We start from the raw sequence: 144,179 nt of genomic DNA, 5'->3' as shown, positions 1-144,179 counted from the left end.
TCCCCTCATCAATACCCCATAATGACAAAGCAAAAAACAGTTTTTTTGAAATGTTTGTAAATAAATAAATAAATGGAAATATCATATTTACATAAGTATTCAGACCCTTTACTCAGTACTTTGTTGAAGCATCTTTGGCAGCGATGACAGCCTCGAGTCTTCTTGGGTATGTCGCTACAAGCTTGGCACACCTGTATTTGGGGAGATTCTCCAATTATTCTCTGCAGATCCTTTCAAGCTCTGTCAGGTTGAATGGGGAGCATCGCTGTCCTGTTGGAAGGTGAACCTTCGCCCGAGTCTGAGGTCCTGAGCGCTCTGGAGCAGGATCTCTCTGTGAATGATGGAGGCTACTGTGTTTTGGTACCCTTCCCCTCAACACAATAGTAAATGGAATCATATAGTTACTAAAAAAGTGTTTTAGATTTTAGATTCTTCAAAGTAGCCACCCTTTGCCTTGATGACATCTTTGCACACTCATTCTCTCAACCAGCTTCATGGGGATTGCTTTTCCAACAGTTTTGAAGGAGTTCCCACATATGCTGAACACTTGTTGGCTGCTTTTCTTTCACTCTGCGGTCCAACTCATCCCAAATCCTCTCAATTGGGTTGAGGTCAGGTGATTGTGGATGCCAGGTCATCTGATGCAGCACTCCATCCCTCTCCTTTTTGGTCAAATAGCCCTTACACATCCTGGAGGTGTGTTGGGTCATTGTCCTGTTGAAAAACAAATTACAGTGCCTTGCGAAAGTATTCGGCCCCCTTGAACTTTGCGACCTTTTCAGGCTTCAAACATAAATATATAAAACTGTATTTTTTTGTGAAGAATCAATAACAAGTGGGACACAATCGTGAAGTGGAACAACATTTATTGGATATTTCAAACTTTTTTAACAAATCAAAAACTGAAAAATTGGGCGTGCAAAATTATTCAGCCCCTTTACTTTCAGTGCAGCAAACTCTCTCCAGAAGTTCAGTGAGGATCTCTGAATGATCTGATGTTGACCTAAATTACTAATGATGATAAATACAATCCACCTGTGTGTAATCAAGTCTCCGTATAAATGCACCTGCACTGTGATAGTCTCAGAGGTCCGTTAAAAGCGCAGAGAGCATCATGAAGAACAAGGAACACACCAGGCAGGTCCGAGATACTGTTGTGAAGAAGTTTAAAGCCGGATTTGGATACAAAAAGATTTCCCAAGCTTTAAACATCCCAAGGAGCACTGTGCAAGCGATAATATTGAAATGGAAGGAGTATCAGACCACTGCAAATCTACCAAGACCTGGCCTCTAAACTTTCAGCTCATACAAGGAGAAGACTGATCAGAGATGCAGCCAAGAAGCCCATGATCACTTTGGATGAACTGCAGAGATCTACAGCTGAGGTGGGAGACTCTGTCCATAGGACAACAATCAGTCGGATATTGCACAAATCTGGCCTTTATGGAAGAGTGGCAAGAAGAAAGCCATTTCTTAAAGATATCCATAAAAAGTGTCGTTTAAAGTTTGCCACAAGCCACCTGGGAGACACACCAAACATGTGGAAGAAGGTGCTCTGGTCAGATGAAACCAAAATTGAACTTTTTGGCAACAATGCAAAGCGTTATGTTTGGCGTAAAAGCAACACAGCTCATCACCCTGAACACACCATGCCCACTGTCAAACATGGTGGTGGCAGCATCATGGTTTGGGCCTGCTTTTCTTCAGCAGGGACAGGGAAGATGGTTAAAATTGATGGGAAGATGGATGGAGCCAAATACTGGACCATTCTGGAAGAAAACCTGATGGAGTCTGCAAAAGACCTGAGACTGGGACGGAGATTTGTCTTCCAACAAGACAATGATCCAAAACATAAAGCAAAATCTACAATGGAATGGTTCAAAAATAAACATATCCAGGTGTTAGAATGGCCAAGTCAAAGTCCAGACCTGAATCCAATCGAGAATCTGTGGAAAGAACTGAAAACTGCTGTTCACAAATGCTCTCCATCCAACCTCACTGAGCTCGAGCTGTTTTGCAAGGAGGAATGGGAAAAAAATGTCAGTCTCTCGATGTGCAAAACTGATAGAGACATACCCCAAGCGACTTACAGCTGTAATCGCAGCAAAAGGTGGCGCTACAAAGTATTAACTTAAGGGGGCTGAATAATTTTGCACGCCCAATTTTTCAGTTTTTGATTTGTTAAAAAAGTTTGAAATATCCAATAAATGTCGTTCCACTTCATGATTGTGTCCCACTTGTTGTTGATTCTTCACAAAAAAATACAGTTTTATATCTTTATGTTTGAAGCCTGAAATGTGGCAAAAGGTCGCAAAGTTCAAGGGGGCCGAATACTTTCGCAAGGCACTGTATAGTACCAGCAAACCAGATGGGATGGCGTATCGCTGCAGAATGGTAGCCTTGCTGGTTAAGTATGCCTTGAATTCTAAATAAATCACTGACAGTGTCACCAGCAAAGCACCCCCTGAGCATCAAACCTCTTCTTCCATGCTTCACGGCAACCACACATGCGGAGATCATCCGTACCCACTCTGCGTCTCACAAAGACACGGCGGTTGGAAACAAAAATCTCAAATTTGGACTCATCAGACCAAAGGACAGATTTCCACCGGTCTAATGTCCACTGCTTGTGTTTCTTGGCCCAAGCAAGTCTCTTCTTCTTATTGGTGTCCTTTACTAGTGGTTTCTTTGCAGCAATTCGACCATGAAGGCCTGATTCACACAGTCTCCTCTGAACAGTTTATGTTGAGATGTGTCTGTTACTTGAACTCTGGGAAGCATTTATTTGGGCTGCAATCTGAGGTGCAGTTAACTCCAATGAACTTATCCTCTGCAGCAGAGGTAACTCTGGGTCTTCCTTTCCTGTGGAATGAGAGACAGTTTCATCATATTTCATCATGAGAGACAGTTTCATCATAGCGGTTGATTGTTTTAGCGACTGCACTTGTTCAATGTTCTTGAATTTTTCCAGATTGACTGACCTTCATGTCTGAAAGTAAAAATGGACTGTCATTTCTCTTTGCTTATTTGAGCTGTTCTTGCCATAATATGGACTTGGTGTTTTACCAAGTAGGGCTATCTTCTGTATACCACCCCTACCTTGTTACAACACAACTCATTGGCTCAAATTCATTAAGAAGTAATACATTCCACAAATGAACTTTTAGCAAGGCTCACCCGTTAATTGAAATGCATTCCAGATGACGACGTCATGAAGCTGGTTGAGAGAATGCAAAGAGTGTGCAAAGCTGTCATCAAGGCAAAGGGTGGCTACTTTGAAGAATCTCAAATATAAAATATATTTTGATTCGTTGAACACTTTTTTGGTTACTACATGATTTCATATGTGTTATTTCATAGTTTTGATGTCTTCACTATTATTCTACAATGTGGAAAATAGTAAAAATAAAGAAAAATCCTGGAATGAGTAGGTGTGTCCAAACTTTTGACCACTACTGTATATAAATGTATTGTATGAATCATATGACTTGAAATACCAAAATGTCATGTAAAAAACAACAACATAGATGGTCAAAGGAAACAAAATGGTCAAAAAGTATATACAAAAAATAGAAGGTATGTTATTTATATTTGTGTAGCATAAGATCTATTAATCAATATGCAAAAACACACATTGATACAAACAAATCTGAAAATCTACCTTCAATAGAGCATGCTGGGAAATATGCTTATGATAGGTGTGGTTTTTGAGTTTGTGATGATTGTATCTTCATATTCAAAATATCGGGTACGGAAATGTACTATTATACTACGTTATCATGAGTCTACAAAACATTAGGTACACCAGCTATGCTCCCTTATTGATGTAACCTGTTCAATCCACTTCAATCAGTGTAGATGAAGGGGAGGAGACAGGTTAAAGAAGGATTGTTAAACCTTGAGACAATTGAGACATGGATTATGTATGTGTGCCATTCAGAGGGTGAATGGGCAAGACAAAATATTGAAGTGTCTTTGAACGGGGTATGGTAGTAGGTGCCAGGCACTCCGGTTTGAGTGTGTCAAGAACTACAATGCTGCTGAGTTATTTGACACTCAGTGCCAATTTTATCATGTAAATCTTGGTGGGGCAAAAAATAAAATAAAAGTGTGATGCATGCCAGCAAAGCCACTACACAACACTAAACAACGCATTAATTGCACTATAACGGTGACAAACGGTTCCCACAAACTGTTAGGGCCTACATAAAGCTGTCCCAACAGCAGTCCCAACATCTTACCACTGCTACACCTGGCTATTAGCAGAGCTCTGTCTGGCAGTAAAACAGTTCCTTCAGCTTCATTTACTGCCTTTTACAAAAACATAGCTGATATGGCTGACTTGCTTAAACAAATGTGGTTTCTAATGACAATTGAGATGTACAAACTATGGCATAAGGGGACAACAAACGAATAAGAGATCACACGTAATTTCGATTAAGACATTAACGAGCGAGCTAGAACGGACGTAGTCAATATAACTATTTGTTTAGCACTTTTGAAATGTACAGAGACAGCATTCAGAATATGTGCTTTCAAAACAACTGGAGGAAAAAAACAAGGTTGAATCACGAGGACGTCATTGATCTTCTGGTTGTAGCTCTAGAAAGAGGCCGGATTTACAATTCCGAGTAGAATGACCGTTCAAAACCTATTCTTCCTGTCGGAGCTCATTTATTCCCAACTTCCCAGTGGTCTTGAACTCACTGAAGTCAAGTTTTCACAGTTCACAGTTTCACAGTTCTGAGTCAAAACAGTTGTTTTGAGCACGGCACAAATCATGCTTCATTGACGGCATGGTCAGTGTTAAATGTTTATCATTTTAAACTTGGAAAATAGCCCCCTAATCCCATATTTGGGACTATTTCTCTTCATACTGCAAGGATTAAAAAGGATTACTTGATTCATGATGATGACTGCTAGCCTAGATTTTGAGAGTATGATGTTGACATGACCAGTCCAATCAAAGCTACTGTACAAATAACATGATTTGATGTCATTTTATCAGTGACCAATGACCTTGAGCCTTCTTGGATATGCATTTCTACTGAAACTCTATGGCAGCACCCAAGGGGCTAGAATTTTCTAGCTCTACCCTTAGACGTAGTGTCCCCATGAGTGACAGAACACAGAGCCTATCACGGCACAACGCTTCGTATTTTCTACTGGCTTGCCCCACCACCACAGAAAGCACTGAGCTAGGCTGAAACACCTGCATTTTGTAGCTGCCTTACTCAAGAAGACAAAAAGAGACCATGTTTGTATGCAGCTTTATTACTCAATGATATGTAGATGTGTTACCTTGTTTGCAAACTGATATGTGACACGTATTAATGCCAAAATGACAGGAAAGCCCCCAAAAAAGAAAAACTAGGAGGAAGAAAACATGGTCACACTTTACACGTTTTGCATTAACTCTCCCCCATAACCCCCTGGAAACGTGAAGTTTTCCACTGGTCAGATGGGTTGAATATTGTCATGCATGGCTTTGAATATTAACTGTTATTGTTATAATGAGCAGCTCCTTAGTGTTCCCAAGCCAACACCACCCGGGCAACTTGGCACTGTCTTAATATCATGGACCATGGTCTCTCAGGGTGACCCACAGCTTGCCTGACTGAAATGTGCAAAGTGACCTTTAACTGCTAATTAAGGACAGGGCAGACTCTGTAGCCAGCTGCAGCCAGACCATCCAAGACCAGCCCAGCCCATGTAGCCTAGCCCAGGCCTTCCCAGCCCAGGCTAGCCTAGCCAGACCCAATCCAGTCCAATCTAGCCCAGCCCTGGCCAGCCCAGGCCAGTCTAGCCCAATCCAGCCCAGCCCAGTCCAATCGTCTAGCCCAGCCCAGCCCAATCCAGCTCAGCTCAGCTGAGTCCACTGCATCTCAGTCCTGCACAACTCAGCCCAACCCAGCCCAATCCAGCCTGTCGACTGAAAGCCTAAAGCTGTGGCACCTCTGTAGCCAGGCACAATGACAGTGTCACCTCCTACAGAACAGTGCCACCTCCTTCACAGACGAGTGAAGCCCCTGAGGTTCCAGGGTGTGCTGGACATGTTGGTGTTGCATTGGCGTGGATGGACACCTTGTGCGCTTCATCCTCCCAACGAGGGAACCCTGGACACACACACACACACAGGCACAGATGCACACACGGATGCACACACACACCACACACCAGGGATTGTGGAGGTCTGCTGGCTTGTATTTCCATGAACTTTCTGTCTCACCAGTCTGAAAGTTAAAAGCCCCAACCTTAGCTGGGCTTAAATATAGCTCCTAGAATAGTTCTCTGTGGGTAAGATGGTCAGCTCAAAAGTACATTACCTGTCTAATTTTCAATTGAATAATTTGTACAAAGTAATATACAGGTGGGGAGATTTGGAAGTCAATAGGCAACCTTCAGTTTAATATGCTCATTATTTTCAGACAAATGTCCAAAACACTCATCATTATGAAAGATAAAAACATCATGGATTATACAAAGTCATTTATTCTGTGTTACAAATGACCACACTTAGTCTTTAGAACATTATGAAAATGTTCCTGTCGTAAAAAGGAAATGATCTGACATGGAAAGTATTTTTCGATGATTTTTCGATGATTATCAGAGTTCACATATCCCCTGTCACATTTCCTGTGTTCTTTTTTGGCCTTAAGATGTGTTGGCCTTCGTGTTGTGCGTGTCTAGACTCTAGAGGACATTTTGTAGGAATTGTACACTAATATTACATTTTAAAAGCCTGTTAGATTAAATGAAGTCCCCTTTAATGTAGGACCACATGGAGAAAAAAATAATAATAATTTGACTTGCTAAATTGCCCACAATCTGAGTTTTGACATGTCCCTTGTCATGTTTTTCTGACTTCTAGGAAGGTTTTAACCCACTTAACCCCAATATTCCAATAAACATTGAACGTATTCCTGCTGCCAATCACTTTTCCCTGTTTACATGTATATCCTTCAACCAGTCACTTTTTAAGCACAAATACTTTTTCATAATACATGTTAACTCAATCTAACTAACGTTAATTTGCATGTGCTGATGATCTAGCGTTTGTGCTGTTGTTATGTTGGTAAGTCCCACCCTTCTTCCGATTTCAGCTATATGATTCGCTGACACGAACTCTCAATCATTTTCATTGGATCTGCAAACTGTCCAGTTGTGTCCGCGAATCAAATAGCTGAAATTTCATGGACAGTTTGGAAATCCAATTAAATGTTATTGAGAGCTCTTGTGCCATCGAATCAAATAGCTGAAAACATGAAATTTCCCAGAGTTATAAAAGTTGCTTCCTTGCTGCAGCTATATTTGTGTGATTTGTAAAAATCTGTGGCCTATTGTCTTTGCAGGAGAGGAGACAGCTGGGCGAAGGTGGTCAATACCCAGCCTAAATGTCAAGCTGGTCATGCAGCATAGACCAGCATGGACCAGCATAGACCAGAATGGACCAGCTTGAAATAATAGGCTGGTGTTGGTCACTTTCTTCAACAGATGATTAGGTCTATATAATTATCAAACGTATATATATTGGTAGTAGAAAGGAAACACAGAGGCTTTGTTTAAGTATTACAATTCTCCTTTAGTAATAGGCAGAATTTGGTACAGAGTACAGAGTATAGCTCTCCCCAGGTTCTGCGAGGTGTCTAAGACATCCTGCAGCTTAAATAGGTATAGGTTCATAACAAGGTGGCGGATGTTCTCAGAAAACAAGTCCTATTCTCAGACAGTCACAGTGGGACCCAGACAGGAGGAATATGAGCGTAGGCGGTTTCTGCCATCTGATAGTGTCTGCAGACATGCAGTTGACGTATTACTGATAGTCTGTAGAGCATCTACAGATGGACTATCTAAATCAAGTGTAACCATCTTCCCTACACAAAGATAAAGAGCATACATGTTTTCAAAACTAATCCAATCTGTTAGTTGGACTTATTGCACCCACTACCGAAGTGGTTGTTCCAGTTTAGATGGTTAAGTTAATCTCGTTTATTCACCTTTCTTACTTTGGCAGTCCTTCTGAATGCAGATTGTGGCTGTATTAAAGTGTCCAGTTGTTGGAAATCCCCACTCTAGTTGGATTCCAATAGGAATTACACATCACTTTGCAAACCAACATAATGTGACTTGCCGGCCTGATGTGGCCATTGTATTAGGGAAAAACTACGCCCTCAAATTAAGGCCTCATAATATACAGTTGAAGTCGGAAGTTTACATACACTTAGGTTTAGTCATTAAAACTAGTTTTTCAACCACTCCACAAATTTCTTGTTAACAAACTATAGTTTTGGCAAGTCGTTTAGGACATCTACTTTGTGCATGACACAAGTAATTTTTTCTATATATTGAAGCAACATCTCAAGACATCAGTCAGGAAGTTAAAGCTTGGTCACAAATGGGTCTTCCAAATGGACAATGACCCCAAGCATACTTCCAAAGTTGTGGCAATGGCTTAAGGACAACAAAGTCAAGGTATTGGAGTGGCCATCATTGGAGTGGCCATCACAAAGCCCTGACCTCTATCCTATAGAACATTTGTGAGCAGAACTGAAAAAGCGTGTGCGAGCAAGGAGGCCTTACAAACCTGACTCAGTTATACCAGCTCTGTCAGGAATGGGCCAAAATTTACCCAACTTATTGTGGGAAGCTTGTGGAAGGCTACCCGAAACATTTGACCCAAGTTAAACAATTTAAAGGCAATGCTACCAAATACTAATTGAGTGTATGTAAACTTCTGACCCACTGGGAATGTGATGAAAGAAATAACAGCTGAAATAAATTATTCTCTCGACTATTATTCTGACATTTCACATTCTTAAAATAAAGTGGTGATCCTAACTGACCTAAGACAGGGAATTTGTACAAGGATTAAATGTCAGGAATTGTGAAAAACTGAGTTTAAATGTATTTGGCTAAGGTGTATGTAAACTTCCGACTTCAACTGTATATTTTAAATAATTCAGCACTTTGATGATGGTCACCAGCATACCAGCATCACCAGCATACCATGTCATCCGTGTCCAGCAAAAACACAGCGAAGGCACCAATCTCACGCTAGGGCAGGCCTGCTCACCATGTGCTCCACTATCTCACTGCTCCTCAAGGAGAGAGAGGAAAGTGATTGCTTTTACAGTTTTTTACGATTGCTTACACACTAACATTTAACTTTTCCCACAATTAGCAAAACCTTACACTCAAGGAGCAAAACACAAGGCTAGATTTGCACAACTGTAAGCACATTGTCAGCTTCACACTATTTACAAAACATTACACACAGTGATTTGCAAAACACCAAACACAATTGTATACATCAGACACAGAACTATATCATGATGTCACTTCCTTGCAATTCTAAAGCACTGACTGTCAAATTACCACACCTATGAGCCAATCTGTTTAACACAGCCATCAGGTGCACAAACACATGATTGCTAAATTGTAGACACACCAATCAGGTTTAAGCACTATAAAAATGTAGCAGGTAGGTTCACCTGCCTTCAACCAAATTGGAAGGAGTCAGAAGAGTGAGGGTGAGAGGAGGAGTACACAGAGGAGGAGAAGGAGGTAGAGGAAGAGGAAGAGGCAGAGGCCGAGACAGAGGTCAAAGAAGACCTGAAGCAGGAGGAGAACGTGCACAAAGAAGAAGAGGACCAAACTTATTAAATGACATTCATGCAACACTAGTGGACCATGTTGTGAACCACAGATTGACGCTGAAGGAGGCTGGACTGAGATTTCAGCCAAATCTTAGCAGATATACACTGGCATCTGTCATAAGGACTTTTCAACAGGAAAACAGGTAAAAGAAGAGCTGTCTACAGTTACAGTAATCAGCCGCTGATTGTCAGCACCATGTCAGCACTTGTGATACCCCTTCCTGTGACATTGTACAGTAAGTTACATGTATTATTCTCTACATAGGATTGAGGGTCGGGAACAACAAGGAGGAAGGGGGCCCATATTCACGCAAGAACGAGAGAGAGATAATAGACATGGTTTTGGCCAATAATGCTATCAGGCTTAGAGAACTACAAGCCAACATTATCGGTGACCATGCCATTTTCAATAATGTCCATCAGGTCTCTCAGTCAACACTGGCACGCATCCTGAAAAGACATCAGGTTCAAATGAAACAACTTTATCGAGTGCCTTTTGAGCGGAATTCAGAGGGTCAAACGGCTGCGGCATGAGTATGTGGAGGTTTGTAATTGTTCACTTTAGCACTGTGATGTTGCATACTGCACACATGACTTTTTTTTACATTGACTGTATACCAGACCAGATGTGCTATCAAGGAGCTTAGTAGGTGGCCTGGAGAACTAACCCCACAATAAACTCACATGCTGTACATGCACACTCATGTTCACATGTTATTGGACACCCACAGCCCTGCAGATCTCTACACACACAGGCACAGAGAGCCATGTGGCTGTGGGGATCTGGAGTGCCTGGGGCTGCAGGCTATGACTCAGGACACATTCTGCTGCAAGTCTGACTCACTGTGCTCACCCGCCCTCCTCTCTCTCTCTCCATTATGATTTGATCTCTCTACCCACTGGAAGGGAGGTTGGAGAGGACAGAGGTGCCCTGCATGGCTGAGATTAGCACTGCGGTCAGTGTGTGCTCCAGGTCGTGTGTGTATTTGTGCCTGTGAGTCTGTGTGTGTCTGGTTGATTGGAGGATACGGACAGTAAATGAGCGGAGAGGAGAGGGAGAGCATCACTGTCAGTCTCCCTCAGAGGGACCTCGGAAAGATACAGCAACATTAACCAGGTCTATTAGCATCCAGTTACCGTTAGGAAATGACTGGTCATGATAGATGAACAACCTGCTTTATTTATATCCACACACTCATTGCTTAACGTAACGGACGACATCAGGGCTGGCTCCGGGCATAAGTCGCTTATGCGGTCGTTTTTTTTTTTTTTTTCCTCAGTCGGGGTCTCAACTTACTGTTGAGAGTTAGAATCGTAGTATCAAGGCACAAGGCGAGATCCAAATGCAGACACAGGAGGCAGATGGTTGGAGTCTTACAATGTTTATTAATCCAAAGGGGTAGGCAAGAGAATGGTTGTGGACAGGCAAAAAGGTCAAAACCAGATCAGAGACCAGGAGGTACAGAGTGGCAGACAGGCTCGTGGTCAAGGCAGGCAGAATGGTCAGGCAGGCGGGTACAAAGTCCAGAAACAGGCAAGGGTCAAAACCAGGAGGATGAGAAAAAGGAGAATGGAAAAAGCAGGCCAATGGGGCAACCGCTGGTTGACTTGGAAACATACAAGACAAACTGGCACAGAGAGACAGGAAACACAGGGATAAATCACTGGGGATAACAAGCGACACCTGGAGGGGGTGGAGACAATAACGATGACGGGTGAAACTGATCAGGGTGTGACAAGTAGAATGTGCTATTTATTTTTATTTTATTTAACCTTTAGCCATGTCAGCTAACAATTTTTAGATTGGTAAATTAGTCTAGCCAGTTATCTCGTGCCCAGGGGTCCTTTTCCAGGGTGCTCCCTTTCATTTTTTTGTCACTTTCACTCAGATGTCATTAACACGGCATAAGTCATGGCATAGTCATGGCAAATTGTGTAGAATTGCAGGAAATTAGCTTTAAAACTGCAAACAATTATCTCCACCCCATGGAAAAATCGGTAGAATTGTAGGAAATTAGCTTTAAACTGCAAAAATGTCTCTGCCCTATGAAGCAATGTGTACAATTGCATGAAATGTGTTAGAAAATTGCTAAATGTACTCTACGCCCCATGGAAAAATGGGTAGATTTGCAGGAAATGAACTGTAAAATGTACATTTTCCTCTCTACCGTGAATAGGGGGGTCACTAACAACATTTTCCCACATGGTGGGAGGACCCCCCAACCAAATCACGCTTAGGGCCCCCAAAAAGCTAGAGCCGGCCCTTGACACCATTTTGAAAGTATCTTTAAAAGTGACGTTCAGATCAGTGGCAAACAGGGACTGACACAGGGAGAGACGGTTAGGTTGAGTGAATATCTATCTCTTGGGTGAAGTGTTATTTGAATATGCCGCCAACTTTGAGAACAGGCCAATTGGCAGATCCGTGAGACACACTGCTTTGTGTCCGATGCTTCCAGGCTGGTATTGCTCCATGTTGGGGGTTGTTAATGTCACATTACTGGCCAGACATGAAAGGGCATCTGATTTAATCGTAAAGGGAGGGTGAGAGAGACACAGATCAGGCTTGACTTAGCACTGAGGCTTTTGGCCCTTAGCCCAAATAAGTCATATCCCGCTGGCCTGCCACACTGCGGGATGTCCATCTTGTTTAAGGGGGGGGGGGCTCCATAGCCGCATGTCACCTTGTTTGAGTCAGCGGATGATTATTTATTTATGAGCACGGCCTTATTTCTATTACAGCATATTGGTTGACCGTCATTCATATTCCATTCACCCAGTTCAATGTAACATCGAAAGGTTTAGGCTACTACATGATACTCACATTTTCTCTCTATACCCATCATGATGTTGCTACAACCTAGCCTATAAATGAAAGTTTACAACGTAGGTGAACAATTCAAGACAAAGATTTGAGGTGACAGACAGTGGCACATGGACAGAAAGAGACACATTCAATACCACCGTACACACTCTTGCCTGCATCTAGTTGATCTAGGGTGTAATCATTAGTCCAGCAGTTTCTAACGAGGACAAAGTCAGGTATGTTTATCCTTGTTTTGATCCGTTTGCTTCTGTCTAAGAAACATTTTTCAACAGAATTGGCGGAATGAATACATCCCTGGTCACACACAAGCATTTAACTTTAACAGCCACATACAAACAGCTTGTTGTATTCCTTCTCGCATCTACTCCTTATTTCACCTTTTCCCTTCACTTGTGGACTTCAATGCACAACACATCAGCTGTGTGTGACCAGGCAAAAAAAACTTTCCAAGTCAAACCTTCATATTATAACCACTACCCACAGCCTATATTGTTGTCACCATATTAGCTAAAGTAACATCATAGTCAACATAGCTAATAGACCTAACGCGTCAGGAAACCCGCTACAATCATGCAGTACAGTGTAACATTACAGTCAGTAAGCAGTTTAGCAGTTACACCCCCGGCGGGCCCCGGTGACAATAAATGAGTGAAACCAAAAGTTTATCTTGACTTTGAAGATTTCCAGTGTTGGATAGTCATATCCAGCTAGCTAACATAGCCTCCCTCTTTTTGCACAGGGTGTTTGAGTATGCTAAACTAGCTAGCCGTATTTGCTAGCTAACTAAGTGAAGTGAAAGTGAAAAAAATTAAAAATAATCTCTCTCTCTCTCACTCTCTTGCTCTTCCTTAATTGTTTTATAAATTAATTTGTTAAAAACTGTACAATTATTGTCTTTCTCTCTCTTTGAGTCAACCACTCACCACATTTTATGAACTGCAGTGCTAGCTACACTACATGACTAAAAGTATGTGGACACCTGCTAGTCGAACATCTCATTCCAAAATCATGGGTATTAGTATGGAGTTGGCACCCCTTTTGCTGCTATAACAGCCTGCTCTCTTCTGGGAAGGCTTTCCACTAAATGTTGGAACATTGCTGCGGGAACTTGCTTCTATTCAGCCACGAGCATTAGTGAGATCGGGCACGGAAGTTTGCCGATTATGCCTGGCTAGCAGTCAGTGTTCCAATTCATCCCAAAGGTGTTTGATGGGGTTGAGGTCAGGGCACTGTGAAGGCCAGTCAAGTTCCTTCCACACCGATCTCAACAAACCATTTCTGTATAGACCTCGCTTTGTGCAATGGGGCATTGTCATGCTGAAACAGGAAAGAGCCTTCCCCAAACTGTTACCACAAAGTTGGAAGCACATAATCCTCTAGAATGTAATTGTATGCTGTAGCATTAAGATTTATCTTCAATGGAACTAAGGAGCCTAGCCCAAACCCTGAAAAACAGCCCCAGACCATTATTCCTCCTCCACCAAACTTTACAGTTGGCACTATGCATTTAGGCAGGTAGCATTCTCCTGGCATCCGCTAAACCCAGATCCGTTGGACTGCCAGATGGTGAAGTGTGATTCATCACTCCAGAGAACACATTTCCAGTGCTTCAGTGGCTGCGAGGTTCACACCATCCAGCTGACGCTTGGCAATGCGTTTGGTGATCTTAGGCTTATGTGCAGCTGGTCAGACGTGGAAACCCATTTCCTGAAGCTCCTGACGAACAGTTTTTGTGCTGACGTTGCTTCCAGAGGCAGATTGGAAATCACTAGTGAGTGCTGCAACAGACGATTTTCATTCGCTATGCTTATTCGCTAGCATTCTGAGGTCCCGTTTTGTGAGCTTGTGTGGCCTACTACTTCGTGGCTGACCAGTTGTTGCTCCTAGATGTTTCCACTTCACAATAACAGCACTTACAGTTGAGCTCTTCAGTAAGGACATTCTACTGCCATTGTTTGTCTATGGAGATTGTATGTCTGTGTGCTCTATTTTATACACCTGTCAGCAACGGGTTTGTCTTAAATAGCCAAATCCACTCATTTGAAAGGGTGTCCACATACATTGCAAAACAGTGTGCTTTAATAAATGATTTGGTGACGTGAATATAGTTTGTATAGTTCTTTCTAAAAATATGAACTTTTTTAATGTTTCACAATTTTTTTTATGAAATTCACTGTGGAAGATGGTCCTCCCCTTCCTCCTCTGAGGAGCCTCCACTGCTGTTGACATGTAGAGTAAATGTGAGTTATTGATTATTTATGACATGCTCAGGTATGACCTTAAATTACCATACCTAGGGTTGTTTAATAACATATGACGATCCATACCGTAATGGTCCAACTTCTGCATAAACTTGTAATAACAAATCATGCTTGGGCCATCTCTAAGCTTCAATAAACTTAGAGACTAGTAATCATTTTGGTACTCGATATACAGTGTTTTACCCTTCACTGCACTCACTGCTGCAGTAGCAGCAAATATCCTGATTTCTGTCAGTCCTGATATAATGCTCCCTGGTTGGGAGACAAACTCACAGACACAAGTTGGTGTATGTCTGTAGAGTCACCACAGAGTAAAGTTAGATTGTGTTTGACACCCCTATGTGCTGGGGACATTTGCTGTGTCTCTGTCTGCACAGACCTGCCACCACCATTTTCTCTCTCCCTCTCTCTCTCTCTCTCTCTCTCTCCTTTGACGAGAGGTGCTGTCAGTGATACAGCAGCTGCATTTGACTAATATCCCCAAAAGGAGGGATTTGGGACCGCTAAATTGCATTCCTCTGTAAAAGAGATACATTTTAAAATGCTGTTTACTATAATCTGTTCCTTGCCAGTGTGGTGAATATCGAATGTGTTTATGCATAGAGAGTGAGACAGAGCCTGTTATTGGAGTCGGTGTTGCCCTCACCGTGTTAAATGGATCTGACTAAACCTGTCCCTCTCTGGCATGTCCCAGATGGCACCCTATTCCCTACGGGCCCTTGTCAAAAGTAATGCACTACATAGAGAATAGGGTGCCATTTGGGAACCTTTTAGGCACATAATGTACCTAAATGAAATCCTGTTTAACTCCCTTTCTGAATATGAATTAGCATCCAACAAATATTATGCTGAATGAAAACAACAAATGCTTTATTTGCTAATGCATCTTCAATATTTAGAGCACTTATTTGACATATAAGTGATAGGTCTATCCCTGGAAAAAATGGTTCAGCAGGCGGGGGTATAAAGGAAACAGTCTGTGGTTGAGTCGTGACAACCTGAGCTCTCAGTGTATTAGGACCCTGGCTGTGTCCTAAATGGCTCCCAATTCCCCATGGGCCCTGGCCAGAAGTAGTGCACTATATAGGTTATAAGGTGTCATTTGGGATGCAGCATCATGCCCTCTTCCCGAAAGCCCTATTTCCCCAGAAACCTCTGTTCTGTAATATTGAAGTCTGACTACCTGAAGGGACAATGCGCCCGCACTCTTTTTCAAGCCTCTTCAAAAAGGAGAGAGTCTAGAGGAAATGAGTGTGGCACGATGCTACCTCGCCATCCGAACCAAGCATCTTGTCAAGTTCTCTAGTTCAAAAAAAGACATTGGGGTTCTCCCATATTCTGTTACAATACCTTTCCCTCGGAAGTTAAAAGTCATCTTGGTAACCTTCTGTTTCAGATACAGCTTCATCATCCCTCAAGGAGAATTTCACCTGGCCCATTGCACGCTTGTTTGAAAGTCTGTTTATTTCAAAATCAATGTCCAATTCTATTCTTTAGTGTTGTGCCATGTGGTGGGTGAATAGATCAGTACATCTCAGCTCTTTTGCACATGTTCTAAAACATACTTGTTTCCCTTTTGGGGTTAGGCAGACAAAACACGAAGGAAGTGCTCGATTATACCTCCCTCTGATGGTACAGAGTACGAGAAATTCCCAAACTTTTGAAAATGGCTTCATTGTGAGGTAGAATAATCCTATTGCCGTATCACCTCCTTTCCGCCCAGAAGGAAAAAAGGCCATCACTGCAGAACGTGGAACGACTTGTACTAACTTCTATATCGCCTAAGAACTGTCATTTTTTTTCCTAGATAAGATAATGAGATTTCTCTAGAGGAAACCTCACAGTGAACAGCTTGAGAGATGTGATGTGCTTTGACAAGGCAATGTTTTTTTCTCAGGCTGTGGGGCATTGTAGACGGGAATGGCGGTCTAAACTGAGCTTATCTCAGTGCATCCTCTCTGGGCTCATTGTAACCCAGGACAGGTGTGTTTCTCCGTTCCCCCCCCACGGGTAAGAGAGTGCAGGCGGCCACATCAGACGGAGATAAATGAATCATCAAGAGACTGTGCCTGTCTGACGTGTGGATGTTGTCTCAGCGTGTCGTACAGCAGAATTATCGACAAGCTGCTGTTCCGCAGCATCAGTCAAAGTCGAGAGGGATGCAGTATACGTTTACAGTTTGACAGATGAAAGTTGATTCGGGTTCACTTTTGTATTCTCACATATTTTCTGTAGACAGAATGAATCAGGCAGTGATGTTAGCACAGAAGTACAGTATGGCTCCTGTAATATTTTGCTTGTCTGATCCTGAGACAATGAGGCATGAAAGTTTACATCTCTCCTCCGGAACACTGTAAAGCAGCACTTGTAAAATATTTATTAATTTCAGCTCCCGGACGATGGTTTTGATGTGATAAGATGTACCTTTTGTATGCCTCAAGGATATTCAAATACTTTTGGGTCAGGCATTTGCTATTAGTGTCAACTGAGATTAGAGAGTTTATTTGTGAGGTGAAAATGGATGACTTAGAACTAACACTATTTTAAATAGAATATCTGAGTGGAGAATGTATGAATAGGGATTGACCCTTGACCCTTGACCATTGACCTGTTGGCCATTGATTATGAGTGTCATATGATTAATATAATGTCAGATTATTGGTTTCCAGGGTCATTTTCCAATTCCCAGTCTCATTCACAGCATCTTTCACGGTTCTCTGGTAATATGAGAAAACATGTCAGAGTGATCGCATCTGTGGACCCCATGCTGCACTCTCTGAGAATATTCAGCTTCTCATCCACAACCTACGTGATAAAAAGAGAGATAGAAATTGAGATAGAGAGGAGGCAGTTGTTTCAAAACTCTAAGCACATTAAAAAAATAGATATATTTTACCAGGCAAGTTGACTAAGAACCCATTCTCATTTACAGAAACAACCTGGAGAATAGTTACAGGGATGAATGAGACAATTGTTAACTGGGGATGATTAGGTGGCCATGATGGTACGAAGGCCAGATTGGAATTTAGCCAGGACACCGGGGTTAACACCCCTACTCTTACAATAAGTGCCATGGGATCTTTAGTGACCACAGAGAGTCAGGACAACCATTGAATGTCCCATCTGAAAAACAGCACCCTACACAGGGCAATGTCCCCAATCACTGCCCTGGGATATATATATTTTTTTAGGCCAGAGGAAAGGGGGCCTTCTACTGGCCCTCCAACACCACTTCCAGCAGCATCTGGTCTCCCATCCGGGGACTGAACAGGACCAACCCTGCTGAGCTTCAGAAGCAAGCAGTGGGATCTTGGTCACCAAAATCTTGGTCACTTTTTTACCAAATTTACTCTGTGTTTCATCTAGAAATATGTATCACATAGTAACGGATGTTCATATAAAGTATGCACCTTTCACAATGCAATGCTCACATTATTTTAATATGATTATCTTCTCTTTTGCTAAAATAAATGTTACTATTACTTAATCTGACTGCTACTGAATGACCACTTAAACATTTGGTAAACCTTTGGATTTTCCATGGAAAATGGTTTGTTTACTACAGATTTTGAAAACTACGTAATGAAAATGTGTTTCTGTAAAGTAGAAAAATAAAATGTATGATATACATACTCGAATGTTCTGCTATGATGATGACTATTTTGATTTTACTTCACAGTAATTTTAAGCTTCTAACAAATCAAATTTGATTGGTCATGTACACAAATTATCAGATGTTAGAGCAGGTGCAGTGAAATTCTTGTATTTCCAGCTCCTACAGTTCACACTGCTTTACTAACATTGCATTGGCAAACACAGTGCTGTAATATACCATTTACATAGCAAACACATATCCTCGGTGAAAACAGGCCACACATTTTGGTATGTGACCCCAGTGGGAATTGAACCCAGAACTCTGGTGTTGCTAGTGCCTTGTGAACTGAGGCACATACAGTACCACTACAAAACAGAAGTACGAAACAATACTGTAAAATACAATACACGATTACAGTACATGTGGAAGGAATAAAACACTCCTTCCGTGGCCTCCAACTACTCCTAAACGCTAGTTAAACTAAATGCATGCATTTCAACCAATCGCTGCCTGCACACTCCCTCCCGAATAGCATCACTACTCTGGACGGTTCTGACTTAGAATATGTGGACAACTACAAATACCTAGGGGTCTGGCCAGACTGTAACTCTCCTTCCAGACTCACATTAAACATCTCCAATCCAAAAATAAATCTAGAGCCGGCTTCCTATTTCGCAACAAAGCCTCCTTCACCAACTCTGCCAAACATACCCTTGTAAAACTGACTATCCTACCGATCCTCAACTTCGATGATGTCATTTACAAAATAGCCTCCAACACTCTACTCAGCAAACTGGATGCAGTCTATCAAAGTCACCAAAGCCTTTTTTTGTCACCAAAGCCCCATATACCCACCACCACTGCAACCTGTATGCTCTCGTCAGCTAGCCCTCGCTACATATTCGTCGCCAGACCCACTGGCTCCAGGTCATCTATAAGTCTTTGCTAGGTAAAGCTCCGCCTTATCTCAGCTCACTGGTCACCATAACAACACCCACACGTAGCACGCGCTCCAGCAGGTATATCTCACTGGTCATCCCCAAAGCCAACAACTCCTTTGGCCGCCTTTCCTTCCAGTTCTCTGCTGCCAATGACTGGAACGAATTGCAAAAATCGCTGAAGTTGGAGACTTAAATCTCCCTCACTAACTTTAAGCATCAGCTATCTGAGCAGTTTACCGATCGCTGCAGCTGTGCACAGCCCATCTGTAAATAGCCCATCCAATCTACCATCCTCCTCCCCATATTGTTTTTATTTACTTTTCTGCTCTTTTGCACACCAGTATTTCTACTTGTACATCATCATCTGTACATCTATCACTCCACTTAATTTGCTAAGTTGGAATTACTTTGCTACTATGGCCTATTTGTTGCCTTACTTCCTCACGCCATTTGCACACACTGTTTATAGACTTTTTCTATTGTGTTATTGACTGTACATTTGTTGATTCCATGTGTAACTCTGTGTTGTTGATTGTGTCACACTGCTTTGCCATTTCTTGGCCAGGTCGCAGTTGTAAATGAGAACTTGTTCTCAACTGGCCTACCTGGTTAAATAAAGGTTAAATTCAAAAATGTAATTTAATATTTTTTTTATTATTACCCATGAGCTCACCACCCTCCTCCAGGCCATGGATGAGGAATACAATGATTTCAATCCAGACCTATGTCAGGCTTAGATTCACCATGCCAAAATGATTTTCCCCAGGTGCATGAACAATTAATATATTTACTGTAATGTCGATGAGAATCTATAGCCAAATGCTCAAGACAGTTTCTTTAATATCTTTAATTTGATCACATTGTGAAAGATTTCACACCTGATCACACCTTTGATTACACATGGAATATAAATTATGGAAATCTATTAATGGTAGAGCAAGTGTATTGCCTAATGTGAAAACAGTATAATAGCATAGTACATTTAAAAGGCAATTATGAAACATGTAAATTACTTTTTTTTCTCCTATTGGATTAACTGGTCGCTAAAATGAGTAAATTGAGAAGATATGATTATGTTGTGTTTTGGTGAATTAAACCAAAATGGGTGACTTAGAACCACCACTATTCTAAATAGACTATCTGAGTGGGGAATATATAAATAGAGATTGACCCTTGACCTTTGACCTTTGACCATTGGCCATTGATTATGAGTGTCATATAATTCACATGATGTCAGATTATTGGCTTCCAGGGTCATTTTCCAACTCATAACATTTAATTCCCAGTCTCATTCTCAGCTTCTTTCACACTTCGCTGGTAATGTGAGAAAAAAGTAATAGCATCTGTGGACGGCATGCTGAGCTCTCTGAGAATATGCCATTTCTCATCCACAACCTGAGAAAGAGAGAGAGAGAGATGGAGATAGAGAGAATGAGGATAAGAGACACCGATGGAGTATGGTAATTGAGGTAGTTTAGGGAGAGAGGGACACAGAAGAGATGCACTGACACAGAAGACACATGGATAAAACGTGTGAGATGAAAAAGAGAGAATGTAAGACAAAAGGGCACACACATAGAGGTTTGTTTATGACTGTTTAGTTGTATCACTGTGGAGGTCACAAAGATAAATCTAGTTTTCATAACTGTGTTGGACAGAGTGATATCCGCTAACGACAGATCCGAAATGCAATGTAGAAGGCTGTTGGGTACATCTTAAACTATTTAGTTACAAACATCTGCTGCTCATTTAGTGGACTTACTGTAAAAAAATTTTTTTTTTAAATCTCACCTTTGTTTATTATGTATTTCACTTGCCAATAAACCCTTTGAATGGATTTGAATATAATTGAGAGAGAGAGGGAGAGAGAGAGAGAGAGAGAGAGAGAAAATAGTGTAGAGATTGATATTAGCACAGAGACCAATACATATTTTGTTTGTTCTTGGTGGCCAGATTTGTGTAGAGTAAAAGATAAGTCACATTTCTCTCTCTTTCTCTCTCGCTCTCGGTCTCTCGCTCTCTACTTGTGTGTTCTGGCTGTGGAGTATCAAAGCCTGATCTACCATCCTGGCACCACCATCCCAGATCACATAGACCCACATCACACAATGGGTCAGACCTGGTCTGCTGTATGTTTCATATCTTATCTGTTTTGGAGTAAACACAGACCTAGCTGTGATGTTTGAGCAAGAGCACTCTCCTGTATGACTCAGCTATTGTCCAGAAAGCCAATCAATACTGGTTGTTCAATGGCAAGCCAAGCTCTCCAATTGCTCCCTGCTGAGACATACTACCCAGCTAGCACATAACGTTCTGAGAACCATACGTTTCTTAGAGCTTGGTGAAAGTGTGTTGTCCTATGGTTATTTTGCATAAAACATTCCTCCAATGTTCTGGGAATGGTGCAGGATACACAGCTAGCACATACTGTTCTGAAAACCATACGTTTCTTAGGTGTGAATTTCAGTACTTCAGCATAACATTTTCTACAGGTTACCTTGTGGTTCTATTTAAAGTCATGTTCTCAGGCCATTAAGAGAACTTTCCATAAAAAAGCAACAAAACATTAGTAACGTTCAAAGAACTTGATAAGAATGTTATTTTAAAACATATGCATTCCCGTTCTCAGTATCAACAAAACTCTCTCTATCCTCTATCTCGTTGAGTGTGTTCAGGTGAGTTGTCCGCACCCACTCAATGACCACACCTGATATTAATGAAATGGGGTGTGTTTGAATAGACTAAAATGAACACGTTTGTATGAGTTTAAAAAAACATGGCATGTTAGCTCCATCGTGGTGCCACAGTGGACTAATTCCATGATTAGAAAACAGAAGATAATAGGTTCGAATCTCACAATCAAACAGATGATGTGTTTGCATGATTAATGCCTAAGCAAATTAATTTGTGTGTCCTATCTGTGCTTGGAGTTCAAAACAATTAATCCAAACTATTGCTAGCAGTGTTATTAAAAGTCTTGTGTTCTCAGAACCTATAATTTAATAATAATAATACAGTTTTTCTCAATTGCTAAGACACAATTTCTGAATCCTTGCTCCATTTCCTGAAAACATTCCACACAAAACCTCATCTTCAAGCACTATTTGCATAACCTCTGACTCCTCTGGCAAAATGAAACATTCGCCTCAAAACAGTTTTACCTGTGTTCAAAATCAAACGCTGCTCTCAAATCATAAACAAAGTGATCAAAATGATATACACTCTCAAGCAGTCAGTAAACAATACACCGAAAAATAGAAAACACATTGTTCAAAACATACAATTCTCAGGGAGAAGTACATTTTTTATCAAAAAAAATATTCATATTTTTCCATCATTGTCTTTTGATGAACAAAAACATGTTCTATCATAGTAGCTCAAAATTGATCAGAAATTACTACTCTGCTTTGCTTTTTGGAATTTTGTTTTTTGTTCTTCCTCCTCCTTGTACCCCTATTTTTACAGTACTGTACCCTGCATCTCACAAACTTGTCCTTTGTCTCTGTCATACTGTAATTCTTGTTCTTTGTTGATATGAACCTGCAACCAGTCAAAATCTATTGAGCAGTCAATACTGTTAATAAATGGAAAGCACAATGTTCAGGGCCATACAATTCATCCATTGTACAGTATATAGCCTACAATGCACTGTACTACAGTATCCATTCTCAGACTTTCTCCTTCCCACCTTCAACAACCTGTTTTCTCTCTGAACTGGCTTATATTGGTTTTGTCGCATCATTTGAAACAGGTTAAATCAATTTTGAGTGGTTGTGTTCAATCAATGACATATGTTCTCTATTTGTATTTGATTGTTGCCACTTGTGTTTACCATTATGGATGACATGTGCATGAGAGTGCATAATGTGTTTTGAGAATGAGAATGTGTTTGGAGTTTTGCTGAAAAGTCTAAGTGAGATCTGCAAATTGTGTTTTTTCATGTGAAATGGTTTAAGGTATTGACAACAGACTGCATAACTGGCTAAATGAGTCCAGGCAACTGAGAAATCTGTTCAGCTAATGGGTTTTAGTGTTTTAGCAATTGAGAAAAACTGTAATAACCTATAGTTTACGTTAATAAAACCTCCCAGGAAAACCTTCAGGGAACCATAGTAAAAGGTTCTCAGAACCACCCTGCAACTTAAAATTGCAGGGTGGACAGGCTAAATTTTCACTTCCGTTCTCAGAACGATTAAAAAACATTCAGTTTTACCGGTCAGGAAACTTCTGCCTTTGTTCCCAGAACCAATGGAAAACCAAAAACTTACGGTCCCACACAATTTCCAAGGAACCACATGTGCTAGCTGGGTAGTATGTTTACCCAGCATCCCCTTTAGCAAAGGGAGAAAACCGCTCTGTAAACCGCCAACTAAAGCACTCCTTTTCACCAGGGCTCCATCCCAAATGACACTCAAATCAAATCAAATTGTACTGATCACATACACGTGATTAGCAGATGTTATTGTGGGTGTAGCGAAATGCTTGTGATTCTAGCTCTGACTGCAGTAATCTCTACAAGTAATATCTAACAAATTACACAACATATATAATAAACAAATCTAAGTAGGAATGAATTAAGACAATTACTGTTTTTTACAATCACTTTGACACTAATTTTGGAACCTTGATGTCATTTTTCAAAACTCTAGACACAAAACTCACAACCAATGATCAAAATGCACATTTTTCAAAACTCTAACACTTCTTCCAATTGCTTGGCTACAATACACATAAAGCTAAGATCATTTTGTTCATTGAACTACAGTTTTTTACAATCACTTTGGCACTAATTTCAGAACCTTATTATTATTTTTCAAAACTCTAGACACAAAGCTCAAAATGGTTATCGCTTGTAACACAGGCTGTCCAATGTTCAAAACACTGTACATTAGGTACACCTATCTAGTAGTGGGTAGGACCCCTTTTGCCTCCACAACAGCCTGAATTATTCACGGTGTTATACGTTAAGAGATGCCCTTCTGCACACCACTGTTTTAAACAACTGTTATTTGAGCATTTGTGGCATTTCTGTTAGCTTGAATGAGTCTGGACATTCTCCTCTGACCTCTCTCATTAACAAGGTGTTTTTGCCCACAGAACTGCCGCTCACTGAATGTGTTTTGTTTATCGCACCATTCTCTGTAAACTCCAGAGACTGTAGTGTGTAAAAATCCCAGGAGGGCAGCTGTTTCTGAGATGCTGGAATCACCACGTGTGGCATCAACAATCATACCACGGTCAAAGTTGCTTGGATTACTCATCTTGCCTGTTCTAATGTTTTGTCGAACAACATCTAAAGCTCTCTACTCTATATACTCTATATATTGAGTTGCAGGCAGCCACATGATTCGCTGTTCGAATGTAACCTTCCTTGATGGGCTAAATCAGGTCTGTAGAGCTGATGGCGTGACCTATGTCATTGTGTGGGATAATGTCATGTTCCACCATGCTCAGAATGGTGCAAGCATGGTTTCAGGCCCAACCACAATTTACCACCCTGTACTTACCCCCATACTCTCCTTTCCTAAAACCCGATTGAGGAATTTTTCTCCACATGGAGGTGGAAGGTATATGATAGGCGCCCTCACGAACAAGCCGCCCTTCTCCAGGCCATGGATGACGCATGCAATGACATCACGGCAGACCAGTGTCAGGCCTGGATTCGCCATTCCCGAAGATTCTTCCCAAGATGTTTGGCTAATGAAAACATCCATTGTGATCTGGATCAGAACCTATGGCCAAATCCACAAGACAGGGTTGAGGGAAATATAGAAGTACAGTAATCAATCCTTTGTTTTGCTTTTTACAGTAAGCCAGGTGAGGAAAACTACAGTTGACATTTTACTGTAGTTAAAAATTATTATTGCTTTGATTCAAAGAAACCTGTGGTGATTTTATTGTATTTCATCAATAAATTTCACATTTTGTTCAATGATTCCACTGTGTCTGTAGTATTCTCTCTACTATTCCTTTTACAGTGATGTATTTACGTGTAGTAGCATGATGAAACATGTATCACATTCTGTACTACAATATTTAATGATTGTACGAACAACTACACAGTGAAACTATCGGTATCTTGTGTGTGGGTGATCTAAATTAATGTTCCTATGGTATTTCATGATAAATGAGTTATTTGAACCAATGATTCTGCAAGTGCAAGGTTTCTTTAAAGATATGAATGCACAATGCAATGTTTTGAACATTGGACAGCCTGTGATGACCGTTTTGAGTTTTGTGTCTGAAATTAGTGATTGTAAAAAACTGTAAGACCCTTGTCTATTTGTTGTGCACTACTTTGACCGGATTCAAAAGTACTGCACTATATAGGGAATAGGGTGCCATTTGGAATGCACCCGAGGTGTCTGTGATTTAATCCACGTTTGGTAAATGTCTGAATGGGATGGGGCCGTTTGAAGACGTGAGCTGGCAGTCAGACAGGGCTGGCAGCTGTTTAAACAGTCGACCAGAGAGTGAGGCTCTCTCTCCTTTTGTGAGAGGGGCTGTAGTGTTTGGACGTTTTTTTAAAACAAAGGCTGTGTTGGAGATTAGGAGCTGTGTGTGTGTGTGTGTGTGTGTGTGTGTGTGTGTGTGTGTGTGTGTGTGTGTGTGTGGCTCTCTGCTCCTCGCTGCCATGAGGGAGAATGGAGGGAAGGAGGATGGGAAAAGTTTTCCCTTAAGATGAATATTTGGGTAAAATGAAAGAGATGACAAATGGCTCAAGCAGGGAGGGGAGTGAGATGACTGGGGATGTTCGAGGAGGACAGATTTATTGAGTGTTAGGAACAGAGTGGTGGTGAGAGTGAGAAGAGTGCTGTTATCAGTACCATGGCCTGCTGGCTGGTGTTAGTTATCCCATCCTCTTATAAAGCCTTGCTATGCTGATTGATACAGGTTTATCTCTGTGTTACCAGTAGGGCTAACTAGGCAAGTCAGTTAAGAACAAATTCTAATTTACAATGACGGCCTACCCCGGCCAAACCCTAACCCAGACAACGCTGGGTCAATTGTGCACCTCTCTATGGGACTCCCGACCAATTGTGATTCAGCCTGGAATCGAACCAGGGTCTGTAGTGATGCCCCTAGCACTGACATTAGACCTCTGCACCCCTCGGGAGCCCCATATATACTCATATCCTCTAGGAGAGAATACGATGCTGTTGATTGACCACACATGAAATGAGCTCTCACCACAGCACACAACATCACATTAGCAAGTGGTAGAATCCTACAGTACATACAGTAACTGAGCTGGCATGGCTATTAGTGTGTGACGGGAATGGTGATTCATTCCCATGATGCCCTTCATGCTAAAAAGAGGAAGCTGATTGGGCATTTGGATGGGCAGGCAGGGCAGGCAGTGAATGGGAGGTCATTTATGAGTTCCCCTGGAAACCCAATTAAGCTTTTGAAGAGAAGACAGGATGATAAAAGGTCATTTTGTTCTGTTTGACCTTATGGAACTCTATAATGGAGAGGGCCCTCCCTCCTTTTCCCTGTCTTTATCTCCTGAACACCCCTCATCCTCTGTTCTCCCTTTGACTCTCTCTCTCTCTCTCTCTCTCTCTCTCTCTCTCTCTCTCTCTCTCTCTCTCTCTCTCTCTCTCTCTCGATGTATCGCCCTCTTTCTTTCTCTACAAATACGCATCAGCTCTCCCCTACAGACTAATAAATACATTTGAGATAAAGCTTCAAAAAGTTTGCTGCTGGACGCCAGTTGCGATGTGAAAGAGCAATGGTAATCCATACATTCTCACTATTAGTGTGTGTGTGTGTATGCATATATTTGTGTGTGTGTGTGTGTGTTGTTTGCCTGCCGCGTGTGTGTGTTTGGGTGTGTGAAAAGCATAATTTCACAGAAGAGGTAATGTCAGACAAACGATGTGGCCGGGGAGAAAAACGCTTATCAGGCACAGTATAGCACTGGAGCAGGAGGCCATAAAGCAAGGGAGGACTAGGAAACAGAAACAAATAAGGAGAGAGAAAGAGAGCAGGAGTAAATAGATAAATGGACCATGGAGAGCAGCCATTACTCATGTTTACAGGTTGGTGACACTAGGGTTTTATTTATCTCTTAACCACAGGGAAAAATGCTCAATGGTAATGGTGTGTTAGTGAATCGAATTAGACTTGGCTGGCACTGTGAGGCCTTTTGACACACACTTACACACGAGCACACATACACATGTGCAATATGCTTGCACACACACCTACACATCATACAAATGTAACATTTCAGACACACACACACACGCACGCACACACACACACACACACACACACACACACACACACACACACACACACACACACACACACACACACACACACACACACACACACACACACAAAGGCTTTGTATATTCACACACATATGCACACACACACACACACACGAACACACAAACACACAAACACACAAACACACGTGCACACACATACATGCAAGCACACTAGCATGAATCATTGTCTCACTCAGTCTAGTGGGGCAGGGTTGAACAAGATCAATGTTAAATTGTATGTGTTTGCGTGTGCTTGCATGTGTGTCCTGAAAATGAATGTGCTTGCACGTGCATGTGCTAATTTGTGTAAATAGACGGGGGAGTTCTTAACTGCTCTGTTTTTGTTTTCATTGTGTTTAGCCTAATTGTGTTTCGTGGCAGGCTTATGAAGCTAGCGCCCGCAGCTTAATTTATTAGCATGGTTTCTCTAATCCTCTGGATATTCAAATTTGACACCCATAAATATAGACCTATGAATACAGATTCCTCCCTCGTAGTGGCTCCAAAGTCCATGACGAGGACTTTCTTAGCCTGCACAGTATGTCTCACAGTGTCTTAACCACAATCCACTTGTAGTCGCTTGGGCAAATATATATATCTGTAAATTGTTATCATCGTTTGATCAGAGGTGGATTGTGCTGTCAGAGAGTATCTGCTAGTATCTGCTCAATTACTGTAACAGTCTGGCCCTAACTTAACTCAAACTTTTAAATGTTCCTTAGAAATGTAGTGAAGTAAAAGTAAAAGTAGTTAAAAATATAAATACTAAAGTAAAGTGCAGATACCCCAAAAAAATACTTTCATGTTTTTTTACTTAACTACTTTACACAACTGATCTTCTCTCAAAAACAACATGGTTTCTGTGTTTTTATATTACCCTTATGGAGATACTCCCATTCAAATCCTCTACCTTTCTCTACTCTTCCCTAGCTTTAATCCTTTCCTCTGATCCAGAGACCCGAATAGCAAACCTCACATAAAATCAATGCAGTTGTCTCACTGTGCCTAATTACTGGTGCCTGGATAAGACAATGTATGTGCAGAGGGTGCTTGGTTGTCTGAAGGTGTTGCACAGCTTATACCCAGGCAATATCCCAAGGGTAGGGAGAGTTAGAGAATTTAAAATGGTATTTCCTTACAAAAAAAACATGTAACATTTGCAATTTCACAAGCAAAATTGCTTTTTTTTAAATGTGAAATAGATGTTTTCACATGTTGAACTTAAATTTCACATTTGAAACCATATTTTCACATCTATTACATTTAGAGTTATTTTAACACCACTTTTTCACACGTAAGGAGAATAACATGTTTTCACATCACATGTAAATTGTAGTTTTAAAATGTTAAAAACGTTCATATGTGAGAATCGTATCAAGTTCACGTTAGGGTTCTATTCAATGAGATCTGCTTTAGCCTACATCTACATAGCAGTTGTTTTGACAGTGTCGGAGGTGAAACTGCGTTATAGCTGTCAAATCCACGAATGGCCACTGGCATTATACCTATAGCGGACATTGCCATTACCAGAAATTCTATGCAGCTGTGTTTACAAGTTCGAACACTGGAATGTGAGACCTCGATAAGGATGATTATTTTGTTGAATTCTTTTTTAATTTGAAGGTAATTATTTCTACATAGCCTACACTTTCTCGTTCTGAACTTCTAACGCAAGTGTGTGGCGGGTGTGGCGGGTGTGGCTTCATGACAATGACTGCAAGAGCAGATGCTCACTGAAATGAAGGCTCCAACACAGTTCCATGTCCGACAACGCCAAAACATCTGCTATGCTGGTTGCTGCTATCGCCAGTTAACGCTTGATCTGATTGAGTTTAGGTCTAAAACTTTCACATCTGATTGTGAGATTTTCACAGTTAAAAGTTTTTCACATGTGGAACAGCAAATTATATTTTTTACACGTGATCTTGCAAATCCACAAGTTAAAGTGAATATCGAATTTGCAGTTTCACATGACAGAAAACTCCACATTTACTCCAATGTTTGTAAGCAAAGTAAATGTAAACAAGCACTGTAATGCCTAAACACATGGTTAAAACTATCATTTTGATATCATGGATGGTCGGTCTTTGGATCAATAGTGTATTCTATGGATTCCAGGAGCAAGTATGGGCACACTCAATGCGGAAACACAGCACCCTGCATCCCTCTGCTGGTTTGCATTTGAAGCTAAGTAGGGTCAGTCCCTGGATGGAAGACCAGATGTAGCTGGAAATTGTGAAAAATGTCAAGTGAAAAAAAAAACGTAAGGTGGATATTTTTTTTACATGTGAAACTTCACACGTTTCCGAAAAACACTCGTCTGACTCATGTGAAAATGTCATATGTGGAATATACACTACCTTTCAAAAGTTTGGGCTCACTTAGAAATGTCCATGTTTTTGAAAGAAAAGCTAATTTTGTGTCCGTTAAAATAACATCAAATTGATCAGAAATACAGTGTAGACATTGTTAATGTTGTAAATGACTATTGTAGCTGGAAACGGCAGATTTATGTTATGGAATACCTACATAGGCTTACAGAGGCCCATTATCTGCAACCATCACTCCTGTGTTCCAGTGGCACGTTGTGTTAGCTAATACAAACACCAGTCTCAATGTCAACAGTGAAGAGGTGACTCTGGGATGCTGGCCTTCTTGGCAGAGTTGCAAAGAAAAAGCAATATATCTCAGACTGGCCAATAGAAAGAAAAGATTAAGATGGACAAAATAACACCGACACTGGACAGAGAAACTCTAGAAGGCCGGCATCCCGGAGTCGCCTCTTCACTGTTGACATTGAGACTGGTGTTTTGCGGGTACTATCTAATGAAGCTGCCAGTTGAGTGAGGACTTGTGAGGCATCTGTTTCTCAAACTAGACACTCTAATGCACTGGGGCCTCCCACTCCTCTTTCTATTATGGTTAGGGCCAGTTTGCGCTGTTCTGTGGAGGGAGTAGTACACAGCGTTGTATGAGATCTACAGTTTCTTGGCAGTTTCTTGGCAATTTCTCGCATGGAATAGTTTTCATTTCTCAGAACTTTCAGAAGAAAGGTCTTTGTTTCTGGCAATTTTGAGCCTGTAATCGATCCCACAAATGCTGATGCTCCAGATACTCAACTAGTCTAAAGAAGGCCAGTTTTATTGCTTCTTAAATCAGTACAACAGTTTTCAGCTGTGCTAACATTACAAAATAGTTTTCTAATGATAAATTAGCCTTTTAAAATTATGAACTTGGATTAGCTAACACAAGAGTGATGGTTGCTGATAAAGGGCATCTGTACGCCTATGTAGATATTCCATAAAAAATCTGCTGTTTCCAGCTACAATAGTCATTTACAACATGAACAATGTCCAAATTGTATTTCTGATCAATTTTATGTTATTTTAATGGACCAAAAAATGTGTTTTCCTTTCAAAAACAAGGACATTTTAAGTGTCCCCAACGGTAGTGTATTTAATTGATAGATTTTCTTTTAAATCACATTGTTCACATGATTTTTCATGTTTTTTTTGTTGTTGTAAGGTTTGGTATTCTGATGACAGTCCAGGTATCTTCCAGTAAGACAGATGTGCTGTTGGAAATCCTGCTACTAATAACAGTATTCGGGATAACAGCACATTTTGTTATTTCGTTTGCTGTGAGCATGTTGGTTTTTGTGCGGACCTGAAGTCCTCACAAGGATAGTAAAATAAGGACAATTTGCCGGTACCCACAAGAGAAAATACTATTTTTGGCTTAGGGGTTATGTTTAGGACAGTGGGGGCTCTTCAGAGGAGGAAGGGGAGGACCATTCTCCTCAATGAATTTAAGAAAAAAAAATGTAAACATTAAAAAGCTAGTTTCTCTCCACCTCTGGGTACATTGACTTCAAAACCAAACCTAGGAGGCTCGTGGTTCTCATCCGCTTCCATAGACCTACGCAGTAATTATGACAACTTGAATGGGAATTGTTTGGTCCCCGCAAGGATAGTAAATCAAAAGTGTGTGTGTGTTTAGTTTTACTATCCTTGTTGGGACCAAACAATTCTCATTCAAGTTGTCAAGGAAAATGTTGCTGTTCCCCACAAGGAAAAACTTCATTTTAGGCTTAGGGGTTAGGTTTAGGAAGACAATTAGGGTTAGGGTTAGAAGTAGTTAGATTTGGGGTAAGGGTTAGGTTTGGGGTTAGGTTAAGGGTTAGAGTTAGGCTTAGGGTTAGAGGTTGGGAAAATAGGATTTTGTTTGGTCCCTACAAGGATAGTAAAACAAACGTGTGTGTGTGTGTGCGCCAGGAAGGATTGTGTGCATGAGTGTCTGTCAAGTCATCTCTGTTCTATCCCTGGCGTTGTTTCCTTTTTCTTAACACATTCCCTGTCAGCCAGCTGTCCAGGTGGACATTTTGAGTGGTGCTACCTGCAGGCTTGTTGAATTTCCAGTCATTTCATTGGAGTCGGTCCACTCCATTGGTCGAGGATGCTCTGCAGGATGTTATGTACTTCAGAAAAAGTCAAATATGTCCAGAGATCTCTCCAGTAGATAACAGGTATAAAGCTGCCGTGTTTTGAGACAGTGGTTTTATTGGTCTGTGTGAATTTGAGATTGATTTGTAGCGTATTGGGACTAGAGGTCAATTTGATGTAAAAAGTACTATCTTTTTATGGCTCCTGTTTGTTTCAGGTACCTTGAGGGCATTATTCAAATGTAACATTTATCCTGGGGGGAGTGTGTTGTGATGTGTTTATGTGTTGTGTTTATCTGTGCATTTGTGTATGTGTGTGTGTGTGTGCGTGTGTGTGTGTGTGTGTGTGTGTGTGTGTGTGTGTGTGTGTGTGTGTGTGATTAACAAAGACAGTGTGCCCTGCAATCGATGTGAGGTGAACTGAGGCCATGGTCAACTCTACCTCACTCACATAAAAATTCCGCCAGAATCACATACATCCCTCCTCCTCCATAACCCTGAGGTGCCTGCAGACCCCTGCAGAGTGGAGAGGGATTACCCTTCTCCGGTGGTGTTTCGTACCAGTTTGAGGTGCATCAGTAAGACAGGTATTGATTGGCCAGTTCGATCTGTGATCTGTTTATGCTGAGTGGATCTGTACATCCCCAGAGACCTGTGTGATACAAACAGATTGCATCCCAAATGGCACCCTATTCCCTATATAATGCATCTACTTTTGACCAAGTATGTCAGCCTGGACTCAGGAGTAGACGTCATATAGTACAAATCCAGGACACTCAAATTAGTGGTATGTGTCATGTTTGGTATCGTATGTATTGAATAATTTGTGGATGTCCATCATCCATTTCGTATGATATATTACGAATTACGATCTGTTGTGGCTAACGTTGGCTAGGTGGCAAACACTAACGTTAGCTAAGTGGCTAACATTAGCTAGGCTAGGGGTTAAGGTTAGGGTTAGGGTTAAGGTTAGGGTTAGGAGTTAGGTTAAAGGGTTAAAGGGCTAAGGTTAGGGTTAGGGGAAGGGTTAGCTAACATGCTAAGTAGTTGCAAAGTAGCTAAAAGTGAATAAGTAGAGTGGTTGCAAATGTGATAATTAGCTAAAATGCTCAAGTTAAGACTCAAACACCCAATCTATGGGTTTCTAGACATTAGCGTTATACAACTACTCATCCACCTCGATCAACCACACTAATTTCATTTTTGCCTTAAGTAACCTTCTGTCTTATGTACCAAACGTACCAGTCTCCTAGATTTTCATTGACTATGTTACGTTTTAATCAATGAGACCAGTAATGCACTACTACTTTCTCTGTAAGAGTAGATTTGCATTGATCTGGTTTATGTGGTTTTTTTGTAATCATTTCTTGGCTGTTTCCATTAGGTTTTGCTTAGCTTTAGGTTTTACATCTAGCCCTAGTCAGAGCTGAAGTATGGGAGGTTCAGCCAAGTTCAAGCTACAATTTAGAGGAGCAAATAGAAAGAAATCTTTACAACCATTGAATCAATATGTTTTGACCATGACAGTTTACAATCTAAGGTAATAGCAAGTAATTGAGTCACCTCAACTTGCTCAACAGCTGCACCATTCATTACCAGATTCAGCTGAGGTCTAGAACTTAGGGAATGATTTGTACCAAATACAATGCTCTTAGATTTAGAGATGTTCAGGACCAGTTAATTACTGGCCACCCATTCGAAAACTGACTGCAAAATTAGGGATAAGCCTCCATCACTGCACTGCAGACAGGCTCCCAGATTGCCATGGTGACTGTCGTGTTGTTGGATGGAAGCTGTCGTTTCGTTTGTTTCCACATGAGGAATGTTGCAGCTAGAATTGTTGTGGTGAGGGTTGACATAATTGGCCCTCTGTGTGCCTGCGTGTGTGTGTGTGTGTGTGTGTGTGTGTGTGTGTGTGTGTGTGTGTGTGTGTGTGTGTGTGTGTGTGTGTGTGTGTGTGTGTGTGTGTGTGTGTGTGTGTGTGTGTGTGTGTGTGTGTGTGTGAGAGAGAGAGAGAGAGAGAGATCTTTTCCTTCCTCCTCCATATGGTGTGTGTGAAGCAGTGGCGGATGGTGCCCTTTATGAGGGAGGATGATACATCTTATTTCTATTACAGCATTTTGTATGATTGCCATTCATATTCCATTGCCCCGGCTCACTGTAACATTGATAGGTTTAGGCTACTACATGTACCCATCATGAGGTTGCTACAACCTAGCCTATGAATGAAAGTGAATGAATGAACGTATGTGAACAGGTCAAGAGAATTTTGAGCAATCAAGGTGACAGACTGTGACACATTCAATATCGCCTGCATAGTCTTGCCTGCATCTAGTTGATCTAGGGTGTAATCATTAGTCCAACAGTTGCAAGTGTGAGTTTATATTGGACAAATTCAGATATGTTTATCCCCATTTCTTTCCATTTGCTTCAGTTTAAGAAACGTTTTTCAACAGAATCGGCAGAATTAATGCACCCCTGATGACACGCAAACACAGTTCCATTTCACAGCAGTGACATAAAAACAGCTGGATCACTTTGCTCATTTTATATATAATTGCTTCTTGCAACTTTCTAAGTGCTCTCTTCCCCTCACATTTTCCCTACGCTTGTGGACTTCAGTGCACAACACATCAGCTGTCTGTAACCAGGTGAAAAACACTTTCCAAGCCAAACCTTCATATCATACACACGGCCTACATTATTGTCATGTTAACATATCTACTATAACTAACGTATTAGTAAACCCACTACAATAATACAGTACAGTGAACAGTCAGCAAGCAGTTTAGCAGTTACACCGGCAGGCTCAGGTGGCAATAAATTAATAAAACTTGAATGAGTTCCAATGTTGGATAGCCATAGTCAGCTAGCTAACATTGCATCCCTCTATGTTTGAGCCGGGTGTTTGGGTAGGCTACACTAGCTAGCTTCATTCGCTAGCTAAGTGAAAATGAAAGTTAAAAAAAATACAACCAACTATAGCTAGCTCTCTCTCTCTCCTGCTTCTCCTTAATTTTGTAAGAAATTAATTTGTTAAAATTTTTTCAACTATTGTCTTTCTCTGTTTGAGTCAACTACTAACCACATTGTATACACTGCAGTGCTAGAGAGCTGTAGCTTATGCTTTCAGTACTAGATTCATTCTCTGATCGTTTGATTGGGTGGACAACATGTCAGTTCATGCTGCAAGAACTCTGATCGGTTGGAGTACATTCTCCGGAAGTTGTCATAATTACTGTGTAAGTCTATGGAAGGGAGAGAACCATGAGCCTCCTAGGTTTTGTATGGAAGTCAATGTACCCAGAGGAGGACTGAAGCAAGCTCTCCACCGTTACACCATGGTGCTACACTACAGAGTGCTGCTGAGGCTACTGTAGACCTTCATTGCAAAAATGTGTGTTTTAATCAATTATTTGGTGACATGAATATATTTAGTATAGTTTTATCTTAGTCAAGATTTATCTTAAAATCTTTTTTGATAAAAACTTTTTTTTCACTGAGGAGGGGTCCTACCCTAGTATGAAGTGCATGTTTATGTGTGACATCTCTCCCTTCCTCCCCCTTCTTCACACTCGTGATTCATTCAGACTCACACTGACAGATTGTACACTTCAGCAAGCAATTGTTTAAAAAGGAACTAAACCGGAAAACCAAAAACTTGGTTGAAAACAGCCTATGTGGCATTGGTAGTAATCTATTCTAGTCCCAAAATTGACTGAAAAGTGTAAATATGGTTACTTTGGTCATAAAGTCAGTATTTTACAATACTAGAATGTCTGAGATTTAGAGGATTCGGGATGTCTCTGCCTTTCTTGGCATATTTGAGGGTTGGGTTTGATTGCAAGTAATTCCAAATAACACGTGGGTGTTAGTTCATAAATTCTCTCTTGGGACGCACACTGACCATGGTAAAATGAGTTCGATGTTGGATATCTCTATGTGGCTAGTTAGTGACCATCAATACATTACACAATGTACATACAGTATTAGTCAAAAGGTTGGACACACCTACAAATAAAGAAAAACCCTTGAATGAGTAGGTGTGTTTTTTGACTGGTACTGTACATGTTTTTTGACTGGTATTGTACATGGGACAATATTCTTACATTTAAAAGTTCCACATTTCAATGGCTTAAAAACCTCAAACCAATTGTAAAAATGTTTCTGTAAAAAATATTGAAAGCATTTAATGAGAAAACTAAAAAGTGTGCAACATGAAAATATTGTCCCGTGTACGCTTGCTAGTTACTTCCAGCCACGAATGAGAGAACGTCTCACTCTGACCATTTTGCTCGTCGTAGCAGAGCTGGTTAGACTGTTAACTAGTTATCTCAACCTGGTTTCAGAGAATTTACAATTATTCTGTACGTCATTCCGGGACACTCTATTTAGTATTTTATGTATTCATTTGTGAATATCCATCACCCATTTTGTATGATATGTTATGAATTAAAATTCATATTATGTGTTACAAATTTGCAAAACGTAGAGGTTTTGTGGATGTGGTTGCTCGGCCCGGCACACATCCCTTTGTAGACAAACTAATGTGATGGCCGGTCAATCTCCCTCTCAACACGTCAATCTACTGGAGAAGTGGAATAACTCCCTCCCACTTGGTGACATTAAAGCACAATTTGTAAGTGTTTTTATATATATGTGTGTGTGTGTGTGTGTGTGTGTGTGTGTGTGTGTGTGTGTGTGTGTGTGTGCGCACTTGTGTGCGCGCGTGTGTGTGGGTGTGCGTGTGTGCGTGGGTGTGCGTGGGTGTGTGTGTGTGTGTGTATTCAGTGTATCGATGTGTTCAGAAGTTGCGTAATTAACTATAATTCCAATGCAGCTACATTTTTTAAATATAATTATTGTGATTAAAGTACATACAGTGCCTAGTGTAAGTCTACATATCCCTTTGACAGTCTCCTCATTTTGCTGCCTTAAAATGCTGTGCAAGGTTGGTAGGAATCTTATTCAAAATGATTCACAGCTGTAATGGCTGCCAAAGGTGCTTCCACCAAGTATTAACTTCTGGGGTGTGAAGATATACATCCTCATTTTATATTTCTTAGTGAAATGGAACATTTTCTATAATTATTTCTTTCACTGAAATTGTGGAGTAGGTTGTGTAGATCAGTAGGAAATAAAACAAATGCAATCTCTTTTTCGATGACATTTTAAGGCAGCAAAATGTGAAGACTGTACGAGGGGTGTGTAGACTAGGCACTGTATTCTCTCCATGATCAAAGCCAAGGACTGAAGCTGTGGGAGGAAAGCAGTGATATTGACAGTGAGCCCGACAAACAGACTCGGGGGCAGAGCAGACAAGACAATCTAAAGGGAGACTGTTCTTTAATCTCACTGTGCTGTACGTCACCATGCCAAATATGCTTCCCAAACTGCACCCTATTCCCTATGGTCAAAAGTAGTGTACTGAATAGAGAATAAGGTGCGATTTTTGACGCAAACAAATTATTCATGCTCCTGGTATTTTTACCCAGTGGAGGTGTTATCTCTGGGACATATCTTTACCTAAATAACCTCTGACACTCCTGAATAAGACATCACAATAAGGAGCAGGAAATGATGGTGCACAGGAAAGGTCTTCAATATCCTTATTATTAGCATGTAGCGAGTTCTGACAGACCTTTGAATCAGACTTTTGAGGACAAATAAGAATGTGTGATGTGCATAGGTCCAGAGTATCTTCTAGCCTGATTTTAAAATCTCAAACACACTACAAGTTAAACATTTTCTTCAACGCAGGAAAGTTCTCCTGGAGCAGGGTGATCAAATGAAGAGCCTACATCTGCATATGAGAGTAATGCGCTCTTGTGTGGTGCATCGATTCGTTCATACAGTATGTCATCTTTGTTAAGTGCATGTGGTCTGTGACCGTGATATTAGAGTGTATTGTAATCATCTTCTGAAGAGGTGTCGATTGAGCTCAGTCCCGGTCACTCGTCCCTTTCCTCTTATTGTAATGAGGCTATTCATTGTTGTAGTATGATTGGGTGACTTGTCCTCTGCTGAGCCAGTGGAAGAAGTGTAGTGTTTAAGAGTGTGAGCAAATAGATACACACACACACACACACACACACACACACACACACACACACACACACACACACACACACACACACACACTTACAGACTCTTTATGCTGCTAAATGAAAAGGTTGGATCGTGTGGATCAGGTCAGGCTTTAGCCTAAACTCTGAGTGGGCGAACACAGTGAGGAATTCATTACCAGAGGCTAGAGATCCCTCCACGCAGATCGCTTCAGGCGTGCACCTCAAGTAGGGAAAATCGAATTCCCCTGGTCGAATCTCCTCTTTTTGTGGCGTTGGTGGAGAAATTAGTGCTTGGTGGGTGGGTGCCTCTAACTATCATACATCCGTTTGTCTGAACCCTCTATTCACAGGAGTGCTAAATCCCACTGAGGCCTGTGTTGGCTGCGTGCCAAATAGCACCCCATTCCCCTTCATAGTGCAATGTTTTTAAACAGAGCCCTATGGGCCATTTGGGACGTAGACATGGACTAATCCTCCCAAAGCCTACGCTGCACTTCTGTCCCTGAGCTCAGGTGACCCTCTCCACTCTTTCTTTTCTCTCTGTTCTCCTCCCTTGCTCTCTCCCTCTTCACTTTTTCCTCTCCATTCGTTCAGATGAGTTAAAGGTTGTGTCCATTTCAAAGCTTCTGTCCTTAAAGTCTGCCTTTGGACTTTATAATGAAGACTGTCACGGATTCCTCCGGAACTTTCATCACACACACCTGTCCCCTATTTCCACTGATTAGTATGTGTATATATGTGCCCTTTGGTTTCCATTGGGGGTTGATTATTGTCACAATGTCCATTGGTGCGTGTGAGTACCTGTGTTTTGGGCTTTCATGCCCTTATGGATTGCGCAGATGATTACGGGTCTCGTCCTGTGCGTTAACCATTGTGTGTGTGTGTATTTATTCAAGGTACTCCTCGCTCTTTTGTTTGGGTTTCAACCCTGTGTTTTTGTTCCATGTTTGCCTTTACACGGCACGCCGTAATTTGGGTACAGTAAAAAAAACGCTATTACGCATTCCTCCCGAATCATTTATACCAGCGCGACAAAGACTTCATTGTGAGAGAAGTCTTGTGACTAATGTATATCCTACTCTATATAATAATCATAATTCCTTTCAGCGACAACGGGCTACAAGTCAATTGAAAGAGAGTGTGTGTGTCTGTATGTCTGTAAGTCTGTTTAGTCAATTTAGCCATGCTGCTTGTCTCTGCTCGTCTGAAGGGGGTGGACACTTCCTCCACTTTTTCACTCCCTATCCTCCGCTTCCTCCACTCCCAAACACCAGTCAATCACCACCAAGGACAAGCCTCTGTAGGGTGCCATTTGGACAAAGACTGTGTTTTCTCTCTGGTATCAGCAAAGTCCATTATCCACTGTGTTGGACTCACTCTGTTCAAAGGAGTTGTGGAACTGTTATAGAAAGTGTTTCGCGCCAGCAGCTATAAGATTAGGCCATCAACAACCTGTTGAATGTAAAAACAAAGGTGTTATGTAAACTAATGAGTAGCAGATTACTATAACATACTGCCCCAATTGTGAATAATAACAACAAGATGTAGATTGCATTTTGACTGTATTTCTTAGCTAAGTAGATGTTCCCTTTGATGGAAACTAGAATATAGACAAAGGAAGTTGCAGGTACACCACATATTATCATCTTAAATATATTTTATTTGTTTAAAACTAAGAGAGGGGGTATGTAGTGCATTCAGATGGATTGATTGTATACATGCACAATTCTTTAGAGTGTGGGGGTGATGATAGAAAGATGAGTGTGTGTGTGTGTGTGTGTGTGTGTGTGTGTGTGTGTGTGTTTGACCAGTACGAACACTGTTGCTATAAAACACCCAAAAATCACAGTAATTCCAGTAAAGATTGTGTTTGAAAAAACAGAAATAGTGACACACCGTCCATCAGTTATTTTTCCCTTCCATATCATTGTTTTCAGTCACATTCCATTTTCCCTCTCTCCATAGTTTGATGTGTGGTCAAAGAGAAGTTAGACTCTGGGGATGTGTCCCAAATAACACCCTATTCCCTACATAGTGCATTACTTTTGACCAGAGCCCCCTATGGGTCCTGTTCTAAAGTAGTGCACTAAATAGAGACTAGGGTTCCATTTGGGATGCATGCAAAGTCTGGTCATGATGACCTCAGCGGTCAGCATTCATCCTGCGTAATTTGGCCGGCAGGTTGTCCTCTGGTCGGCCCCCTCCTGAGGGCAGAGGGGTGTGGATGCGGGCGGGGACAGGGGCTGGGGTGGGGGGCAGCTGCAGGTCTCCAGTGGACTGGGTCATGGGTTCAAAGCCCAGTTTCAAGGCCTTGAGCTGCAGCCGAGCTGCAGCCTCTGGACCGGGGGAGGAACTGAGACGCTGCAACTTGAGAGGGAGGTCTCCAGTACTGCAGGCCTTCTCGGAGTGCTGGGAGCTCAGCATCAGAACCTTCCTCTGTAGGTCCTCCTTCCCAGACGAGCTCATCCTCTGAAGCTTACTGGGCAGCCTGGACTGCCCTGCCCGCTCCTCCCGGTCCGTAGTGTTGATGCAGTCCACAGAGAAGACCCGGGCACGTCGGGCGTGCCCGTGGCTCTCGCCCAGCGTGGGGGTGGAGAGGGGTGAAGGCAGGGAGGATTTCTCGTCGTGATCCTTGACGCTGTAGGGTGGGGTGTTGACCTCGAAAGTGCTGTGGAACTGGGAGTAGTCCACCCTGAAGAATCCCTCCTCCAGAGACATGACGGGCAGGAAGCGGTGGCCCCACAACACCTCATCCTCCGTGTACGATGTCCGTGCCTGACACGTCATACCTGAGAGAGAGGGAGAAAGAGAGAGAATTAAAAAGTGAAACTCAGTCTCCAGCATTGACTAGGCAGCACAAACCCAGGTGTTAAAAAGCCTTGACATTTTTTATAAATATGATGAAAATATTGTAGAGTTCAGTTAACATCAAACAATAAGGCATGGAAGAAAGAGAAAAATGATGCAGCAACCAACCCCCTCCTGCTTATCTCATCCTCTCCCTCCACCCCCTTCTCTTTTTTTCTCTTCCACTCTCAGCATGTGTGGAAACAATTCAGTCTTTGAATTGTTGTCTGACAGCATGAGAAAAAGCAATTTCCCTGACACAGACCTGCTTTGGCACAGACCTCCCTCACTCTTGCCATAGAGGGGAGATTTAAATACTGGTGCACCCTTAAATCTAGCTGGAAGACGTTTGCCGTTCCTCTGATGGCTCATAAAAATGGCCACGGCACTGTTACTCATCGAAAAGTTTCCACTAATAGGTATGGCTGAGGCTGACCCTGAGACAAACAGATATTGCACTCACTGTTTACCTCCCTCTGCCTCTGCAGTGTGTGGGGCCATTGGCTCAAATGAGCTTGATGGAGACAGCTGACTAAAGGAGATATTGGCTGCAAGTCGTTCTAGGCTGGGAGTCATAGCTAGATACTTTTCTTTTCTATATCTAGCTCTGTCTCAATGAAACCACATCCTACCTGATTCTACAGCTGTTATTTTGTATCCATGGCAACCACTAGAGGCCTAAGGTGACACATCCCTTTGATCAGTGTTGTAATGCATTTAGTCATAATTACCAGTTGTTTATTTCTCCTATCAATAGTACTAATAGACTTACTCATATAAATAAGTTGAATCTAGTCTACCATAAACAAAACATGATACTCCCAAGTAAAGAGCAGTAACATTGTAGCAGAAATTGCAGCATCCATACATCAATAAAAAGAAAACATGTAGCACCTGTAGCCAAGGAAAGGGTATTCTGGTATTGCTATCTGTGTGATGTTCTATAGTCCTATATGAAAAGGTGGTTGGTTACATTACATCCTAGTCCTATTTAAAAAGGTCTCTAAGAGTCAGCCAGATAATGACCGAAGCATCATCCTGAGCACAGCCTTCTCTGGGTGCCTCATTAATAAATACATTGGCAACGTCGTCCCAACAGCGACAGTACATACATATCCCAACCAGAAGCCATGGATTAGAGGCAACATACACACTGAGCTAAAGGCTAGAGCTTCCACTTTCAAGGAGCGAGACATTAACCCGGACTCTTATTAGAAATGTCATTATGCCCTTCGACGAACCATCCAACAGGCAAATCGTCAATACAAGACTAAGATCGAAGCCCACTATATCAGCTCTGACCCTCGTCGGATGTGACAGTGCTTGCAAATTATCACAGATTAAAGTGATTACAGTGACACGAGCTGACCAGACTAGTTAAATGCCTTCTATGCTCACTTCGAGGCAAGCAACACTGAACCATGCGTGAGAGAACCAGCTGTTCCGGAGGACTGTGTGATCAAACTCTCCTTAGCTGATGTGAGTAAGACCTTTAAAGAGGTTAACATTCACAAGGCCACAGGGCCAGATGGATTACCTGGAGAATGCGCTGATTTCAACCTCTCCCTCACCCAGTCTGTAATACCTACTTGTTTCAAGCAAATAACCATCGTTCCTGTGCCCAAGAATGCTAAGGTAAACTTTATGAATGACTATCCCTCTGTAGCACTCAAATCAAATCAAATCCAATTCTATTGGTCACATACAGATGGTTATCAGATGTTATTGCGAGTGGAGCGAAATGCTTGTGCTTCTAGTTCCAGTGCAGCAATATCTAACAGGTAATATTTAAAAATTCCACAACAAATACCTAATACACATAAATCTAAGTAAAGAATGGAATAAGAATTTGTGCCTCTTTTCTTGAACTCATGGGAAAATCAAAAGAATACAGCCAAGACCTCAGAAAAAAATTGCAAGCCGAAGAACACCATTCCAACAGTGGGGGTGGGGTGGCAGCATCATGTTGTCGGGGTGCTTTGCTGCATCATGAGGGAGGAAAATGTATATATTGAAGCAACATCTCAAGACATCAGTCAGGAAGTTAAAGCTCGGTCACAAATTGGTCTTCCAAATGGACAATGACCCCAATCATACTTCCAAAGTTGTGGCAAAATGGCTTAAGGACAACAAAGTCAATGTATTGGAGTGGCCATCACAAAGCCCTGACCTCAATCCCATGGAAAATTTGTGGGCAGAACTGAAAAAGCATGTGTGAGCAAGGAGGCCTACAAACCTGACTCAGTTACACCAGCTCTGTCAGGAGGAATGGGCCAAAATTCACCCAACTTATTGTGGGAAGCTTGTGGAAGGCTACCTGAAACGTTTGACCCAAGTTAAGCAATTTAAAGGCAATGCTACCAAATACTAATTGAGTGTATGTAAACTTCTGACCCACTGGGAATGTGATGAAAGAAATAAAAGCTGAAAGAAATCATTCTCTCTACTATTATTCTGACATTTCACATTCTTAAAATAAAGTGGTGATCCTAATTGACCTAAAACAAATAATTTTTACGAGGATTAAATTTCAGGACTTGTGAAAAACTGAGTTTAAATGTATTTGACAGAGGTGTATGTAAACTTCCGAATTCAACTGTATGTTATGTACTGTATTAAATAATTCAGCACTTTGATGGTGGTCACCAGCATACCAGCATACCATGTCATCCGTGTCCAGCAAAAACATAGCGAATGTAAACATCCAACTTCAACTGTATGAGATGAGTAATGTGAAATATGTCAACATTATTAAAGTGGCATTATTAAAGCAATTCGTGTTCCATTTATTAAAGTGGCAAATTATTTAAAGTCTGTATGTAGGCAGCAGTCTCTCTGTGCTAGTGGTAGCTGTTTAACAGTCTGATGGCCTTGCGATAGAAGTTGTTTTTCAGTCTCTTGGTCCCAGCTTTGATGACCTCGCCTTTTGGATGGTAGCGGGGTGAACAGGCAGTGGCTCGGGTGGTTGTTGTCCTTGATGATATTTTTGGCCTTCATGTGACATCGGTTAATGTAAGTTTCCTGGAGGGTAGGTAGTTTGCCCCCAGTGGTGCGTTGTGCAGACCGCACCACCCTCTGGAGAGCCCTGCTGACAGTATCCTCTCAATTGTGCATCTGTAAAGGTTTGTGAGGGTTTTAGGTGACAAGCCAAATTTCTTCAGCCTCCTGAGGTTCCTGTGTGGGTGGACCATTTTCATTTGTACACCATGGAACTTAAAACTTTCCACCTTCTCCACTGCTGTCCTGTCGATGTGGATAGGGGGGAGCTCCCTCCGCTGTTTCCTGAAGTCCACGATCATCTCCTTTGTTTTGTTGATGTTGAGCCTTCTCCCTGTAGACTCTCGTCGTTGTTGGTAATCAAGCCTACCAGTGTTGTCTGCAAACTTGATGATTGAGTTAAAGGTGAACAGGGAATACAGGAGGTCGATGAGCACGCACCCTTGTGGGGCCCCAGTGTTAAGGATCAACAAAGGGGAGATGTTGTTTACTACCTTCACCACCTGGGGGTGGCCCTTCAGGAAGTCCAGGACCCAATTGTGCAGGGTAGGGTTGAGACCCAGGGCCTCAAGCTTAATGATGAGCTTGGATGGTACTATAGTGTTGAATGCTTAGCTATAGTCAATAAATAGCATTCTTACATACAGTGCCTTACAAAATGATTCATCCCCCTTGGCGTTTTTCCTATTTTGTTGCATTACAACCTGTAATTTAAATTTATTTTTAATTTGTATTTCATTTTGGCCATCAAAGAAAATGCTATGTCTGGTGCAAACCCAACAACTCTCATCACCCCGAGAACCCTCTCCCCACAGTGAAGCATGGTGGTGGCAGCATCATGCTGTGGGGATGTTTTTCATCAGCAGGGACTGTGAAACTGGTCAGAATTGAAGGAATGGCACTAAATACAGGGAAAATCTTGAGGGAAACCTGTTTCAGTCTTCCAGAGATTTGAGACTGGGACAGAGGTTCACCTTCCAGCAGGACAATGACCCTAAGCATACTGCTAAAGCAACACTTGAGTGCTTTAAGGGGAAACATTTAAATGTTTTGGAATGGTCTAGTCAAAGCCCAGACCTCAATCCAATTGAGAATCTGTGGTATGACTTAAAGATTGCTGTACACCAGTGGAATCCATCCAACTTGAAGGAGCTGGACCAGTTTTGCCTTGAAGAATGGGCCAAAATCCCAGTGGCTAGATATGCCAAGCTCATAGAGACATACCCCAAGAGACTTGCAGCTGTAATTGCCGCAAAAGGTGGCTCTAACAAAGTATTGACTTTGGGGGTGTGAAAAGTTATGCACGCTCAAGTTTTCAGTTTTTTGTTTCACAAGAAAAAATATTTTGCATCTTCAAAGTGATAGGCATGTTGTGTAAATCAAATGTTACAAACACCCCCAAAAATCTATTTTAATTCCAGGTTGTAAAGCAACAAAATAGGGAAAATGCCAAAGGGGGTGAATACTTTCGCAAGCCACTGTAGGTATTCCTCTTGTCCAGATGGAATATAGCAGTGTGCAGTGTGATGGCGATTGCATCGTTTGTGGACCTATTGGGGCGGTAAGCAAATTGAAGTGGGTCTAGGGTGACAGATAAGGTGGAGGTGATATGATCCTTGACTAGTCTCTCAAAGCACTTCATGATGGCAGAAGTGAGTGCCACGGGGCAATAGTAATTTAGTTCAGTTACCTTTGCATTCTTGGGTACAGGAACAATTATGGCCATCTTATTAAAGGATGTGGGGACAGCAGATTGGGATAGGGAGAGATTGAATATGTCTGTAAACACACCAGCCAGCTGGTCTGTGCATGCTCTGAGGACGCAGCTAGGGATGCTGTCTAGGCCGGCAGCCCTGCGAGGGTTAACATGTTTAAATATCAGACTCATGTCGGCCACAGAGCCCACAGTCCTTGGTAGCGGGCCGCGTCGGTGGCACTGTATTATCCTCGAAGGTGAAGGCAGAGAAGGTGCTTAGTTTGTCTGGAAGCAAGACGTTGGTGTTTGCGACGTGGCTGGTTTTCCTTTTGTAGTCCGTGATTGTCTGTAGACCCTGCCACATATGTCCTGTGTCTGAGCCGTTGAATTGCAACTCGACTTTTCTCTATACTGACATTTAGCTTTTTTTATTGCCTTGTGTGAGTGAATGACTACTTTATTCTGTCATATTCCCAGTCACCTTGCCATGGTTAAATGCGGTGGTACATGCTTTCAGTTGGCTGTACCGACTCCGACAGCATATCCCAAAAGAGTGATACAGAGTATGTTACAATCCCTGATGTCTCTCTGGAAAGCAACTCGTGCCCTGATTTTGTCAACTTTGTTATCTAGGGACTGGACATTAGCAAGTAATATACTCGGAAGCGGTGGGTGGTGTGCGCGTCTCCGAAGTCCGACTCCCTCTCCTCTGGCGGTGTTGTTTTGGATCGGCCTCTGGAATCAGTTAAAATGCCCTGGGTGGTGCGGACAAAGGATCCGCTTCAGGAAAGTTGTATTCCTGGTCGTAGTGCTGGTAAGTTGAAGCCGCTCCAATATCCAATAGTTCTTCCCGGCTGTATGTAATAACAGCTAAGATTTTCTGGGTTAACAATGTAAGAAATAATACATTTTAAAAAATACTGCAAAATTTCCTAAGGACTAGAAGTGAGGCAGCCCTCTTTGTCGGTGCCATTTTAACACTCATATCTGGAGCCATGAAATGCTTTGAAAGGCTGGTCATGGCTCACGTTAACATCCTTATTCCAAGCACCCTGGACCCACTCCAATTCGCATACCGTCCCAACAGATCCACAGACGACGCAATCTCTAATGCACTCCACACTGCCATTTCCCACTTGGCCAAAAGGAACACCTATGTGAGACTGCTGTTCATTGACTACAGCTCCGCATTCCACACCACAGTGCCCTCGAAGCACACTATGCTAAGGTACCTGGGACTGAACACCCCCCTCTGCAAATGGATCCTGGACTTCCTGATGGGCCGCCCCTAGCTGCTGAGGGTAGCAACAACACATCTGCCACGCTGACCCACAACAAGGGGGCCCCACAAGGGAGCGTGCTTAGTCCCCTCCTGTACACCCTGTTCTCCCACGACTGCGTGGCCACATACGACTCCAACACCATCATTAAGTTTGCAGACGACACAACGGTGGTAGGCATGACCACCAATGATGAAGAGACAGCCTATAGGGAGGAAGCCAGAGACCTGGCAGTGCGGTGCCAGGACAACAACCTCTCCCTCAACATCAGTAAGACAAAGGAGCTGATTCTGGACTACAGGAAACGGAGAGCTGAGCATGCCCCCATTCACATCGACGGGGTTGTAGTGGAGTAGGTTGAGCGCTTCAAATTCCATTGTCCACATCACTAAAGGATCTATCATGGTCAAAACACATTCGTGAAGATGGCACGACAATACCTCTTCCCCCTCAAGGGGCTGAAAAGATGGACCCTCAGATCCTCAAAAAGTTATACAGCTGCAACATCAAGAGCATCTTGACTTGCTCCATCACCGCTTGGTATGGCAACTGCTTGGCATCCGACCGCAAGGCATTACAGAGGGTAGTGCATACGGCCCAGTATATCACTGTGGCCAAGCTCCCTGCCATCCACAACCTCTATACCAGGTGGTGTCAGAGGAAGGCCCAAAGAATTGTCAAAGACTGCAGCCACCCAAGTCATAGACTGTTCTCTCTGCTAATGCACGGCAAGTAGTACCAGTGCACCAAGTCTGAAACCAACAGAACCCTGAACAGAATTGAACCCTAAGTCATAAAACTTCTAAACAAGACTGATAAATAATTAATCAAATGGCTACCTGCAATGTCAGTGCAAAAAAATAACTATCTTGCACTGAATCTATGCACATACAGTGGACTCTACCCACACACTCACACACACACCCACACATACAGTATGGCAAAAATAGTATTTAGTCAGCCACCAATTGTGCAAGTTCTCCCACTTAAAAAGATGAGAGAGGCCTGTAATTTTCATCATAGGTACACTTCAACTATGACAGACAAAAGGAGAAAAAAAATCCAGAAAATCACATTGTAGGATTTTTAATGAATTTATTTGCAAATTATGGTGGAAAATAAGTATTTGGTCAATAACACAAGTTTATCTCAATAATTTGTTATATACCCTTTGTTGGCAATGACAGAGATCAAACGTTTTCTGTAAGTCTTCACAAGGTTTTTACACACTGTTGCTGGTATTTCGGCCCATTCCTCCATGCAGATCTCCTCTAGAGCAGTGATGTTTTGGGGCTGTTGTTGGGCAACACGGACTTTCAATTCCCTCCAAATATTTTCTATGGGGTTGAGATCTGGAGACTGGCTAGGCCACTCCAGGACCTTGAAATGCTTCTTATGAAGCCACTCCTTCGTTGCCCGGGGGGTGTGTTTGGGATCATTGTCAAGCTGAAAGACCCAGCCACGTTTTATCTTCAATGCCCTTGCTGATGGAAGGAGGTTTTCACTTAAAATCTCACGATACATGGCCCCATTCATTCTTTCCTTTACACGGATCAGTCGTCCTGGTCCCTTTGCAGAAAAACAGCCCCAAAGCATGATGTTTCCACCCCCATGCTTCACAGTAGGTATGGTGTTCTTTGGATGCAACTCAGCATTCTTTGTCCTCCAAACACGACGAGTTGAGTTTTTACCAAAAAGTTATATTTTGGTTTCATCTGACCATATGACATTCTCCCAATCTTCTTCTGGATCATCCAAATGCTCTCTAGCTAACTTCAGACGGGCCTGGACATGTACTGGCTTAAGCAGGGGGACACGTCTGGCACTGCAGGATTTGAGTCCCTGGCGGCGTAGTGTGTTACTGATGGTAGGCTTTGTTACTTTGGTCCCAGCTCTCTGCAGGTCATTCACTAGGTCCCCCCATGTGGTTCTGGGATTTTTGCCCACCGTTCTTGTGATCATTTTGACACCACGGGCAAAGATCTTGTGTGGAGCCCCAGATCGAGGGAGATTATCAGTGGTCTTGTATGTCTTCCATTTCCTAATAATTTCTCCCACAGTTGATTTCTTCAAACCAAGCTGCTTACCTATTGCAGATCCAGTCTTCCCAGCCTGGTGCAGGTCTACAATTTTGTTTCTGGTGTCCTTTGACAGCTCTTTGGTCTTGGCCATAGTGGAGTTTGGAGTGTGACTGTTTGAGGTTGTGGACAGGTGTCTTTTATACTGATAACAAGTTCAAACAGGTGCCATTAATACAGGTAACGAGTCGAGGATAGAGGAGCCTCTTAAAGAAGAAGTTACAGGTCTGTGAGAGCCAGAAATCTTGCTTGTTTGTAAGTGACCAAATACTTATTTTCCACCATAATTTGCAAATAAATTCATAAAAAATCCTACAATGTGATTTTCTGGATTTTTTTTCTACTTTTGTCTGTCATAGTTGAAGTGTACCTATGATGAAAATTACAGGCCTCTCTCATATTTTTAAGTGGGAGAACTTGCACAATTGGTGGCTGACTAAATACTTTTTTGCCCCACTGTACATATGCACACTGACGCCATACACACACACGCTGCTGTTAATGCCTATTACAGTGCCTTCGTAAAGTAGTCAGGCCCCTTGACTTTTTCCACATTTCGTTACATTACAGCCTGAGACTAAAATGGATTAAATAAATAAAAGTATCGTTAGCAATACCTCATAATGACAAAGCAAAAACAGTTTTTTAGACATTTTTTCAAATGTATTAAAAATAATTATTTACATTAGTATTCAGACCCTTTGAATTGTTTCAAAGTTTGAGTTGTTTCTACAACTTGATTGGAGTCCACCTGTGGCAAATTCAATTGATTGGACATGATTTGGAAAGGCACACACCTGTCTCTATAAGGTCTCACAGTTGACAGTGCATGTCAGAGCAAAAACTCTTGGCCACTCTTGGCCATGATTACAGACACCTTTTTTGACACTACATAAACGAGTCATCCCGCAGTGTTTGTGATGACACCCTGATGAAGACAGCTTGGCTGTCGAAACATTGGTAATTATATTTTTGCATCTGAGCTCCTAGAGTGTGCTCTCTTTTATTTTCAGGAGCAAAAATCAAGCCATGGGGTTGAAGGAATTGTTCGTAGAGCTCCGAGAGAGGATTGTGTTGAGACACAGATCTGGGAAAGGTTACCAAAAAATGTCTGCAGCATTGAAGGTCCCCCCAGAACACAGTGGCCACCATCATTCTTAAATGGAAGTTTGGAACCACCAAGACTCTTCCTAGAGCTGTCCTCCTAACCAAACTGAGCAATCAGGGGAGAAGGGTCTTGGTCAGGGAGGTAACCAAGAACCGATGGTCACTCTGACAGAGAGTTCATAGAGTTCATCTAGAGTTCATCTGTATAGATGGGAGAACCTTCCAGAAGGACAACCATCTCTGCAGCACTCCACCAATCAGGCCTGTATGGTAGAGTGACCAGACCTGAACCACTCTTCAGTAAAAGGCACATGACAGCCCGCTTGGAGTTTGCCAAAAGGCACCTAAAGACTCTCAGACAATGAGAAACAAGATTCTCTGGTCTGATGAAACTAAGATTCAACTCTTTGCCTGAATTCCAAGCTTCACGTCTGGAAGAAACCTGGCACCATCCCTACGGTGAAGCATGGTGGTGGCAGCATCATGCTGTGGAGATGTTTTTCAGAGGCAGGGACTGGGACACTTGTCAGGATCGAGGCAAAATGAACGGAGCAAAGTACAGAGAGATCCGTGATGAAAACCTGCTCCAAAGCGCTCAGGACCTCAGACTGGGGCGAAGGTTCACCTACCAACAAGACAACAGTATTTAGCCATGTTATTTCTACTTGTTTTTTAAACATCGTGTATCATTTTGATCTTTAACTCTGCATTGCTGGAAAAGGACATATAAGTAAGCATTTCACTGTAAGTCTACACTTGTTATCTACGAAGCATACAATTGTATTTGATTTTTTATTTGATTTGACAAGCCAGGTTTTTATTTGACCTCATCTCTTGTAAAATAGCCACTTATGAGACCTGTAATTGCTCTGTTCATTTTTAAAATGAACCTTTATTTAACTAGGCAAGTCAGTTAAGAACAAATTCGTATATATAAGGAAGGCCTACCAGGGAACAGTGGGTTAACTGCCTTGTTCAGGGGAAGAACAACATCTTTTTTTTACCTTGTCAGCTCAGGGATTCAATCCAGCAACCTTTCGGTTACTGGCCCAACCTGTCGCCCCAAACAGAGTTGGCTGACTGCAGAAAGAGAAACTGATCCTTTCTCTGACATTTGACTGACACAGTAATATCACTACCAAGGGGTTATCACAACCTAAACCTAAGGTTATACCCAAACCCTTGACAATCCTCAAACCAAAGCTGAAATTAATTAAAGTTATTTTACATTTCTGCATATAGAATAATTTGCTATAATTTATTATTGATGGTGGATACATGACTGGGAAGGTATACAGGTGCAGCAGGAAGTGATGTAGCTTCAGGGCCCGGCGTTCCTGCCAGTTCGCCCAATCATCATCCAGGTGTCCTGAGTTACACTGACAGTATGTTATGTTTTGTGGGTCTTGAATGAAAATCAAAGCAGCTGAGCAAGTGAGCAAACAGCTGGTGGACAGAGAGCGACGTGTCCATGCAGAGAGCTTTTTGTAAAGCCTCCATTGGCACTAATCAAATGGACCATTTCCATAATACAATGCCTCTTCTTCTCCGAGCGACTTTTCAATCCTACCACTGGCTCTCTTCATCTCTCTTCAACACACACACACACACACACACACACACACACACACACACACACACACACACACACACACACACCTGTCAGAAAGCTGTGACAACTAGGCCTACATAACACACATCTCTAGTTGAACAGGAGCTGATGCACAGTCATAGTGTGGTAGTAGAGAGACCCCATAACCATCCAATCAGACACCAGAAAGTTGCAAAGGCTGTCCGTTGGTGACAGAAGGTTTCTCAAATGGCAGGACAATGCTCTGTCTGTCTCTCAGTGGATGATATGGATGTCTTTCTCTGGGGAGTAAAGGATGTCACATTGTGCAAGGGACCACCCAGGTGACTCCAAGGCCACCTCATTCATACAGAGCAGACACCCTCATCTGCCCCCTGCTTTGCTCCTCAGCTCAGAGAACCACAGTCCTGCTGAGAGAGAAAGAGAGAGGGGGGGGGGGGGCTAAAGGGGGTTAAATGTTCGGCTGCAGCCTGCCTTAATGACATTATCAACAGAGCACAGACCATGTTGCCTGCCTGCCTGCCTGCCTGCCTGCCTGCCTGCTCATCCCTCCCTCCTCCTCTAAGCCTATTCATTCTTCTGCCCAGGACAATGAGAACAGGGGAGGGGAGAAGAACCGAGGAGAGATGAAAGGAAAAAGAGAAGGCAACAGAGAAATAAATAAATGATGCCAGAGAAGACAAAGACTTTGTTATTTAGGTATGAAAATTAGGATGAGGAATCGTATTGTTCGATGTAGAGGACAGAAAAGCACTTGTGTTGCCGTAGGTGACCCAGCACACCTGCAGCCTGCCTGTAGATCAGTACAGCTGTTGTGTTCAGCGTCTCTTACAGTTACAGAATTATCCCAGAATTAACCCTGCATCCTGCCCAGTGAGAAATACAGTAAAACTTCAGCTGAACCCCCAGCTTATTTATCTTAGTGACATTCGCGTCGATGAAAACCATCCCGCAGTAATAAAACGTCCCTCGTAATTCAATCAGGAAGCCATTCCCTGGTGCTGTCCTCAATACCCAAAGTCCACCTCTTCACTGCTCGCTCTGTTTACCACTGAACGCATCCTAATATCTGCTACATTCTTACAGGGTTTGGGAGATTAAGAGAGATGTGTTAGTCTGACTCTATCTCCAGAATCTGGATGGAGATATTGCATGGGGATATGTGGCAGGTTGACATGAAGAGGTAAGACTGGTAAGCACATAAGAATACAGTTGAATTTGAGTTCAGAGGATAGAGGTGCGAGAGAGGGATAACATAATAGCAAGCTAAAGGGTGGAGATAGGGAACGAGCAACCCACTGAATGGAAAGAGGTGGAGAAGAAAAGGATCGGGAAAGGACTCAAGAGTGGAAGGATAATCAAATAAAGGCCCAGTGCACTCAAAATTAATTTTCTCCCTGTGTTTTATATCATATTGTACAACAGCTGATGAAACTGCCACTGTAAATATTTTTTTTTTTTTTTTTTACCAATGTTATGACCTTTCAATCAGCAGGTTTGAATGGGCGGGAGTTTTGGCTTTCCATCGTGAAACTTGCTTGAGAAATAGGTTTTAGGCCCAAAATTTTTGTTGTTGCTATTTTGAATGTAAATCTATTACAGTAAGATACTGCATTGTTACGCAGAAATGATTTGAAATTGACATAAAAATGGCTACATTGGGCCTTTGAAAAGGAGGAGCCTCTTTAGGAAGAAGAGAGTAAGGGGTTAAAAAGAGGATAAAGGGTAGTGAAAGAATAGTCCATTAAAAATGAGGAGAGGGTAGGAAGAAGAGAGTAACGGGTTAACAGGAGGAGAGAAGGTAGTAGTTCGTCACCTGTGGTCTCCACAATGCCCTCCAGGATGACAACAATCTCAAACTGCTCGTTCATGAGGGATCGCTGGGACAGGTCAAAGAAAGGGCTCTTAGGATTGATCTCATGGCAGATGGTGAGAGGTGACACTAGGAAGAGCTGGTCCGCACCCGTCCCAAAACCCACATCCAGCTCACACTGGTCCAGGGGTAGGAACTCTCCCTCCGGGGTCTGACGAGACTGGGAGAGAGGGTGGGAGAGAGAGGGAGGGGGAGGAGAGAAAGGAGAAATAGGGGGGTGGGGGGAGAGAGCGAAAGAGAGAGAGTTTTTTTTATAGACTTTAAACTGTAGACTTGCATTTTTCCACTCTACCATGGCCTCTATTGGAGTCACTCTGCAGTGCTATTAAGATGATTGTAGATAACAGTGTGACTGGAGCAGAGTAGCCTGGAGCCTATCAATCTTCTCTACACCACCACATGCTGTTTGTCTTGTTGTTCATTTCCTATTTTCTTCCCTTCAGGAGGTGGGTGAGTGGACAGCACATAAACCAAAACAAAGTAGGCAGCCAAAAGTAATATAGGAACATTTCAGGACATGGGGGTGCATACATTGATATATGATAGAACATTTATGTTTTAGGTGCCATGGCCTCCAGCACAACGTACCTCCTTTCTCTTATCACCCAGCACACCATCCCATCCCCCTCCCCTTATCTCCAACCCAGGGAAGCACCACACATCTGTGCTAGGAAAAAGCCACTAAACTTTGCTAGTTTCCCCGCTCTCCAAGGTGAGACACGCACACATACATACACTCCTTCTCTCTATTTTGCCCCGTACCACGTGGGAGCACCAGAGGGCATTCCTTCCTCTAAATATTCAAGGCTGAAAGTTGAGAGAGGCAAAGGTCGAGTCATGCGTCCTCCGAAACATGACCCACCAAACTCTGCTCCTTAACACCCGCCCACTTAACCGATGTGTGGGAGGAAACACCGTTCACCTGACAACTGAAGTCAGCCTGCAGGCGCCAGGCCCGTCACGAGAGGTCGCTAGAGCGCGATGAGCCAAGTCAAGCCCCCCCCCCCCCCGGCCAAACTCTCCCCTAACCCGGATGACGCTGGGCCAATTGTACACCGCCCTATGGAACTCCCAGTCACGGCCGGTTGTGGGATAGAACCCGGGTCGGGTCAGTGGCAAGCCTGGCCCTTCACATTAATTTGCAGTGGATTAGATGAGGAGGTGGTGAGAAATCCCTGTTTGGACAGACCCAGCCTGCGGCGTGCTAACTGGTGCAGAAGCATTTCATTGCCCAGATGAAGACAGGGCACAGCGCTGGGCTCTCAGCTGCCTGAGCTAAGCTGAGCTGGGCTCCTCTCTTTAACTCTCTCTGTCTCTTTCATTCTCTCTCCCTCTTTCTGAAGCCTTCTCTAATAGTTCTCTCTCTCTGTGTCTCCCTCCGCCTCCCCTCTCTTTTTTCCTTATACCCCTCTCTGTATCTCTCTCTATCTGTAAGTCTGTGCACAATGCAGCTGCTGGGATTTTCCGTGAGGAGAATAAGAGGGTTAATGAACATGAATGGGCCAATCAGCAAAAGCCATAACAAAGCCAGCTCCCCACCACTGTTTCTGTAAAAAAAAACTGAGGGATAGGGCTGGATTCACTCTCAAATTCATAGACAGAACTATTGATGCAGGGACTGACCATCCATGATATTAAAATGATAGTTTTAACCATAACTATACAGTGGTTTTTTTACATTTATTTCGTTTACAAACGTTGGAGTAAAACAATCTTATATTTTAGGTTCTGATGGGGTACGATAGTTAAACTAAGCTAATCAGTTATATTCTTCAAGACTCAAGGGGAATACATAATTAATTGATGTCCAAAAATGGATGTAGCAACTGCTGATTGGCCATTTAAGACATGCTGTTTGTCAGAAATGTAGGTTTTGTGTTTCAAATCGAAGGACAAATGAGTGTGGAGAGTTGCAGAATTGTTTCTATTCCCACTGTTTTGGAGTGTTATTATTCACATTGAACGTCACAATCTTAATTTTCTTTTATGTTTTTCAGGTTTTTTCACATTCTTTCTCTCTGCACAGTAAGTCTCCAAAACTGAGGGAAAGATTGTTACTGCAGTTTTCTCATCTCAGTTTCTTATCTCAACCTTCCTGATAATTGGGACGATGTGTCAGCCTCACCACCTACACACACCTCACCTCTAACACTTCTCTACCGCACACACACACGCACACGCACACACACACACCCTGCACACTGCACCCCCACACAGTCCCACTCCTCCACTCAACACACTGCTGTTGCTGTTTTAGGATCCTCTTATCCTGCCTCCTACCTGCTATATGAATCTCAAGAGCATTTCCAGTACTTCCAGACCAAACCATAGAACCTGTAGTGAGTGGGCAGTAATTTTTGACATGTGTATGTACAGTATATTATACAGTGCCTTGCGAAAGTATTCGGCCCCCTTGAACTTTGCGACCTTTTGCCACATTTCAGGCTTCAAACATAAAGATATAAAACTGAATCAACAACAAGTGGGACACAATCATGAAGTGGAACGACATTTATTGGATATTTCAAACTTTTTTAACAAATCAAAAACTGAAAAATTGGGCGTGCAAAATTATTCAGCCGCTTTACTTTTAGTGCAGCAAACTCTCTCCAGAGGTTCAGTGAGGATCTCTGAATGATCCAATGTTGACCTAAATGACTAATGATGATAAATACAATCCACCTGTGTGTAATCAAGTCTCCGTATAAATGCACCTGCACTGTGATAGTCTCAGAGTCTCAAACCTGGTGACCTCCGCCACCTCTCTCTGCTTCAACCCCACCTCCGAGATCCTGGCCATCGCCTCCAGGGCTGACGACGAGGCTGCCCGATTGGTCAGTCTCTCTCTCTCACACACACCTAATGTTGTCTTTGTCATCATTACAGCTACACCTGGTCTCTTGTAAAATAAGAGGTTTTATCGCAGCATGACTTGGGTAGTAATAAAGTTTGAATTGATTTAAAATGAAGTAAAACCATGTCACTCTTTCACTGTCATCAAGTGTCATGTGTCTACCCTTCTCATTTCAGGTTCATATCCCCAGCTTCACAGTGTTCTCCAACTTCCCCATGTTCCAGAGGAAAACTATATACAGAGCCCATCGCCTGGACTTCTCCCCAAACAGCGGCTTCTTCTCCATGGCCAACAACAAGGGCCATGCCCCTCTCTTCAGGTGAGTCTCTTGTTTTTCCTTTTTTTGTGTGTATATTTTTCTCAGACTGCAGAAAATAAAAACATCATCATTGATACAAATAAATATACAAAATATCAGAATTATAATTTGGTTTAATTTTCTCAACTACATTTCAGGTTGTTGCATTACAAAAACTTTTGATGAAGAGCATCCCAAGCAGGCTCGTAATCAACATCAAGACACCAAGCTCCCTCAATACAACTACCATTGTCTTCAAGAAGATATTTTACAATGAAAAGGACTTGAATTGAGATATCGGTTATGCTTATTACATCTATGAAAGTGTCACAGCAAGATACCATGTCTTCGTTATCCTGTTTTTTCCCCCCCTTCAAATTTGAGTAATTACATTTTTTTTAAGTGTTCTGTTTTCAAAATGCACATCCTGTATATTTATTTCTGTCTACTTTAGGGTTTTACAAATTGTTTGTCTAATGGATCAAATAAAACTTAATTTCCTTGATACTTGGCTATTTTTATTCTTTCTGTTTCTCGATATCTTGGCGAACAATAACATGATAGATTGACTATAATGCTTAAACTAGTATAGAAAAGCTGTCAAACTTGTATGCACTATAGCCCCATTAGTCTATTCTCTGTTGCCCTGAGAATCTGTTTGCTACCACTGTGAATTCCATCTTGACCAAAGCTGATAGTGTTAATTCCGCATTTTGTTGTTACAGCCTAAATTCTAAATGGATTTTTTTTTTTGCCAATCTACACACAATACCCCATAATGACAAAGTGAAAACATGTTTTTGAAATTTTTGCAAATGTATTGAAAATGAAATACAGCAATATCTAATTTACATAAGTACTCTGCCTAGAGCTGGACCTCTGACCAAACTGATGAAAAAAGTCAAGGGGTATGAATACTTTCTGAAGGAACAGCCTATCTGACCCAGTTTATCAGCAGAACAAGACCAAGGCCAGAAAGGCACATCAGAAAGGGAAGCTAATATCAACCCTTACTTTGCATTCATGCTTACATTATGGCTCAAGAACAGTTATTGATGGTGCTATTTGCACTGTGAAATTGCATGTTTTTTTGTTTTTTTTACTACACCGAAGGGACCTACCTCCCTGCTGAGCCACAGCTTTGAGAGAAACACCTACACATACACCTACAGACCTCAAATGAATGACAGTCACAGCACCATGTGTTACATACTTTAGATCCTCATTTATGACGTCAGTCAGGATAGGCAGCATTCCAACACCTACATTTCTCATTAGTAAAAGCACTGTGTCCTCCCCAAGGCGCCGTTGTCGTTTGTATCTGCATTCAGCCAAATCATATCTCTCCTTGTGTTTAAGTGCGTTTTTATCACATTTATTGTTTTGGTCTGTCCTGAGGTATTTCTGTAATATAATAGGCTGGAGAAATGCCTTTATGATGAATGAACCTTAACACCAAACAAACAAAAGTGTTTTCCCCTGTAGTCCCCCTAATGCAGAAACGAACAAACTATAACGGGTGGGAAGTACTGAAACAAATAATGAGCCTCATCAGCATTTTACTTTGTTTTTGTTCTCATGAGGGTGTCTTGAGAGTCAATAAGTATATTTGCCCTGCAGGTCAGACATGGAACATAGCTGCAATTGTGAAATGAATGGTAATTTGTGTAAATATAGGTTTAGGATCAACACAGGTTCTGTCTATTCTCTGGTCTGTCTGACTAATTTACAGATTGCGATTTCAGCAGCAGGTTGCAGCTGTGTAGTTGATGAATCTCTGAAAATAATCACAAACTCCTTGATCTGTCTCTTATATATGTGCTAGTAGCAAAATGATCTACAGTATTTAGCAATATCTTCTTACACAGTATGTCTCTTTTTCACACGCATTTTAGAAATACAGTGCCTTTAAAAAGTATTCACACCCCTTGACTTTTTCCACATTTTGTTGTGTTACAAAGTGGGATTAAAAATGATTTAATTGTCATATTTTGTCAATGATCTACACAAAATATACTCTTAACTGGCACAAAAATTCTACTTTTTTTATATTAATGGAAAATAAAATACTAATATATTTTGATTTGGTAAGTATTCAACCCCCTGAGTCGATGCATGTTAGAATCAACTTTGGCAGCGATTACAGCTCTGAGTCTTTCTGGGTAAGTCTCTTAGAGCTTTACAAAGCTTTACAAACCAGGATTGTACAATATTTGCCCATTTGTTATTTTAAAAATTAATCAAGCTCTGTCAGGTTGGTTGTTGATCATTGCTAGATAGCATTTTTCAAGTCTTGCCATAGAAGATGTTCCTAATGTTTGGTATACTCAGTGTATATTTGGCCTTGTGTTTCAGGTTCCTGGTCTTCCTGAAAGGTGGATTTGTCTCCCAGTGTCTGTTGGAAAGCAGACTGAACCAGGTTCTCCTTTAGGACTTTGCCTGTGCTTAGCCCTATTCTTTTTATTTTTATCCTTAAAAAAAAAACTCCCTACTCTCTGCCGATGACAAGCATACCCATAACATGATGCAGCCACCACCATGCTTGAAAATATGATGAGTGTGACTCAATGATGCATTGTGTTGGATTTGCCCCAAACATACTGTATATATCTCACTTCTAGTCCTTGGGCCCATGACATCAAGAGCGTCTTACATGGAGCATTAACAATGTGCTTTTGACGTGCCAATGTCCCTAAGTACAATTTGGCCTTCTTGGCAGAGTTGCAAAGAAAAAGCCATATCTTAGACTGGCCAATAGAAAGAAAATATTAAGATGGGCAAAAGAACACAGACACTGGACATAGGAACAGCATCCCAGAGTCACCTCTTCACTGTTGACGTTGAGACTGGTGTTTTGCGGGTACTATTTAATGAATCTGCCAGTTAAGGACTAAGGACTTGTGAGGTGTCTGTTTCTCAAACTAGACACTCTAATGTACTTGTCCTCTTGCTCAGTTGTGCACTGGGGCCTCCCACTCCTCTTTCTATTCTGGCTAGAGCCAGTTTGTGCTGTTCTGTGAAGGGAGTAGTATACAGCGTGTACGAGATCTTCAGTTTCTTGGCTATTTCTCGCATGGAATTGCCTTAATTTCTCAGAACAAGAATAGACATGAGTTTCAGAAGAAAGTTATTTGTTTCTGGCCATTTTGAGCCTGTAATCGAACCCACAAATGCTGATGCTCCAGATACTCAACTAGTCTAAAGAAGGCCAGATGTATTGCTTCTTAAATCAGTACAACAGTTTTCAGCTGTGCTAACATAATTGCAAAAGGGTTTTCTAATGATAAATTAGCCTTTTAAAATGATAAACTTGGATTAACTAACACAACGTGCCATTGGAACACAGTAGTGATGGGTGCTGATAATGGGCCTCTGTACGTCCTATGTACGTAGGTATTCCATAGAAAATCAGCCGTTTCCAGCTACAATAGCCATTTACAACATGAACAATGTCTACATTGTATTTCTGATCAATTTTATGTTATTTTAATGAACAAAAAATGTGCTTTTCTTTAAAAAACAAGGACATTTCTAAGTGACCCCAAATGTTTTAACGGTAGTGTATATATGTATACATACATTTCTATTTTCCAATGGGGCTATACATTTGGGTGAGGTTTTATTCACGCATGAGTAGCCTCGTTTCACTGTCAAAAATGCAATTAAACTATCTAGTGTTCATCGTAATTGTCACGACTTCCCCCGAAGGTAGCTCCTCTCCCTGTTCGGGCGGTGCTCGGCGGTCGTCGTCGCCGGCCTACTAGCTGCCACCGATCCAAACAATGTGAAATTCAGGTAGCCTAGTCAAATAATTAACATCCAATCACATTTCTTGTTTGTTTCACAATAACAAATATTTTGCATCTTAAAAGTCATAGGCATGTTGTGTAAATTAAATTATAATAATAATAAGAAGAATAATAATACATTTTTAATTTTAATTCCAGGGTTGTAAGGCAACAAAATAGGAAAAATGCCTAGGGGGTGAATACTTTTTCAAGCCACTGTACATTCCCGAAACGGACAACACAAACAACTGGATTTGTTATTCCTTTCATGCCCTGCCTCCAGTCCACTTACCGATATCTGAACAAGAGAGCCTCATCGAAATTGCAACAAGCGGTTCTGTGAAAATGTAATTTAATCAGAAGCCACTGCCAGATTTCTGGATTGGGCTGCGCTCAGAGTTTCTTGCAACCACGTACCTATGTGAGAGTGGATTCCCGGCCCTCACTAGCATGAAAACTAAATACAGGCACAGACTGTGTGTGGAAAATTATTTAAGACTGAGACTCTCTCCAAATAAACCGAACATTGCAGAGTTATGTGCTTCCTTTCAAGCACACCCTTCTCATTAACCTGTGGTGAGTTAGTCACAATTTTTGATGAACAAATAAGCCATTATATGTAAGATGGCTAAATAAAGAGAAAATTATTGATTATCACTATATTATTATCTAACACAACTGATTACCACACAAGATTACTGATTACCACACAAGAATAAAATGGTTAAATATTCTAAACATATGTTTGAGACTACATTGTAGCAGTCTACTGGCTATGTTAGAATTACAGTTAGTCTGAACGTCTGAGCTCCAGGCTACTGCATTTTGAGTTTAATCCTCACATACAGTATATAATTTAGTCATTGTGCTGCCACAGAATGAATTTTGAGCAAGGCCTCAAAAAAGCTTTTACATACCAGAGGTGGGAGAAAATTTCTATATATTATTGAAACAATGTTGCAATTGTATGTGAGAATGCTAACAGGTGTGGTTCCTGTGTAGGCTACAGACAAGTGCTATCCAGGTCTGAAACATTTGCTCTATGTCTAGTTTAAGACGCATAAAGTAAGGTGGAATCCCAAATTCAAGGTTCCAATACTTCGATGGGACCCCTCCCCAGATCCCAACAAGTTTTCACTACAAGTCCTGTTCGTTTGCAGTGAGTACTCACTGTTTAGTGTGCTGGCCCATGTAATAATTCCTTGAAATGTGTTATCTACAGGACCCCCCCCCACAGCCTCTCTGCGTACTGTTCAAAATGTTCTCTTGTGCCCTGCCTACAAGCCAGGAACCTAGTCCAGTCCGCATGAGATGGACCCCGAAGAGCGAGCAAGTTTGTTTTTCACTTAGAGTTGAAAGCAAAAGTAATTGCCATACATCTCGCATTTCAAGAATATACGCATTGTACTGGGTCTTCACCCGTTCTCACCATGGTGGAAATGGTCCAATATCATTTAAGTGAGAGATGGTCTCACTGCATATTACCCTGCGCAACATGAGACTGCTTCTGCATTGTTTGTAAATGTCCTAATGACTGAAATAGGAGCAGCTGCTGCCCTAAATGGACTCGCTAGTCTATGAGGAGTGCGACAGCAGCTAGGAGTTTGAATATGAGGGCAGCATAACATGCGTTTTGGAGTGTGGCTGGACTCTCCTCAGTTGTCTGTAAAGCCAACACCATTATCGGTATCTGAAACGTTACGAGTGCCTGAATGCTCCAATGTCTTGACACTCTTTTTTTAACACTTTACATTGCGGCTTCAAAAGCGTCAGCTCTTACTCTAAATAATGTTGTCCGAAAATAATTATGACCATTCTTATCTTTCTTGATCAGCTTTCGAGCCAGCTCATGAATACAAGATTTGCTTAACTCAAAAAGGTCTATATCCTTATCCATACTGAACAAAAATATAATATTCAAGGGTTATTCTTACTTTTTACTATTACTAATTGTGAAGATATCGAAACTATGAAATAACACATATGGAATCATGTAGTAACCAAAAAAGTATTAAACAAATCAAAATATATTTCAGATTCTTCAAGGTAGCCACCCTTTGCCTTGACAACAGCTTTGCACACTCTACGCATTCTCTCAACCAGATTCATGAGGTAGTCACCTGGAATGCATTTCAATTAACAAGTGTGCCTTGTTAAAAGTTAATTTGTGGATTTTCTTAATGTGTTTGAGACAATCAGTTGTGTTGTGACAAGGTAGGGGTGGTATACAGAAGTTAGCCCTATTTGGTAAAAGACCAAGTCCAAGAACAGCTCAAATAATCCAAGAAAAATTACAGTCCATCATTACTTTAAGACATGAAGGTCAGTCAATCCCCAAAATTTCAAGAACTTTGAAAGTTTCTCCAAGTGCAGTTGCAAAAACCATCAAGCGCTATGATGAAACTGGCTCTCATGAGGTCCGCCACAGGACAGGAAGACTGAGTTACATCTGCTGCAGAGAATGTCACGCCCTGGTCTTAGTATTTTGTGTTTTCTTTATTATTTTGGTCAGGCCAGGGTGTGACATGGGTTTTTGTATGTGGTGTGTTTTGTCCTGGGGTTTTGTTAGGTATTGGGTTTGTGGCTTAGTAGGGTTATCTACCATAGTCTATGGCTGTCTAGAGTGGTTCTCAATCAGAGGCAGGTGTTTATTGTTGTCTCTGATTGGGAACCATATTTAGGCAGCCATATTCTTTGAGTGTTTTGTGGGTGATTGTTCCTGTCTCTGTGTTTGTTTGTTCACCAGATAGGCTGTTTAGGTTTTCTCACGTTTGTTGTTTTGTATTATGTTCATGTTTGAGTTTTTCCTTTATTAAAGAACATGAACACCAACTACGCTGCATTTTGGTCTGATCCTTGCTACACCTCCTCATCAGAGGAGGAGATAGAAGAAAACCGTTACAGAATCACCCACCACAACAGGACCAAGCGGCGTGGTGACAGGCAGCGGCAGGAGGAGCAGCGATCACAGGACTTCTGGACTTGGGAGGAGATATTGGACGGAAAAGGACCCTGGGCACAGCCTGGAGAATATCGCCGCCCGAAAGAAGAACTGGAGGCGGCGAAAGCGGAGAGGCGCTGGTATGAGGAGGCAGCACGGCGACGCGGATGGAAGCCCGAGAGTCAGCCCCAAAAATGTATTGGGCGGGGCTCAGAGGGAGTATGGCTACGCCAGGTAGGAGACCTGCGCAAACTTCCTGTGCTTACCGGGGCGCTAGAGAGACCGGGCAGGCACCGTGTTATGCTGTGGTGCGCACGGTGTCTCCAGTGCGTATCGGCCGGGCTAGAGTAAGCATCGAGCCAAGTGTCATGAAGCCGGCTCTACGCATCTGGTCTCCAGTGCGTCTCCTTGGGCCAGCTTACATGGCACCAGCCTTGCGCTCGGTGTCTCCGGTTCGCCTGCATAACCCAGTGCGGGCTATTCCACCTCGCCGCACTGGCAGGGCGACCGGGAGCATTCAACCAGGTAAGGTTGGGCAGGCTCGGTGCTCAAGAGCTCCACGCATCAGCCCTCCGGTGGCAGCTCCCCGCACCTGGCTTCCTGTGCGTGTTCTCGGCCCAGTACCACCAGTGCCAGCACCACGCATCAGGCCTACAGTGCGCCTCGCCTGTCCAGCGCTGCCAGAGCCTTCCTCCTCTCCAGCGCTGCCGGAGTCTCCCGCCTATCTAGCGCTGCCAGAGCCTTCCTCCTCTACAGCGCTGCCGGAGTCTCCCGCCTGTTCAGCGCAGTCAGAGCCTTCCTCCTCTACAGCGCTGCCGGAGTCTCCTGCCTGTTTAGCGCTGCCAGAGCCTTCTGCTTCTACAGCGCTGCCGGAGTCTCCCGCCTGTCCGGAGCTGCCAGTCTGCAAGGAGCTGCCAGTCTGCAAGGAGCTGCCAGAGCTGCCAGTCTGCAGGATGCCGCCAGAGCTGCCAGAGCTGCATGATGTCTCCAGAGCTGCCAGTCTGCCTGGATGCCGCCAGAGCTGCCAGTCTGCAAGATGCCGCCAGAGCTGCCAGTCTGCAAGATGCCGCAGCCAGAGCCGCCAGTCAGCATGGAGCGGCCAGAGCCGCCAGTCAGCATGGAGCGGCCAGAGCCGCCAGTCAGCATGGAGCGGCCAGAGCCGCCAGTCAGCATGGAGCGGCCAGAGCCGCCAGTCAGCATGGAGCGGCCAGTGCCGCCAGTCAGCATGGAGCGGCCAGTGCCGCCAGTCAGCATGGAGCGGCCAGTGCCGCCAGTCAGCATGGAGCGGCCAGAGCCGCCAGTCAGCATGGAGCGGCCAGAGCCGCCAGTCAGCATGGAGCGGCCAGTGCCGCCAGTCAGCATGGAGCGGCCAGTGCCGCCAGTCAGCATGGAGCGGCCAGTGCCGCCAGTCAGCATGGAGCGGCCAGTGCCGCCAGTCAGCATGGAGCGGCCAGTGCCGCCAGTCAGCATGGAGCGGCCAGTGTCGCCAGTCAGCATGGAGCAGCCAGTCAGCATGGAGCAGCCAGTCAGCATGGAGCAGCCAGAGCTGCCAGTCAGCCAGGATCTTCCAGATCCGCCAGTCAGCCAGGATCCGCCATTCAGCCAGGATCCGCCATTCAGCCAGGATCCGCCATTCAGCCAGGATCCGCCATTCAGCCAGGATCCGCCAGTCAGCCAGGATCTGCCAGAACTGCCAGCCAGCCAGGATCTGCCAGAACCACCAGCCAGCCAGGATCTGCCAGAGCCAACTACCTGCCTGAGCTTCCTCTCAGTGCTGAGCTTCCTCTCAGTGCTGAGCTTCCCCTCAGTCCCGAGTTACCCCTCAGTCCCGAGTTACCCCTCAGTCCCGAGCTGCCCCTCAGTCCAGTGGGGCCCTTGGTGAGGACTACTAGGCCAAGGTCGGCGATGAGGGTCGCCTATCTAAGGACGCAAAGAAAAGGGACTAAGACTTGGTTGGAGTGGGGTCCACGTCCTGAGCCGGAGCCGCCACCGTGGACAGACGCCCACCCGGACCCTCCCCTATGGGTTTAGTTGTGCGGTCGGGAGTCCGCACCTTGGGGGGGGGGGGGGGGGTTCTGTCACGCCCTGGTCTTTAGTATTTTGTGTTTTCTTTATTATTTTGGTCAGGCCAGGGTGTGACATGGGGTGTGTTTTGTGGTGTGTTTTGTCCTGGGGTTTTGTTAGGTATTGGGTTTGTGGCTTAGTAGGGTTATCTACCATGGTCTATGGCTGTCTAGAGTGGTTCTCAATCAGAGGCAGGTGTTTATCGTTGTCTCTGATTGGGAACCATATTTAGGCAGCCATATTCTTTGAGTGTTTTGTGGGTGATTGTTCCTGTCTCTGTGTTTGTTTGTTCACCAGATAGGCTGTTTAGGTTTTCTCACGTTTGTTGTTTTGTATTATGTTCATGTTTGAGTTTTTCCTTTATTGAAGAACATGAACACCAACTACGCCGCATTTTGGTCCGATCCTTGCTACACCTCCTCATCAGAGGAGGAGATAGAAGAAAACCGTCACAGAGAATAAGTTCATAAGAGCTACCAACCTCAGAAACAACAGCACAAATAAATATTTCACAGAGTTCAAGTAACAGACATGTCTCAACATCTAATTTTCAGAGGAGACTGCTTGAATCAGGCCTTCATGGTCAAATTGCTGCAAAGAAACCACTACTAAAGCAATGCCAAGAAACACGAGCAATGGACATTAGGCTGGTGGAAATCTGTCCTTTGGTCTGATGAGTCCAAATATAAGATTTTTGGTTCCAAACACCATGTCTTTGTGAGATGCAGTGTAGGTAAACGTATGCATGCATGGTTCCCATCATGAAGCATGGAGGAGGAGGTGTGGTGGTGCTGTGCAGGTGACACTGTCTGTGATTTATTTAGAATTCAAGGCACACTTAACCAGCATGGCTACCACAGCATTCTGCAGTGATATGCCATCCCATCTGTTTTTCACTTAGTGGGACTATCATTTGTTTTTCTACAGGAGTATGACCCAACACACCTCCAGGCTGTGTAAGGGCTATTTGACCAAGAAGGAGAGTGATGGAGTGCTGCATCAGATGACCTGACATCCACAATTTGTTTTATAATTTTTTGGTTACTACATGATGCCATATGTGTTATTTCATAGTTTTGATGTCTTCACTAATATTCTACAATGATGAAAATAGTAAGAATAAAGTAAAACCCTTGAATGAGTAGGTGTGTCCAAACTTTTGACTGGTACTGTAGATCATACAGTTAGCTCAGAAGACAAAGCATGAACAAAGAAATGTCCATTAGGCCAGAGGCCTAGAAACCTAGGAAATAAGAATTGATCATACAATCCTTCCTCCATGGAAGGGATACAGGATAAGAGTGAGAACAAATGCAATTAATTTTTAACATCTGATGTAACCTTCACAACTCAAAACCAACCCCCATTGGCCAATGAAACGATATCAAGTTAACCATGTAATCTGACCACCAAGGCCCAATCTCTACAGGGTGTCACAGCATCTAATACCTTGTGTGGAGGATGAGACCAACGTAAACAAGACAGAATTCATGAGAAGACAAAATAAATTTCATAAGAGTAATTCAGAGTTCACCCTGTACAGATTCAAGAAAAAAACATAGATCATCCATCCATATAGGTAGCATCAGAGTTATCCTCAGTGAACACGTTTTAGATAGATACCAGACAATATTATTCTATCACATTCAATAGTCAGTCCTCTGGTTACTGTAACAGAGAGATACATTTTGGCCCCTCAGAGGGGGATGGGCTGACTAGTCCTTCGGCATTGTCCTTTTGTTCCTGGACCATTTTCCATGCAGTGCCGGGTGACAGAGAACACATAAATTAGGGTCGAGCCTACAAATCCACAAACAGATCTCCTTCTCAAAGGGCTAATATCTAGAGCCCAGAGTTTTTCCTAGTCAGTTCACAACGCCAGGAAAAACTCATTGCCCTCAAGGTTAAATGTGTCCTAATGATTTCCAGTCTTTGGCCCAATCAGGAGGCTTCTCAATCCTGTGTGTAAAGGTAACCTAGCAATTAAGGGCGTTGGATCAGTAACCAAGAGGTTGCTGGTTTGAAACCCAGAGCAGATTAGATTTTTAAAAATCTGTTGATGTGCCCTTTAGCAAGGCACTTAACTCGAATTGCTCCTGTAAGTTGCTCTGTCAAGCCTGGTCTGATACTGACCTTCCCATGACATTGGCCTGTGGTCTAGTCCTCTGAGGTGCCAAACAGGGGATGATGCATCAGTAAACATCCTCTGGGATGCCAGGAAATATCACCACTGTCTTACTATACACTGAATCTCAATGAGCAGCACGGTGGGGTTTGTGTTATGAAAAACTCATCTCTCTCTGCGTTTAGAGGGGATATTGTTCATGTCTACTGTCAGGTGTTTACAGCCCCAGTGAATACTGTACATGTGTTCGCTATTGTTCTTGTGTGTGTGGTTTAGCACCAAATTGGTTCTGGGCACTACCGCTTTTTACTTGATGTCTGTGTCGGTTAAGATTAAAAAGACGGATGACTGTATCGCAAACGCTGACAAGCAAATCTTCCTGTGCCTGTGGCACTCTCCTCCACTCTCTTTGTGAAGTGGAAGAATCAGAGATAGCTGTTGGTGCACAGTCTTTCTCTCTACATCTCTGTCTCTGTTCAAACAAACACGCCAACCTTCCCACTGACATAACCAGACAGACAGGACATTTTAACTCATCAATTCTAGATGCTTTTGAGAAGAAAGCAGCACCAAACTGCTGGTCTGATACATAATGTTCTGAGAACCAGATGTTTCTTAGAGATTGGTGAGGTCCTGGTTGTCCTACAGTGTATTGTTATTTTGCACACAACTTTGCCACAACTTTCTGGGAATGGTGCACGATGGTTGTACGGCTTGGAACATTCGCAGCACATTTAAAGAACTTGACCCAAAAACATAATTTTCTTGCTATTTCATTACTTAAATAGAACGTTTCCCAGAAGTTCAAACATGGTTACATTGCATTTCAATTTTGGAATGTGATGGCAATGTTGTTCAACTGGTTTGACATTGGAAATGTTCTCAAATAGTTCAGATAATGTTAAGAAACAACGTTCTTCTGTGGGAATTTCGGTACTTCAGTGTAATGTCTCCTACAGGTTTCCTCGCGGTTCTATTTAAAGTCATGTTCTCAAATTGTTCCGAGAACGGTAAGAAAACTTCCCATAAAAACCACAAGAACACTTTAGTAACATTCAGAGAACATTCTAAGAATGTTACTTATTTGTGTCTGTTTTTTGTTTTACTTGTGGGGACCATCCTTGTGGGGACCAGAAGTCCTCCCAAGGATAGTAAAACAAGGAATATTCAGAAAGGTGGGAACATTTCGCTGGTCCCCACGAGGAAAAAGGCTATTTTAGACTTAGCGGTTAGGTTTAGGGTTGGAGGAGGCATATCAATCCTTTGTGTAAAGGTAGCCTAGTGATTAAGGGCGTTGGACCAGTAACCAAGCGGGTTCGAATCTCAGAGCTGATTAGATTTTTAAAAATCTGATCTGTTCTGTCCTGATACTGACCTTCCCATGACATTGGCCTGTGGTCTAGTCCTCTGAGGTGCCAAACAGGGGGATGATGCATCAGTACACATCCTCTGGGATGCCAGGAAATATCACCACTGTCTTACTATACACTGAATCTCAATGAGCAGCACGGTGGGGTTTGTGTTATGATAAACTCATCTCTCTCTGCGTTTAGAGGGGATATTGTTCATGTCTACTGTCAGGTGTTTACAGCCCAGTGAATACTGGACATGTGTTGGCCTTTGTTCTTCTGTGTGTGGTTTAGCCCAAATTGGTTCTGGGCGCTACCGCTTTTTACTTGCTGTCTGGTTTGGGTAACAATTAAGGTTACGATTAGGGTTAGAGGTTAGGTTTAGCATTAGGGTTAGGAGTTAGGGTTAGGTTTAGCATTAGGATTAGGAGTTAGGTTAAGAGTAAGCGTACAGGTTAGGGAAAATAGGATTTTGAATGGGAATCAATTGTTTGGTAAAACAAACGTGTGTGTGTGTGTGTGTGTGTGTGTGCGTGCGTGTTTCCAGTAACTACTCTAAACAACCACCCATTTATACACATTTCAAAACGCCTTTCAGTCCTTTTTTGTCCACCCAGTGAATTTTCTTCTTTGGAGCCAGATCTTCTGAGTCTTATCTCCGCAGTGAGTGACTCGTGGCTGACGACAGGCGCTAAATGAAATTGATTAGGCCTAAAGAGGCCTGGTCATCCGAGTCATCTCCACACTCCATGCCTGGGTCTTTCCAAAGCTCTCATTAATCGGGGGCAGGCCGAGCGGCAGGCAGGCGACGGTGCATGTGTTGATTAGGTACTGGAGTGGTCCCCGGTTCACTGGCTGCTGAGGAAATGAAAGAGGTTGTTTGGAAGCGCTTCACAAGAGGAGGAGACGCAGGGAAAACGGAAATCACTGTTTTCTTGGAAATAAAAGAATCCACTCTGAAATTCAAATAGGCTGTTCTGTAATGCTAAACTGGAGGCTAGTTAGCTCTCTCTGTCTCTTGTCTTGAACCGTGTTTTAATGTGCAGTGTAATGCTCATAGACTGTGACAGGAACGGTTGAATAGGACTCCGGTCACAATTGCCATGGCCAAAATAGGGCTTAATGTAACAGTGCTGCCAGAGCCCACCCACTAGTTCACTGAAAACCTGAGAGGGATTCACATTGAAGAACCGGTAACAAGAGCCTGGCCTAATGTGGCTCTGTGAGTACACTGTACTGTAACCTCCAGCTGTTGAGTAACATCATGGTTTACAGTCAAATGCTCTTGCTTTATTTTTGTCTCCAGGGTATCTCCACCGACACACCATGTCCATCTGCGTTCCGCCTTCCACATTCCACTTCTGTATCACTCACGGGTCACATGGTCTCTGGCAGTGATATAAGGAATAAAACACACTCTGCCACACACCTCAAACACACACATCACGCGTGGCTTCCTTTATTGCCTCGGATAACAATGTGGGATGAGAGGCCAGGTGGTAGTGTTAACCCTTCCACTGCCTTGGATGGGATGATGTAGTGGTGTGCGTGTGTGTGTGTGTGTGTGTGTGTGTGTGTGTGTGTGTGTGTGTGTGTGTGTGTGTGTGTGTGTGTGTGTGTGCACCCATATTTAGGCTCTGAGGATCAATGTCTGCAAGTCCAACCTTAAACCCTCTGTAGATTTCACAGCTTTTCACAGCCCACACTTAGAACTGCATCTCCCAGTGCTAGTAGCTGCCTGCCTGTCTAGTCTATACCACATCGCCCACATTGACACAGTTTGCTACATAATTCATGGACATTCTGGGGGTTGATCATTTCTTTGTAAGGAAAAATACATTCTGAAATTTCAAAGTGGAAATTACAAATCTCTCTCTCTCTCTGTCTCTTCCTCTCTCTCTCTCTCTCTCTCTCTGTCTCTTCCTCTCTCTCTCTCTGCCTCTCTCTCTCTGTCTCTCGCTCTCTCTCTCTCTCTCTCTCTCTGTCTCTTCCTCTCTCTCTCTCTTCCTCTGTCTCTCTCTCTCTCTTCCTCTCTCTCTGTCTCTTTCTAGCTCTCTTTTTCTCTCTCTCTCTGTATTTTATATTACAGCCTTTTCTCTTCTCTTTCTCCATTCAGCTGTGCCTCTCTCATATTTTGGTGTGAGAGCGAGGAGCGTTCCAGCAGGATGCACTAGAAAGCTTACAGAGTCTGCCTGGCCCTGCCAGCACCAGCTCTGGGTTTGGATGGCTGTTGGCTGTGACAGCTCTGATTGGTCTGTTTCTGTGCCCTGTGAGATGGAGCATTGCCCTTCTGCTCTCTGCTCTCCTCTAGTAATCAGCCACGCCACTTCAGCAGCGCTGCATTACGCGAGGCTACACCACGCTAGTCAATACAACACTTTCCAAAAAAACAAACAAGTAGCCTAGCTACCAATGATCAAGCTGGCATTCGTCTAGGACTGGACTGTCGCTTGGCTCAGCCAGCTCACAGTGCCAGTCAAATCATCCAGCAAAAGTCTTATAAAATAAATCTTTGCGTAGGCCTGTATTCTCGGTTACTGCCTGCAGAATTGGCCCCGCTGCTTTTTGGATGTGGGTTCTGTGGCTGGCTGTGCGATTGGTGGGTTTGATTGAAGTGAGCGGTCCTGGCTGGAATGAGATGTGGACTGTGACTGACAGACGTGGGCACAAGGACCAGATGCCTTAACTACACCATGTTGTAAACCCAAACAGTAGTCCTGCCAATACTGCCTGCCCATCTTCTCCTCTGTCATTTATGAGCTTCTAAATGAGCAGCTGTCACTGCCACACACACACACACACACACCTATGTACACACATTCTGCACAGTCCTACAGTATGTATGTTTGTATGTATGTATGTATGTATGTATGTATGTATATGTATGTATGTATGTATGTATATGTATGTATGTATGAATGATGGGACTTAACTGAAGAATGAATACAGGAGTTCATCAGGACTTTGCTTTTCTCCAACCGATGTGTGCTCTATATAAATATACGGTGTATATTTATGAACATATGGCAAGTCAATACCTGAATGGAAGGTGGAAAGGACTATTTAAAAAGCTGTACAGTTTGTGAGTTGGGAAACAGGTGGAAGAGGGGCACGTTTCAACAGCAGCACCATCATCCCTCTACTAGTACTGCACTGACAAAATATACACATTTATTTACTTACAAAATAGCATGATTCCTGTGAAGAAATGTTTTATTCTTCATGACTATAATTCATGTTAACTTTTACAACTGTTTTAATACGATTAATTTTATGAGTCATTTGTTTTCAGATGTGTTTTCCCAAAACTAGGAGGCTTATTTGTACATTTTTGTTCCGGATAAAGGGTCTTTGAAGTGAAAGTAGCACAGGGCTGTGCTGTGAAGCCTGACAGCAGAGCAACGATACGAAAGAGCCCAGAGCACAGTGTGGGTTGTATGGATGGTAACTCAAAGAGAGAGCAGGAGAGGAGGAGGGGGATGTTGTTTTATTCTTTCATTCCCCCCCCCCCCCCCCTTTGTAGTCAGAGAGAAAAAGTGAGTGTGGGTTTCTTACTCGTGCTCAAAACGCCTGCCTGCGCTTCACATATTTCATGGCGCAATCTCGGTGTTTGCCTCTCCTAGCCTAACCACTGGGCAAACACTGGGCACACGCTGGTTGAATCAAAGTTGTTTCCACGTTGAATGGACGTTGAACGGACGTCTGTGCCCCGTCCTCCTTTTTCCTCTCAAAATACACCCACCCTATAGGGGAGCTTTATATTGTGAAGGCGCCTGGGTCTGTGCTTGAGCCCTATTCAATTATAACACAGTCTAAACGAATCAACAAACTAGCCCTCCAGTAAATGACCAGCCATTTGGAGAACCGTGCACACCCTGTCACAGGTGTGGTGCACGCCTCCAGCTGCTGTATATGGTCTGCCTGGGAGGCTGAGGTTCATCCCAGAGAAACACCCTTCTTGGGGCTATCTAATGTGTCTGTTCTGACTGTGTGCCTAGGAGGCTGTTCTCTTTGGGGACTGCCTGGCTGTGGCTGTAGAGTGGTGGGGTTCTCCCTGAATCTCTCTCTCTCAGCCACACTGGATGCATGTATTATTAAGTTGACCCGAGGTATGTTCAATGTGCTGATGTGTTCGCAGTGGGGGAAGAAGGGTGTGTGTGTGTGTGTTCCCAGAACCAATGTTATTGCCTCTCTTTGGTTTCATATCAGAGTGTCTCTACAAAGTCCTATTCAAATCAGACTACAAAAAAAAAATGTTTAACCTAACTAGGCAAGTCAGTATTTTCATTGACAGCCTAGGAACAGTGGGTTAACTGCCTGTTCAGGGGCAGAACAACAGATTTGTACCTTGTCAGCTCGGGGGTTTGAACTTGCAACCTTCTGGTTACTAGTCCACCGCTCTAACCACTAGGCTAACCTGCGTGAGAGTGAAGATAAAAGGTGTTTCCACATGCACTATAAATATGATTTATTCCTTTACTCCAGGGTCTTAAGTCCAGGGCCACTTCTGACCTGACATCATGCTTGATCGGGGTGAGCAGCATGTATGGCTGATGATGATTTGTTTCTGTGTGTTTCATGGCTGGAGTTTTAACTGTCAAACGCCAGCCTGAGAGCCCAGATCTCTGTCAGAGCAGCTCACTGATACACTACCATGTCCTGCAGTTAAACCACCTGCTCTTCTAAATGTCACTGGCTGAAGGGTGACTGATGTCGGACACGCTGTAGCTGCGCCACTGAAGACCTCTCTCTCTCTCTCTCTCTCTCTCTCAGTTGCCCCCTCTCTTTCTCTCTCTCTCTCTCTGTTGCCCCCTCTCTTTCTCTCTCTCTGTCTCTCCCACCTCTCTCTCTTTCTCTCTCTCTCTCAGTTGCCCCCTCTCTTTCTCTCTCTCTCTCTCTCTCTCTCCCCCTCTCTCTCTCTCTCTCTCTCCCTCTCTCTCTCTCTCTCTCCCTCTCTTTCTCAGCTGCCCCCTCTCTTTCTCTCTCTCTCAACCCATCTCTGTCTCTCACTCTCTTATCAGACCCTGTCTTGGACATGTCTATCGCTCACCCGAAATACAATCTTAAGCCATTTTGTTGTTTAACAAGGCACAAACTGTGGACTAAGACCTGCTTATAATTAAGCTTAGAAAAATAAGATTAATGAAAATCTCTGATATGCAACTGCTATCATAGTGCAGAGAGACTCCTATAGGTTTGCTCTATTCAACGTGATTACATGTATTACATTTTCTTCTGCTCTTATGTTTGCCACTTTCATGTTGAATTGATTGTTTGTCACAGCATTGTAGGACCCCAAATGCAGACGGGGTGATGGAGAAGCACATACTGTATAGGTTATGTGAAACAACGAATGCGAATATAATACATGCTAATTAGTTACGCACATTAAATATGACATTAGCACACAACATCTTGGCATTTTATGCCTGGGAGTTTAATTTCCCCCTACCGCCAAAGGCTTTTAGTAGAGAACTATCCCCGTGGGTCATTTTATGATCAGTTGCCTAAATACCCCGGTGATGCTTGTTTACTTTACCTTTATGAGTTTGCACCTGATCTGCGCAGACACCATATGGCTGTTTCGCAGGTTGCCCACGCGGAACATGAGGCACAGTTTCCCGTCGCGCTGCGAGATCACTGAGTCCTGGCTAAACATAAGCGTCTCTGCGCGCTTCTTAGGCTGGGACATTTTAATGAACATGCAGCCGATCAGAAAGGCGTCCACGATAGACCCCAGCAGCGACTGGAACAAGAAGAGAATGATGCCCTCTGGACATTTCTCCGTTATGTAGCGGTAGCCGTAGCCGATGGTGGCCTCGGTCTCTATGAAGAATAGGAAAGCGGAGGGGAAGTTGTAAACGTTGGCAACGCAGGGGGTGTAGGACGAGTCGTGACCATGGTTTATGTCTCCTCTGATGTAGGCGATGATCCACCACATAGAAGCCATGACCAGCCATGCTACTGTATAGGTCAGAACAAAGATGAGTAAGTTCCATCGCCACTTGAGGTCCACCAAGGTGGTGAAGAGGTCGGAGATGTATCGGCTGGTCTCCCCGCCGAGGTTCCCGTGCTGCACGTTGCAACGACCGTTCTTCTCCACGAACCGCTGGCGTTTCTTTTTGACAGGTGCGGTAAAAGCGGTGGTGTCTCGGTTTGTATTCACTACCTGATAGTCCTCCCCAAATTTCCTCCGTAGCGCAGCCATAACTTTATCAGAGTATGAAAAAAATCACTTGCAGTTTTGATCCATTACTTTGTTGTCTTTGTTTCACAAAGACTTGTTATCTGTAGCGCGTAAAGGTCTCCATGGCCAATAACGCGCTGCGCACGGATCTGGGTATCCTCCTCTAAACAGTGCACTCTTTACAAAAGCTTTTAACCTACTCTCACAGGCTTTAGTTTAACATTTTCCACGAAAGGATATGATGGGTTGGGTGTGCCATAAGGAGGTGATGGTTATTCACTCGCTGTCCCTCTGCTTTCGATTAAAGTGAGAGTGCCCTCGGAGTAGACTGTCTCCCGAACAGACATGACCACACTGAGAGTTAGCGAGAGACCGTGTGGTGTGTGTGTGTGTGTGTGTGTGTGTGTGTGTGCAAGAGAGAGAGAGAGGGGGGTTATTCAATATAATTTATCAGCAGATTTTTTTTAAATATTCAAATTAAATATATATATGTCATTCAAAAACAGTATTCCTTGTGGAGAGGTAGGCCTGCGGAGAGGATCATTACCAAAAACAAACACTTGATTAGGCTACGGTAGCCTAATGAAACTCGGGATGGTTGGACCCCATTCAGTTTCCCCGCTACCTGCTCTGAAGTCAGGCAATGCCACCTTGCGGACAGAAAACGCACGTACAGTCGTATGAGCGTAGCGCAGGGGTCAGTGATTTATTTAGTGGGCCTATACTTTTCTTTGAGGCCGTCTATTAAAACAGTCAAGTAAAAACAGTGTTTATTCATTTACTCCAATTTGCTTTGCAGCAACTTTCATGTGCACTCTATTTCTACACAGCTCCAAATTCAACCCCCTTGCTAATGTAGTTGCTCTTCTTTAGTTTCCTGTGGAGAGGCTGTTATTGATTCAAACATACTACAGGCCCTTTTCAGACATGTCCCAGAGGACATCTTTAAAACAGTGGGCAGATTCGACCTTGGCACTTGCTGCTAATCAGCCCAGCACAAAGGAATGTATTGTAACTGTAGAAGATGGCTGAATCCTGTGCATAGTTATGCTATATTGTTCATTCCAGTTAGTCCGATTCTGCATTGATTGAACTTCATAACCATCTATATGTCTCCTATATCTGTCTGTCTGTCTGTCTGTCTGTCTGTCTGTCTGTCTGTCTGTCTGTCTGTCTGTCTGTCTGTCTGTCTGTCTGTCTGTCTGTCTGTCTGTCTGTCTGTCTGTCTGTCCATTCCACATGGTCACTGATGTCCAGGTCATTTTATCTACACTGAGTATACAAATCATCCAGAACATAGACTGACCAGGTGAATCCAGGTGAAAGCTAAGACCACTTCAATCCACTTCAATTACTGTAGATGAAGGGGAGGAGACAGGTTCAAGGAGGATGTTTAAGCCTTGAGACAAGTATTGCGTATGTGTGCCATTCAGAGGGTGAAGTGAATGGGAAAGACAAAAGATCGACAGTAAGTGCCTTTGAATTGGGTATGATAATAGGTGCCGGGCACACCAGTTTGTGTGAACTGCAACGCTACTGGGTTTTTCACACTCAACAATTTCCCCTGTGAATCAAAGATGGTCCACCACCCAAAGGACATCCAGCCAATTTAACACAACTGTGGGAAGCTTTGAAGTCAACATGAGACGGCATCCATGTGGAACGCTTTAGACACCCTGCAGAGTCCATGCCTCGACAAATTAAGGCTGTTCTGAGGGGCAAAGAGGGGTGTTCTTAACGTTTTGTACAATCAGTTTATATCAAAACAATTATATACTGTATCACAATGGGGCTGTGTAATCGTTTGGTTTAGGCTATTTATAGGCCCAACTTATTCTGGCTTTACCTTGTGTTTATAGAGAGAGAGAGAGTAGTGTGGCTGATGACATAGGTCCGTTCAGCAGAGCAGTTGGATCAAATACATTATCTGTTGCCACCTATAGTACCCGTCAAAGTTTGGACACACCTACTTATTCAAGGTTTATTCTTTTTTTTTTTTTTATTATTTTCTATATTGTAGAATAATAGTGAAGACAGCAAAACTATGAAATAACACATATGGAATCATGTAGTAACCAAAAAAGTATTAAACAAATATATTTTTGATTCTTCAAAGTAGCCATCCTTTGCCTTGATGACAGCTTTGCACACTCTTGGCATTTTCTCAACCAGCTTCACCTGGAATGCTTTTCCAACAGTCTTGAAGGAGTTCCCGCATATGCTGAACACTTGTTAGCTGCTTTTCGTTCACTCTACGGTCCAAATCATCCCAAATCATCTCAATTGGGTTGAGGTTGGGTGATTGTGGAGGCCAAGTCATCTGATGCTGCACTCCATCACCCTTCTTCTTAGTCAAATAGCCCTTACACAGGAGGTCTGTTTTTGGTCATTGTCCTGTTGAAAAACAAATGATAGTCCCACTAATAACCAGATGGAATGGCGTAGCGTTGCACAATGGTGTGGTAGACATTCTGGTTTAGTGTGCCTTGAATTCTAAATAAATCACTGACAGTGTCACCAGCAAAGCACCCCCAGACCATCACACCTCCTCCTCCATGCTTCACGGTGGGAACCACACATGCAGAGATAATCCATTCACCTACTCTGCATCTCACAAAGACACGCCGGTTTGAACTAAAAATCTTGAATTTGGACTCACCAGTCCAAAGGACAGATTTCCACCGGTCTAATGTCCATTGCTCGTGTTTCTTGGCCCAAGCAAGTCTCTTCTTATTATTGGTGTCCTTTAGTAGTGGTTTCTTTGCAGAAATTTGACCATGAAGGCCTGATTCACCCTCTCCTCTGAACAGTTGATGATGAGATGTGTCTGTTACTTGAACTCTGTGAAGCATTTACTTCGGCTGCAATTTCTGAGGCTGGTAACTAATGAGTTTATCCTCTGCAGCAGACGTAACTCTGGGTCTTCCTTTCCTGTGGCGGTCCTCATGGGAGCCAGTTTCATCATAGAGCTTGATGGTTTTTGTAACTGCACTTGAAGAAACTTAAGTTCTTGACATTTTCAGGATTAACTGGTGGACTGTCATTTCTCTTTGCTTACTTGAGCTGTTCTTTCCATAATATGGACTTGGTCTTTTACCAAATATGACTATCTTCTGTATACAACCCTGCCTTGTCACAACACAACTGATTGGCTCAACCACATCAAGAATGAAAGAAATTCCACAAATGAACTTTTAACATTTTTCTCAGTCGCTTTGGTGCATTTTTCACATCATCCCTAACATGTGCAAAATAATAAGTGCATTTCTCAGAACAATTTGTACAAACTGCAATATACAATAGATATGTTTCTAAAGCTAGTCAGTCACTATAAATCCTTAGTACATCTCTCAAAAGAAAATATTCATGCCAATGATCATGTCAGTGTCATCAGAATGATAAGTTATTGAGTCATTGTTCACGAACAAGGTCGTCAAAATGTTTAGGCATGTTGTCAATGTAACTGTGTACTTTGACAGTATTACCTGATGTAAACTTAGGCTACAGTTTGGATGACAGTTACTGTTTTGAAAATGCACAAGGCTGCACGTCTATGGCATATATCAATTTCAACAGTACTATTTACATATTACTGTATGTGGGTTATTGATTGAAAGAGACTGGACAACTCAAGGGGCACAAAGGGAAAAAAAGTAAATTAGAAAGAAACACAGGAAACCACTCCTAAGGCACAACTTTGCCCGCAGCACTATAGCAAGTACAATATAGCAAGTAAAACACTGGAATGGTAGATTTGCAATGGGAGAATGTGCAAAGTAGAAATAAAAATAATGGGGTGCAAAGGAGCAAAATAAATAAATAAATAAAATACAGTAGGGAAAGAGGTAGTTGTTTGGGCTAAATTATAGGTGGGCTATGTACAGGTGCAGTAATCTGTGAGCTGCTCTGACAGTTGGTGCTTAAAGCTAGTGAGGGAGATAAGTGTTTCCAGTTTCAGAGATTTTTGTAGTTCGTTCCAGTCATTGGCAGCAGAGAACTGGAAGGAGAGGCGGCCAAAGAAAGAATTGGTTTTGGGGGTGACTAGAGAGATATACCTGCTGGAGCGTGTGGTACAGGTGGGAGATGCAATGGTGACCAGCGAGCTGAGATAAGGGGGGACTTTACCTAGCAGGGTCTTGTAGATGACATGGAGCCAGTGGGTTTGGCGACGACTATGAAGCGAGGGCCAGCCAACGAGAGCGTACAGATCGCAATGGTGGGTAGTATATGGGGCTTTGGTGACAAAACGGATTGCACTGTGATAGACTGCATCCAATTTGTTGAGTAGGGTATTGGAGGCTATTTTGTAAATGACATCGCCAAAGTCGAGGATTGGTAGGATGGTCAGTTTTACAAGGGTATGTTTGGCAGCATGAGTGAAGGATGCTTTGTTGCGAAATAGGAAGCCAATTCTAGATTTAACTTTGGATTGGAGATGTTTGATATGGGTCTGGAAGGAGAGTTTACAGTCTAACCAGACACCTAAGTATTTGTAGTTGTCCACGTATTCTAAGTCAGAACCCTCCGATTTGACACACTGAACTCTATCAGAGAAGTAGTTGGTGAACCAGGCGAGGCAATCATTTGAGAAACCAAGGCTGTCGAGTCTGCCGATGAGGATGTGGTGATTGACAGAGTCGAAAGCCTTGGCCAGATCAATGAATACGGCTGCACAGTAATGTTTCTTATCGATGGCGGTTAAGATATCATTTAGGACCTTGAGAGTGGCTGAGGTGCACCCATGACCAGCTCTGAAACCAGATTGCATAGCAGAGAAGGTATGGTGAGATTCGAAATGGTCGGTAATCTGTTTGTTGACTTGGCTTTCGAAGACCTTAGAAAGGCATGGTAGGATAGATATAGGTCTGTAGCAGTTTGGGTCAAGAGTGTCACCCCCTTTGAAGAGGGGGATGACCGCAGCTGCTTTCCAATCTTTGGGAATCTCAGACGACACGAAAGAGAGGTTGAACAGGCTAGTAATAGGGGTGGCAACAATTTTGGCAGATAATTTTAGAAAGAAAGGGTCCAGATTGTCTAGCCCGGCTGATTTGTAGGGGTCCAGATTTTGCAGCTCATTCAGAACATCAGCTGAGCAGATTTGGGAGAAGGAGAAATGGGGAAGGCTTGGGCGAGTTGTTGTGGGGGGTGCAGTGCTGTTGACCGGGGTAGGAGTAGCCAGGTGGAAAGCATGGCCAGCCGTAGAAAAATGCTTATTGAAATTCTCAATTATGGTGGATTTATCAGTGGTGACAGTGTTTCCTATCTTCAGTGCAGTGGGCAGCTGGGAGGAGGTGTTCTTATTCTCCATGGACTTTACAGTGTCCCAGAACTTTTTTGAGTTAGTGTTGCAGGAAGCAAATTTCTGCTTGAAAAAGCTAGCCTTGGCTTTTCTAACTGCCTGTGTATAATGGTTTCTAGCTTCCCTGAACAGCTGCATATCACGGGGGCTGTTCGATGCTAATGCAGAACGCCATAGGATGTTTTTGTGTTGGTTAAGGGCAGTTAGGTCTGGGGAGAACCAAGGGCTATATCTGTTCCTGGTTCTAAATTTCTTGAATGGGGCATGTTTATTTAAGATGGTTAGGAAGGCATTTTTAAAAAATATCCAGGCATCCTCTACTGACGGGATGAGATCAATATCCTTCCAGGATACCCCGGCCAGGTCGATTAGAAAGGCCTGCTCGCTGAAGTGTTTCAGGGAGCGTTTTACAGTGATGAGTGGAGGTCGTTTGACCGCTGACCGATTACGGATGCAGGCAATGAGGCAGTGATCGCTGAGATCTTGGTTGAAAACAGCAGAGGTGTATTTAGAGGGCAAGTTGGTTAGGATGATATCTATGAGGGTGCCCGTGTTTAAGGCTTTGGGGAGGTACCTGGTAGGTTCATTGATAATTTGTGTGAGGTTGAGGGCATCAAGTTTAGATTGTAGGATGGCTGGGGTGTTAAGCATGTTCCAGTTTAGGTCGCCTAGCAGCACAAGCTCTGAAGATAGATGGGGGGCAATCAGTTCACATATGGTGTCCAGAGCACAGCTGGGGGCAGAGGGTGGTCTATAGCAGGCGGCAACGGTGAGAGACTTGTTTTTAGAGAGGTGGATTTTTAAAAGTAGAAGTTCAAATTGTTTGGGTACAGACCTGGATAGTAGGACAGAACTCTGCAGGCTATCTTTGCAGTAGATTGCAACACCGCCCCCTTTGGCAGTTCTATCTTGTCTGAAAATGTTGTAGTTTGGAATTAAAATGTCTGAATTTTTGGTGGTCTTCCTAAGCCAGGATTCAGACACAGCTAGAACATCCGGGTTGGCAGAGTGTGCTAAAGCAGTGAATAGAACAAACTTAGGGAGGAGGCTTCTAATGTTAACATGCATGAAACCAAGGCTATTACGGTTACAGAAGTCGTCAAAAGAGAGCGCCTGGGGAATAGGAGTGGAGCTAGGCACTGCAGGGCCTGGATTCACCTCTACATCGCCAGAGGAACAGAGTAGGAGTAGAATAAGGGTGCGGCTAAAAGCAATAAGAATTGGTCGTTTAGAACGTCTGGAACAGAGAGTAAAAGGAGGTTTCTGGGGGCGATAAAATAGCATCAAGGTATAATGTACAGACAAAGGTAAGGTAGGATGTGAATACAGTGGAGGTAAACCTAGGTATTGAGTGATGAAGAGAGAGATATTGTCTCTAGAAACATCATTGAAACCAGGAGATGTCATTGCATGTGTGGGTGGTAGAACTGAAAGGTTGGATAAGGTATAATGAGCAGGACTAGAGGCTCTACAGTGAAATAAGCCAATAAACACTAACCAGAACAGCAATGGACAAGGCATATTGACATTAAGGAGAGGCATGCTCAGTCGAGTGATCAAAAGGGTCCAGTGAGTGGAGAGGTTGGTTGGGGGTCACGGCGATTTAGACAGCTAAATCGGTAGCAAGCTAGCATAGGAGCAAGCTAGCATAGAATGGAGGTCTGTTATTAGCCAACTCTTGCGTTCCGTCAGTAGATTAGTGGGTTTCCGTGTGGTAGAGGGGATTAATCCAAATCACACAACAAAAATAAAAACAATAGATATAGTTATAGAGGCCCAAGAATAAAAATAAATAAATAAATAAAAATAAAATAAAATAAAAATTGTCCGATTGTCTATTCAGATAGCAGCCGATAAGATAGCCAACGGCTAGCAGGCCGCAGATGGGCGCCCAGGCAACGTTGCGCCGGAGGAGCCAGCCGGACAATTCCCTCGGGTAGACAACGTCGGCAGTCCGACTGTGAAGGCCCGGTGGGGCTCTGCGTAGGCAGCAAAACGGGTCCGGATAGGTGACTGCAGCCCAGGAGTGATTGATGGAACTCTTCAGCTGGCTAGCCCCGGAACAATTGATGTTAGCTCCGGAATCGACGAAAGCCGATAGTCACACAGATAGCAGCTAGCTAGCTGTGAGATCCAGGTATGGATGTCCAGAGCCAGCGGCCGAAATCCGGTATGTTCCGTTCCGAGCCGCGCTGCGCTGCACCGCGCCGTACAAAACTGGCGATAGATTCTCGAGCCAAAGGACAGCCGATGACCACAAACCGTGGTTAGCTGAGTACTAACGATTAGCCAGTAAATAAGCTAACTAGCTTCTGAACCAGCTTCAGAGTAGCTTCTGGACCAGCTTCTGGCTAGCTCCCGGCTAGCTTCTGGCTAATTTCTGGCTAGCCTCTCGGAGGATTACAGATCTGAGGTAAATAATACTTTTTTATATAAATATAAATTGGTGAAGCGGATTGCAGGAGAGTGTTCTGAAGATGAGTTTTTGGAAAATTAAAAATGTATGTGAAAAAAAAGTTGTAAATATATCTATATATTTATATACACGACAGGACGAGGACAAAAATACGTCTGAACTGCTATGCCATCTTGGGAAGAAAAGGTGATATTTCCTCCCCGTTGGCCTGGCAAATCCACAGTAGCTCTGTGACCGATGATATTCCGACCCCGCCTTCTGCATTTGGTCAGGTTGAAGCCAGCCTCATCCACATATACAAAGTTGTGAGAGGGTTCACTTGATTCCAACTCCATTATACTCTATATCCCAGAACACACAGTTGAATTTGTTTTGGTAAGGAAGAGTGACATAAAATGTACATATATTGCATGTTCCTTCCACAGCAATGGAAATGTGTGTAGTTTATGCTTACTGTACTATGTATCACTATAAAATGTTGCTGTAAAGTAATTACATAGATATATGTTTTACCTGTACATACTGGTACCATAGCTCCTTAACTCTGTCCTTATTCCTTTGGAATGGTACACGGTACAGCTGTTTCATACTCATCTGGTTTCTATGCAGCACCCTGTCGATGGTTGAGATGCTAACCGTATGGATGTTTTCAAAGACATCGTTGTCTTCTATAATGGTCCTTTGTATTTCCCTGAGTCTCATGGCATTGTTTGCTCGGACCATGGTGCAAGTAGCCTCCTCCTGTTGAGGTGTGAAAAGGTGTCCTCTGCCACTGGTTTGAGGTAATCTTGCAGTCCTATGTGGGGAAAAATGCAGTGATGCATCGCACACTTTCACATAGACAAAAACTATGCGAACACACATTTTACTGTAAAACATACAGGTGGGTGCATGTCAGGTGCAGTATGTGTCATGTACTGTCATGTTGTCTTGTCTCTGTCCTTTCCCTTCACCCTGTCTCCCTCTGCTGGTCGTGTTAGGTTACCTTTTCTCCCCCGCTTTCCCCCAGCTGTCCCTTGTCTCCTCTAACTACCCATTCACCCCGTTCCCCACCTGTTCCCTTTTTCCCTCTGATTAGGTCCCAATATCTCTCTCTGTTTCTGCTCCTGTCCTTGTCGGATTCTTGTTTGTTTGTGTCATTCATGCCTGAACCAGACTGTCGTCATGTTTGCTGTAACCTTGTCCTGTCCTGTCGGAATCTGCCGGTCCATCTGAGCCTACCTATGTTTGGTAATTAAAGAAGCTCTGTTTAAGTTGATTCGCTTTTGGGTCCTCATTCACGCACCGTAACAGAAGAATCCGACCAAGAATGGACCCAGCGACTTCGGATCCTCTCCACTCAGCCGTCGAGATCCAGGGAGCGATGCTAGGCAGACACAAGCAGGAATTGTCTGCTGCTCGACATGCCGTTGAGACCCTGGCCACCCAAGTCTCCAACCTCACAGAACAGGTTCACCATCTCCGCCTCGATCCACCGGCCACTTCCAGGGCTTTCGAATCTCCGGAGCCCAGAATCAATAACCCGCCGTGTTACTCTGGGGAGCCCACTGAATGCCGCTCGTTCCTCACCCAGTGTGATATTGTGTTTTCTCTCCAGCCCAACACTTACTCCAGGAGCACTGCTCGTGTCGCCTATGTCATATCTCTCCTTATTGGACGGGCTCGTGAGTGGGGCACGGCAATCTGGGAGGCAAGGGCTGAGTGTACTAACCAGTATCAAGACTTTAAGGAGGAGATGATACGGGTTTTTGATCGATCTGTTTTTGGGGAGGAGGCTTCCAGGGCCCTGTCTTCCCTATGTCAAGGCAATCGATCCATAACAGACTACTCTATTGAGTTTCGCACTCTTGCTGTCTCCAGTGGCTGGAACGAGCCGGCCTTGCTCGCTCGTCTTCTGGAGGGTTTCCGCGCAGAGGTAAAGGATGAGATTCTCTCCCGGGAGGTTCCTTCCAGCGTGGATTCCTTGATTGAACTCGCTATTCGCATTGAGCGACGGGTTGATCTTCGTCACCGAGCTCGTGGAAAGGAGCTCGCGCTCTCCGTCGCCTCCCTCTCCGCATCACTACCATCTTCCTCTGCCGGCTCGGGTGCTGAGTCCATGCAGGTGGGAGGTATCCGCATCTCGACTGAGGAGAGGGAACGGAGAATCACCAACCGCCTCTGTCTCTATTGCGGTTCCGCTGGTCATTTTGTCACTTCATGTCCAGTAAAAGGCCAGAGCTCGTCAGTAAGCGGAGGGCTACTGGTGAGCGCTACTACTCCTGTCTCTCCTTCAAGATCCTGCACTACCTTGTCGGTCCATCTACGCTGGACCGGTTCGTCAGCTTCCTGCAGTGCCTTAATAGACTCTGGGGCGGAGGGCTGTTTTATGGACGAGACCTGGGCTCGGGAACATGACATTCCTCTCAGACAGTTAAAGGAGCCCACGGCCTTGTTCGCCCTGGATGGTAGTCCTCTCCCCAGGATTCAGCGTGAGACGCTACCTTTAACCCTCACTGTTTCTGGTAATCATAGTGAAACCATTTCTTTTTTAATTTTTCGTTCACCTTTTACACCTGTTGTTTTGGGCCATCCCTGGCTAGTTTGTCATAATCCTTCCATTAATTGGTCTAGTAATTCTATCCTCTCCTGGAACGTCTCTTGTCATGTGAAATGTTTAATGTCTGCTATCCCTCCTGTTTCCTCTGTCTCTTCTTCACAGGAGGAGCCTGGTGATTTGACAGGGGTGCCGGAGGAATATCACGATCTGCGCACGGTGTTCAGTCGGTCCAGGGCCACCTCTCTTCCTCCACACCGGTCGTATGATTGTAGTATTGATCTCCTTCCGGGAACCACCCCCCCCCGGGGTAGACTATACTCTCTGTCGGCTCCCGAACGTAAGGCTCTCGAAGATTATTTGTCTGTAGCTCTTGACGCCGGTACCATAGTCCCCTCATCCTCTCCCGCCGGAGCGGGGTTTTTTTTTGTGAAGAAGAAGGACGGGTCTCTGCGTAGATTATCGAGGGCTGAATGACATAACAGTGAAGAATCGTTATCCGCTTCCTCTTATGTCTTCAGCCTTCGAGATCCTGCAGGGAGCCAGGTTTTTCACTAAGTTGGACCTTCGTAACGCTTACCATCTCGTGCGCATCAGGGAGGGGGACGAGTGGAAGACGGCGTTTAACACTCCGTTAGGGCACTTTGAATACCGGGTTCTTCCTTTCGGCCTCGCTAACGCTCCAGCTGTCTTTCAGGCATTAGTCAATGATGTCCTGAGAGACATGCTGAACATCTTTGTTTTCGTTTACCTTGACGATATCCTGATTTTTTCACCGTCACTCCAGATTCATGTTCAGCACGTTCGACGTGTCCTCCAGCGCCTTTTAGAGAATTGTCTTTTTGTGAAGGCTGAGAAGTGCACTTTTCATGCCTCCTCCGTCACATTTCTCGGTTCTGTTATTTCCGCTGAAGGCATTAAGATGGATCCCGCTAAGGTCCAAGCTGTCATTGATTGGCCCGTCCCTAAGTCACGCGTCGAGCTGCAGCGCTTTCTCGGCTTCGCGAACTTCTATCGTCGTTTCATCCGTAATTTCGGTCAGGTGGCAGCTCCTCTCACAGCCCTTACTTCTGTCAAGACGTGCTTTAAGTGGTCCGTTTCCGCCCAGGGAGCTTTTGATCTCCTCAAGAATCGTTTTACATCCGCTCCTATCCTTGTTACACCTGACGTCTCTAGACAGTTCGTTGTCGAGGTTGACGCGTCAGAGGTGGGAGTGGGAGCCATCCTTTCTCAGCGCTCCCTCTCTGACGACAAGGTCCACCCATGCGCGTATTTTTCTCATCGCCTGTCGCCGTCGGAACGTAACTATGATGTGGGTAACCGCGAACTGCTCGCCATCCGGTTAGCCCTAGGCGAATGGCGACAGTGGTTGGAGGGGGCGACCGTTCCTTTTGTCGTTTGGACTGACCATAGGAACCTTGAGTACATCCGTTCTGCCAAACGACTTAATGCGCGTCAGGCGCGTTGGGCGCTGTTTTTCGCTCGTTTCGAGTTCGTGATTTCTTATCGTCCGGGCTCTAAGAACACCAAGCCTGATGCGTTGTCTCGTCTCTTCAGTTCTTCAGTAGCCTCCACTGACCCCGAGGGGATTCTCCCTGAGGGGCGTGTTGTCGGGTTGACTGTCTGGGGAATTGAGAGGCAGGTAAAGCAAGCACTCACTCAAACTCCGTCGCCGCGCGCTTGTCCTAGGAACCTTCTTTTCGTTCCCGTTCCTACTCGTCTGGCCGTTCTTCAGTGGGCTCACTCTGCCAAGTTAGCCGGCCACCCTGGCGTTCGGGGTACGCTTGCTTCCATTCGCCAGCGTTTCTGGTGGCCCACCCGGGAGCATGACACGCGTCGTTTCGTGGCTGCTTGTTCGGTCTGCGCGCAGACTAAGTCCGGTAACTCTCCTCCTGCCGGCCGTCTCAGGCCGCTTCCTATTCCCTCTCGACCGTGGTCTCACATCGCCTTAGATTTTGTCACCGGACTGCCTTCGTCAGCGGGGAAGACTGTTATTCTTACGGTTGTCGATAGGTTCTCTAAGGCGGCTCATTTCATTCCCCTTGCTAAGCTTCCTTCTGCTAAAGAGACGGCACAAATCATCATCGAGAATGTTTTCAGAATTCATGGCCTTCCGTCAGACGTCGTTTCGGACAGAGGTCCGCAATTCACGTCTCAATTTTGGAGGGAGTTTTGCCGTTTGATTGGGGCTTCCGTCAGTCTCTCTTCCGGCTTTCACCCCCAGTCTAACGGTCAAGCAGAACGGGCCAATCAGACTATTGGTCGCATCTTACGCAGTCTTTCTTTTCGCAACCCTGCGTCTTGGTCAGAACAGCTCCCCTGGGCAGAATACGCCCACAACTCGCTTCCTTCGTCTGCGACCGGGCTATCTCCTTTTCAGAGTAGCCTCGGGTACCAGCCTCCGTTGTTCTCATCTCAGTTCGCCGAGTCCAGCGTCCCCTCCGCTCAGGCTTTTGTCCAACGTTGCGAGCGCACCTGGAAGAGGGTCAGGTCTGCACTTTGCCGTTATAGGGCGCAGACTGTGAGAGCTGCTAATAAGCGTAGAACTAAGAGCCCTAGATATTGTCGCGGTCAGAGAGTTTGGCTCTCCACTCAGAACCTTCCCCTTAAGACGGCTTCTCGCAAGTTGACCCCGCGGTTCATTGGTCCATTCCGTATCTCTCAGGTCATTAATCCTGTTGCAGTGCGACTTCTTCTTCCGCGATATCTTCGTCGCGTCCACCCGGTCTTCCATGTCTCCTGTGTTAAGCCCGTTCTTCGCGCCCCCGCTCGTCTTCCCCCCCCCCCCCCCCATCCTTGTCGAGGGCGCACCTATCTACAGGGTCCGTAAAATCTTGGACATGCGTCCTCGGGGCCGTGGTCATCAGTACCTAGTTGACTGGGAGGGGTACGGTCCTGAGGAGAGGAGTTGGGTTCCCTCTCGGGACGTGCTGGACCGTGCGCTGATTGATGATTTCCTCCGTTGCCGCCAGGTTTCCTCCTCGAGTGCGCCAGGAGGCGCTCGGTGAGTGGGGGGGTACTGTCATGTACTGTCATGTTGTCTTGTCTCTGTCCTTTCCCTTCACCCTGTCTCCCTCTGCTGGTCGTGTTAGGTTACCTTTTCTCCCCCGCTTTCCCCCAGCTGTCCCTTGTCTCCTCTAACTACCCATTCACCCCGTTCCCCACCTGTTCCCTTTTTCCCTCTGATTAGGTCCCAATATCTCTCTCTGTTTCTGCTCCTGTCCTTGTCGGATTCTTGTTTGTTTGTGTCATTCATGCCTGAACCAGACTGTCGTCATGTTTGCTGTAACCTTGTCCTGTCCTGTCGGAATCTGCCGGTCCATCTGAGCCTACCTATGTTTGGTAATTAAAGAAGCTCTGTTTAAGTTGATTCGCTTTTGGGTCCTCATTCACGCACCGTAACAGTATGTATCTGTATAGAGTATATTTCTGTATGCTGTGAAATACAAGTGGACTACTGTAATATGAAGCCTGTAGGAAGTATACAGTATACTGCTTATATACAGTAACAGTGCACTGTACATTGGTGGACATACCTGTTCTCTCTTCGAAACGTTTGAACAATTGAGGACACAGTTGATCTCCCAATATTCGGCTGGACCCTTCGACCCGCCTCAGCCATTGTAAGGCCATGATTGACAACATGGTCTACAACAGTGGCCCTTATGTCATCAGATATGCGCCTATGTCCTCTTCTGCCTCTTCCTCTGTTTTGCCTTCCACCACGCAGCCTTGCTCCTCTTCTTCCTCCTTTTGGCTGTTGACCCTGTTCGTTTCCTGGTCCATCCATTATTGGAAAATTGCAACTCTGTGTTGTGGTCTGTCTATATATGCTTGCCAATTGATTCTTCATGAGATATACCTTTGAGCAATTTAGACAACTGGTTGATTGTTGGTGTAACTAACACTTTACATTCCTTCATGAGTGAGGGTCAATTTCACCTGCACGATTCATCAATTCACGTTTTTGTACAAAAGGTCCAATAGAAATGTGTAAAACTATGCTTGACAGTTTATGACAAATAGTTCAACAATTTTGCATGTAATGGCTTATGCAAGGACCTAATGCCTAGATGTTTTGAGGGGTAAGACTATTCAACAGAGAACCATCTACTATATTTTGATCAACATTACATGAGCAATTGATAATGTGGAAAAAAAGCTGACACTTGTACATTATCAATTGCAATTTGTTCAAAGGAATAAGACATTGCTTTAATGATGTGCACAAGTGACTAGATGATTTGGAGTTTGTACAAGTAGTATCAAGAATTTCACTTTTGATCTAAGAAATGCACCAAAGCGACTGGGAAAAACTGTAACAAGGCACACCTGTTTATTGAAATGCATTCCAGGTGACTACCTCGCGAAGCTGGTTGAGAGAATGCCAAGAGTGTGCAAATCTGTCATCAAGGCAAAGGGTGGCTACTTTGAAGATTTTCAAATATAAAACACTTGCTTGGTTACTACATGATTCCATGTGTGCTATTTCATAGTTTCGATGTCTTCACTAAGAAAATGGCACAAATAAAGAAAAACCCTTGAATGAGTCGGTGTGTCCAAACGTTTGGCTGGTACTGTATGTTGAAATAAGAGTATTGAGTCATTGCCAAATATACTGTATCAGCAACTGGCTGTTTCAGCAACTGCCAGTTTAAAATTAACAAGTTGAACCTTATTATATTCAATGTTTATTGCTTTCCTCTGGAAAAGAATATTGCAAGACTGACTGGTTTAATTTTCCCTCTGGCTCTAAATTTTAGTGAGGGAGATATCATATAAAGAAATTATATGGATTCTTTGCAGGTTTTCATTGATAGGCCTGTTGAAAACTGTATTAAAAGCATCCATCAGAAATTATACGGCAGATTAATATAATGCGAAGTATTGCTTCCAGCGGCTCCCACAGTGTGTGTGTGTGTGTGTGTGTTTGTGTTTAGTGTGTGTGTGTCATGAATATTGAACTGAACTGAACCAGTCTTTATAGCCCCCTATGTCATTTTGAATATTGTATAGCTAGCTACCTGTGTGTTTATGCTGGAGACCTTGTAGTGGATACAGCACAATCCCCTCTTTCCACTGTCAGCCGAGATATAAAGTTTGCGCTTCAGGGGAGTCATCTGAATTTAACCCTGTACTGGGCTGTAGAAATGACAAAAAGTGCATAGGGGGTCAAATGTGCCAAAAATAATGTGACAAAACATTAAATATTTTCTTATCTTTCAGATATAGGACAGACACTTCAAAACCTTGTGGCTTATTATTTATTTTTTTGACTTTCTATTTTGCCTTCTATGAATGTGTTATTCAATGTGTTTATATGGGGTACAGCAATAAAGGCAGATATTCAATGTTTCATCAAATCATTTTTTTAAATATATATTTGTTTATACCTACAGGGGTCCTAAAATTCCAAATCAAATGCCTGAATTATCAATTTTATGACCATCTTAAAACAATTCCATATGTTAGCTTAGTAGATAATGCGATCTAAGGGCTTAGAGTAGATCTACAGGGGCACTTTGCCAACTGAGTTTTTTTTACTATAGCTAATCTTAACCACTGCTCCTTTTTACTGATAACTACTAGGACATAAAACCCAAACACAAGCCCACCATGAGCCAAAGAAGCCAGGGTCAATGTGCAGACATAGCGAGACAGGGGGGGGGGGGGGGGGGTATCCTCCGTGTACAATGTAAAACACCAAATAAGGCATAAATTAGGCCGATACCCTCTAATTATCGAAATCCAGAAAAGAGACGTTAAATTCTACAAATTCTACAACCACCTGAAAAGAAGTCATTCCCAAACCTTCCATATCAAAGCCATCACCTACAGAGAGATGCACCTGGGGAAGAGTCCCCTAAGTGTGTCCTGGGGCTCTGTTCACAAACACAAACAGACCCACACAGAGCCCCAGGACAGCAACACAATTAGATCCAATCAAATCATGAGAAAACAAAAAGATAATTACTTGACACATTGGAAAGAATTTACAAAAAAACAGATCAGACTAGAATGCTATTTAGCCCTAAACAGAGAGTACACAGTGGCAGAATACCTGACCACTGTGACTGACCCAAAATTAAGGAACCCGTTGACTATGTACAGACTCAGTGAGCATAGCCTTGCTATTGAGAAAGGCCGCCGAAGGCAGACCTGGCTCTCAAGGGAAGACAGGCTATGTGCAGACTTCCCACAAAATTAGGTGGACATTAGGTGGACTTCCTAACCTCCTGCCAAATGTATGACCATATTAGAGACACATATATCGCTCAGATTACACAGACTCACAAAGAATTCAAAAACAAATCCAATTTTGATAAACTCCCATATCTATTGTGTGAAATTCCACTGTGTGCCATCATAGCAAGATTAAAAGGCAACCGGTGAAGAACAAACACCATTGTAAATACAACCTATATTTATGTTTATGTATATCCCTTTTTGTACTTGAACTATTTGCACATCATTACAACGCTGTATATAGACATAATATAACATTTGAAACATTTTAAACAACTTTTGTAAGTGTAATGTTTACTGTTCATGTTTTAATTAATTTAATTAATTAATTAATTTCACTTTTGTTTATTATCTATTTTACTTGCTTTGGCAATGTAAACAAATGTTTCTCAAGCCGATTAAGCCCCTTAAATTGAATTGAATTGAATTGAATTGAGAGAGAGAGAGAGAGAGAGAGAGAGAGAGAGAGAGAGAGAGGGAGAGAGAGAGAGAGAGAGAGAGAGAGAGAGAGAGAGGGGGAGAGAGAGAGAGAGAGAGAGAGAGAGAGAGAGAGAGAGAGAGCTGTGAACGAGGTGTGAGACAAGGCAAGAAGGGCCTTCAATGCCATCAAAAGGAACATAAAATTCGACATACCAATTAGGATCTGGCTAAAAAAAACTTGAATCGGTTTCAGAACCCATTGCCCTTTATGGTTGTGAGGTCTGGGGTCCGCTCACCAACCAAGAATTCACAAAATGGGACAAACACCAAATTGAGACTGCATGCAGAATTCTGCAAAAATATTCTCAGTGTACAAATGTAAAACACCAAACAATGAATGGGTTCTATAACTGATTCAAGTATTTTTTTGACCAGATCCTAATTGGTATGTCGAATTTTATGTTCCTTTTTATGGCATAAATTGAAATTGAATTGAGAGAGAGAGAGAGTTGTAAAAACATTAGCCAGAAGTAGTCAGCCAGAGAGCAGGAGACAGTCCACCGGGCTGCCAGCCAAGATCTTTTGTCTGGAGGGAGAGAGGCTAGAATCAATACAATCTAATTAGACCCAATCAAGTAGAACAAAATGCACAAACACAGAGATGGAATTAGTGGAAGCATTTGGGATATTTGAAATGGTGTATATGCGTCCCAGTAACATAGTCTCATCAGGGATTTAGTGGTAAAATGTTAGGTGGGTGATACTTCAATGCATTTTTCTGCGAAGGTTGGGTAAACTGCATTTACATGTGGTTATCCTCCACTAGATCACTGCTCTTAATCCCAATATAATATTAGATTGTAGAAGCAGAACTACCGCAGTACCACAGCAATGTAGACACACAACTAAGATGGCTAATGATGAAATACTTGAACAAACAGATTTTTTTTTTATCGTCATGGCAATCATACTTTCTGAAATATCAAGACAAAAATATCAAAGCCTTTCAAAATGTCTTAACAGCCATGTTGAGATTTCCTATCCTGTTGTTTGACTGGCAGGGGCTTTCCTCAATGAGGGGCTTAGTTTTGCAAATCAAGGCCAGCCACTCAGCCTGGCCTGTCAATCATCCCTTTCTCCTTGGCTTCCAATAATAGACAAAGAATGTAATGTGATATTCAGCAATTCTATTTTGTGCAGATCGTCTCTCGTGTTGGGTGGATCTGGGGGGGAGGAGAGACAAAGGAACAGAGGAAGGGAGACTGAGGAAAGACATAGTAATGTAATGCACTGAATTATAGATGAGTAAAGAGAATTGATAGCCATCTATGAGCAGTTTGTCACGTGACCCAGCAAGTTGCCTTAAATACCAGATGAGGTAATGATGTCTGAGTCCCAAAGTGGCACCCTATTCCATATTTAGTGCACTAGTGCTCTGGTCAGAAGTGATATACTATTAAGGGAATAGGGTGTCATTTGGGACTTAGATGTTGTGAGATTTGTTTTCTTGCTGTTTCAGTAGAACATGTAGTGGGGTAATAGTTATCATATGATATTATATATATATATATATATATACACCTCACAAGTGACCTGTGATAAAACTATGCCATTTGTATGTTAACAAAGTCTATTAAACTGAATATCTGACTCCATAATAGTGAATTTAGCAATGTGCAAGAGACTATTGATAGAGTTACAGTAATAGAAAGGTCAAGAAAGGTCTGAGAATGGAATTCTAAGGGCAAATATATTTAATATCATTGTAAAATGAACGATACATTATACAATGCATAAAGCTTAAGTTACAAATCATTAACAACCATTACAAGGCATTATTCTAGGCAAGATCTGAGCGGGGGAGAGAGAGAGAGAAATCGTAGCTTGAAAGGCCATGCCCCCAAGTGTCCCTGGGGAGGAAAGAGAGAAGTGTATCTCACCAGCGACAGGTCAGGAAAAAAGAAAAAGAGACATCGAATCCAAGACCCCTTTATAACATCTGAGTTGTTTGGATTCACAATCTGAGTTGTTGACCAATAGTATTACTGTAAAGTTAACCTCCAATCAGCTATTAGACCTAGAGAATGTAAAGACAACTGAACCTCTGCTTCATAGACCTGTGACAGAATGGGGGATGTCAAGAGCAACACAAAGAGGGCTGAATTCCTAAGACAACACAAAGGAAATCCTTGAATACAGTGTAAATAGTCACTTGGGGGAGCTAGGCCACCCTAAAGACATGTTCATCATTGATAGTCAAGGACAGCTTGCAGGTCGAGACTAGCTCTCTCCTCAGTCTCCTCTGCACAGAGAGAGGATTGGTTTACCTGGGGGTGCAGTGGTGGTGAAGCCTCTGACGCCTTTCTGTCCCATCCGCAACCTTAACTTAACCGCTGGGCTGGAAGGAGACAGTGATGGAAAGCTGATCTTTATCTGCACTCAAACTGACAATACAATGACAAAATACCTGCAACTGCACTGTTAGAAAAGATGGTGGTATCCAGAACCTGAAAGGGTTCTTCACCTGTCCCCACAGGAGAACCCTTTGAAGAACCCTTTTTGGTTCCAGGTATAACCCTCAGTGGTGGAAAAAGTACCCAATTGTCGTACTTGAGTAAAAGTAAAGATACGTCAATAGAAAATGACTCAAGTAAAAGGTACCCAGCCAAATACTACTTGAGTAAAATTCTAAAAGTATTTGGTTTCAAATATACTTAAGTATCAAAAGTAAAAGTATAAATAATTAGAAATTCCTTATATTACAGTTTTTTTCAATTGCTAACATGCATTGGTCAAAACTGAAGTCACATTGTCAAAACTCTTCCCACAGTCAGCGAAACAGAAGTGTATGTGGACCAAACTGTGAATCATTGTTCATTGCTTTCACACAGAATGCATTCAATGACCACATTCTCCGAAATCCATTAACTCTTTTCTCATTCATACTCCACTACCTGCAAAACCATATATTTGCAGCACATTTACAAATGCTACACACTTTTACCAAAACTATTCAAAACACATTTCATACAGAATGATGGCAAATGTTGTGCATTTCTGCAGTAGCCAGATGGAAATTTAGAATATTTAATCATTCCAAACACAGCGGATTGCAATTTCAGTTTAAAGCCTACCCAAGTATCCATCTTTCAGTCTCGTTACCAAACAGACAAAAGAGAATGGCTTCGGAATGATTTAGTTAAGAAACATGGATGAAGGAAGACAGGTTGATGGGGAAAGAAGAGTGGCAGGGAGAGGGAGAATGCATGGAGGACAAAGGAGAGGAAGACCAAGAGAGGTGGTCTCTGATGAGATAAGGGCCACAATTATTGACCATGTTGTAAACCATGGTGTCTCTTTGAGAGAGGCCGGTTTAAGGGTACAACCAAATCTGCAGCATTCAACAGTTGCATCAATAGTACAACATGTCCGGCAAAACAACAGGTGAGATCTGCATCCTTCAATGATAATTGAACTGCATATTACAGTACAATACAGTATGTTCACATTTTTACATGTACTGACATTTTGAAATATATCGATTGTTTTGTGTTTTTCAGTAGGATCCAAAGGTTGCCTCCCACAGGAGGGAGAGGCAGAATATTATCAGATGCGCAGGAAATTGCCATTGTTGACATGGTAATTGGCAACAATGCAATAAAACCGCTGGAAATTCAGTGCAGAGTGCTGGCAGACAATATCACTTTTAGGAATGTGAATACGGTCAGCACAACGACAATTTCCAGAGTCCTAGAGAAACATAAAATAAGGATTAAGCAGTTGTACACTGTACCCTTTGAGGGAAACGGTGAACGTGTGAAAGAACTCCCGTATCAATATGTCCGGGTAAGATGTCTGTTCAATAACCAAACAGGGTACATACACAGCTATGTATAATGTAAAGTACTGCAAAACTGTGGATTTACTCTATTTTAGAGAGCAATGAAGATGGAAGCCAGGTAAACTGCACATACATTCATCTTTGTGGATGAAGCTGGAACCTGGCAAAAACACGCCGCAGGGGAAGAAATGTAATTGGGCAGAGAGCATCCGTGGATGTCCCAGGCCACAGAGGAGCGAACATCACAATGTGTGCAGCACTGTCCAATGATGGTTTGCTGTTAGACAAACTACTCATTGGGTCTTACAATACAGAGAGGCTCATTTATTTTCCGGATGACCTGCATAATCGACTTGTGCCAGCGGAGGAGAGAAGGGAGGAAACTCCCCTACCTCCGTTGTTGTGTGGGATAATGTGGCATTCCACCACTCTGCTGCAGTCACAGACTGGTTTGCTGCAGTCACAGGCTGGTTTCCCACACATCCCAGGATGTCCATACTATTCCTGCCTCCATACTCCCCCTTCCTAAACCCCATAGAGGAGTTTGTCTCTGCGTGGAGGTGGAAGGTTTATGACCACCATTCACATGACCAGATGTCCTTATTGGATGCCATGAATGTGGGGTGTGGAGACACTTCTCCTGAAGACTGGCAGGGTGTGGAGACACTTCTCCTGAAGACTGGCAGGGTGTGGAGACACTTCTCCTGAAGACTGCCTGGGTGTGGAGACACTTCTCCTGAAGACTGCCAGGGTGTGGAGACACTTCTCCTGAAGACTGGCAGGGTGTGGAGACACTTCTCCTGAAGACTGCCAGGGTGTGGAGACACTTCTCCTGAAGACTGCCAGGGTTGGATTAGACATTCCAGGAGATACTTTCCAAGACGCATTGCCAGAGAAGACATAAGATGTGATGTTGATGAGAACTTGTGGCCAAATGCAGGAGGGAGAACTAGAACCGTCACAGTACTGTACAGTATGAATGATTATACTATACATGTTGTTGATGGAGTTTTTTGTAATTATTATTGCAGCCCTGAATTTCAGGATTTTTATTTTATTTCATAGTAAATTACTATATGCAAAGATATAGAAAAAATAAAGGCTATTGAAGCAAAGTGCTGCATTACTGATTCATTATTGTCACATATACTTTAGTACAGTCAATAAAGTGAAAAGGTGCTATTCTTTGTCACATCTGCTTCCAACTCACACTCTCATACATGTAGATACTCTGAATGCAGATCACTTTCCAGTCCACTTTCCAACTCACACTCTCACACATAGATCTCCTGAACGCAGCTCACTCTCCAGATCCCAATCACCCGGATTCTGATCACCTGTTCACACACCTGTTTATCATTATCACACACTATTTAGTTCAGTTCTTTGCACCCAATCTTTGTAAGATATTGTTTGTTTTTTGACACACTTCTCTTCGGAGCGCTGGTTTTCTCGGGTAGGATAGTTTTTGCCTGACTCACTAATGACGCCTATTCCCTGTCTGTACCTTAGTCTATTAGATTTCCTGTTATTCACCTATTCCCTGATCTCCTGGATGACATTACTAGCCTTTTCCCTGCCTGTACTGTTGCCTTTTGGACCCCTGTGTATGACCTGCTGCCTGCCCCTGGACCCAGCTACCTGCCTCCTCCTGTGGTCCTTTACATCAAACACCTGCTGCGCCCTGCGCTTGAAACCAGCTCTTTGTCACCCTCGTGTTCATTACATTCTTATTCTTTAATGAAATACTGATTTATGTGAAAAATCATTCAAACTATAAAGAGGAAAGTAAATTTATAAAAAATAAATAAAATTAAAAGTACAATATAAATATATAAAAAACGTAAAGTACATTTACCTCAAACTTCATAAGTAGTAGTTTAAAGTATTTTTTACTTAAGTACTTTACACCACTGATAACCTTTTTTGAGTTCCATAGAACCAATTCCACAGAGGGTTCTACCTGGAGCCAAAAAGGGTTCCCATATTGGGACATCCGAAGGACCCTTTTGGAACCCTTTTTTCCAAGAGTGTGTGAGGGTGTTGGTCCCAGAGTGTGTCTTACAGTGTGTGGTAGAAACATATGGTAGTACTGTTAAAGAGATGTCTTGCTCTGCATACGGATGATAAAAATCAACCAAACGCCCACATTGATCACCTCAGTCTCCTGTACATCTTCAAGCAGTGGCCCTGATGAACTTTCTGTTTAATGGAGGGCAAAGTTTCATGTATGCCCATAAATGTACATTCTCACCATCTAATCTCTGATCATCCCATAGATCGCTGCACAACAGCCATATGCACCCCAGCCTAGCATTGTGCCACACTGCTGAATTTGATTAGAGAAGTCTTAATAATGCGTATTTAAACGCTTCGAGATGACAAGTGATTTGAAATATACAGCTGCTATTAGCAATATGGGTTGTTATCAGGAATATGTTAAGAAGACAGGGGGAGGGCAGTGTGGCACACATCAAAAGGCAACCCACTGACCCTCTGCATTAACTCATACGTCTCCATTTCAATGACGCTCTCCACTGAATTAATTGGGTTGTTAACGCAGGCAATTAGGAGTGCAGCTGAGACCAGAGGAAAAGGGGGATAGAGTCTTATGAGTGGTGGTTAGATATATACACATTCATTCACACAGCCAGTAGATCTATGGGGCTCTTATTCAGAGATGCCGCTTCACTTCAGAGAATGTCTCTAATGATTGTTCCTCCCTTGGCTAGTTTGAAGTTTGTTGTTATTAAGCTGTTCTTGTTCCCTCTCTCTTTTATTTTATTTTCAGGACCACTACTTGTTCTTAGTAAGGGTCACTCTGTTCACAGGAGACCAGACCACTGTGACTAATTAGTCAAAGCTATTTCAGGAATGTATTTATTTTGTGCTAAATATGCCACAATATCCATGCAGCACAGTATCATTGAATAGCAGAGCTCTATCAATGTAGACTTTTGAGAGATGATGTGTCCTATTTCTTCAGTAATTGGGACCCAGGGGGACAGTCACAGTTTTGAAACGTGTATGCAATGAGGGAGGTGAAATATCCTCAAGGCTGGAACTTAGTTTTAAGAAACCATTATGCACACTGTCAATTGTTTATTTTATTTGTTTAACTAGGTCTCAATAAATAACTCATTCGATATTGTGGATGCATAGCCTACCCTAAATGTGGAATGTTTTATTCAGGTAGTCAAAAGGCATTAGGCCTATCAGTTATGCTAACACACATAAAATGAATGAAATCCAAATTACACTTATATGTCTGTCGAATTTGGCGTACGTAGGCAACAGTGTTGTTCAAAATGATAATGCATGTCCCCGCACTGCGTGTTTGTTCCCGGCCCACTGCTCTCCTGTCCCAGATCAAAGCGTCCGTCTGTGACTCTTCGCAGGACCCGTCCGCTATACCCATAATTCCCCGCGCTGAGACAAAATGAAGGAATACAGCCTCTGCGGGAGAACAATGTTTGGGCTCTAAAGATTGAAACGGACGACCAAAGGTGAAATATACCAGCCGAAAGAGCTATTGGTGGTCATGCACTGGTAAGATAAAAGGAAAAATATATTTTGGGCGAGTTTAAATATGCGAAACTCCGGCAAGAGTGTGGGACAGACAACAAAGCGCAACGCTAGATAGCATACCGTTGCTGGAGCCGAGCATCAATTGTTCGCTTGAGTTGCATGGGCCATTTGTTATGGGTACGTCGCACACTATGCTCAGTTATGGTTTCTTTCAGTCCTCACCTAATGCCTATTAGAGGTTCAACTTGTTTATATCAACCGTATCAACTGTTTTAATTAGTTAGACAAGTATTATGTATTTCATAACCGAAAAATGAAAATGAAGCGCTCGAAATATGTTGACGGATGACAACACATCGTGTTGTGTGAAATCGCGTGCATACGCCTTCTCGCAAGTTTGTCAATCAAAATTATTTTAGAATGAATTCCATAATTTAGAATTGATTTAGGACTACGTCAGGCAAGAACGTCAGATCCTCACATGTTTGGTGTAATGTTAAATTCAGTGTATGGTCTAATTTATTTTACCGAGTATAACTGTTATACTGATAGCCATATTGGCTAATAATTGCATGATCCTGCATCACAAAGGGCCTGGCAGGCTGGTTAGCCAAATGGCTAATTGTTTGGTGGCTAGCCAGACGTTAGCAGTAGCTAGCTATCGGTATTTCTAGCTCCAGTGAATGACACTAGATGAACAAATCACAGCTTGGCGCTGGGAACCGATTTGTCGCGTACTTCATTATTTTTTTAACACTGAATACATTTTAATTTTCAACAAACGCTTACTTACATTACATACCATTTTGCTGTAGCATGTTACATATGCATTTGTTAGCTAGCTGTTAGCTTTATTTGGTATCAGCGTGCTAGCAAGTTGCATCCAATGCAATTGCAATAGAGCTAGGCTAGCTAGCTATGCCGGTGGAGACAATGAAGTTCAGAGACACGAGTAAGTTATTCGTGATAAATCTGAAACTATTCAAGTGAACTGTGTTTTGTGAATGAAAACCCACTATTGAAAAGCCATTCAACTGAATACAATAAATTGGCTAGGTAATGGTCGTGTGGGCAATGTTACAATTATGAAATTGCTGCTTGAAATATTTGTTTATAGCTATTATAACCCCGAGTTAGGCTATATCAGCATCTGATGTTTTCCTCAAGGTGATGTACTGGTTTTTGGATGCTGTTCCTCTCATTCCAAAAACTCCATTTTGATTTGCCTTTTGGAATCCTCTCATTCCTCGTGGCATTGTAAAATAGCACAGCAGCAGAGACATGACTAACCTCAGTCATCTCAAATTTCACGGTATGAAGGTAGCTAGCTAGCTCAGTAAAGTGTTAATTTGAAACAGTATGAGAGTTGTATCTTTTGAGATCAGCCTAATCTTACTGTAGCTATACACAAGTATATTACAGAGCCAACGTTTTGCATTATACCCATGGTATCAGTTTTATTTTGCTTCATGATAGAGTATTTTGGTGGCTAGTACTGGCTACTCTTGCTTGGTTCGTTAACTTTAAAGCCCTTGTTTGATGGGTTTCCTATGATGACAACCCATAGTCACCGAATAAAATTCAGAAAATGACCTTCCCACTACCTGTAGAACCTAACTGGGCTCTCACCTCTTTTTACTTAATTAGCCTAGTCCTCAAATAGGATGACAGATTAACACGCAGCTTCAGGTTCATTCCACTCTCTCATAGGATGTCAGGGTTGAACATATTATAGGCTATACCTTTTACCCAGGTTAATTTAGCTGCGTCTGAGATTGACTGAAGACTTTCTAAAAGTAGCCTTCTACTTCACCATGTTTTTAGGATACCATAATTCACCAAAATCAGACTCCAGACCGTGGCTGTTTTGTTGTTGACCCACACAACCTCATTATTAATCCGGCTAAGCACTTGATGGGGAGATCAGAGCTGGGCATGAAACTGATTCGTCAGGGACAGCCCATTGTAACAATGCTGCTCTTTCAGTCACTGTGTCTGGGCTAGAGATAGAGCGATTATGATTTTTCAACGCCGATACCGATTATTGGAGGATCAAAATAAGCCAATACGATTAATGGGCCTATATATGTGTGTATTAATGACAATTACAACAAATCTTTATGAACACTTATTTTAACTTAATATAATGCATCAATAAAATCAACTTGGTCTCAAATAAATAATGAAACATGTTTGGTTAAAATAAAGCAAAAACAAAGTGTTGGAGAAGGTAAAAGTGCAGTATTTGCCACGTAAAAAAGCTACCGTTTAAGTTCCTTGCTAAGAACATGAGAACATCTGAAAGTTGGTGGTTCCTTTTAACATGAGTCTTCAATATTCCTAGGTAAGAAGATTTTTAAGTTGTAGTCATTATAGGAATTTATAGGACTATTTCTCTCTACCATTTGTATTTCATATACCTTTGACTATTGGATGTTGTTATAGGCACTATAGTATTGCCAGCCTAATCTCGGGAGTTGATAGGCTTGAAGTCATAAACAGCGCAATGCTTGAAGCAAAGCGAAGAGCTGCTGGCAAATGCAGGAAAGTGCTGTTTGAATGAATGCTTACGAGCCTGCTGCTGCCTACTACCGCTCAGTCAGACTGATATATTAAATCATAGACTTAATTATAATATAATAACACACAGAAATACGAGCCTTAGGTCATTAATATGGTCAAATCCGGAAACTATCATTGCAAAAAACAAAATGTTTATTCTTTCAGTGAAATTCGGAACCGTTCCGTATTTTATCTAACGGGTGGCATTCCTAAGTCTAAATATTCCTGTTACATTGCACAACCTTCAATGTCATGATTATGTACAATTCTGGCAAATTAATTACGGTCTTTGTTAGCAAAAATGGTCTTCACACAGTTCGCAACGAGCCAGGCAGGCCAAACTGCTGCATACACCCTGACTCTGCTTGCACAGAACGCAAGGGAAGTGACACAATTTCCCAAGTTAAAATAAATTAATGTTAGCAGGCAATATTAACTAAATATGCAGGTTTAAAAATATATACTTGTGTATTGATTTTAAGAAAAGCATTGCTGTTTATGGTTAGGTACACATTGGTGCAACGACAGTGCTATTTTTGCGAATGCGCTTGTTAAATCATCACCCGTTTGGCAAAGTAGGCTGTGATTCGATGATAAATTAACAGGCACCGCATCGATTATATGTAACACAGGGGAAGCTAGATAAACAAGTAATATCATCAACCATGTGTAGTTAAGTAGTGATTTGTTAAGATTAATTGTTTTTTACAAGATAAATTTAATGCTAGCTAGCAACTTACCTTGGATCTTTGCTGCACTCGCGTAACAGGTAGTCAGCCTGTCACGCAGTCTCCTCATGGAGTGCAATATAATCGGTGTCCAAAAAGGCAGATTTATGAAAACTTGAAATCGGCCCTAATTAATTGGTCGACTGCTAGTCTGGACAGTTCATTTAGTTCAGGCGAGTTTGTGTCAGCAGCACATGTAAACAAAAATAAACCATCATAGACCACTGATGGAAAATTCACCCAGTTAATGTTTCCTTTCCACTCATCCAGGAGTGCTGCGCTGTGACTTCACCCTGCTCACCTCTCAGCATACATTGCATAAACACAGTTATCTGGGGAGATACACATTTTTAGAGCAGAAGACACATTTCCGTTCGCTGTAACATATTGACAATAAAGTTTGATTGCATTGTACTTCAGCTCCTGCTCTTTCTTCCCCAGGATGGTTGGCTCCCTGTAGTTGAATCTGCCCATCACCACCAAGTTCATCATGAGCATCATTCAAGACAAACTAGGTAATGACTTCCTGCGCTCCAATGGGAGCATGGACTCCAACTTCTCCCCTGGCATGATCATGTTCAGTCACCTGCCCCCTGTGACCAGCTTCACCCGGCTGGCTGCCCAGTCTGTTATGCAGGACCTGCCAGGCCCCCACGAGATGATCCTGAAGAAGGAGCGGGACTCTCCAGACTGCAGCATGGGAGCCCTGGGGGGGTATGGAGGGGTGGGGGACTACGTCCATGCCATGGACATCAAGCAGGAGAAGATAACAGAACATGACTACCGTCTGCCGCTGTACCCTGGAGGCCCGGGGAAGAGCACAGAGCTCCTGGAGGTGTCCATGGGCAACCACCAGAACTTGCTGGTGCATGACCTTAGCCAAGGCAACGTAAGGCCTTCTGACACATTGATACTTTTAGGGCTGGTTTCCCATACACACATTAAGCTTAGTTGTTGACTAAAAAGCATTCTCAATAGAGATTCTCCATTGAAAGAGCTTTTTAGTCCAGAACTTAATCTGTGTCTGGGAATCCAGACTGTAATGTTGTTCTTTAGACCAGAGAATTCAAGGCAAGGCAACTTTTTCCAGTCATTTGTGTCTACATTCAACTTTTTGGTATTACACATTTTCAGACATTTAAATATGCAAATTGGGCAATATATCATTAAATATCAAGCAAATCCATTTTTCTGGACACTGGATGAAGTTAGCCTCAATATTTTGATTTCATTTTAAGACACTCCAGGACTGGACTTGTCCAGAGCAGATTGTGGGTAAATACTTTTTTTCATCTTCCTATCTGTGAAGACATAGATGTATGTAAAACGCATTTTTGGCAAATTTCTTCCCAACAAGATTGCACCTAGATTAAGAAATGGACAAGATATCAACAATTTCCTCTGGGCAAGTCTGGTGACTATCTAATCATAACAATACAGCATTTGGTGAAAGCAGACGCTTCTGAAGCTGAGGAAAAATAGTTGGTGTGTGGGAAGAGTCCAATTTTTGGTAAATTGCAGTTAAAGAAAAGTACAGTGAAATTAGGCTTTCAGATGCTTATTTAGAACCAATCACCGTCTCTTCAATGTAAGTTACTATATAGTCCAGTTTGTAACATTCTCTATGAAATGGGCTTTTAAATTGTGTAATTCAATCTAGTGAGCTTTGAAATGAGTGGTTCAAATTAATAAAAATGTTGATGACTAGTTTGAGAAACAAAAGAAAATATATATTTTCATTTTGAAAATTTTGGCTTTTTTATATAGACTTTTGGAAAATACTAATGTTAATGGACTAAAATATCAACAAATATCAAATTGATAGGTAAATGCCTTAACCCACACCAAATCTTCCTCTTTTGTTATGTTAAAAAATAAGTATGATTTTTTTTTTTTATCATGGGTAAACAAGGCAAATGTTCTCTATTGAAATGTCTAATTCACAGCAGCACTACAATTGGTAAAATAAAAATGTTACTCCGGAGGTTTGGTTGATCAGATGTCCACCTGCCTTTCGGGGAGCGGGGCTTGTAAAATAGCCGCAGAGGGAGGATTTAGTAATGGTGACCTAAATCTAAGACATCAAATGCAAAATATGTCCCTCTCAAAATGATTTGGATTGGGCCTCTTGTGTGAATGGAAACGTCTTGGCAAGGACACGGTCGTCTTGTTTGAGCTTGCACTCACACATTGTCTTCTACACACACACGCTCTCTCGCTCTCTGCCTAACAATAGCCAGGCTCCAGAGTTTACTAGGCAGCACTTGCATGCTCATTGAAAAGCTAGACGTATCATTTCTTGCACTAAATATGGTTTAAAAGTTTATCCAAGGACATTTTAGAGAATATATTACATGAACTATGACATTATTTGTGTATTTTTATTTAGCTGTTATTACTACTGAGGAGAATGGAAGACAGACATTTTTCTCCCCTCAAAAAGGCGATTCCCTACTAAAGTTATAAGTAGTTTCATTTGGAGAGCAGTCAGAGCACCCCCAAATGGTGCTATTCATTTCAGGATAATGGCATGCTTGTGAGCTTACAGCCATTTTGAGCCCACTGGGCCTGCGCTCTTTTGGTTGAGGAAATGAGACAGGTTTGTTTTGGCTAGCCTTACCCCTGATCTAATACAATGATTGGTTGATATTTGAGAGTGCCCTTGTCTTTCTCACATGTACAAATCCACACTCAGGCTGTGTCTGAAATTATACCCTATTCCCTATATAGTGCAATATAGGCCTCTGGTCAAAAGTAGTGCACTATATATGAAATAGGATGCCATTTCAGACAGCCATTCTCTTAGTATCCATATGGTGTTGGGAAGTGTAATTGAAATGGCAGTGTGGGTGGGGGGGATCAATGTCCCTATGAATCCGTGTCCCTCCCCTTTCCCAAACCACAGACCCCTTTGTTTGAAGATTGCTCTTCATAGTGAGTGAACAACATGCTGAATATTAATGAGTCTGTATTTAGACTTGAGCCGCTAGGTAATAAGCATAGGTCTTTTCTATGGGATACTAAGTGTGTGTCTCAAATGACACCCTATTCCCTTATATAGGCCATCTTGGTACGCATCCTAAATGAAGAGCAGCTCTCCATTTTGAATGACGGCTTAACTGTGTCTGGAGAGATGCACAGAGGGAGCCATAAATATGTGGTTTATTACTCTACCTTCTGGCACCTCCCCAAGGCAGCCCTCTGCAATGGCTCAAATGAGCTTTCACTAAATGCTGCATGAGTCCGTTTGTGTTTTTTGTTTTGTGTACATGTGCAATATGTAGGCTATGTGAATGTGTGACTGAACTTGGCCCTTCCTATTCTCTCAAGTGCTCATTTTAAAAGAAAATTCTGTCTTTCTCACTCTGCGTCTCCCTTTTGTCATCCTCCCAGCTGCCGAGTCGGTTAGGAAAGGAGTCCTCAGGAAAGAGAGGTCGAAGGTCAAATGGTGAGGAGGGCAAGCCCCGGAGGAAACGTGGAGAGCCTAAGGTGTGTTATGCATCCTAAGTTATCTTGATTTAGATATGATTCAATCACTGAAATTTGGTCTTCATTTTTCAATAGTGGATCTATTACATCTGAGTATTTTTTTTCCCAGAACTTAGTTTCTATCTTCAACGATCATACATTGAATGAGTTAAATTGAATTTGGTGGTTGAATTGGCCTCCTTTTGTCCAACAGCAATCAATGATGCTGGATTCAGATGGAGGCAGCCTGTGGCCCAACGGGAAGCTCCACATCTGTGAGCACTGCGGCGCATCCTTCAGGAGCTCCTACCACCTGCGCAGACATGTCCTCATCCACACAGGTACCCAGGCCTCTACTGACTGATCAACTATGTGCATTTTTTAAAATGTATTTTTATTTGTATAAAAATTAACATTTTTAATTTTAAAATAAGTGCTCTCTTGAGGAACAACAGTATTTGTGTTGAATTGAATAGATCGACAAGATGTTTGTTATGGGAGGTCCTCATTCACACAGGTACCTAGGCCACTGATCAAAATGTCTGTTCATTTCTAGCATTCTGTGTGGTTTTGGTTAGTTTTTCACTAGATTATGAAAGCTAAAAGAACCCCAGAAATGTTTGGAATATATCTTGTGTGTTTGAAAAACTAGGTTGTTCACAAAGTCACTGTAGGAAACTTTGAAATGAAACCAGTGCAGTATTAGTTTTGAATGGAGTAGGCAGACACAGAGGATTTAACTTAGTAACCATAACTGTGTGGCTGTGGTGTTGCCTTAGGTGAGAGGCCGTTCAGGTGCAGCCAGTGTAACATGAGTTTCATCCAGAAATACCTACTACAGCGGCACGAGAAGATCCACAGCGGTGAGTGGAATGTCAAATCCCACACACACGTCAAGCACACTAACAACATGTGAGAGACAAACAATCAATTACCTTTGTGCGCCAATAGTTTTGCTCATTGTGTCATCCAGCTATGTTTTGTAGGTGGTTATTTTTCTTTAGATTTTCTGTGATATTTCCCCTGACAGGAGAGAAGCCCTTTTGCTGTGACCAGTGTAACATGCGCTTCATTCAGAAATACCACATGGAGAGACACAAGAGGACCCACAGTGGAGAAAAGCCATACAGATGTGAGACCTGCCAACAGGTAGTGACCTCCACATGGAAAATCTACTGAAATAGGATGATGTGTGTTGGGAGGGGGGTGGTTATGATGAATGTCTGCTTTTGACCTGTGGAAGCAGCAGCAATTTTGAATGGCCTAGACAAATGTCCCCTCAGGGACAATGCATCTTAATATGCCCACTTCCATTATGGCATGACCTGACAAGTTATATTTCTCGGAATGAAAATGTCTTCGTGTCTATCCCATTCTGCTGTTTACAATCTGTACCCTACTTGTGGTCTCTCTGCCCTGCAGTTTTTTTCCAGGACAGACCGATTACTCAAGCACAAGCGAACCTGTGGAGAAGCCATAAAGAAGGATCTGGAGCCCGGGATGTTGGACCTGGGCTGTGAGGACATTGGGCAGGGCAGCTATGGAATCACTCAGGGAAATGCTGGGGCCTCGGGCCGGAAGAGGGGCAAGTCCAAAAACTCTGGTGAGGGAGGAGAGCGCAAGAGGAAGAAAGCGGCAGGGCCAGCTGAAGCAGGAGGGCTGGGCGGAGCACACATCCACGGGGCGCTGTCGGGAGGCTACAGTCTCCATGACTACAGCGTGGAGAATCACACTGTGTCCTCGTCCACTCCGCCAGGGCCCAGTATGCACCACGAGCATCATGGCCGAGCCCCTAAGATGGCCTTTAAGAAGGCCAACCGCAAGGCCCTGGACCAGGGGGGCTTGGGGCAGGCCAAGCAGGGCACTATGGAGCAGGGTGGGGCTGTGGGGATGGTCGGGATGGGCATCATGCAGGGCTCTGATGCCAAATCGGGTCCCACCACCAGTAACTATGACGACGCCATGCAGTTCCTCAAGAAGAGGCGCTACCTTAACGCGGCCAGCAGTGCAGCATCAGGGGCCGGGGTGGTAGGGGGCAGCACCAACGATTATGAGGTCAACGTTGGTCACCTGTCGTCCCAGCAGTCGGTTATCCAGGGGGTGGTATCAGGCGTGATGGACGGCGACTCGCCCCTCAGTCTGCTAGACTCCTCCCCCACGGGCGTGGACAAGCACGACAGGTCGGGGATCCCTGACGAGGTGCTGCAGAGCCTGCTGGAGCACTACACCCAGAAACCAGACGGCTCGCACCACGACGTGCACTTTGACCTTAGTGACCAGCACGTGGCGCTGCACCCTGTCTCAGCAGACGGCTCTGACCTGAGCCACGATGCAGACTCCCCCAGCCCGTCTGGAGACAAGACAGTCATTATGCACGAGTACTCCCGCTTCCTGCTGCAGGCCCTGGAGCGCACCAGCCACAACACAGGCTTCCCCCTGGGCCCCGGGCCTCCAGCTACAGGGCCCTTCACCAGCTCCCACCAACGCAACCCGCTATTTTCAGACAAGCACATATACACTACGTCCCCTCTGGAGTGTGGTTTCGGCCAGCCTGTGGCCTCTCCCACCCTGCCCTCCTCCGTGCCAAAGTCCCACTTTGCGATGCTGTCGGGCTCCTCTCCGCAGCACGGCTTCCACCTAAACAGCCTGGAGCCTGCCACCCACCAGCAGCTTACCCCTTCTCAGGAGCTCACTGACCAGATGGAGAAGCAACACTCCTCCTCTTCCCCCTCCTCCTATCAGATCAGCCCGTCTGACCTGGGCAGCCAGAAGGACTCGCAGAACCTGGCTTCTCTGGACCCCTCCAAGGGCTCCTACACGATTGAGAACTTTGCCCAGGCCTTTGGATCCCAGTTCAAGTCGGCCGGCCGCAGCGCCTTGTCGTACGGCGCTGACTCTAGCGGGGAGGTGGACCACAGGATAAGGACACCAGTCTCCGAATTCTCAGGGTATACTAGTTTGTTAGCCGACGTCAATGAGGCAGTAAGTACAGGTTCCAAAACCCCAACAAGCCAAAGCTACAGATAAGGGCCTGGGAGGGGACAGCATTCTGTTGGAGGTTCATGTTTTGTCCAGTATTTTTTTTTGTGCGCCTATTTTATTATTTTTATTAAGTGAAGTTTTAATTATTATTATTACCCTGCCGCTATGTTTGTGCCCCACCCCTCTCCCCAGGACTGGTCTTCAAGGCCTATTCAAATGCAATTTTTTAAGATCTATTTTTTTTAGTAAATATCTATGTATTTAGTCCGTTTTCTTCATCTTTTTGGTGTCATTTTTGGTCTGCTCGTTAATCTTTAGAATGAAAAACATTTTTTTTTTTTTTTTTTTTAAAGCAAACAGAGTAGCAAATGAACTTTTCTCCCATGAGCTTAAGGGTTTTAGCAATCAACTTTACAATTGTAGCTAGCATAATAATGGGAATAACAATGATGGGGGCAGGGAATAGCCCAGAACTGAAATAGCAAAAAAAGAAATAATGATATTGTCTGTTACAAGGATAAAAGTATTACTCAGGAAAAAAGTGTAAACGGAGGAAATTGTGTAGTGCAGTGAGCACTCATTTTACAGGTGTACATTTGCAACTACAAAGAGGATGCTTTGTGTGGTTATTTCTTGTGTTTTATACCTTGGTTGATGAGTGCAACAAATAATGGAGGCTGCTGCCAGCTCACTTACACTGAGAACACTTTCCACTTAGCTATATAGAGATTATGGTACTTTCTTGTCAATGTGAAACTCATGTTTTCTTTCAATAAGGGCCATATATATTTATAACAATATATATACATGTATAATAACAGCTATAATCATTCTGGGGAACTGCCAGGTGAGGTAGAGGAAGTGAGAGGGGTCTGGGTTTGGGGGTAAGTTGTTTTCCTCTTTAGTTTTAGGAGGACATAGTGACACTATTCTTTGGCCAATAGAGGTTGCTGTTGGACAGCTGTGGAATTGCCTTCCTCATCTTTCTCTTCCTCTTCAATTATTTACTTTCCTTAAAAGAATCCGATTAGCACTTTGAGCCATTTATTTCATTGAATAAACTAAACTACCCCATAAGATCATGGAAGACATTTGAAACAAACTGACTTGCTTTCTAAAGATTTGTATTGATCGGGTTGGGGTTACCACCGTATGCAGATGTGGGGTTGAAAGCATCTTGAGCAATGGGTGGTTAGGGGGGGGGGGGGCTTTGGTTGGGATGGCATGGTCTCGTGTGTGGGGGGGGTTTGAGCCTGGAGTTTTTTTATTAGCATTATCTCCTGGATGTTATCACGTGTAGGTCATGGGGAGGGAGGGATTGTTTTCTGGAAATGTATTAAGGTAAATTGGGAATAAACGTGTAAAGTAATTCACCACTCTGTTTAGCATCTTGCTTTACTATTTAAAGTTAAGTGTATTGGTGGCTGAATATGTCTTCCCCTGTTACTGAGAGAGCCTGGAAACATGTAAGGAAATGATCATGTGACTAAATCCAACCCATATACCTATAACAAACCCAAAGCATTAGACATTTCTGGTGTGCTGGCACTACCACAACGGTATTTTATGCGGAATGGGGTGCCTAGTCCTGCAAAATGTTGTCTACAGATAAATTGTGTGCGTCCCAAATGGCACCCTATAAAGTGCACTACTTTTGACCAGGGCCCATAGAAGAATAGGGTGCCATTGTGGACGTACACATTGTCTAAATGTAATGTACATTTCTCTGCCTGTGTCTAATGCATCCTTTTATGTGATTTCTTGCAGTCCTTCAATGAATCTAATTTATTTGATGTACTTTTTGTAAATCAAACTATTGCATTTTCTTCCATAGCCACGACTGGCCTTTTGTGCTAGAAATGTTATCACCCTTTTATTTATCATTTTCTTTCCTGATGCCCCTTTTTTTTGTCTTACAGAATCATGAAACATTGCTTAATGACTGCAATGTTGCAATATCATAGGGAACAATGACTGACCACTACAACCATGCTCTGTTTTTATTGGACAGGAGGCTGAGGGGTGAACAATAAAGACATTGACCTTTTCTATACCTCGTTATCACTGTAAACACACAAGCAGGGACAAAAGGTTGGCTGTATGGAGCAGAGATGCTGTCTGTTGTATGTGGCTATTTTTAAACCTTGTCCGATAAATGTCAGTAACACCTGTTAAGCAGGGTATGTTATTGCTTTAGGGTTCTGTAAATGCCTAATCATGCCAACCAGTGCAGTCTACAGTTCAACTCTGTCTCCAAGGTAACATTTGTTACTTCCTATATTGAATGCCTATTGTTTACAAAACACTACATCTAAATCTTTCCCCCAATATTATTCAAATATTTTTTTGTTGTCTGCACACTAAATTTGTAGCTCACGTTATCCTCCGTCTTATTTTGTTCCAGATTCTTGCAATGCTTTGCAGGGCTGTACCTGTCCAATGAATTTATAATTGATTAGGGGAAAAAATAAATGATGTTATTGAGATATTTTGTTGACTTTGGTGTGACACTTTAGACAAGTGGTTTGTTCTAATGGTGTTTTACACTTAATAGGTTGTCCATGAGGTGTTGACTTAAGGCAATAGTTGTCTTTATCATTAGGGCCTACTGTACTTAGTCCCAGTCATGGGACAGAAAGAAACCTATGTGGTGTGGGTCAGAGATGCATTTTGTGTGGTAGTGGTGCGCGGGTCAGCTGTTTGTTCACCTGCTCGCAATTGCTAATAACCCATCTGCAACTGCAGACTGATTAAAGGTCAAATCTGATGCCCCGACTCTCGCAAATATAGAACATTAATTGTAGGCTAGTCAGACGGTGGAACAATGTTTTTGATAGGGGGTGCAGGATTTTTGTTGCGTAGTGTAGATGTTTCTGCTTATTTCTGACATTTTGGTAGACTATTTAAAAATCTTGGGACTATAACGTTCTATCTGCATTTTTGTTAAGAGCTGACGGCCTTGTTCTGTTCAATGGTCTCTACCTATATAGTACTCAATACCCCAATTCATATTAAGTTCAAAAGAATACAAGAGAATTGCTGATGCCATTCAAACCGATGAGGCGTTGGAACTTTAAAGCCAATTCTCAGAATCCGTCTGTTTGAATATAGCTTGGGAAATAAAAGGATCTATCGATTTCTTAGTCAACTGTCTATAATTAGATACATACAGCTTCTCATTATACAGTGACTGTATAAAACATTAAGGAAACTTTCCTAATATTGAGTTGAACCCCCCCCCCCCCCCCTCGTTACCCTCAATTCTTTGGGAAGTGGACTCACAATGTGTCGGAAGCTGGCCCATGTCTCCAATACTTCCAAGTTGGCTGGATGTCTTGGGTGGTGGACCATTCTTGATACACACAGGAAACTGATGAGCGTGAACCCAGCAGCTTTGCAGTTCTCGACACAAACTGGCGCGCCTGGTACCTACTACCATACCCTGTTCAAAGGCACTTATCTTTTGTCTCGCCTTCAACCTGTCTCCTCCCCTTCATCTGCACTGGTTTGAAGTGGATTTAACAAGTGACATCAATAAGGGATCATAGCTTTCACCGTCAGTGGAAAGGGCTTAATGTTTTATATTGTTTTAAGTTGCCCATGAAAACTAAATAAACCCTTGCTCACCAGAATTTCAGAAATTGATAGAATGAATGCTTCAACCTAGTCGACATCGGTAAAGTTCTCAATGTCATCTCTGCTTCTTTTAGGCACTGGGGAGAAAATGCTCCCCCAAATGACATCAGTTTGACCAGTTGTACAGAAATAGAGAGCTATGAAAAATGACCCGACATGTTATCTGATATTTCAATTTGGCCTCGATGCATATTTTAAGTGGTTGAAAAATTATCAGCTTTTATAATACTGATCAAGATGGGGGTAGAGGTACTAATTGTGCATTTGCATTCTCAAGATGCAAGGCACGCAGAGGCCAAATTGAGCTTCATACTGCATCACTGTGCGCCTCCCAAAATGTGTAACAATGCGGAGGGCTTTGTATAGCTCCGCATTCACATGATGTGGGGGGGTGGGAGGTCCTGTATAAACACAAACTCCTTTAAAGGTGCTGCAGAAGTAAGGGCATTCATACTTCTTGCCCGTCGCAGAGCTGTTGTGAAGGAAGTGTATATAGGACCTCCTGCCCCCACTTACCGTCAACCGATCATGTCAATGTGTAGCTATACAGAGCCCTCTGCTTTGTTACAAAATTTAGGAGGCGCACAGCAATGCGGTGCAGAGCTCAATTTGGCCTCTGCGTGCCTCCATACAGTCTCCATCCGCATTTTCGGATCAGGCATAAATTGGCTCTTAATGCTCTGACTTCTGCATAGGCTGCATCACGGTAAATACCGTACTGCCACTGCAGATGTCAGATTGACCATGCAGAGCCTTTTTTTACAGCCCTAATGCCAGATCGCCTAAACATAATACAACAAACCCCTAAATGTAGCCTATAGATATAATTAGGCTATACATTTTATGGTTTTATTTGATTTTATTGAACCCGCCAACCACTCGCCCTTCATCCACACAATCTTTCATGACCCTAAACGGGCGGATTATGAGTCAAAATAGCAATCATGTTGGCATTTTTAGTTTCCCAAGAGGATGCCTACTTTCAAAAGCGCTGCACTCTCCCATGGTTATGCACTGGTGAGTTGACACCTTGTCAGTTCCTCTTCAGACACTGTTTGAGGAATTAAAGTGCTTCCCCAGGTTAGTCAGACAACATTGCCATGTATTCCATTTCTCTGCATTTACATGTAGGAGTATGTGCAGATTATTTTTTACCCCTTTTTTGTGGTATCCAAATGGTAGTTACAGTCTTGTCTCATCGCTGCAACTCCCATACGGATTCGGGAGAGGTAAAGGTCAAGAGCCGTGCGTCCTCTGAGACACAACTCAGCCAAGCCAAGCCGCACTGCTTCTTAACACAATGCCCACTTAACCCGGAAGCCAGCCGCACCAATGTGTCGGAGAAAACACTGTACACCTGGCAATCGTGTCAGCATGCACTGTGCCCGGCCTGCCACAGGAGTCCCTAGTGCGTGATGGGACAAGGACATCCCTGCCAGCCAAACCCTCCCCTAACCCGGACGACGCTGGGTTAATTGTGCGCCGCCCCATGGGTCTCTCGGTTGCGGCCGGCTGCGACAGAGCCTGGACTCAAACCCAGAACCTCTAGTGGCACAGCTAGCACACCACTGCAATACGCGGGAGGCCCATATGTGTTTTCTATGCATTTACATGTAGGAATATGTGTTTGATAATTGACCTTTGATTAGGCTACATATTTAGAGTATGTTTCTATGAATTTCTATGACCTGAGTGAATGACCTACTTCTGGCCATTGAATTCTTAATCGAAACCAGTGTTTAGCAGTGACGTAGTCAATTTCATATCTGTGTAGATGTTGCCATGCTGTATTGGCATATGTGTTTGTCTTTCGTTACACCCTCATGAAAGAATATGCAGCCAACTTCGAGAAAAGCTTTCTACTTTATATCTCCATGAAGGAGGGCCTTGTTCATTTACCAGTGGTTTGACATTGACTCATGTTACCGTATGTCTGTGTTAGTTGTGTCAGGTGTGAGGGTGTTTGGATGAATTGTGTATGATACATCAGACATGATACGTGGCTTAGTCAGTGTCATCCCTTCATACTCCCACATTGTTGACCAATCTGATACGTGGAAGCAGTCGCATTGCACATTTCCTGTCATAAATTAAATGTACAGGAAGAAACCCATTAATGCCAATAGGGGTGCAGCAACAAGGGAAAATACAGTTTACATACCTGTTTGTATTAAAGCTCAAATCAATGGAGTTGACTCCCAGTTTGTGCTGAGTGGAATGTCAAGGTGTTCTTGGCTGGTCAGCACTTACTTAACCTTGGCTTCTAAACACTGTTTTGATGAAAGCCTAGAGTGGCCTGCCTGTTTTTTTTCTTCTCTCTTTTAGACTTTATCAGCTTGTTTCTCTCTTCTCATCAAAGCACTGGATAATTCAACAGAGTTGGATCTGGGTTGTGTAGGAGAAAGACTACATATATAGGGGATATTGAGTAGTAAACAATAATGAGAGAGGAAGTTGAACTCCATTCAAAGTGACAAAGGCCAGAGCTGAGCTTGTCCAGTCTGGAGCTGCAGGCTCTTCTTCCTCAGTGTTGGTTTGGGGATGGTACAGTACGGGAGATTCAAGATTTGACCTTTTTATCCTGAAACTGACAGAGATCTCCCAGATACATGATGGTCAGAACTGCTGAATCTTGGATCTTTTCAATGAGACATTCACCTATAGATGTAGGTGGGTGTGTCTAGCTCAAGTCTGGTTGCCAGATCTCGTTGCGCTTTAGACAACTCCTGAATAGTTGAGACATTTAAACAACTCAGTATGAGACATTTTAAAAAACTATTGTCCACTCCTTGAGAAAACACAATGACATAGTGGTACATTTTATTGACCCCATTTCTGAGTACTGACTTCCTTGATAATTTGTCATGATTTACAATCGTTTTACTAACTTTATAGTTGCTTGGCTACACAAATCATTTGAGATTGGGTCATTTTGAGATCTGTGCTTTCATTGTACATTCTGTTCTTCAACTCAACATAGCCAATTTATTTTAAAACAGGCAAGCGTATTTGAAAATCCAATGAAAATTGCCATTGTTCTGGAAGGTTTGTGCAATCAGTTTGAGACTTCATATATATTCTATATTTAGAGGCCTCTCTTGTTCATGGAATGGGACTCATCCAACCAGGATTCCTGGGTAGTTGTAACATAGTAAATGTAAATCCAGGAAACTGAAATTAGTATGATATGTTACATTTGGTATGGACAAGGGTGAAAGTAGAGTTCAATTATTCCCAGAACGAGGACCTATGTCTGCACACCCTTTTTTATGGGCCTAATCAATGAATATATTTAGCAGACGCTCTTATTCAGAGCAACTTAGAGTACTGTTTGTACTGGTCCCCCGTGGGAATCAAACCCACAGCCCTGGCATTGCAAGTGCCGTGCTCTACCAACTGAGCCACACAGGAACCCATGTGAAGCCCTATTCATTTAATAGGATCTGCATGGGCCTAATAGGAAAGATGTGTCATTTAACTTTTACAATGTATTAGTCTACCTTTTAATGTGGTATAAACACAACCATGATGTTTTCATGTAGGCTACTTGCGCACGTTACTCGGGGACGGCAGAAAGACAGGCGGTGCAGGATTATTATTTTTTTAAAGACTCATTTACATATTTTTCTGCTTATCATTTTCGACAAGTGGTAGGCTATTTGTAAGTCAACTTGTCTATAATTAGATGCATGCAACTTCTCTCGTCATTATTTGATGCTCGTCTAGAATACTAAAAAGCAATTTTTTAAAATACAATTGACTGATTTCCTTATATGAACTATAACTCTATGAAACTGTTGCATTTATATATATATTTTCGGTATAGTTGACATCAGTAAAGTTTTTTCTTTCATTTCTGCTTCTGTCACATAGTGAGGATGTTCAGGGACCAGGGAGATTTCCAAATGGCCAATCAGTTTGACCGGTTTTAAGGATATTAAAAGCTGTAAAAAATGATCCAACATGTTTATAATAGTATTTCAGTTAATCTTGGCTGCATATTCTATGTGGTTGAAAATTAAATACTGTCAGCTTTTATGTTGCTGAAAGAAAGTTTAGGCTACACAACAGGTCCCTAAGAGTGCATTTGCATTCTCTCAAGATGCTGAAACAAAGAAATCATATTTTCCAAAGATCTATTCTGGAGACAAAATTAAGATTTGGTACAATCATTTTACTGTGAGGACCATTACCAGCCTTTCAAATCAATTCATGCCTATGGATGTGAGTGCTACGGGTCTGTAGTCATTTAGGCAGGTTACCTTAGTGTTTTTGGGCACAGGGATTATGGTGGTCTGCTTGAAACATTTGAGATTACAGACTCAATCAGGGACATGTTGAAAAGGTCAGTGAAGACACTTGCAAGTTGGTCAGTACATGCCTGGAGCACACGTCCTGGTAATCCGTCTGGCCCCGCAGCCTTGTGAATGTTGACCTGTTAAAATGTCTTACTCACGTTGGCTACGGAGACCGTGATCACACAGTTGTCTGGAACAGCTGATGTGCTCATGCATGCCTCAGTGTTGCTTGCCTCGAAGCGAGCATAGAAGTGATTTAGCTCGTCTGGTAGGCTCGTGTCACTGGGCAGCTCATGGCTGTGCTTCCCTTTGTAGTCTGTAATAGTTTGCAGGCTCTGCCACATCCGATGAGCATTGGAGCCGGTGTAGTACGATTCAATCTTAGTCCTGTATTGGCGCTTTGCCTGTTTGATGGTTTGTTGGAGGGCATAGCAGGACTTTTTATAAGCTTCCGGGTTAGAGTCCTGAACCAGTGCGAATGTTGCCTGCAATCCATGGCTTCTGGTTGAGGTATGTACAGTTGAAGTCGGAAGTTTACATACACCTTAGCCAAATACATGTAAACTCAGTTTTTCACAATTCCTGACATTTAATCCTTGTAAAAAATCCCTGTTTTAGGTCAGTTAGGACAACTTTATTTTTAAGAATGAGAAATGTCAGAATAATAGTAGAGAGAATGATTTATTTCAGCTGTTATTTCTTTCATCACATGGGGTCATTGTCCATTTGGAAGACCCATTTGTGACCAAGCTTTAACTTCCTGACTGATGTCTTGAGATGTTGCTTCAATATATCCACATAATTTTCCTTCCTCATGAGTCATCTATTTTGTGAAGTGCACCAGTCCCTCGTACAGCAAAGCACCCCCACAACATGATGCTGCCACTTCCATGCTTCACGGTTGGGATGGTGTTCTTTGGCTTGCAAGCCTCCCCTTTTTTCCTCCAAACATAACAAACATTATGGCCAAACAGTTTTATTTTTGTTTCATCAGACCTGAGGACATTTCTCCAAAAAGTATGACAGAACAGTGTGCTGTTCATACTAAAAAGTATGATAGAACAGTGTGCTGTTCATACTAAAAAGTATGACAGAACAGTGTGCTGTTCATACTAAAAAGTATGATAGAACAGTGTGCTGTTCATACTAAAAAGTATGACAGAACAGTGTGCTGTTCATACTAAAAAGTATGACAGAACAGTGTGCTGTTCATACTAAAAAGTATGATCTGGCTGAATGACGACATGGATAACATTTAGCTGGCGGGATATTCGCTGTACCTGCTAGATAGAACAGCACACTCCGTCCGGTAAGATGAGTCTGTGTATAGGTGCAGGGGGCTGCCTTAATCGACATCCACCTCTTCGGCACCCAGGGAACAGCTGGTTAACTGCCTTGCTCATGGGCAGAACAACCTTGTCAGCTCAGGGATTAGATCCAGCAACCTTCCGGTTAATGTTGTTGTTTGTGTCATATCTGCAAAGTGGTTAAAATGCTGTCAGTTCCACTTTAAGTAACCATCTGTCTTATGTAACCATACCAAATGTAACATATACTAATTTTCGGTCTTTCTGTATTTCGTATTTGTTTAATATGTAACTTCTAGTCTATGAGACCAGGCTGACTCATCACAAAGAATATATAACTTCTGACTGGACAAATGCTTGCATAAAACCACCAATGAAAATAGAAGTGGAACATACATCCGAAAACAAGTCCTGTAGGCTATCAAATGGAGAGAAAAAACACCATTATGCAACAGTCTGATGAGAAAACAACTGAAAACTGATGGCAACTGAGAGAACCCCAAATAAACGCCAACAGTCTATTTGTCTGTATCGGAAATTCACAGTTAATCTCGCTCCAAGCACGATGTATCATCAACCTGGATGCGTTTACCTCATACCAACCATGACCTCTGCCAGGTTACCCAAGTGACTGAATTCCATTGCTGCTTTACATGCGCGCGGTGATAATACTTGCCGGCTCTGACTGTGACAGAAACACCAAAGAGTGTTGCACAATATTGCTTTATCTGTTTGAATATCTAAGCGTGCGTAATTACCCCAAGGCCCGCCAGTCAAGTGCACCATGGCATGCCATGCCGATGTCTCTTGTTCACTCTGACCGTGCCCACGATTTGACTCACTGTAAAGCCTAAACCCCGCTGACGTGTAGTCTACGAGACCAGGGTGCAGCTCATTATAAGACACAACACAAGCGTTATGTTGAATTTGAGAGGTTTTTAAAAACTAGTCGACTGGATATGATTTTTACGCAGGCTAGCCTAGGCCTGCGTATAAATGGCCCAATTGGTGATTTTGATTGGAGATTAGGCAATGGATTGGAGATTATTTTGTCTAACACCAGCGCAAACAATCAAATCAATTAAATTAAATCCAATCAATTCACTTGTAATAATCAATTAACTCCAAGGAACGATTAAAATGGCATTGTCAGACAGATATACCTGTCATCGAGTGCCTTTCATTAATTAAGCAAGATGTATCTGTCGTTGATATCTAGTGGGGACACTGCATAGGCTAGCCTACAGGTATGTTATCCTTGGCGCTCCTCAAATATCTGACGATAAGAGACAACCACTTGATGCAACTGAAAGTTTGGTGTCGCGATCAAATATGTGCGTATTAATGAATAGATTACCCTTTGAGACAGTTTTTGTGCTGTCAAATGTCTGACGTCTTCAGATCAATAAAACCCGCAGAGCAAGAACAGCTCAGGCTAATTTGATTAAATAAGAGAAAGGTTAGGTACACAGAAAAAAATGAGTTCCAAAACGGTTTTTCGGCTGTCCCCATAGGCGAACCCTTTTTGATTCCAGGTAGAACCCGTTTGTGTTCCAAAAGGGTTCTACCTGGAACCAAAAATAATTATTCAAATGAGTTCGAAGAACCCTTTTAGCTTCTAGATAGCACCTTTTGTGTCGTGTCCTTTCAGTAGGCTATATTACAATGCCTCAACATTTAGCCTTAACTGATAATTCACATATATTTGAAACCATAAAGTTATAAATGTCATGGTCCAGGAACCATATTTATGTTGAAAAATTGGGTTGATATTGCTAGAAGCAAACAAATGCCTCGTGTTGTGATGGACATGTTATCTGATCAGATACAGCCATAAAATCCCCCCAACGGGAACATTATCCTACAGTTATAGCTAAAGACGTAAATGCAATTTTGTATTTATTTAAGCTTAATTGTCCATTTGTATAAACAAGTCCTGTATGAAAAATGTGGCAGGCTTCAATTTATCAAACCGTTTCCTTCGGGATGGGGACATTAGTCGTCATCCAATTTGTCGTCATCGGACTTTTACTTGTCAACACTGGCCAAATGTGAGTGTTGGTTGAATAGTTAAAATACCGTAATATAAAAGCATTAATACATTCATCACCATCAGACAATGCCAAAAATACCACAGGCCTAGGTCTTGGGCGCGCTTGCCTTATCTACTTTCCCTGAGAGTCCTAAGAGGACACTCGGGACTGTCAGTGACCGAGCTTGTTGGAGGGAGGCAGCAGGGCCCGCCCACGAGGAGGGACTAAGCATTTAATACTGCTGAGACCTCTAAACGGGCTCAAAGAGAGACCCACCTGTGGCAGACACTGTCCGGCACGAAGGGAATAAGTTACTGCGTCTCCAGCAAGACCGTTACCGGGCACAAACCTTGTTGTTGTTCATCTTGATTATCTGAACTCGGACGAACCGTTATACACAGGGTGAACATGACATTATTTTGTCATCAACTTTTCATCCTCCTATGGATTGTTGTCACAGGTAAGCTTGATTTAAATGTTTTCTAGGATAATGTCTTGTTGTTGAAACGCCCGTGTACGCATGGATCATTCGGTGGAATATTGTTCAAAATACACTTCTCAAAGCAGGTGCCATTTCGTGTGGGATATACAAGGAAAATCCAGAGCTCTGTGGGGTATTTAAATCAATCTCCAAACGTTGCCCTACCCTAGATCCACTTAAGCTACATTTTCAAATACACTACATGACCAAAAGTATGTGGACACCTGTTTGTCAAACATCTCATTACAAAGTCATGGGCATTAATACGGAGTTGGTCCCCCCTTTGCTGCTATAACAGCCGCCACTCTTTTGGGAAGGCTTTCCACTAGATTTAGGAACATTGCTGCGGGGACTTGCTTCCATTCAGCCACAAGAGCATTAGTGAGGTCGGGCACTGATGTTGGGCAATTAGGCCTGGCTCTCAGTCAGTGTTCCAATTCAGCCCAAAGGTGTTCAATGGGGTTGAGGTCAGGGTTCTGTGCAGGCCAATCAAGTACTTCCACACCGATCTCGACAAACCATTTCTGTATGGACCTCGCTTTGTGCCCAGGGGCATTGTCATGCTGAAACAGGAAAAGTCCTTTCCCAAACTGTTGCCACAAAGTTGGAAGCACAGCATCGTCTAGAATGTCATTGTATGCTGTAGCTGGAACTAAGGGACCTAGTCCGAACCATGAAAAACAGCCCCAGACCATCATTCTTCTTCCACCAAACTTTACAGTTGGCACTATGCATTGGGACAGGTAGCATTTTCCTGGCATCCGCCAAACCCAGATTCGTCTGTCGGAATGCCAGATGGTGAAGCGTGATTCATCACTCCAGAGAATGTGTTTCCACTGCTCCAGAGTCCAATGGCGGTGAGCTTTACGCCACATCAACCGACAATTGGCATTGTGTATTGTGATCTTAGGCTTGTGTGCGGCTGCTTGGCCATGGAAACCCATTTCATGAACCTCCCAACGAACAGTTCTTGTGCTGACGTTGCTTCCAGAGGCAGTTTCAAATTTGGTTGTGAGTGCTGCAAACGAGGACAAACAATTGTTACGTGCTATGTGCTTTAGCACTCGGCAGTCCCGTTCTGTGAGCTTGTGTGGCCTACCACTTCGAGGCTCAGCCGTTGTTGCTCCTAGATGTTTCCACTTCACAATAACAGCACTTACAGTTGACCGGGGGAGCTCTAGCAGGGCAGATATTTGACTAACTGATTTGTTGGAAAGGCATCCTATGATGGTGCCACGTTGAAAGTCACTGAGCTCTTCAGTAAGGCCATTCAACTGCCAATGTTTGTCTATGAAGATTGCATGGCTGTGTGCTCGATTTTATACACCTGTCATCAACGGGTGTGGCTGAAATAGCCGAATTTGAAGGGGTGTCATCATACTTTTGTATATATAGTGTGTGTTTTTCTATCCATTATTATGTAAGGTAATAAACCATTATTTAAGGCTCTGATGGATCTCTTTTCATATGTGCAGTACTAATACTTCAAAACTAGTGGCTATCTTAGACTCTTAGCAGGGGGTTCCCCAAAACTCTCCAAATAGAAGCCAAGACTTACTGAAGACTGAGTCATTGGTTCCACTGCTCTCTGGCAGGTTGTGACACACATCTTAACCATTCAAAGAAGTGTAGCTCTTTCTGTACTCTCTCTTCTATACTCTTTTAGCCTGCAACACTGGTGAAGTGTACTGTGGAATCTTAATGAGCCTATAGGCTCAGCCATGCTGCTCCTTAGCCCTGCTGCCTTATACAGGAAGTTGATTCTATTGGTCGCAGTCTCTTACTTAGGGCTGCTATGGGGTTGCTTCATCACGTTGCCAACTATAGCAGGGATGGGCAACTGGCCGGCCCACGTGCCCGCTGTTTTTGGACCACGGATCAATTATTATAACATTTTTTAGGACCCGAGTCGAGATCTCAATGTACTGTTGCGAGTTAAAATAGTAGAATACACTAGGTGCAATTTAGAAATTTGCTTGTGCATCATTGTACATATTCTTTATCCCCTTACACTGTGTATAAGACAGTAGTTTTGGAATTGTTAGTTAGATTACTTGTTGGTTATTACTGCATTGTCGGAACTAGAAGCACAAGCATTTCGCTCCACTCGCATTAACATCTGCTAACCATGTGTATGTGACAAATAACATTTGATTTGATTTGAGCAGTTTTTCTCTTATGTTAAGTCTGTCACTGACAGTCACTCAAATAGCCAATGTCTAAAATGTAAATTGGTAAAAATGTCATGGTCGTATTTCCAACCAGGGGACCCCCATTGATTTTGTTAGTCTCTCTCACTCAGATATCATATTAAAAAACAGCAAACATTTCTCTCCCCCTATGGCAAAATGTGCAGAATTGCAGGAAATAAGCTGTAAAACTGCTCATTTGTTCCTTTGCAAAATGAGTGGAATTGAATGAAACTTTTAGAACATTGTAAAATCTTCTCTCTGCCCAATGGCAAAATCGCTTAGGGCCCCCAAAAGGCTAGTGCCTCATGATGAGTTCAGATTTTGTGGCCCTCACCCCCATCAAAGTTGCCTATCCCTGCCCTATAGGGAAGGCCATATTTCAGGTCAAAAGTTACCATCAGAGCCCTGAGAGGAGCCACTGTCATGTGGCTCAGTCCTTGCTGGTCCCTGGTCCCTGCAGGCTGTGTTTATAGTTCGCTCACTTGTTATGCGTTTAAGGACTCTGTAACTCAGGGAGAGAGCTTGGCTCTGAACTGAAGGAGGCTTGTACGAGAAGTGTGTGTGTGTGTGTGTGTGTGTGTGTAGTAAAATGATACACATGAAGGACCTCCTGAGGGTCGATCACCTCTTCCTCTGAGTCTGGCGCCATGGACGCCCATCGTCCAGCGTGTGTCCCCGATAAGAAAGAGCATGTTCAGTGTCTCTTCTCCTCCCCTTCTTAACCCTGTCTCTTTCCTCTTTGACCACATACATTCTTCGTGTCGGCAGCTTCATAGTTTGGTGGTTAGTCATGATATTATATGTGCAGAGCAGGCAGGGTCTATACAGGAGGTAATGGATGGGGCGGACAGAGCGAGCAGACACACACACACACATTCATCAGTCCTCCCTTTTAAGTGTGATGAAGCCCAGATATCAACGAGTGGTCACTATGCCGAGGTCAGGATAAATAGGGTACGGTGAGTGTGACACGGGTTTGGTAGTGTCTCCTTTCTCCTCACTATACCGCCTAGCCTTTACCCACAATCTCTCTCTCTCTCTCTCTGCCTGCACTCCCCTTTTCATTGACACTCTTGCTTCTTCTTTCTTTCTTCCATCTTGTCTTTCATCTTATCACCTCTCTCCCCTCCTCTTTCCTCCCTCTCGCTGAGTTGGATTAGGGGCTGTAAATCTCACTCTGTAATTGGAAAGCATGTGCTGGCCGAGCTTTAATAGGATATGATATGTGCTCAGAGCAGAGGCCCAGTGAGCGAGGAGCCCTCGCTGCTCCAGGGAACCATCTGTTACCTACAGATAGTCAAGGCTGGACGAGCCCTCTGTGCTGATATAGGATATAGGGAGGGGGACGTAGACACACAAACTCACCTCCCCTTAAGTCTTACAACTAGGGCAAGCCACGGGTCAAGCTGAAGGTAGAGAGGTCACAGAGAGAGAGACCAAGGGAGATAAGCATGTAAATAAATCAACTGAGGTAATGATGAAGAAAAAGGCAAGGGAATAAACAATGACTGCAACTTAAATCTTCTGATCTTTCCCTAGTAGAGAAAGTAGGACTGTGCTCTGTGTGTCCTTCCGTGCCACCCATAGTGATGAGTCCTGCTGTGGGGCCCGGTGTTGACAAATCAGTACAAGACCCTCTAGCTGTGCGACTGCCTTTCTTCTGTCAGTGTGTGTGTCTTTGTGCCTGTGAGTGATGTGTGTGTGTGTGTGTGTGTGTGTGTACATGTGTGTGTGTGTGTCAAGCAGGCCCTACCCCAGGCAGACGATGGCCAGTACAGCTACCTTCTAGCCAAACAGGACATTTCGCCTTCTCCTCCAGGCATTGTGAACAAATTGAGCAATCTCAAACACGCCCTGTCTGAAACAACATTCAAGCCTCTGCTCATCCCGTAACCCGGGTGTATCCCGGTTATTTAAGCAACATCGCCCGAGGAGGTGTGGTAAATGGCCAATATACCGCGGCTAAGGGCTGTTCATACGCATCGCGGAGTGCCTGGACACAGCACGTAGCCGTGTTATATTGGCCATATACTACAAACCCCTGAGGTGCTTTATTACTATTATAAACTGTTTACCAGCGTAATTAGAGCAGTAAAAATAAATGTGTTGTCATACCCGTGATATATGGTCTGATATACCACAGCTGTCAGCCAATCAGCATTCAGGGCTCTAACCCCCCACTTTATAATTCTGTATTAGTATTGTACTGTTAGACATTTACTGCACTGTTGGACCGTGGAACAAAAGCATTTAGCTGCGCCGGCTTTAGCATCTGCTAATATGTGTACACGACAAATAAACTTTGATTTGAGAGCAGTGTGAAATTGTCTTTCGGGAATTAGGAAACCTGTTAATTCCTTAGATGTAATCTCACAGACAAATGATGCAAGACCTTTAGGGAAAGGGGATACCTCATTCCTCATTTAACCCAACCCCTCTGAATCAGAGAGGTGCGGAGGGCTGCCTTAATCGACATCCACATCGTTGGCACCCGGGGAACAGTGGGTTAACTGTCTAGCCCAGGGGCAGAACGACAGATTTTTTACCTTGTCAGCTCAGGGATTCAATCCTGCAACCTTTCGGTTACTGGCCCAACGCTCCTACCCGCCAGGCTACCTGCTTTACCCAGTTATGACAATGCCTGTCTATTGTCCTGTTGATTTGAAGAGTGTAAGATGCCTTATACGCTGTCACAAGTGACTTTCCCATGAGCAACTATGCACAGACTTCACCGTCATGATATTGGATGAAGGCAGGGAGATATGGCCATTCTCATTCCTTCCATTGACCATGGACATGTTCAGCTTGATTAGACTAATTAGGAATCTGTCCCCCAAGCAGCTTGTATTACTATGTGAGGGATCATTGTCACAGAGAGAGAGTGCTGCGGCATCAGCAACCTTAATAATAATAATGCATGGTACTTATATACCGCTTTTCAAGGACCCAAAGTGGCTTCACAAACGCCAGACTAAGCAGAAGGACGGAGAAACACGACGGTTCAATAGGTTTATATCCCCCATATCCGAGGGACGAGGTTTTCAGGAAGGCCTATTACCCGGATGAGGCACCTCTTCGGTGTGAGAGAGAGGAGAGAGTGATTGAAAGAGAATAGCAGACACAGGGATATGGCAGTGGTTGGTCTGTAAGAGGTGAAAATGAAAGCTCCTCCTCATCTCCGTGAGATACGGTCACCTCTGGTGAACTGGCGTCGGCTGCCCTGCTTTGATGTGGCAGCCGTGGTAACAGAAACATGGACAGGGCCCAAAGGACAGAGAGACTCACTACACCAGGGGAAGCTGAAGGAAACTGACCTGCTTGCTGCTACTGTGTGTGTATGTGTGTGTGTGTGTGTGTGTGTGTGTGTGTGTGTGTGTGTGTGTGTGTGTGTGTTTGATGTAAGAAGGGGAACATTCCCTACAAGCATTGGTCCTACAGGTCATAAAGCAGTATGTTAGAAATGTCCACCTCATTAGCCGGCTCGGAGGCCTGTACTTGGGACTTCTAATTAGCATGGACTGAAGTCCTGCATTACTAGTCCTATGTCATGTACATGTTGTTATTTTGCATGTTATGTTCTGAGATGTCATACATGCTATTACACCCCCTATCGATTCAGAGTGTTTGATATGTCATTTGTGAGCACTGTCAGTAACTGTTATTCCTATTAGCATTTGTAAACAGTGAACTGCATGGACAGACAGACTAGACTACACTAATCAACTCTGAAGGGACGTCACATTACTGTGATGGCGCTAATTAGAAAATCCTTTCGTTATCAGTCTCTGTGGGGTCAGTCACTAACCCGATGGCCCATATTTCTTTCTCTCTCTCTCTCTCTCTCTCTCTCTCTCTCTTTCTCCGTTTTTCCGTGAGCATTCCGTAATCAGGTCTTTGTTTCTCACAGTGCTGGTAGATGTGATAAAAACTATTTCAGGAACGCACTTCCCTAATCCCCACCCGTAAGCTGGCCATGTTTCCGTGGAAACTCCAAGTGACTGAAAGTGTCTACTGGAGGCAGGTTTCCGGAACCGCCATGACTCCTCCTGTCTATTTAAACCCTTTCTTCCCTCCCCGAGCACTGTCATCTGCAGACTCCAGACTGGGATTACGTCCCAAATGACACCCTTAATCCCTGTGTAGTGTACTACTTTTGACCAGAGGCACTATGCAAGGAGTGCACTATGTAGGGAATAGAGTGTAATTTGTAGTAGTGCACTATATAGGGAATAGGATGCAATTTGGGACACGTATTATCTTGAAGTACATTACCGAGTAGAGTCTGTGGGGGTTGGGGTTGAGGGGGCAACAGGTAGCAAGGTAATTGTTTATCTGGCAGTCGGTTGAGTTCATAAAGGGGCAGTTCACAGGAGTACCATTGTGCCACATGAAAAGAAAGCCTGGGATGACAGATGAGCGTCATCGGCGTGGAGTCTCTCAGTCTCGCTCTCCTCTCTCCCCCACCCTGTCTCTTTGTCTCTCTCCCTCAGTGATTTGTAGTGTGGCCATCAGAACTTTGACAGCTGGCAACGGACACACTCCCACACTGCTTAGCGGTGGCATGCGAGTCCCTCAGCCTCCGCTCGATGCTGTTCCCTTTTCTTCCTGTGTGGGAAGGGGAGGTTGAGGGTGTGGCTGGGTGACAGACTGTGACCTTATTTTTATTCTTTCTGTTTGAGTCTGTCGATGTTTACTTCACTGTGTGTGTGACGTGCAGTATGACCCTGGGAGTGACACTGTATGACACTAATGTATACACTGTTGCAGTGACTTGATGTGAATCTGGTCCAACCCAATCTGGACCATTTTGTCTGTTATAAGTCAAGTTTGATTTGCAGTGCATTTCACACGTCTCAATACACTTTACAAAAAAACATGAGCTCTTCCTGAGTGTGTGGTCCCCTATATGGTGAAGTTCAATAGGTGTCCTTTGACCCCTGGGTGGTCTGATTTAACCCCGTTATCTCATTGTGTCTTCCTGAGATTATCTGGCTGTAACACTAGGTTAATACCTAAAAGAGGGCTTCTGACTGTCCTGCAATATACCGTTTACATAATCTACACTATACTGTACCCTACCTGTACAGTGTCTCTTCTGGTTTGATATGCTTTGATCAACATTAGCAGTAGTTCCTGGTAATACGTTAGTGAAGATAACGATTCAAATGAGTGGTAGTTGGACTACGTGCCAGTCCTGTTTAAGTTAAAAAAAAGTTAGTGGAACTTTAAAGGAAATAGCAGTCAGAGGAGGCTGGTGGGGGGAGCTATAGGAGGACAGGGCTCATTGTAATGGCTGGAATGGAATTGCTGGAACAGAGTCTAACATGTGGCCTCCGTATGTTTGATGTATTTGATACCGTTCCATTTAGTCCATTCCAGCTATTACAATGAGCCGTCCTCCTATAGCTCCCCCCACCAGCCCCCTCTGATAGCAGGGATATTTCAAACCCACACAGAACTTCCCCTTGCGAGTTGTTTAATTCCGCACCAGTTTAGTTTGATGTTGCTTATGAAACTACAGCAACTATGATGACGTGTATACTGAAGTAATAATACACAGAGAAGCATCAATGTTGCAGTTGTTAATATGCACATCATGACCGAGTACAATTCGTATAGTTTTTTTTGACTTGGTCCCCCTCTATGGTCATGCTTCTCCCTCTGTGGTCATTCCACCCCCTCAGTCTGTACTCTGCCTCCACACCAATGTACATGTATTTAGTCATCACTGCCACAGTTGTCATTTATGTATATTTCTACTAAGATTTTTTTATTTTTTTTAGGACCGTTTTCATTATTTTTATTTCACTTAGTTCTGCATGTTGGAACTCAAAGCCTAACATCTTCACTGAACCCTGCAATCACACCTGCAACCCTGTACATGTGACTATTACTGTAAACTCTCTGAATCTGAATCAGCCGTGGTGGAAGGATTGTACAGAGGGACACAATCCTCAGATTACTTTGTAAGACACAGGATAGCCTCTGTGTGCGCGTTTGATGAAAACCTGTGTGTGTGTGTGCATGCCTACATATATGCATGTGAGTGTGTCAGGCCTGATATTCTTGCCTGGGGTCCGGAGCCTCCTCCTGAGTCCAGTGACAGGTAGGCAGGGGGTATTTTAGGACGAAGTCAAGGCTCCCCAGTAGCGATGTCTACTCATGTTCATGTCGACCTGTCTGGGAAGGGATCTTCAATTTTACAACATGGCCACACTCTCATGGTGTATGGTATACCCACATCATGCACAAAATGTGTCAGGATATAGCAGAATGACTCCAGCCGTAGAGAGCCGACTCTGTGATCCAAGCCAGTCTGTCTGATGTGGATCTAAATGAGACGTCAGTGATTGTTTTCAAGTGAGGTTAAACTTTTCCAGGACGGAAGCATTTGAATGAGAGGGGTGGGGGAACTGTGGAAAGGTCATCACAAACACGCACGCACAACCACACACACACCATTGTGTTGTAGTTTTGTCATTGTTGCAGTGCTGACAGAGAGAAGTGATCAGATAACTGTCATTGCTTTAACTCACCAGCCGATACTCACCTCTCCCTCGGTTTCCACTCTGTTGCCTTGGATATCATGGTGTTCAGTGTATGGCTGTTTGCATGGCAGCAGTATTGGGGATGTGGCTAGATTTACTATTGGTGTTCTTAGAAAGTGTTGTATAGTGCGTAGTCTGATTTTCCATCCAGTATAATTTTGGTATCGGTTTGTTGTTGATTTGACATCCAGTCTATTCTCAACTGTTCTCAATAGTTATCAAACTCTTCTCACCTCGTGTCACAACAGATGTGTAACGGTTGTTGGTGGAAGAAGGTGAGGACCAAGGTGCAGCGTGGTACGTGTCCATGATTTTTATTAGAACCGAACACTAGAACAAAAATGATCAAACCAGCACAAACGAAACAGCTCTATCTGGTGCAGCCACACAAAACAGAAAACAACTACCCAAAAAACACAGGTGGGGAAAAAGCTACCTAAGTATGATTCTCAATCAGAGACAACGATAGACAGCTGCCTCTGATTGAGAACCACACGCGCCAAACAACAAAGAAATACAAAACATAGAAACTGAACATAGAATGCTGCCCTAGTCACACCCTGGCCGTGACAAGATGTTTGTAGCTCATGACTTAGAACAGGGGTTCTTAAACTTTTCCAGCCTGGAACCCAAATTAGACATTTCGTGATCAGTCATTTCAAATGTTGCCATGGGACGTAGAGAGAATTGAACGGTTTTAAAGCATGTTTTCTGCAATTCTACAAATCATGCCATGGGGCGAGGAGGACATTTAGCAGGACATTTCATACAATTCTGCTCATTTTGCAATGGGGCAGAGAGAAAAACATTTAAGTTTTACAGCTAATTCCCTGCAATTCCACCCACTTTGGGTCGCGACCCCTACTTTAAGAAAGGCTGACTTAGAGGGTGCAAAATCAAGTGGCATTTAACCGACACCTCAGAGCTACCAATGGGCCTGACGGAGGGAAAGGTCTGTGTGTTGGATGGAGAATAGCAGGAAGTAGTGGGCTACTGCCTACTGTATGTAGATGCTAAATTAGGCTTTGACTTCCCAGTAGTTGTGTTGTGGGGCAGGGCCTGATTTCTGTCACCACCATCTGCTTAAACACCCATTTACACATTACACTACTGTAAATGTTTGCGCTTGGCATTGGTCATTTTTGATAGGTAGGCTATTGGCCTGCCTTGTCCAGGATCACACTGGATGATCTATGCTCAGCCTGCTCTTTGTTCAGGTTGCCAGGGAGATTTCTTATGTTTGGAATCTGTGTGTTTTTTTTGTTGTTCCAGTACAATGGACCATAGATTAGGTTTCCAGGTTTTAGTTAGCAACCACATTGCTAGGCTTCATTATTGTGTATTTATCCGGTTTCTGCTAAGACGCTGGTCTGAAGACAACACATTCTGTCAGGCATGTCTGCATCGCCAAGGCCCACTGGCAAATCTATGCGAAGGAATCTAACCAATGGGCAGAATGTTTTAATTTGGTTACCAAGAGATAAAAGTGTACTGTGACACACTGTGGTGATACACCCAGAATGTACAGTATGAAGGGGGAAGGCTCTTACTCATAGCTATGTCTTCATATCATCATTGTGGCGGCAGGGTGGCCTAGTGGTTTGAGCGTTGGGCTAGTAACCGAAAGGTTGCAGGTTTGAATCCCCCAGCTGACAAGGTACAAATCTGTCATTCTGCCCCTGAACAAGGCAGTTAACCCACTGTTCCTAGGCTGTCATTGAAAATAAGAATTTGTTCTTAACTGACTTGCCTAGTTAAATAAAGGTAATAATCATATATCAATAGAGGGATGGGCATAACTGACAGAAATCTCATTATAAGAACATACAGTTGACTTCTTGTGTCTTGCACTGTGAATAAAAGGGGATAATTAAATCTAGTGTTTTCTCATTAGTCTTTGTTGGGTTTAATGTCTCGGAATCAACTAAAACCCTCGGGGCTATCTTCTTTCATTCTTAAAGTGTACACGAGCTACTAACAGAGTGATGCAGTACTGTTAACTGCATCTCTGTTTTTGCGTCATTGGTCCCACACTGTTCTAGTTTCGGGAGAAGTTTTCTGGTTTCGGTCACCTCGCCTTGTTATCATCATTACCAATAAAATCTATATTACGTCAGCTCTGATCATAAAAGCCTTTCTCTCAGTCCACCACCCATCATATCAGATAACTCTGTATTTATTCAATCCACTCCCTCATACCGTATGTGTGGGTAAAGGGGTGTGCGTGTCTGTCTGTGTTTGTGTGTGTATGTGGTGAAAGAGTCTGTCTGGATACAAGTGTGTTCTCTATCTCAAATACGGATGGCCATTAAGTTCGGCCTTGACAGGTGTGTGTGTGTGTGCTCTTTGGTCATTTTTCATCTGTAAAAGGGTTTTGGTTACCATGAGACAGAGCCGTTAGGTCACACGAGGCAATGTACACTCTGGCGTGTACTGTGTGTTCCTGGAAAATAATTGAATCGCACACAGAATCAGATATTAGTCTTTGTTTCCCCCCCTACTTCCTCCTGCATCTCTGCTGCCTGGTACGGTAGGAGAAACGCAGGGCTTGCCATCTGCCATCTGCCTAAGTCGCATCCCAAATGGCACCCTATATTGACCAGAGCCAAAAGTAGTGCACTGTGTAGGGAATGAGGTGCCATTTGGGATGGGGCCCCTGTTGTGCGTGTGTTCCCTCTCTGCTCTAGCTGGAGGAGGAAATAGAAAGGTTGAGCGTATTCAGCCAACGCATACAGATGAGGACCCAGCTCCGCGGCTCGGGGTAAACAGGCTGAGGCAGTATTCTATCAAAGGCCTCCTGCTGGGTGTGCCGCTCCTCAAGCTGCTGTGAAGCTGCCAAACACATAGAGACCAGAGCAGATTGGGTTTAACAGCACCGTGGACAGGCATCACCACAACACGCTAAGATCAATGTGACGCCGAGTCCTCTTTGAAGAGACTGGCAATAAACTTGACCAGACACCACACTGACATTACGTGATGCAGTGAGTGGCGTTCGAGGTACGTCAGCAAGCGGACGACCGCGTACTTGTCTTTTGTCACGCGTATGACGCGATGCAGCATTTCTACGTCTCTGTGACACAACCGGAGTGGTGAGCTCAGCTAAAGCTAAAGCAAATGTCGCAATGACTATTCACCACTCAGCTCCAACACTGAACACTTTTGGTGTTTAGATTCCTGTGCTTTTGCAGATCGCCCAAGTGGTATTGGAACGCATGCTGTCAATCAGGGCCATTCCATTTATTTTCTGGAGGGCCCAAACACCTCAGATATTCTGTTTCTACCTGGTAGTTAAATTCACCCATCAGTCTTGGTCATCCCTGATTATAGGGGGGGGACATGCACACCAGAGGAGTAACTGGCCAAGGTTTAAGACTTCTGGTTAAGACCACAGGCTTTGACTCCCTAACCTTTGACCTTAACATAACAGGTCTGTTTCAGTATTGCAGGTTTGGGGTGTTTTGCAAAGTGTGTTTGGGGCACATGAAGCTGAGCTCATGACTTACTGTATGTTTGTAGTGTTGTCTTTTTCTTTAGGGGGGGAGCCCAACACCCAGACTCCTGGAACACACGGCAGTCCTGGGCCCACAGATACATCCATGACCCCAGGAGACAGATCCACCACCCTCTTATCAACAACGACCCCAGTCTCCACTGAACCCAGCTCCGCCACCACAGACCGAGCCACCACCACCCAGGACCCCTCAACTGTCCACCCTAGCACTGATGGCACCTTACCCACAACAGCAGCCGTCTCTAAAACTAAAGAGGTCTCTACTACGACAGACCTGACCTCAACGTCTGATACGACAGAGTCTACGGGAGTAGTCGGCACCACAGCGACAGAAACAAGAACTATCCCGTCGGTCAGCACAGCAGAGATGACTTCCTCCCACAAGACCTCAGCGTACACTGTCACGTCCCCTGAGTCGACGGAAAAAGACAGTCAATCTACAGACAGTGGCATGACAACACCCACCACCACACCTGCCCTTAGCAGAGGGGTCTCTCCGTCTACCACGGAACATGCCGGAGCCTCCTCCTCTGTCACCACGGAGACAGGCCGTACCTCAAACACAACTCCAGACATTGTCCCAACCAGCAGTACCAAAGAGCCAGGCACACATGAAACAACAGCTATCAATACAGCTACCACAAATACAGGTACCAAAGACAGTGAGACCACAGGTACAGGGATCACAAAGTCCACCATCCCACCAACTGGTCAGACCTCTCTGTCTTCAACACGCCCCTCCTCCACTACAAAGGGCCCTGAGACCTCTCTCTCAGTAACAGAGGGTGGTACCCTGTCTTCAACACGCCCCTCCTCCACTACAAAGGGCCCTGAGACCTCTCTCCCAGTAACAGAGGGTGGTACCCTGTCTTCAACACGCCCCTCCTCTACTACAAAGGGCCCTGAGACCTCTCTCCCAGTATCACATAGTACCTCGCCCTCTACCTCAACCACCGCCAATACAGAGGCCTCCCAGGTCCCCACTACAAAGGGCCCTGAGACCTCTATCCCAGTGACCGATGGCGCCACGTCCTCAACCCCCACAGCTACCATTACAGGGAGCCCTCATACAGACAAAACCACTGGAACACAGGGGACTACCGATTCTACAACCACAGCTGACACTCCAGCCTTGCCCCCCACCTCCGGCTCTTCCTCCAGCCCACCCTCTCCAGGCTCAACCCAAACCCCCGGCAGCAGCACTGAGGCCCCCATAGACACCTCCACCACCACCCCTGCCACCTCACCCACCATCACACCTACAGGAGGTATGTTTTAAAATGGAATTGTCCGTGTCTGATGTTGTAAACATGATTGTGTCTGTGTTGTGTCTGAAGGAGGACTAAATACAATGCAGCAAACTGATTAAAAACAAAGATATTATCTTCACTGTGAGATGTTAATCAATGTTGAAACTTCCTATCTAATTTCATCTTTGTTTGTCTTCTTTCCTACTTCTTCTTTTTTTTTTTTACCACAGAAACCTCTGAACAACCAACTAGCAAAACTAGTGAGAGCCCACTTCCTCCTTTCCACACCTCCACCTCCCCTACCGGTGGAATCACCACCCAGCCAGAGTCAGCCATCACTGCTACCACATCCCTGCCTCCACCCATCTCCATAGTGTGTCCCTCCACTCCCTGTCCGTACGATAGCATCTGTCTCAATGGCACCTGCCAGTGTGTGTCTGGGACCTTCCTCTTAGAGGGCCGCTGTGTACAAGGTCAGTGCTAGTTGTTGGTGTTATAATGAAGACAATGATGGTGCTGATGCTGAGGATGATGCGGATGGTGGGGATGATGATGGTGATGATGATGAAAATATTAGTATTGATGACGACTCCTTTTTTTGACTCCTTTTTCCCCCCCTTCATTTTCAGCCCAAGTGTTCTCTGGAGACCTGCATCTCAACCAGACATTTCAGGATGAAATGAGCAACCGGTCATCAGTCATATTTCAGCAAACAGCAGCCAGGATCTCAGAGGCAGTAGGTCCCTGAGTCACAAAGCCCAGTAGTTAGTGTGTTGTCCTCTCAGAGCTACAGAGTGGGACAATAATCCTCTCTTATCTTCTTTTTAGCTGAGAAGAGCCTTGGAAAACGAGTCTGGATACAGCCAAACTGATGTGGTGCTGCTTAGGTGAGATTCTCTACGCCACATTGTCAAGAATGGTTGATATCCAATGTATATCCCACTGGTGTAATGTCAACAACTTTTCCACGTTGGTTCAGCGTACTTTCATTGAGATAACGTGGAAACAACGTTGATTCAACAAGTGTGTGCCCAGTGGGATTTGTTGTGATGACCAGGACATTGGTTTGACCATAGACCATAGACCACAGCTGGCTTGTAAATGGTGATTACCTATGGTCTTTGTGACCCTACAGGCAAGGCAGTGTGATCGCGACCGTGAACAACGTGTTTAAACTAGGCTCCAGTGCCACCCAGACTTCGACCAATGGCGCTATAGAGAAAGCCATACAAGCCTGTGGCACGACCTGTGGGACTATACTGCAGAGAGCTACATTTACCGGTGGGCACTGTGCAATACTTCTTCAACCTGTGTAGAAGGAGATTCTTACTACCTGAGAGCTTTAACCAGACGTTCTATTCATAGAAAATAATAGATAGATAGGTACTTTATTATACCAGAGGAGAATGTCATGTCAAACAACAGTAGACAGAAATACTGACATTCTCCTACTCTGTAGCTATTAAAAAGTCCCATAAAACATGGAGTACCGTTACATAGTGTCCCTATCCTGACGGGTGTGTCCCTGTCCTTTTCCCAGCCACTGACCTATGTGATCAGGCCCCCCAACCGTGTGATGTCCGCTCTACTACGTGCGAGTACAAAGAAGATGGAGTGACCAGATGCTCCTGTAAGGCTGGCTACATCAACAGCTTCTACTCAAACCAAAGCTGCACAGGTGAGTACAAACCTATCTCCAGTGGTTCCATGCTCATTGAAAGGTCATTCACGATAGGAGTCGGTGTTTTGGTGGAGTCTTTGTGGTTGTACGCACTGAGTGCATTGAAATGTTACACAAGACACACGATAACAGCTTAGCTACTGTATAATGGAGCTGCTGAACACATTCCATTTGATAGAGGGGAAAGATTAAAGGAGACACAGACAGACACAGACCGACTCAGAGCAAGGTCAAGTACACTTGGCTTAGCTTCAGTGTGAGGAAAATGGGAATGTTGCCGTCAAAAGAATGCATTTGCGTGTGTGTGTGTGTGTGTGTGTGTGTGTGTGTGTGTGTGTGAGAGAGAGAGAGACAGAGACAGAGAAATAGAGAGATAGAGATTTTTATTGTTTAATTCACTTTTATTTATTATCTAGTTCACTTGCTTCGGTAATGTTAACATGTTTGGCCAATAAAGCCCTTGAATTAAATTGAATTGAATTGAGAGAGAAAGAGAACACAAATAGACCCCACAGATGAGAAAACAAAAAGACAATTACTTGACACACTGGAAATATATATATATATATATATTTAAACAGAGCAAACTGGAGCAAACTATTTGGCCCTTATCAGAGAGTACACCGTGGCAGAATACCTGACCACTGTGACTGACCCAATATTAAGGAAAGCTTTGACTATGTACAGACTCAGTGAGCATAGCCTTGCTATTGGGAAAAGGTGTCTCAAGAGAAGACAGGCTATGGGTACACTTCCCACAAAATGAGGTGGAAACTGAGTTGCACTTCCTAACCTCCTGCCAAATGTGTGACCATATTAGAGACACATATTTCCCTCAGATTACACAGATACACAATGAATTCACAAACAAACCAAATGTTGATAGAGTCCCATATCTACTGGGTGAAATACCACAGTGTGCCATCACGGCAGCAAGATGTAAAGATGTGTGACCTGTTGCCACAAGAAAAGGGCAACCAAGTGAAGAACAAACACCATTGTAAATACAACCCATATTTACATTTATTTATTTTCCCTTTTGTACTTTAACTATTTGCACATAATATGGCATATGGAATATCTTCATTCTTTTGGAACTTTTGTGAGTGTAATGTTTACTGTTCATTTGTATTGTTTATTTCACTTTTGTTTATTATCTAGTTCACTTGCTTTGGCAATGTAAACATATGTTTCCCATGCCAATAAAGCCCTTAAATTGAACATTGAAATTGAAATTGAATTTAGACAGAGAGGGAGAGAGAGAGAGAGGGTCAAGTGCTGTGTAGACGTTTCTCCTCTCTGACCCACAGCACGCTATGTCTCTTTAATGTATTTGTCTGCAAAGGGGTCGTTGCCCTGGAAACCAGTTGAAGAATCATGGTCGCTATCTGCCGAGCGGGGAAGTTATGGGATGGGGAGAACTACTTAACATAGATGACTCTGCTCCCCACAGCGCCATGTTAAACTACACATACTGTGTAGCCTGTTCCTCAAATCTAAAATTGTACGCACTGATTTTACAACATGTATTAACTTCTCTTAGAAGCAAGTGTTTATTATGTGGCTTATTGAGCAAACATTGGTGAGCTTCACCTGTTCTCTTCTGTGATAGCAGAGCTACAGTACACAGAGTGGCTGTTAAGATCACAGTGTTCCCATGTTAGTTCCGCTCTGTGAAACTGTGACATCACTGTCTCCATAGAGATCCGATAATTCACATGGTTCTGTATGTAATTCAATGGCTGCCTCTCACCTATGTTTCCTCTTTCTCCATAGCCTGTCCCAGTGGTCAAAGGTCAGAGGGAGACGCATGTGTGCCGTGAGTGTTTTAATTTAATATATTTTTGTTTGGTTGAGACAGGCAGAGATCCCCTTTTGATATTGCATTAAAGCATTGTAGATAGCACCAAGTAGATAGCTACTAGCGCCCCCTTGTGCCCTCACTGTGTAATTGCACCAGGAACAACTGTCATCTAAGACAATGTATTGTGGTTAGATATGAAATGTGTATCATGTTTGCTATTATTGTTCTATTCCAGATGCCCGTTTGGCTACGCTGGATTCAACTGCACTGACTGTATGTTGCACTAAAGCTCCTCTTTCCTAACCAAATGGGTCCAGAGATTTGATAAAAGTTAGTATGGTGTTTGTATTTCCCGGTTATCTGAAGTGTGTTCATGTATCTCTCTCTGTGTAGCGGCTCTGTTGGCAGTGGTGGTCATCGCCTGTGTACTGGGGGGAGTCCTTCTCATCATGCTGCTGGCCTTGTTTGCATATTTCTGCTGGTAAGAATATAATACCCTCCTCTCCCTCCACTCCTCTCCCTTCTCTCCTCTCCCCTCCTCTCCTGTTCCTTCTCTCCTCTCCCTTCTCTCCTTTCCCTCCTCCCCCTCCTCTCCTCTCCTCTCTGTCCTCTCCTCTCCTGTCCCTTCCCTCCTCTCCTCTCCCCTCCTCCTGTTCCTTCTCTCCTGTTCCTTCTCTCCTCTCCTTTCTCTCCTATCCCTTCTCTCCTCTCCCTCTCACTCCTCTCCTCTCAGTCCTCTCCCTTCTTTCCCTCCTCTCCTCGCAGTCCTCTCCCTCTCCCTTCTCTCCTCTCCTGTCCTTTCTCCCCTCTCCCTTCTCTCCTCTCCTTTCTCCCCTCTCCCTTTTCTCATCTACCTTCTCTCCTCTCAGTCCTCTCCCTTCTCTCCTCTCCTGTCCTTTCTCCCCTCTCCCTTTTCTCCTCTACCTTCTCTCCTCTCCCTCCTCTCCTCTCAGTCCTCTCCCTTCTCTCCTCTCCTGTCCTTTCTCCCCTCTCCCTTTTCTCCTCTACCTTCTCTCCTCTCCCTCCTCTCCTCTCAGTCCTCTCCCTTCTCTCCCTCCTCTCCTCTCAGTTCCCTCCCTTCTCTCCTCTCCTGTCCTTTCTCCCCTCTCCCTTCTCTCCTCTCCTGTCCTTTCTCTCCTCTCCCTTTTCTCCTCTACCTTCTCTCCTCTCTCTCCTCTCCTCTCAGTCCTCTCCCTTCTCTCCTCTCCTGTCCTTTCTCCCCTCTCCCTTTTCTCCTCTAACTTCTCTCCTCTACCTTCTCTCCTCTCCCTCCTCTCCTCTCAGTCCTCTCCCTTCTCTCCTGTCCTTTCTCCCCTCTCCCTTTTCTCCTCTACCTTCTCTCCTCTCCCTCCTCTCCTCTCAGTCCTCCCCCTTCTCTCCTCTCCTGTCCTTTCTCTCCTCTCCCTTCTCTCCTCTCCTGTCCTTTCTCCCCTCTCCCTTATCTTCTCTTCTCTCCTCTCCTCTCCTCTCCTCTCCTCTCCTCTCCTCTCCTCTCCTCTCCTCTCCTCTCCTCTCCTCTCCTCTCCTCTCCTCTCTTCTCCTCTCCTCTCCTGCCAAGCCCTAACCTCCATTCACACTGCCCCTCATCAGAGGCCTACCACCCTCCTCTAACCATTACTCTGTCAAGTCTTAGCTGCACCCCTGGTTCTACACCGACTCTACAAAATATTGGTGTTATTTCTCTCACCAGAGTGTATCATCAGAGAATCTTACTGATATAGGGCTGTGCATTTACATGGTCCTATCTGTGTGTCTCGGAGGTACCGGTCGCAGTCAGTGAAGAAGCCTTCAGCAGAGTTCAGCAGCCCGTACCCTGTGGAGGACTTCCAGGGCCCCTGGTCCACCACCCAGGGCATCACCCCGATCCCCCGGGCCAGCACCAACTGGGCTTCAGCCCCCATGGAGATGACCGAAGGGGGCAGCACACACCACCTGGTCGACATGAAGCCCCACACCAACGGAGCGGTGAGTCACTTGTGATTAAGCCTGTGTTCTTCTGACCACATGGAGACTTGCTACAAGATACACCTCCTGCTTGTGCATTACCCCAAATTGTAATTGTCCTGTCTGCTTTCCTCTCCCTGCTGTTGTCCTCTGGAAACCTAATGGGCTAACTCAAAGACCTTCTCTGTCTCGTGTAACATATTTAAGGAGTTTTGAGATTTTGTCTCCTTAAATGCTGTGTTGCTCCTTGTTATTTAACCCCTATATTACACCCCAAAATCATATGTAATATTTGATTTACTTTTTTTGTGCCATAACTGTACTTGTCGTAGTGGAGAGTTAATGTTTGCTAGTGTTTATGTTTGCTAGTTAGTTAGCATGTATGTGCTCCCTTCCCTTCCTTGCCTGACTCCCGGTGTGTTGCTTTAGGGATTCCACATCCTGCCTAAACGGGGGAAGAAGGTAAGGTTCTAAGTCTAGTAATGCTTTGCTTTCCCTCTCCTTACTAAGCCTATAACCTCTGCTGATGATTTGACTAAATCTACCATGTCCTTTGACCTGGTGATGGGAAAGACCGAAACTTCATGAACGCTTGGTTCATGAACGCAGTCAATAGCTTCCAGTACCGTATGTGATCCACCATTTGGTTTAGGAGGAAAGTAACTCTTATTGGGTTTCAATAGTCCATCATATACGTTCATGAAGGCTCAGTTTTGACATCTTCATTTCATGTATGTGTGTTTGTGTGTGTGCCTGCATGTGTCTGTGTGTGTGTCTGCGTCTGCGTGTGTGTCTAGCACGATCTCTGACATTCCCGCCTGTCAATGTTTCAGACCGGGTCGTATGACCTGACCTCAGACAGCATGAACACGTTCAAGGGGAAGAACCAGTCTCGCTACTCCTACCTGGTGCAGGGCCACGAGAACCCTTACTTCATACCTGCAGATGACAGGAGACCCGTATGAGAACCTCAGCGACGTCTGGAGGCAAGGGCCCGTATCCACACAGCGTCTCAGAGCAGAAATGCTGATCTAGGATCATTTTTGCCTTCTTAAATCATAATGACTAAAAAGGGGAGACCTGATCCTGGATCAGCAATCCTACTCTTAGATGCTTTGTTAATATTTGCTGTTGAGAGGAGACAAGGACGGGTTAGAGAGAGGAGGGAAGGCTACAGGGAAGATATGGAGAGGGGGGGGGGGGGGGGGTGTGTATCGGACAAAAATGGCTGAAGATCAAATTGAGAAGTCACTGACTTCTAGTAACTCTGGGTATAGGTACATCTTATCACTGTATTTGTGTTGAACTATGTAGAACTGTGTGTATACCTTTTCATCAGGATGTTCGGATAGATGCCATGTACTGTGTAGGGCATCAGTAGTAATTCGTGGTTTTACAGTCCTTCAAGGACTGGAATCCTTCACGGTTTAACGGCACGACTCCAAGGGACTTGACAGCAGGGTTTTAAATATGTTCTTCTTGAATCCATTCTCAAAATCAGCTTTATGATTCACAACGATCTGGGGTCAAACATTCACTGACTTCCCAGGGATTCACTTCAATAACTGACACCACCAAAGAGGATTGTGAACACTATAGATTCATGTTTTTACTTTTGCAATGTTCCCGTTCATCTGATCATAGTCTTTATCCTGTTCTGCAATACAAAGAGAGGATTCTGAATAATATTTGTAAAAAAAAAAAAAAAAAGTAATATTATGTTTTATTTGTGTCTATTAGGCTGCGTTTTAGACTGGCAGCCCAAATCCTATATATTTTTTTCTCACTAATTGGTATTTTGAAAATAATTTCTGGTTGGTCAAAAGACCAATTAGTGGGAAGAAAAAGGTCGGAATTGGACTGCCTTAAACGCAGCCTTATTGAATGGAGACTGAGCTGAATATAGCTTGTCATAGCCAGTAGGTGTGGCCATTGTTCAGGGACAAGCTTTTCATGTTTTTTCTCTCTACAGTATGCGGGTCCTTTTTATTTATTTTTTTATTTTTATTTCACCTTTATTTAACCAGGTAGGCTAGTTGAGAACAAGTTCTCATTTACAACTGCGACCTGGCCAAGATAAAGCAAAGCAGTGTGACACAGACAACGACACAGAGTTACACATGGAATAAACAATAAACAAGCCAATAACACAATAAACAAGTCAATGACACAGTAGGAAAAAAAAAGAAAGTCTATATGAAGTGTGTGCAAAAGGAGGTAGGCAATAAATAAGCCCTAGGAGTGAATAATTACAATTTAGCAGATTAACACTAAGGTGATAAATGAGCAGATGATGATGTGCAAGTAGAGATACTGGTGTGCAAAAGAGCAGAAAAATACATTAAAAACAGAATGGGGATGAGGTAGGTAGATTGGGTGGGCTATTTACAGATGGACTATGCACAGCTGCAGCGATCGGTTACAGTTAGTTAAATTACCTGTATGTCTATGTCTTATTGAAGAGATTCCTGATAGATTTTATTGATGATGGGTTATTCTGCATTGTAGTGTCTGCGCTCTCATAATCAACGTAGTATTTGAAAGTGATTCATCCCTTGCTAATTGCACTGAACTGTGTATTGCGTTTCACTACATGTGATTCGTTTGAGTGGGGGGAATCATAGACACATTCTCAGCGTAGTATTTGAAAGTGATTCATCCCTTGCTAATTGCACTGAACTGTGTATTGCGTTTCACTACATGTGATTTGTTTGAGTGGGGGGAATCATAGACACATTCTCAGCGAGAGCAAATTTATTTTAGTATTTTATACTTTAGGATTGAATGTGTTTTCATGAGGAGAGCTGTGTGAATGAATGGCTGAAGGAGCTGGATCCCTAGTTCAGGGGTTTATACAGTAAAGGGATATTTTGTTTGAGTCTTGTCTGGAGCTGATAGACCTACTCTACAGTCTATTAGTCTGGCCTGGAGCTGATAGACCTACTCTACAGTCTATTAGTCTGGCCTGGAGCTGATAGACCTACTCTACAGTCTATTAGTCTGGCCTGGAGCTGATAAACCTACTCTACAGTCTATTAGTCTGGCCTGGAGCTGATAGACCTAATCTACAGTCTATTAGTCTGGCCTGGAGCTGATAGACCTACTCTACAGTCTATTAGTCTGGCCTGGAGCGGAGTAGGCCTACATTTTTTGTTATTAATACCTTCCCTGCTGAAGCTGTCTGCATCTGCAAACGTGCCTGTTTCGATTGGTCTTTTTGAAGAATTAGGAAAATTATGCAAAAGAAAGCTCTCGACAAAGCTTGTTCTCGGATGTGCCAATTACGATGTCTATACAGTTTCCGCAAAAATATGATGTATCTGGAAGTCGTTCATGTGTCTGTGTGTATTTGTGAGTATGTGTGTCATGGAGACAGTGCACTATTTTCTAAATGTACATACAACTTTTGTAAATTAAATGTCTTACTGCAGAGAATGTAAGTGCGATGAAAATAAATACATTTAAACACACAATGTGCCTTTTCCTTATGTTATCATGCAGAAAAATGTTAATAAACATTGGTGGATGTATCTGTATGTTGTCCACAGTGGATGTATCTGTGTATTGTCCACAGTGGATGTATCTGTGTATTGTCCACAGTGGATGTATCTGTGTATTGTCCACAGTGGATGTATCTGTGTATTGTCCACAGTGGATGTATCTGTGTATTGTCCACAGTGGATGTATCTGTGTATTGTCCACAGTGGATGTATCTGTGTATTGTCCACAGTGGATGTATCTGTGTATTGTCCACAGTGGATGTATCTGTGTATTGTCCACAGTGGATGTATCTGTGTATTGTCCACAGTGGATGTATCTGTGTGTTGTCCACAGTAGATGTATCTGTGTGTTGTCCACAGTAGATGTATCTGTGTATTGTCCACAGTAGATGTATCTGTGTATTGTCCACAGTAGATGTATCTGTGTATTGTCCACAGTAGATGTATCTGTGTATTGTCCACAGTAGATGTAACTGTGTATTGTCCACAGTAGATGTAACTGTGTATTGTCCACAGTAGATGTAACTGTGTATTGTCCACAGTGGATGTAACTGTGTATTGTCCACAGTGGATGTATCTGTGTATTGTCCACAGTAGATGTATCTGTGTATTGTCCACAGTAGATGTAACTGTGTATTGTCCACAGTGGATGTATCTCTGTGTTGTCCACAGTGGATGTATCTGTGTATTCTCCACAGTGGATGTATCTGTGTATTGTCCACAGTGGATGTAACTGTGTATTGTCCACAGTGGATGTAACTGTGTATTGTCCACAGTGGATGTATCTGTGTATTGTCCACAGGTGACAAAGGAAATTCG

General features: G+C 43.3%; 3 protein-coding genes, 1 long non-coding RNA gene and 1 pseudogene across 8 annotated transcripts; 4 read left to right on the top strand and 1 right to left on the bottom strand.

The window, feature by feature from the left end:
• Nucleotides 1–39,710: 39,710 nt before the first annotated feature.
• On the bottom strand, nt 39,711–75,724 carry LOC110538131 (G protein-activated inward rectifier potassium channel 1-like). Its single transcript, XM_021624744.3, has 3 exons — nt 74,499–75,724; nt 53,484–53,700; nt 39,711–40,860 (listed from the first exon to the last, which is right to left on the bottom strand). The coding sequence occupies exons 1-3, from the start codon at nt 75,165–75,167 to the stop codon at nt 40,214–40,216; spliced, it is 1,533 nt and encodes a 510-aa protein (XP_021480419.1). The 5' UTR covers nt 75,168–75,724; the 3' UTR covers nt 39,711–40,213.
• Nucleotides 56,297–57,197, top strand: LOC110538132 (uncharacterized). The gene is made up of 3 exons (XR_016485229.1): nt 56,297–56,374; nt 56,571–56,713; nt 56,851–57,197. It is a non-coding gene; the product is annotated as an uncharacterized LOC110538132 (long non-coding RNA).
• A 19,595-nt stretch (nt 75,725–95,319) lies between the features above and the next one.
• LOC149979365 (uncharacterized) lies at nt 95,320–96,857 on the top strand (annotated as a pseudogene).
• Nucleotides 96,858–99,270: 2,413 nt separating this feature from the next.
• Nucleotides 99,271–111,220, top strand: LOC110538130 (zinc finger protein 281). 2 transcript variants are annotated; one of them, XM_021624741.3, is made up of 7 exons: nt 99,271–99,453; nt 103,164–103,611; nt 106,116–106,211; nt 106,405–106,531; nt 106,970–107,053; nt 107,221–107,339; nt 107,613–111,220. In XM_021624741.3, exons 2-7 carry the CDS (start codon nt 103,213–103,215, stop codon nt 109,215–109,217), a joined length of 2,430 nt encoding a protein of 809 aa, XP_021480416.3. In that variant the 5' UTR covers nt 99,271–99,453; nt 103,164–103,212; the 3' UTR covers nt 109,218–111,220. The 2 variants fall into 2 exon arrangements, with proteins under 2 accessions (XP_021480416.3, XP_021480417.3); XM_021624742.3 differs by having other exon boundaries at nt 99,321–99,609.
• Nucleotides 111,221–120,708: 9,488 nt separating this feature from the next.
• Nucleotides 120,709–143,333, top strand: LOC110538128 (uncharacterized). 4 transcript variants are annotated; one of them, XM_021624736.3, is made up of 13 exons: nt 120,709–120,906; nt 133,187–134,449; nt 134,662–134,904; nt 135,061–135,167; nt 135,260–135,318; nt 135,567–135,712; nt 135,972–136,109; nt 137,889–137,931; nt 138,152–138,189; nt 138,310–138,397; nt 139,677–139,881; nt 140,290–140,322; nt 140,694–142,050. In XM_021624736.3, the coding sequence occupies exons 1-13, from the start codon at nt 120,855–120,857 to the stop codon at nt 140,823–140,825; spliced, it is 2,547 nt and encodes an 848-aa protein (XP_021480411.3). In that variant the 5' UTR covers nt 120,709–120,854; the 3' UTR covers nt 140,826–142,050. The 4 variants fall into 4 exon arrangements, with proteins under 4 accessions (XP_021480411.3, XP_021480414.3, XP_021480412.3 ...); XM_021624737.3 differs by having other exon boundaries at nt 120,724–120,906; nt 133,205–134,449; XM_021624739.3 differs by lacking the exon at nt 140,290–140,322 and having other exon boundaries at nt 140,694–143,333.
• Nucleotides 143,334–144,179: the final 846 nt, after the last annotated feature.

Source organism: Oncorhynchus mykiss, chromosome 12 (genome assembly GCF_057628025.1).
Source record: "Oncorhynchus mykiss isolate SJ-2025 chromosome 12, ASM5762802v1, whole genome shotgun sequence".
In the NCBI taxonomy this organism is placed as follows: domain Eukaryota; kingdom Metazoa; phylum Chordata; class Actinopteri; order Salmoniformes; family Salmonidae; genus Oncorhynchus; species Oncorhynchus mykiss.
This window is presented reverse-complemented; position numbering and strand designations above follow the sequence as displayed.

Excerpts from the sequence above, each read along its gene's own strand:
- LOC110538130 (XM_021624741.3), top strand. The coding sequence starts at position 103,213 with ATGAGCATCATTCAAGACAAACTAGGTAATGACTTCCTGCGCTCCAAT. Across the intron at positions 106,532-106,969 it reads ACATGTCCTCATCCACACAG|GTGAGAGGCCGTTCAGGTGC; the intron begins GTACCCAGGCCT and ends GTGTTGCCTTAG. Across the intron at positions 107,340-107,612 it reads GATGTGAGACCTGCCAACAG|TTTTTTTCCAGGACAGACCG; the intron begins GTAGTGACCTCC and ends TCTGCCCTGCAG.
- LOC110538131 (XM_021624744.3), bottom strand. The coding sequence starts at position 75,167 with ATGGCTGCGCTACGGAGGAAATTTGGGGAGGACTATCAGGTAGTGAAT. Across the intron at positions 53,701-74,498 it reads TCAGGTGCAAACTCATAAAG|TCTCGTCAGACCCCGGAGGG; the intron begins GTAAAGTAAACA and ends CCTCTCTCCCAG. Across the intron at positions 40,861-53,483 it reads GGGCATTGTGGAGACCACAG|GTATGACGTGTCAGGCACGG; the intron begins GTGACGAACTAC and ends CCTCTCTCTCAG.
- LOC110538128 (XM_021624736.3), top strand. The coding sequence starts at position 120,855 with ATGACATTATTTTGTCATCAACTTTTCATCCTCCTATGGATTGTTGTC. Across the intron at positions 134,905-135,060 it reads AGAGGGCCGCTGTGTACAAG|CCCAAGTGTTCTCTGGAGAC; the intron begins GTCAGTGCTAGT and ends CTTCATTTTCAG. Across the intron at positions 138,190-138,309 it reads TGGATTCAACTGCACTGACT|CGGCTCTGTTGGCAGTGGTG; the intron begins GTATGTTGCACT and ends CTCTCTGTGTAG.